Source organism: Microcaecilia unicolor, chromosome 6, assembly GCF_901765095.1.
Source record: "Microcaecilia unicolor chromosome 6, aMicUni1.1, whole genome shotgun sequence".
Taxonomy (NCBI): domain Eukaryota; kingdom Metazoa; phylum Chordata; class Amphibia; order Gymnophiona; family Siphonopidae; genus Microcaecilia; species Microcaecilia unicolor.
Window position 1 is genome coordinate 208,853,965 of NC_044036.1, and position 144,179 is coordinate 208,998,143.

Genomic DNA, 144,179 nt, shown 5'->3' on the forward strand with positions numbered 1-144,179 from the left:
TGGGAGGCGGGGATAGTGCTGGGTAGACTTATACGGTCTGTGCCCTGAAGAGCACAGGTACAAATCAAAGTAGGGTATACACAAAAAGTAGCACATATGAATTATTTTGTTGGGCAGACTGGATGGACCGTGCAGGTCTTTTTCTGCCGTCATCTACTATGTTACTATGTTATTCTGTTAGCATGGAAATTCTATTGGAGGCTGATTGAAACTGCTTTTTTTTCCCAAAACTGCTACCGAAACTGTCTAAACAGTTTTTTTTTTTTGCTACATTTGTACCCTGTGCTTTCCCACTCATGGCAGGCTCAATGCGGCTTACATGGGGCAATAGAGGGTTAAGTGACTTGCCCAGAGTCACAAGGAGCTGACTGTGGCTGAAATGGGAATTGAACTCAGTTCCTCAGGACCAGAGTGCACCACCCTAACCACTAGGCCACTCCTCCACTCACTGGATTTAGGCCAAAGCCAGAACCGAAACTGAAAACTAAAGTTTGGTTGTGTGAATGTGAACTAATGAGGCCCAATTAGGGATTGTCAGAACTTGTAGTCAGCAGCCTTCTGCTAAACCCTGTAGAAAAGAACCTGCTGGTCCTCAGCTCAGAGCCCTTTTCCTCTGTTGTCCCACTTCCTTAGGGATCTTTCCACTCAAAACCCGGCTCCCTGGGGAGACAGGCTGTTTCCAGCACCTTTCAATTTACAGCAAGGCTTTTAAACACAGTTCCACTTGCAGCAGGGCCTTTCCAAACACAGCCCTAAATGTAGCCTGGCCTTCCAAACACAGTCTCAAAAAGTAGCAAGGCTTTTAAACACAGTTCCACTTGCAGCAGGGCTTTTCCAAACACAGCCCTAAAGGTAGCCAGGCTTTTCAAATACAGTATCACAAAGTAGCAAGGCTTTTAAACACAGTTCCACTTGCAGCAGGGCCTTTCCAAACACAGCCCCAAATGTAGCCTGGCTTTTCAAACACAGTCTCAAAAAGTAGCAAGGCTTTTAAACACAGTTCCACTTGCAGCAGGGCCTTTCCAAACACAGCCCCAAATGTAGCCTGGCTTTTCAAACACAGTCTCAAAAAGTAGCAAGGCCTTTAAACACAGTTCCACTTGCAGCAGGGCTTTTCCAAACCCAGCCCTAAATGTAGCCAGGCTTTTCAAACACAGTATCACAAAGTAGCAAGGTTTTTAAACACAGTTCCACTTGCAGCAGGGCCTTTCCAAACCCAGCCCTAAATGTAGCCAGGCTTTTCAAACACAGTATCACAAAGTAGCAAGGTTTTTAAACACAGTTCCACTTGCAGCAGGGCCTTTCCAAACACAGCCCTAAATGTAGCCTGGCTTTTCAAACACCGTATCACTAAGTAGCAAGGCTTTGCGCGGGCTCAAAGCCTCCGGGTCCCACCCTCTTGGTCAGCCTTTTCTCCTGACCTCCTCCCGCATGACCCGGACAGCCCCCTATACCTCCTGCTCTGACTGAGTCAGAGCCAACAGCTCCATCGGTTCCTCAGGGACCTCCTCTGGCTCTCCTTGTTCCATTGCCTCTGGCTCCTCTCCTCCCCTCTCCTCTGGAGCCCAGTCCATTTTCTCCTCTTCCCTCCCCCCCTCCAGCTGATTCCCTTTTCCCTCATTAACCGGGTTCTGGGGTTGTTCTTTCTCCGCCCCTTTTTTCCACCACCACCTTTTCCACCAGGGTAGAGCTTCAGCTTTCTCCCTTTTTGGTTGGCCCCCTTTTGGAGCCTCTGGGAGGTGCACCCTATTTCTCCCCCTTACCAGGTGCTCTCCTGGGGCTTTCTGGGACTTGTAGTGTTCTACTCTTATGTCCCTTTTTGGCAGGATCGGAACCCCCACCGTGTCATCTTTCCCTTTTTGGTAGCTGGGGTTCCTCCCCACCCCCTTTTTTTCTCCAGACTCCTTACCATACTCCTTACAACCCACAGGAGATTAAGACCCTCAAGTCCCAGGAACTGCAAGCATAAGCTGACAACCAGAAGTCATTTTAACAAGGACTTCTGAACAAGTTTAGCACTTTTAGGTTCCCAAGTAAATGCAGACATAGCTAAATACCTTCTGAGACAGGAACCTTTTCAGAACGTATAAAAAAAAATCATGATTACTAGCTTTTTATGCTTACCCAAACCGTGCACAAGTAACAAGAGAAAGTAGCATTGAGATGTTTCCCCATTTTGAATTTAGTTATAAATCTGATTAAAGACAAGCATGATATTGTTCTTATATTACTAGTTTTTTTACCATCTCCCCAAATTAGTACTCACCAACCACCCACAATTTAGAGAGATAAAAGACTAGGAAGGCCAAGTTTTATGAGAAAAGCAATTCTTTGATTTCTTACTAAGAGAAAGTTGCAATTACAAATGCTAGTTTCTAATGTGGAGAGCAGGGGACAAAAACATGTGGTCTGCCACTGCCTCTCCAACGTAATGCTCTGATTCAATTGTTTATATACCTTTTGTGTTAAGCAAGGCTTCACATTACTTCAGCACTTATCTTCCGGAGAGATCATTCTGTTCTCTGTTCTCGCAATATATTTTTCCCTTAAGTTGCTAAATCACATTCTTCTGTCCATCCATAATTGCACCTTTCCCACACCAGCCATCTTGCCTGTAAGGGTATCATAATAGATCATAAATTCCTGAGTTTACACAGGCTCATACTTTTTAATAAATTACAGGCTTCTCAATCTCTGATAGATTCCAGAGTTGTACTGGCTTGTCAGCCTCTGCCCTTTTTGACCTGTGCTGGGGTGCTGACCTGTGCTCATGATTCTACATCTCCCCTCTTGAAGACCTTGAATAGAGCTTCACTGCTTTGAACCCTTGCTGTAATTCCATCCATTTTGGAGGGAAGCAATAGGTTCTTTTTCAAATGTATATTAGGGTTAAAGGGACCGTAGATGTGAGTCACAGTTCATGTCAACCCCTTTTTACAGGTATCGGGCTATAGGTGACAAAAGAATGTGGCTATAGTGAGATGTAAGTTACCCCTCTTTAACCTTCCCTGGGCCTTATGTTACTTACAATACCTTACCATCTAAATGATCCTAGAGAAAGATAATAATGCAAAACCAAGAGTATCACAAAGAAATTAAACATTATCTTCAACATTTTCAATTTCTACGCTAATGCGTAGTCTTTCATACAGTACATATGCATGTTTCATAGGTTCTCTTTTACTTAAAGCAGTTTCAATTAACTGTTGCACTAAGCTTCTAATTCAGAGTGTTATACAGGAGCTAAGAAGTACACATACAGCAATAATGATTATCAATGTGGTGAAACCAGATAATATGAAGGTTTTCCATAGCACGGTGAACATGGTATAAGCAATTAACATTAGCAGTGCATAAAACAACTTGTGATGTAAGGAGATAATCCTATATAATAATTCACACCTCCCACGTTCTAACTTGCCTGGGACCGTGGCTCATTCCGAGTTGGTCTGCTAGGCTTCACAGATCAGGCTGACATCACCATAGCCAGTATGATGTCAACTTCAGAACCCGGGGGGGGGGGGAACATGTCTCTCAGCTGAACCATGTCCAGAGGAGGGTCGCTGGACATGGGTGGCTGCAGGGGGGGGGGCAGGGGAGAGAGGAGGGTCACTGGACATGGGTGGCTAGAGGGGGGGCAGGGGAGAGAGGAGTTTTGTTGGACATGGGTGGCTACAGTGGGTGTAGGGGGAGAGGAGGGTCGCTGAACATGGGTGGCTGCAGGGGAGCCGAAGAAAACCTTGCTAGTGCTCATTTCATTTGTGTCAGAAACGGGCCTTTTTTACTAGTTCAGTAAGAAAAATAGAATCTTTGGAAAAGTCCATAATAGTGTGGTTTTAAAATGTAAGCAGTTAGAAATCAGGTAATTCAAAGTCACTTAAAATTTCATTGATCTGATAAGTAGACAATCTTGGCATCAGAGAAATTTATAAGTCAGTATAGGTTCTGGTATTGTGAAACAGCAGTCTGTATACTGTTGGGAGGCTCACACGGACAGGCATCATGTTGCATCCAGAAAACTTCCACTTAAAGCATCTCATGATTTCCAGCAAGTTAAATAGTCCATATAATAGTTGTCCAATTCATTAGTGACATGTCATTAACTTAAGGGTGTTCTCAGATTTCATTCTTTGCACAGTTCGAGGTATATGTAAAATATAGTTATTATGTGAACAGAAGCATTATCAAACATGAAACAATCAGTTGCTTTAGCAATATTAAAACTAATTGTGTTAACATATGAGTTTACACCTAATAAGCAGAAAGGATTTAAAGTCAGAAGAAGAGAACCAGAGAAAGAAATCATCATAACTCAAAATGTAACTTAATTAATTAAAGATTATACAAAAAAAAGTAATATTCCGTGAAGTCAAACCAGCAGTTTAAAATGCTGGAGTTTAACAATTCACCCAATAAATGGAGTAGGTTTTTAAATCACACAAATAAGTCCAACTAAAAGTCTTCTTCCAGCAATGCAGCTATAGGCAGTGGTGTGCTGGAGCCGGCTCGCACCGGCTCGCAAGAGCCGCTTGTTAAATTTTGACAGCTCTTGCGAGCCGGTTGTTGTTCGGGGCGAGCCGGCTCCATTGCACAAGGTAAGCATGGCAGGAGGGCACCATGCTTACCTCCCCTCCCACTCCCATCCATGTCTAGCGATGTCCTTTACCCCAACCCTCCCCTGCCGCTCCCATCCGTCAGTTTCAATTACCTCCCTCAAAGCGCCACCTTATTTAAAGCCCTGCTGCCCATCTCCAGCTGCCTTCCCTGCTTGCTTCTGAGGAGTTCACGCCCTTAGTCCCACCTTCTGATGTCATTCTGACGTCATTTCCTTTTTCCGCGAAGGCGGGACTAAGGGCGCGAACTCCTCAGAAGCAAGCAGGGAAGGCAGCTGGAGACGGGCAGCAGGGCCTTAAATAATGCAGCGCTTCGAGGGAGGTAATTGAAACTGACAGATGGGAGCGGGAGGGTAGGGTGGGGCGAAGGACATTGCTAGACATGGATGGGAGCGGGAGGGCAGGGGAGGGAGGAGAATTGCTGGGCATGGATGGGCAGAGGGAGGCAGGGGAGAGAATTGCTGGGCATGGATGGGCAGGGGAGAGCTGGGCATGGATGGGCAGAGTGAGGCAGGGGAGAGAATTGCTGGGCATGGATGGGCAGAGGGAGGCAGGGGAGAGAATTGCTGGGCATGGATAGGCAGAGGGAGGCAGGGGAGAGAACTGCTGGGTATGGATGGGCAGAGGGAGGCAGGGGAGAGAACTGCTGGGCATGGATGGGCAGAAGGGGGCAGGGGAGAGAACTGCTGGGTATGGATGGGCAGAGGGGGCAGGGGGGAGAGAATTGCTGGGCATGGATGGGCAGAGGGAGGCAGGGGAGAGAATTGCTGGGCATGGATGGGCAGAGGGGGGCAGGGGAGAGAATTGCTGGGCATGGATGGGTAGAGGGGGGCAGGGGAGAGAAGAGAATAGCTGAACATGGATGGGTAGAGGGGGGCAGGGGAGAGAAGAGCGTTTCAGGACATGGATGGAGGGGAGGGCAAGAGAAATTCTGGACATGGATGGAGGGAAGGGAAGGGAGAGAGAAGAAATGCTAGACATGGAGGGAAGATAGAGGAAGGAGATTAGATGAGGGAAAAGGAAGTGAGGAGAGAAACTGCACATGGATGGAGAAAATAGGCAGAAGCTGGATCCACTGTGCAGTCAAGTCGGCGGAGGACCAGAAATGAAGAAGAAAGGAGGAAAGAAAAGAAATAAATGGAAAGGAAGCCCTGGAAACGGAGTCAAGGGAACAGATAGAGAGCAGCAGAATCAGATACTGGGCCAGCATGATCAGAGAAACAAAGTCACCAGACAACAAAGGTAGAAAAAAATAATTTTATTTTCATTATAGTGTTTGGAATATGTCCACTTTGAGAATCAGGTGCTGAACGTTAAAAGTTTATATTTATTTACTTATTTATGGCATTTTATCCCATATTAAACATGAATTAGATTGGAACCTGGGATCATTTATTTTTTTTTCCTGGAGAGAGTAATGCATTGCCCCCCCCCCCCCCCGGCTATAGCCAGCTCTGCAATTTTGGGGGGGGGGGCAGAGGTGGGGGGAGGGGCGCCGAGGTGGACCAGGGAGAGAGCCTGTTGTTAAAAATTTACCAGCACACCACTGGCTGTAGGTGTCACTGTTTGGATACAAGACAGTCCCGTATAGATTGGGTCTTGCCACGTTTTATGGGTGAAATTCTTTTATACCAGCTGGACAGGCTAATATTTGTAAACAGGATGACATGATGCTTCTGAAAGGTGTCAACTTTAGAGTAAATAAGGGTGCTTTGAATGAAAACAATAAAACAATTAAACAGAGCAATGTACTTAATGTCTGTCCAGTTTCTTTCAATGCTGTTTTCAGGTTTCATGCAATTCTGGTTATAGTTAATTTAGAATAAAATCAATTTGCTGATTTTAACTAAAAGAATATATCATAATTCATATACATATCCCTGTTCAAAGACTTCCATATATATATTCACGTTTCTCATTCTTTCTAGCTAACTTGCAATATCTTTTCTATACATGCTGTTCCACTAGCCTGCACTCCCTCCATGTGACAACTCACAACATGCACCGTTAAACAGTTCACACAACTGGCCCATTTCTAGCTCACTACAAAGAGACCTTCTCATTTGTCCAAACATTTCTGCAACCCTGTACATAAAATTCTTCCAAAACTGATTGGGAAATTGCTTCCAACTTCTGCACAAGGTTTCTCCATTCAATTCAAAACATAATTTTAAATCTTTACCATTGCGGTTTTCTGGGTAATCAGGTCTGCTACAAACAAGCCTCTGCTTTAAAATCATTAGACAGGCACATGTCGTCCAGTCTGCCCAACAAGATAAACTCATTTACATGGTATGTGATACTTTATATGTATACCCAAGTTTGACTTGTCCTTGCCTTTCTCAGGGCACAGACCATAGAAGTCTGCCCAGCACTGTTCTTGTACTAAGTTCTGAAGCTAAAGTCGAAGCCCCTTAAAATTTACACTCCAGCCCATCCCTATCTATTCAGTCACGATCAGGGCATAGACCATAGAAGTCTGCCCAGCTCCCATTTAGTTTCCTAATTACCAGTATTGCCACCAAATCTCCGCTGAGATTCCGCAGAACCATTCCTTCTAAACAGGATTCCTTTGTGTTTATCCCACACATGTTTGAATTCCATTACCGTTTTCATCTCCACCACCTCCTGCAGGAGGCCATTCCACATATCCACCACCCTCTCTGTGAAAAAATACTTCCTGACATTAGTCCTTAGTCTGCCCTCCTTCAACCTCAATTCATGTCCTCTAGTTCTACCGCTTTCCCATCTCTGAAAAAGGTTAATTTGTAGATTAATACCTTTAAAATATTTGAACTTCTGTTTCATGTCAGCTCTGTTTCTCCTTTCCTCCAAGGTATACATGTTCGGGTCAGCAAGTCTCCTCATACAGTTTGCAACGCAAATCCCATGCCATTTTTGTAGCTTTTCTTTGCACCACTTCCATTCTTTTTACATCTTTAGCAAGATACGGCCTCCAAAACTGAACACAATACTCCAAATGGGGCCTCACCTCCTTTCTTCTGCTGGTTATGCCCCTCTCTATGCAGCCTAACATCCTTCTGGCCACGGCCGTCGCCTTGTCGCTTTGTTTCTTCACCTTTAGATCCTCAGATACCAACACCCCAAGGTCTCTCTCCTGAGTCAAGCTTACTAATCTCTCCCCTCCTTTTTGGTATCTCTCTTTTGGGTTTCTGCACCCCAAGTGCATCACTCTACACTTCTTGGCATTAAATTTTAACCAACTTATACCTATGACCGCGATCACCCTATCTGAAGATAAGTAGTGTGTTCCTTTGTCTCTTTATTTTTGAGATACATGCTGAATGTTGGATAAAAACACCAGTATTATTGACTTTAAATAACAGCACACAGAGAGGGAGGTTAGAGTGCCATTATGTTATATTGGGCAATCTAAAACCATCTATACTGTGAGTAAATCCTGTAGGACATGCTCTATCACTGAGCACTATTTCATATTTAAAAAGGAAAAAAAACGATACACAGCATCTTCACGTCACTTAAAGTTTGTAGGCTAACAAACAATAGTTTGTAGTTTTTATGAGTGGTAATTGATAAATACAAGCAAAACTGGATGAGAGTGAATACCCCAGAGCATTTTACTATTAAATTTTAACTGCCAGACCCTTGAACATTCTTCTAACGTTCGGAGATCCCGTCTCATCGTTTCTACTCACTCCAGGATATCCACTCTATTGGCTATTTTCATGTCATCCGCAAAAAGGCACACCTTTCCTTCCAACCCTTCAGCAATATCTCCCACAAATATATTAAACAGAATAGGCCCCAGCACCGACCCCTGAGAAACTCCACTGCTCACCTTTCTTTCCTCTGTGCGGATTCCATTTACCACCACTCTCTGCCACCTGTTGGTCAACCAGTTTCTTATCCAGTTCACCACTTTTGGTCCTAAGTTCAACCCTTTCAGTTTATTCACGAGTCTTCTGTGGGGGACCGTATCAAAGGCTTTGCTGGTCCTAGTAGATTACATCTAGCGCACGTCCTTCATCCAGTTCTTTGGTCACCCAGTCAAAGAAGTCAATAAGATTCGTTTGGCAGGATTTTCCTTTGGTAAAGCTATGTTGCATCGGGTCCTATAACCCGTCAGCTTCTAGAAAGTTAACTATCCTTTCTTTCAGTAGTGACTCCATTATTTTTCCTACCACCGACATGAGACTTACCAGCCTGTAGTTTCCCACTTCTTCTCTGTCTCCACTTTTCTGAAGAGGGGCCACATCCACTTGTCTCCAATCCCGTGGAACCTCGCCCGTCTGTAAAGATCTATTAAATAAATCTTTAAGAGGTCCCGCCAGGACCTCTCTGAGCTCTTTCAGTATCCTGGGATGTATCCCATCCAGCCCCATAGCTTTGTCCACCTTCAGATTCTCAAGCTGTTTATAAACTCTTTGTTCCGTAAATGGCGCAGTATCCACTCCATTCCCAGATGTTCCCTCGGCAGCAGACTCCAAATAAGGGATAAAAGAAATAATGAAGGCGGGAATGATAAAACAGATATGGGCACTAAACAAGTGAATAGGGTTAGGTGTTAAAAGCAGCCTCAAAAAGGTGGGCTTTTAACCTAGATTTAAAGACGTCCAGAGGTGGAGCTTGATGTACTGACTCAGAAAGTCTATTCCAGGCATATGATGCAGCAAGATAAAAGGAACGGAGTCTGGGGTTGGCAGTGGAGGAGAAGGATACAGATAAGAGAGATTTACTCAATAAATGGAGTTCCCAGTGAGGATTGTAGGGAGAGAAAAGAGTGGAGAATACTGAGGAGCAGCAGAGTGAATGCACTTGTAAGTCAACAAGAGGAGTTTGAACTGTATGCGGAAACTGATAGAGAGCCAATGAAGTGACTTGAAGAGGCTAATATGAACATAGCAACCCTGGGGGAATATAAGTCATGCAGCAGAATTTTAAACAGATTTAAGGGGAAAGAGATGGCTTAGTGAGAGACCTGTGAGAAGCAAGTTGCAGTAGTCTAAGTGAGAGGTGATAAGAGTGTGGATAAGAGTTTTAGTAGTGTGTTCAGATAGGAAGGGACACCATTGGAGACCAGGAATTGTTGGCCCTTAAATTGGCTATCCAGGAATGGCGATATCTCCTAGAGGGGGCCTTGCACCCCATCACAGTAATCATCGACCACAAGAATCTCCTATACCTTCAGGATTCTAAGAGACTAAACCCTTGACAGGCACGCTGGTCTCTTTTCTTTGCCCGTTTTAACTTCCGCCTGGTATTTCGACCTGCTGAAAAGAATATTCAGGCTGATGCACTATCCAGGGCCTTCAACCCTCCCGAAGAACCCGAGGAATCCTACCCCATGCTTAATCCTGCATGTGTTGCCTTTACGACTGTAGTTTCTTCCATCAGCACGAAGACTTCTGTTTCAACCCAGTCCAGGAAGAAGGTTCTCAAATAGGGACACTCCTCTACGTTTGCAGGTCACTCTGGATTCCGCAAGACTTTTCATTTAATCTCTCAATACTATTGGTGGCCACGCATGGCTCAGGATGTCTTACATTTTGTTTCCACCTGTCCCATCTGTGCCCGAAACAAATCCTCTCCTGGCAAGCCGTGGGGATTCTTACAGCCACTGCCAGTTCCACAGCTCCCTTGGCAGGAAGTATCCATGGACTTTGTTATTGATTTACCACTATCCCAAGGTCACACGGTCATTTGGGTAGTGGTGGTTCGATTCTCCCGTATGGCCCATTTCATTCCCATGAAATCTCTCCCCTCGGCCGCTACTCTTGCCAAGAATTTCATCCAGCATATTTTTCGTTTACATGGTCTACCTCTCCGGATCATAAATTGTAATAGTCCCTGTCATTTTAGGGTACCTGGAGGCAATTTCCAAGCTGCTGCCCTTCCGGTGATAGCCTTGGTCTCTCCGTACAGCTGTCAGCAAGCCAAAATAAACTCCTTTTAAAATTCACAGTTTTTAATCCAGAGACCTTATCAACTGGTCTCCCTGAGTTCAGAACCAAAATACACAGTTCAATTTATAATTCTTAGTCAACAAGGTTGTCAGTATTCAGTTTCAGTAATCCACAGTACATAAAGGAAAAGCAAAATGATTCACAAAATATAAAGGAAAAAAGATCACCTGCTCCTGATTCCCACTTGAATCAGAAGAATGCAGGCTCGGCAGCTCACCTCCCTCTTCACAGATACTTCACTCCTGTGTCTGCCCACACTGCCCTCTTATACTTGCAAAGTCTGGTCTTCTGGCTCCTCACAGTCCATGGGCACTCGCTCTCCCCACGCCTCCCCCTCCCCTGGGTTACCAAGCCCTTCTTCTAGGACTTCCATCCAATCAGATACCTCTCCACCATGCTCCCTTGATTCCCCACTCCTCACAGCTGGGATATCTCTATCCTCCCTCTCCCCACAGGTGGGTGGAATGCTGTTCTGATTCTGTACCCATGGAAACAAGGTTTTAACCTTGTTGCGCCCTCTACTGGCCATTCTCTGGTATTGCTTCTTCTCTCCCTGAACCCTTCCCTCCCTTATCCTAGGTGAACTCCATGTCAGGGTTTTAAGAGGACTGACCTTCCCTTTTCTCCCAGGGCCTTGTGGGTAGGGTAGTTCTATACCGTCTTGGCTGTCTGCCAGCCTAAATTGTTCCTCCTCATTATAAAGTGATCGGGGATCTCAATTCACTTCTAGGTTCTTGAGAGCACTGTGTTCTGCTTTTGGCATCACCACCCATTTTTCATCCGCATACCACCCACAGACCAATGGAATAATGGAACAGGTCAATCAAACTTTCAAGACCTTCCTGTGAATGTATACTAATAACCGACAGGATGATTGGTCCACATTACTCCCCTGGGCTGAATTCGCCTATAACAAGGGTCTCCACACTGCCTCTCGTATGTCACCATTTTTTACAGTATACGGGCGCCACCCACGACTACCACTTCCGATCCCTCAGACCCAAGCTTCGCCTCAGCTCCAACAGACCCTCACTGATATCCGGGACATTTGGAGCAGGGTCCAACATCTTCAGCGAGCTGCTGCTAGATACAAGCTTTTCGTAGATCGTAAAAGGCGGTCTGCTCCGACCTTTTAACCTGGACAAAACGTTTGGCTTACTACCAAATACTTGAGACTCCGATTACCCTCCTTCATGTTTGCTCCCCGATACATTGGACCCTTTTTAGTACGATCTCAGGTGGGAGCCATCACATCGTCTCCAGTTACCAGGTAATCTCTAGGTCCACAACGCTTTCCACATGTCCCTGCTAAAGCCATTCGTGACCTCGAAATGGCACCTAGAGCCAAAGAAGATCATCATTCCTGATTCCAAGCTGGATCCTGAATTCAAGGGGATGGCTGTTCTATTTGCTATCCTGGAAGTACTTTGGTCCCGAGGATAATTCCTGGGAGCCCACTGCCAACGTCCATGCACCTGAGTTGATCCGGGAGTTCCATACCCGCTACCCATCCAAACCCGGACCTAGGCAGTGGGGGGCCCTTAAGGAGGGGGTACTGTCACGTCCCTACCTCGATGTCCTCGAGCGACATGGGGCTCCACTACAGCGCTGTCGTAACCAGCGCGGTGTGCTTCCAGCCTCCTCGGACAGAGCTGCCCTTTGCCTGCTTGGCGTCTCTGCATCACGATGCACCACACATTTGCTTAGCTCCGCCCCTATTATCCCGCGTGGCCTTTCAGGGTGTTCCCTTTCCCTTGCTCCTTTCCTATTGGTTACTGCTTGTGCCCTGCTCCTGCTCTCTCCCTATGGCTACTCTCTCTAACCCTGCTAGGCTCCTGCTGATGTCAGACACCAGCACTTTATCTGCTGATCTATCCTTGGGCTCCATGCTTCTGCTTCTACTTTGGTAGGTGTTACTTGCTCAGTAGTGTGCTTCTCCTCTACTTTGTTCTTCGTTGCTGACTTAACCTATACCTGGATTACTCTTGAGTCTGCTGCCTGCCTCCTGACCTTGGCTGAACCTGGATTACTCTCATGTCTGCTGCCTGCCTACTGACTCTGCTTGAACCTGGATTACTCTTGTGTCTGCTGCCTGCCTCCTGACCTTGCCTGTACCTGGATTACTCTCGTGGCTGCTGCCTGCCTACTGACTTTGCCTGTACCTAGATTACTCTCTTGCCTGCTGCCTGTCTGGCCGTCACGTTCATCACCCCGCTTCCTGCTCCATCTCGTAAGCCCTGCAGGCCGCCTGCACCTAGGGGCTCAAGCTCTGGGGAATGGTGGTCAGTGCAGGTGAAACCCGGGGTTGTCTGGCTGCCAAGCAGAACCTGTTCCGAGTACTGGGCTCGACAGCGCTCAACTTGGTACAAGAACTCACAGGTCTGACAGTATGTTTGCATCCCATTCATGAGAATCATTGAGCCATGTCTCCGTGATTGCAACAATCTCTGCCTCTAACATAAGGACTTGCAGGTCATGAACTTTGTTGCTTAGACTGCGAGCATTTGTGGTCATCACTTTCCATCTACATTTCAGTGGCATTTTTATCTTCTGTTTAGTTTTTTGTTTAGTCTCACTTTCTGCTGCGTTGATAAGAAGTGATTTGCTAAGATTGTTGTTTTCATTGCTTTCTTTTCTACTGTCACATCTTGTCTTTAGCTTTAGCTGGGGGTGATCTCTTGAAGTGACCTGACTCCATATGCCATCCCCGCCATCTAGTTTAAATGCCTACAAGCATATTGTCTAAATTTCTCCCAAAGGATTTTTTCCTGCCACAGTGAGATGCAGCCTGTCATTACAATATAGTCTTTTGTTTTTCCATGTATTGCCCCATCCTCCTATGTACCTAAAACCTTCTTTGTGACACCAGGCTTTGAACTAGTTACTGAAATTTTCAGTACTTTGCAATCTGTTCTCTCCCTTTTCTAAGGTAGGTAGCACTTCAGAAAAACTATTGTTTGTACCAAAGGTTTTAACCCCTCCCCCAGCTCCTGAAAAGCTCTCTGTACTGCAAGTGGGGTATTACTGGACAAGTCATTTGTTCCCAGGTGGATAACAACATCAGTGTTTGACTCCGTAGTTTCTTCTCTGATTATAGAGATTATTTGCTTGGTACTCCTGGTAGCTGAGGAGCCTGGAAGGCATTTCACTTTGCATGGCCCCTTGAACTGTGTTTCAAAGTTAATGCCTCTGATGATGGAATCCCCTATTAGCAAAAGTCCCCTGGTTTGACTTTCAGTATTAGTGCTTTGGGGGTGACTTTTCTCTTTGGGCACCTTCATTGCTTTTTGTTCCACCTTCACCGCTTTTTGTTCTGCCTCAGTTCCATAGGTGCCCGGTATAAGAGGCTTGGGGAGGCTATGCCTCCCCAGCCACAGCAGGATGGATCAGCTGTTTCTAAATGCTAAATAGTATTAGTAGTAGTTCTCCTGCGAGTCCTGCTGCTCTGGGGGGTTTAAATAGCAGCAGCTTAAGTGAAAGCCGTCTCTAGCCTTGTGTAAAACGGGGCCAGTTGTAATTTGATTATCTTACTGCTGGGAGAGCAGAGCAGGGGGGTTGGCTGGAGGTGTCCTGGGTTGCCAGGGAGATATTTAACTAGGATCATGAATTCCTGCACATGAGCAGTTCACACCAAAGAGACTTGCACTGACCTCTGAAATTTTAAAAGTGCTAAAAATAAGTTTTAAAAGTATTTGCATTAAATCTAATTGCAGAATTTAGGTGCTAGGAAGTGGGATTGGTATGCTATGTACTCAAATTTGCTCAAGCCATATGCAAATTAGTCCATTTTTGGGAGGTTCTCATTTGCATATTTATGGGTAAAAGTTGTTGGAAATGTTTACAGCCTTAATGTTAGGGCATGGCTCTGATCAAAAATGTGAACTTTGATCCAAAAACGAAGGGTTTAGCTATTGTTTTTGACTAAAAATTCCCATTAGAGTGACTGTATGTTAATCTGCATTCAAATAGAGCTCTCTGATTGGATGAGCAGCTCCTGTTAGAAACTCTGCCCGGGAACAGAGAGGAGAGGAGAGCATCAATGGGTGGGTGTGGATGGCTGGAGGGGGGGCAGGGGAGCGAGGACAAGAAATGAAGAAGAAAGGCAGAAAGTAAAGAAATAAATGGAAAGGAAGCCCTGGAAATGGAGTTAAGAGGACAGATAGCAGCAGAATTGGATACTGGGCCAGCATGATCAGAAAAACAAAGTCACCAGACAACAAAGGTAGAAAAGATCATTTTATTTTCATTATAGTGTTTGGAATATGTCCACTTTGAGAATCAGGTGCTCAACATTAAATGTTTATATTTATTTACTTATGTATGGCATTTTATCCCACATTAAACATGAATTAGGATGTTTTGTGGCTCTACATGAGAATTGTGATATTATGATCATTGTTTCATATTGTTGACGGTCTGCATTTTCCGTATGGGTGGTATATTGGTGTATTAGGTTCTGCCCAGTGTAATATTTATGGTACAGTAAGGTTCTGAGTGTGTTTTTGCACAAAGTTGTGCATAGTGTTTTGTAGTTGAGCGATTGTGGTTAGTATATGCTTTGAGCAACTACTTTATTCTTTGACATATGATACATATCTAATATCTAAATTTAATAGAAGGTATTAATTGTGACTTTTATTTTTATTTATTTTTCTGTGTGTTATCAAACAATTATGGATTTAAGCTCCACCCCTGGCCCCACCCCCTAACCCCACCCCCTTTAGCTTACCCAAACAGTTGGGCCACCGACCGCCTATGCTCAGTTCTATTTTCAGAGACATCACAGTGCTGTAATGGAGCAAAAGAATTCTGTAGGGGCAACACTTGTGAGGGCAGATGCTTTTGTGCCACATAACGTAGTCTTCCTGAGCCTACTGTGAATCATATATTCTTAGATGGTTTTATTCTTTGAGGCAGTGGTTAGTAGTTAGTATGATTCTGTGCAGTCATAGAAGCTGCTTTAAGTGCATCCAATTCCTGCTTTAGTTTATTGAGCTCCTGTTTTAAACTAGTAAGCTGAAGACAGGTAGGACAAGCCTTAAGTCTCCAGATGGTTTGCCTTGGAACTAAAGCACCACAATTATTACAGAGAATAAAAATCATCTTGATTGGTTGAAATGGGTATGAACAGGTGTACTATGATAGGGTTAACAGTCTGCAAGATTGCCTGTGTGAGACTGAGGAGTAAAGTTCATGATTTTTGGCTTGTCTATATATGACTGGTTAAACCCTGGGGTGGATGGGACTATAAGTCCCAGTGAGTCAGAAAGGTGCTGTATCAAAAAAGGTTCTCTGGGTGTGGCCAGCAATGATACAGTCTGATAACAACAACTTCAATTTGATTCAACAATCAGATTCCACTAGAATATAATTTTCCTTTACTAAATCTAAGTATTCCCACTAATTACAGCAGTTTCATCAATGTAAAATGTAAATTTATAACCAGTTGGGAGACTAAGGCTGCTTTTTTCTTTTTTTGCCTAAGATTGACAGAACCTGTCCACAAAGTTAAAATACATTAAGCCAAGATCTCAACACGTTTTAGTAAAAGGTCCCCTGTATAGTTCATAAGATTGTCCATAACTGCAGAATACAATTATTCAAAATAAATTTAGGGCCCTGTTTATTAAGCCGCGCTACAGACGTACTAGCATTTTTAGCACACACTAATTGCTAGAAATATCCATAGGAATATATGGATGTCTCTAGCATTTGGCGCTTGCTAATTTACATGTGCACTAAAAATGCTAGCACACCTTAGCAAACAGGGCCCTTACGAGGCTTTTCATTTGTAACTTCTCTTAATTGATAATTTTCTGCAATGTGACTCTAGTCATCAGCTCTAACATAAGACTATCAGGCTCATTTTTGAAAGAGAAGGATGCCCATCTTTTGACACAAATCGGAAGATGGGCATCTTTCTCACAGGGTCGCCCAAATTGGCATAATTGAAAGCCGATTTTGGGCGTCCCCAACTGCTTTCTGTCACGGGGACGACCAAAGTTCATGGGGCATGTTGGAGGCGTAGCGAAGGCGGGACTTGGGCGTGCCTAACATGGGCGTCCTCGACCCATAATGGAAAAAAAGGGGCGTCCCTGACAAGCACTTGGACAACTTTACCTGGTCGTGTTTTTCTTACGACCAAGGCACAAAAAGGTGCCCAAACTGACCAGATGACCACCAGAGAGAATCGTGGATCACCACCCCTTACACCCATAATGGAAAAAAAAGGGCGTCCCTGACAAGCACTTGGACAACTTTACCTGGTCTTGTTTTTCTTACGACCAAGGCACAAAAAGGTGCAAAAACTGACCAGATGACCACCGGAGAGAATCGTGGATCACCACCCCTTACTCCCCCAGTGGTCACTAACCTCCCCACCCTCAAAAACCATCTTTAAAAATATTTTGTGCGAGCCTCTATGCCAGCCTCAAATGTCATACTCAGGTCCATCATAGCAGTATGCAGGTCCCTGGAGCAGTTTTAGTGGGTGCAGTGCACTTCATGCAGGCGGACCCAGACCCATCCCCCCCTACCTGTTACACTTGTGGTGGTAAATGTGAGCCCTCCAAAACCCACCAGAAATCCACTGTACCCACATCTAGGTGCCCCCTTCACCCTTAAGTGCTATGGTAGTGGTGTACAGTTGTGGGTAGTGGGTTTTGGGGGGTTTGAGGGGCTCAGTACACAAGGTAAGGGAGCTATGTACCTGGGAACAATTTCTGAAGTCAGTTGCAGTGCCCCCTAGGGTGCCCGGTTGGTGTCCTGGCATGTCAGGGGGACTAGTGCACTACAAATGCTGCCTCCTCCCATGACCAAAGGGCTTGGATTTGGTCGTTTCTGAGATGGGCGTCTTTGGTTTCCATTATCGCTGAAAATCAGAAATGACCAAGTCTAGGGACGACCATCTCTAAGGACAACCTAAATTTCAAGATTTGGGCGTCCCCAATCGTATTATCGTAACAAAAGATGGGCATCCATCTTGTTTTGATAATACTGGTTTCCCCGCCCCTCCACCAGGACGTTTTGCGAGGACATCCTCAGCAAAACTTGGGTGTCTCTTTCAATTATGCCCCTCCACGTGGCCATGTTTCAAGCTGAATTACTTATGTTAAATTATCTATTAAAAATAGGAAACCATCAGTTCAAAAATTACTTAGCCATAAAAATTAAAAAATATTAGATAGTCACAAGTAATCTACATGGTACTTAACAAAAGCTTCTTTTACAAAGCCACGCTAGTGATTCCCATGTGGCAAATGAGAGAAAGCCCATAGGAACTGAATGTGCTTCTTCTAAGTTATTGCATAAGAATTGCTAATGTGACTTTGTAAAAGAGGCCCTAAGTGAAACATTATTTATGCATATATTGGGATTTATTAACTGCCTCTATGAACAGATTCGCCCAAGGCGGTGTACAGCAGGTCCAATTTAACATAAAACTTACAATTTTGCGAGCAACAAAACAATAGTAAAATAATCAGATATAAACATAAATACAATAAATGAGGCAAACTTTGTGATGTGTCAGTACGATATAAACAATATCATATTAGCATGGAAGAATATTCAAATATGTCAGCATAGTACCAATGAAACACTTAATAATCTTCAGACTAATAATTGAATGTCAAAGCATAGAGCAAAATGGAGACCATTTTTATGTACAACAAACCTTCAGAACAAAGAGCGAATCACAAACAATTAATGAGAACAATTCTCCCAATCAAATTAATGTCACCCACTCAATGTCTTCATTTAATCCCCTCGAGTGAAGGGTTTGTAATTTATGAATCCAGTATTGCTCTCAGTAGATCGAAATCGATGCGATTACTTCAACAGAAAGCTAAAGGGACAGCATCAATCACTCGCCATCTAATATTAGTGAGTAAGCCGCCAAAATCCAGTGTGACACTAATGGTGCAGTCTCAGTATGTTCATTGAGATGAAGCCACACCATTCTCTGAGTTTTACCCACATTGACTTTACATGGGCACATAATAATATAAATTACAGATGTAGATTTTCTTAAACCAATATAAAGTCATATAAGTTTATTTGGTGTGATTTACATTTGTCAATAAACTGCAATAGAACTACAATTATTTTAATCTGTTGATAAGATCAACAGATTACTCAGTTGATGAAAGCTCCTAATTAAGGGGCCTTTTTACTAAACTGCAGTAAAAGGGGCCCTGCGCTAGCAGCGGCGGTGGCATTGCCACACATCTGAGCCCCTTTTATTGCAGCGTGTGAAAATAGCCAAAAATGAAATGGCTGCGTGGCCATTTTGGGGGGGAGCACTTATTGTCACCCATTGAGGTGGCGGTAAGAGCTTCTGTGGTAACCAGGGCCGGCCCTAGGGTTTCTAGCGCCCTCCTGCAGTCTATTAGTCGGTGCCCCTACCCATCCAGAGGCGGGATCACTATGGCTCCGCCCCCACGGTAGACAAACCCCTTTTACCAGCCATGGCATCATTGAAAATATTACACCAGTATAGAAGAAAAATAACTTAGCACACAGACCAGGAATTAGGAGAACAGTCTTGCCAACTCTGAAAAACAATGTGTTATCAAAATTTCAGAATCTAACAAACAGATCCCTATTCAGACACTTGGCCTTGCAGTCACACATGTAGAACAGAGATAGCCCCTCTTCAAATCTTCAAAAATTAACCTGAAATCCTAAGAAGTTAGACTCTGCATGCAGCACAATAGCCTTCCCATCGAGCACAGCTTAGGATCTAGCTAGGACAGACTTAATCAGCATAAACTAACATCATAGGCGGTCGGTGGCCCAACTGTTTGGGGAGGCTAAAGAGGGCGGGTTTAGGGGTGGAGCCAGGGGCGGAGCTTATAGCCACAATTAACACAGAAAAAAAAAAGTAAAAATAAAATAGTCACAATTAATACCTTTTATTAAATTTAGATATTAGATATGTATCATATGTCAAAGAATAAAGTGGTTGCTCAAAGCATATACTAACCACAATCGCTCAACTGCAAAACACTATGCACAAATTTGTGCAAAAACACACTCAGAACCTTACTGTACCATAACACTAGGCAGACCCTAATACACCAATATACCACCCATATGGAAAATGCAGACCGTCAACAATATGAAACAAGGGATCATAATATCACAATTCTCATGTAGAGCCACAAAACACCCTTTTAGGGTGGATAGTGTTCACAATGAGCTCCTTTTATTAACAACTATATGTAGATCCTTCAAGAGGTAGTGTGTCATGATTTAGGCTCTAAAACCCTTTCTGATGTTTTGGTGCCACCTCAGTAATGCCAATACACAATCTCTCCACTGCAAAACACTATACACAAACTTGTGCAAAAACACACTCATAACCTTAGCAAACCATAACAGCACTAATTCCAAGGACAGGACAAGCTACAACCTTATGCATGGAAAAGCAGCACTGTAATTACACCGGGCTCTAAAACACCAGTACACAACCTAGTGAAACAAAAAAAAACCCAAAAAGGGCTGTAATTACTAGACACTAGTAGAATACTGCACCTTGATTACACATGAAAAACACATGACACAACAGATATGAAGGCAAAACTGGAAAGTTACCTCAAGAAGTCAGACTCAGCATGCAGCAATACTAGAAAAATTGAAACTTACATGCAAAATATCACAGATGCACATTTCCAAAAGCTGACATATTCCAGTTAATAAATTCTGAATAAAATACTTTTTTCTACCTTTGTTGTCTGATCATTTAGTTTTTCTATTCGCTTTGGTCCCAGTGTATTCTTTCCATTTGATATTTTTTCTCTCAACATGTCCACCATCCTCCTGTGTCCTTATGCATCCTGTCTACCATCTGTAGCCCTGTCCCTATCCTTTCTCCAGTTTCAGCATCTGCCCTCAAAGTGTTCCAATCCAGCCCTTAAATTCAGCAATTCCCCCTCCATCCATATCCAGAATTTCTCCCCTCCCCTCCATCCATGTGCATGAACTTCCTCTGTCTTCCCTCCCCTCCATCCATGTCCAGCATTTCTCCTCTCTCCCTTCCACTCCATCCGTGTGCATCTCCTTCCTTTGTCTTTCCTTCCCTCCATCCTTGTCCAACATTTCACCTCTCTTCCCTCCCCTCCATCCATCCATGTCTTTCTGTTCTACCCTCAATAGAAAATCCACAAAGCGTGGAGAACTCAAAGAAGACCCATGGATACTTTGTAAAACAAACAAAAAAGTGGGCACAAAACCAGGAGTCCCAGAGACTGGATCACAGTAAAGCTAAAACCAAATTTTATTAATTAGTATATTTGACTCGACACAACCATTGTGTTTCGGCCAAAGGGCCTGCATCAGGAGTCTAAATACTAAGGTAGACAGCTAATGATGATCCAGAATAAGAAATACTGGCGAATAGTGTATAAATGGTCTTAAAAAAGACCTTTGTATTGAATTGTGGAACGGATCACTTGCGTGAAGAGTTCAGCAGTGTCATCCCTCTTTCTCTCTCCATCCTTCTACCCATTACCCTCTCCCAATCCTTCCGTCTATTGTCTCCCTCTCCTTCCATCCATTGTCTCCCTCTATCTCCCCTTCCTTCTAAACAGTTCTCTCTCTCGACCCTTTTCCATTCAGCATGTCCTCTCTATCCCCAGCCTTCCAGTGTCTTTCTTCTTTCCTTCCCTACCCTTACGTCCAGTGTCTTCCCTCTTTCTGCCCCATCCTTCCAGCATTTTTCCTCTTTCTCCCTCCTTTCATTCAGCATTTCTCCGTCTGACAGCTAGGGTCTCCCCCAGTTTCTCCCCAGCAGCTTCTCTCTCTCTCTCTCTCCTGCCCATGTCCCCTCTTTCTCTCCCCATCTTTTCACTAATCTCTCTCTCTCTCTCCTCTTCCATCCAGCATCTTCTCTCTGGCTCTCCCATGCTCTCTTCCATGTCCCCTCTTTCGCTCCCCATCTTTCTCTAGCTGTCCCCTGCTCTCTTCCATGTCCCCTCTTTCTCTCCCCATCTCTCTCTGGCTCTCTCCTGCTCTCTTCCATGTCCCCTCTTTCTCTCCCCATCTCTCTCTGACTCTCCCCTGCTCTTTTGCATGTCCCTGGCTCTCCCCTGCACTTTTCCACTTTCTCTCTCTCTCCTCCAGCGTCCTCATGCATCTCTCCTCTCCCTCATGCATCCCACCTTTCTCTTCCCTCCCCTTCTTGCTTCCATCACTCTCACTCCTTTCACTACCTCCCTTTTTCCCATTCCCTGCCATTGCTTTCCTTCCTCCCTCTTCCCCTTAGATGTGGCACCCCACATCCTCCTCTCTCCACCCCCCTTCCCTTTGGTCTGGCAGCTGGCTGGCATGATGCATCGCTCCCCCCCTCGCTCCCCCCCCCCCGGACTAGTTCAGTATCGCTCTCCCCCTCCGCTCCTGTCATGTCTTTGAACTTCGAGGCTTCCTTCCGGTAGCAGCAGCAGGATCGGCAATGATGTAAGCGCTGCTTTCAGCCTGCCCCGGAAACACTCTCTGTACAGTTTCCCGCATAGGAGGGATGCTGTCCAAAGAAGGCTTTCAGAGCAGGCTGAATGCAGCGCTTACATCATTGCTGATGCTGCTGCTGCTACCGGAAGGAATCTTCGAAGTTCAAAGATGACGTGACAGGAGCGGAGGGGGAGAGCGATACCGCAGTAGTCGGGGGGGGGGGGGGGGTAAAGATCACACAGTCCACGCACCAGTCGGGGGGGGGGGAGGGAGGGAGATGTTCAAGGCAGCGGGAGCTGCACCCGGGGCAGTCCGCCCCACCCCGCCCTTGCTGCACTTCTGGCTGGGGAGGCTTAGCCTCCCCAAGCCTCTTATACCGGGCGCCTATGACTAACATATTCTACAATCTGAGTTGGACAGACTAACAGGAGTTACTGAAGTGGGAATGAGAGATAGATGATGGTTAGGAATTGAAAGCAGGCATCTAGCCCTCCTGTCCTGTGAGTTGCTGTGTTGGGGGTGGGGGTGGAAAAGGGTGGGTCAGGTGCAGCACTAAACAGCAGTCTCTGACAAAACAAGGGTCCAGGCTCTGCTGTGCTGTCTCTGTCTGAGCCCTCTCTGGGCAGAGGACAGAGGTTAGCTGAGCTCCCGCAAGTTATTTCAGAGCCAGATTCAGTTGGAGCAGTGATGTCCTCTGACAAACACAAGGAGGATATTTCTCTGCTTGGGAGGGGGAGGGGACGGGACAGAGAGCTGACAGCTTTGGAGCCAGACTGAGATGAGCAGCATAGATTAGATACTCAGCAGAGCTTGATTGCTTGCAAAGTGACGCCCTTGAAGGCATGCGCCCCCTGCAGTGCTTACCCTGCTTACCAGGTTTGACTGGCCCTGGTGGTAACCTGGCGGTAACTGGGCAGTGCACAGTGCTGCCTGATTACCACTGGCTGAACACCTGTGGAAATATATTTTCAATAGTTCTACTAGCACCGGAAATGGCATGCTGGGGCAGAACTACCGCCAGTACCTGCGTTGGGCTGGCGGTAGTTCTGTGTTGCTGCGCGACAACCCTTTAGTAAAAGGGCCCCTGAATTTTAGTGAAAAAATTTCCCTCCTACCTCTTAATTGGGTAACAGCATATAAAAGAAATAATTTGCCAAGGGTGGTTGGGAATCATGTACAAACAGGACTTTAAACTGAGCTTCCCTTTCTACTTCTATTCAAAGACTTTTAAACTAACCTGCTTTCTATTTTTTAACAAAATAAGACATCTGAAAGATTTTTTTTTTACCAAAGGGCCTCTTTTTCATCTCTCTTTATTTACTTTCCTAACAAAAAGGTTTATTGTCTTTACAACATCTCCTTTCAGCTTTTATTTACTGCTCTTCTAGTTCACCTAGATTTGCCATTTCAGCAAATGATTCCTTGGAGTATCCCCCCCATCTTAATAAAGTTAGTTTTCCTGATATCTATTTCATATTTCACACTTATTTAATATACCGTGAATAAAAACATCTAGACAGTTTACAGAAAAATAATAATTAAAATAGAAAGAGGGAGAGGAAAGAAACAGGAGGAAGCCTAGGTTATAATAGCAATTCAAATAGGGACAAATATAATCTAAGCTGACGGAGCTAAATACATAGGTATACAATATACTCTAAGGTAAGAAAGGAAGGCAGGTAGTGAAAAGAAGCAGACACAGACTAGAGTGAAACTCTGCTGTCAAGGAACACAGAAGCAGAAGAATCGTTGTGCATCATCAGACTACAGGAGGAAATGCCTTAGAAAAAATATGCCTTAAGAATTGCCTTGTACTTTACTACTACTACTTAACATTTCTAGAGCGCTACTAGGATTACGCAGCACTGTACAAATTAACAAAGAAGTATGGTCCCTGCTCAAAGGAGCTTACAATCTAAAGGACGAAATGTCAAGTTGGTGCAGTCTAGATTTCTTGAGTAGAGGTGTGGTGGTTAGGTGCCGAAGGCGACATTGAAGAGGTGGGCTTTGAGCAATGATTTGAAGATGGGCAGGGAGGGGACTGGCGTATGGGCTCAGGGAGTTTGTTCCACGCATGGGGTGAGGCGAGGCAGAATGGGCGGAGCCTGGAGTTGGTGGTGGTGGAGAAGGGTACTGAAAGGAGGGATTTGTCTTGAGAGCGGAGGTTACGGGTAGGAATGTAAGGGAAGATGAGGGTAGAGAGGTAAGGAGGGGCTGCAGATCGAGTGCATTTGTAGGTTAGTAGGAGAAGCTTGAACTGTATGCGGTACCTGATCGGAAGTCAGTGAAGTGACTTGAGGAGAGGGGTGATATGAGTATATCGGTCCAGGTGGAAGATAAGACGTGCAGCAGAGTTCTGAATGGACTGAAGGGGGGATAGATGGCTAAGTGGGAGGCCAGTGAGGAGTAGGTTGCAGTAGTCAAGGCGAGAGGTAATGAGAGAGTGGATGAGAGTTCGGGTGGTGTGCTCAGAGAGGAAAGGGCAAATTTTGCTAATGTTATAGAGGAAGAAGCAACAGGTCTTGGCTATCTGCTGGATATGCGCAGAGAAGGAGAGGGAGGAATCGAAGATGACACCGAGGTTGCGGGCAGATGAGATGGGGACGATGAGGGTGTTATCAACTGAGATAGAGAGTGGAGGGAGAGGAGAAGTGGGTTTGGGTGGGAAGACAATAAGTTCGGTCTTGGCCATGTTCAGTTTCAGGTGGCGGTTGGACATCCAGGCAGCAATGTCGGCTAAGCAGGCCGATACTTTGGTCTGGGTTTCCGCAGTGATGTCTGGTGTGGAGAGATAAAGCTGGGTGTTGTCAGCATAAAGATGATAGTGGAAGCCATGAGATGAGATCAGGGAGCCCAGGGAAGAGGTGTAGATTGAAAAAAGAAGGGGTCCAAGGACAGATCCCTGAGGGACTCCAACAGAGAGCAGGATAGGGGTGGAGGACGAACCATGAGAGTGTACTCTGAAGGTACAATGGGAGAGATAAGAGGAGAACCAGGAAAGGACAATCCAAAAGAGGACAGTGTGTCAAGAAGTAAGTTATGATTGACAGTGTCAAAAGCGGCGGATAGGTCGAGGAGGATGAGGATGGAGTAGTGACCTTTGGATTTGGCGAGGAACAGGTCATTGCAGACTTTAGAAATGATTATCAATTACTACTCAATGAATCCTGATTATGTCCTTAAGTGGGACCTGCATACCATTAATTGTAAGAGAGACAGATAGATCAGAGGAACCCATTAAAGAGAAAATGGGTTCAGTTTCAATCTGTTCAATGCAATCCAGTCAGCTACTTGAACAAGCTTATGTGAGATTTTATCAATTACATGTGAGGTGTGGGCTTTGAGAGAGAATAATAACTGGATATCTTTTGCATAAATGAGAAATGTAATCCTGAGAGTTTGTAGCAAAAATCAAGTGGTGATAGGAAGATGTTAAAATGAACAAGTCTAGAATGAAATCTTGAGGCATGTAGGTTCATAAATGTCAGAAAAATAGTTAGACTAGAAGACTTGGTACAACTTCCCAAGTAATATCATGTTCCCTACCTCAACGCAAGTGGCGTCCTCGGGCTGCACAGGGTTCCGTCGACACGCACACTTGGCTGGCACAGCACTGAGCCATGTGTGTTTAGTTCTTCTCTGGCTGCAGGCTCCTTGATTGCTTTGCTTCCATGCACCTGGCTCTGTTCTCTCTCTGCCTGGCTTCCAGGCTCCTTGATTGCTTTGCTTCCACCCACCTGAGTCTGCTCTTCGTCTGCCTGGCTTCTCTTGCTTCTCTCCTATTGGTCTTCCGGTTCCTCCTTCCCCTGTTCTTGTCCTATGGCTGTGCCCCTTCTCCCTGCTGATGTCAGACGCCAGCACTTTATCAGCTGAGTTCTCCCTAGACTCCTTGCTTCGGCTTCTACTTTGGTAGGTGTTACTTGCTCAGTAGTGTGTTTCTCCTCTACTTTGTTCTTCGTTGCTGACTTAGCCTGTACCTGGATTACTCTCGTGTCTGCTGCCTACCTACTGACTCTGCCTGTACCTGGATTACTCTCTTGACCTGCTGCCTGTGTACTGACTCTGCCTGTACCTGGATCACTCTCTTGCCTACTGCCTGTCTGGCTGTCATGTTCATCACACCGCTTCCTGCTCCATCTCGTAAGCCCTGCATGCCACCCACACCTAGGGGCTCAACCTCTGGGGAATGGCGGTCAGCGCAGGTTGTCTGGCTGCCAAGCAGAACCTGGTCCGAGTACTGGGCTCGACAGCGTTCAACTTGGTACAAGAACTCACAGGTCTGACAGTATGTTTGCATCCCATTCATGAGAATCATTGAGCCATGTCTCCGTGATTGCAACAATCTCTGCCTCTAACATAAGGGCTTGCAGGTCATGAACTTTGTTGCTTAGACTGCGAGCATTTGTGGTCATCACTTTCCATCTACATTTCAGTGGCATTTTTATCTTCTGTTTAGTTTTTTGTTTAGTCTCACTTTCTGCTGCGTTGATAAGAAGTGATTTGCTAAGATTGTTGTTTTCATTGCTTTCTTTTCTACTGTCACATCTTGTCTTTAGCTTTAGCTGGGGGTGATCTCTTGAAGTGACCTGACTCCATATGCCACCCCCGCCATCTAGTTTAAATGCCTACAAGCATATTGTCTAAATTTCTCCTAAAGGATTTTTTTCCTGCCACAGTGAGATGCAGCCCGTCATTACAATATAGTCTTTTGTTTTTCCATGTATTGCCCCATCCTCCTATGTATCTAAAACCTTCTTTGTGACACCAGGCTGTGAACCAGTTATTGAAATTTTCAGTACTTTGCAATCTGTTCTCTCCCTTTTCTAAGGTAGGTAGCACTTGCGGAGCTTCTGTTAGTGATATGCAATTTATCCTTAAAATCGGACATGGTACCGGAAGATTGGAGGGTGGCCAATGTAACGCTGATTTTTAAAAAAAGGTTCCAGGGGAGATCGGGGAAATTATAGACCGGTGAGTCTGACGTCGGTGCCGGGGAAAATGGTAGAGGCTATTATTAAAAACAAAATTACAGAGCACATCCAGGGACATGGATTACTGAGACCAAGTCAGCACAGCTTTAGTGTGGGGAAATCTTGCCCAACCAATTTACTTCATTTCTTTGAAGGAGTAAACAAACATGTGGACAAAGGGGAGCCGGTTGATATTGTGTATCTGGATTTTCAAAAGGCGTTTGATAAGGTACCTCAGTAAAGGCTATAGATGAAATTGGAGGGTCATGGGATAGGAGGAAATGTCCTATTGTGGATTAAAAACTGGTTGAAGGATAGGACACAGAAAGTGGGGTTAAATGGGCAGTATTCACAATGGAGAAGGGTAGTTAGTGGGGTTCCTCAGGGGTCTGTGCTAGGACCGCTGCTTTTTAATATATTTATAAATGATTTAGAGATGGGAGTAACTAGCGAGGTAATTAAATTTGCTGATGACACAACTTTATTCAAAGTCGTTAACTCACGACAGGATTGTGAAAAATTACAGAAGGACCTTACGAGATTGGGAGACTGGGCGGCTAAATGGTAGATGACGTTTAAAGTGAACAAGTGCAAGGTGATGCATGTGGGAAAAAAGAACCCGAATTATAGCTACGTCATGCAAGGTTCCATGTTAGGAGTTACGGACCAAGAAAGGGATCTGGGTGTCATCGTTGATAATACACTGAAACCTTCTGCTCAGTGTGCTGCTGTGGCTAGGAAAGCGAATAGAATGCTGGGTATTATTAGGAAAGGTATGGAGAACAGATGTGAGGATGTTATAACACCGTTGTATCGCTCCATGGTGCGACCGCACCTTGAGTATTGTGTTCAATTCTGGTCGCCGCATCTCAAGAAAGATATAGTAGAACTGGAAAAGGTGCAGCAAAGGGCGACAAAAATGATAGCGGGGATGGGATGACTTCCCTATGAAGAAAGACTAAGGAGGCTAGGGCTTTTCAGCTTGGAGAAGAGACGGCTGAGGGGAGACATGATAGAGATATATAAAATAATGAGTGGAGTGGAACATGTGGATGTGAAGCGTCTGTTCACACTTTCCAAAAATACTAGGACTAGGGGGCATGCGATGAAACTACAGTGTAGTAAATTTAAAACAAATAGGAGAAAAAGTTTCTTCACCCAACGCGTAATTAAACTCTGGAATTCGTTGCCAGAGAACATAGTGAAGGTGGTTAGCTTGGCAGTGTTTAAAAAAGGGGTTGGACGGTTTCCTAAAGAACAAGTCCATAGACCGCTACTAAATGGACTTGGGAAAAATCCACAATTTTGGGAATAACGTATAAAATGTTTGTACGTTTGGGTAGCTTGCTAGGTGCCCTTGACCTGGATTAGCTGCTGTCAGGGACTGGATGCTGGGCTCGATGGACCTTTGGTCCTTTCCCAGTATGGCATTACTTATGGACTTATGTACTTATGTAAGAGGCGGTTTGCTCCGACCTTTCAACCTGAACAAAAAGTTTGGCTTAGTACCAAATACTTGAGACTCCGATTACCCTCCTTCAAGTTTGCTCCCCGATACATTGGACCCTTTTCGGTACGATCTCGGGTGGGAGCCGTCACTTATCGTCTCCAGTTGCCAGGTAATCTCAAGGTCCACAACGCTTTCCATGTGTCCCTGCTAAAGCCATTCTTGACCTCGAAATGGCACCCAGAGCCAAAGAAGATCATCGTTCCTGATTCCGAGCCAGATCCTGAATTCGAGGTAGATGAGGTTATGGACTCCAAACCTCAAAGGGTACAGCTGTTCTATTTGCTATCCTGGAAACACTTTGGTCCCGAGGATAATTCCTGGGAGCCCGCTGCCAACGTCCATGCACCTGAGTTGATCCGGGAGTTCCATACCCGCTACCCATCCAAACCCGGACCTAGGCAGAGGGGGATCCTTAAGGAGGGGGTACTGTTATGTCCCCTACCTCAACTCAAGCGGCGTCCTTGGGCTGAGCAGGGTCCTGTTGACACGCACACTTGACTTGCACAGCACTGAGCCATGTGTGTGTAGTTCTTCTCTGGCTGCAGGCTCCTAGATTGCTTTGCTTCCATGCACCTGGCTCTGCTCTCTCTCTCTCTGCCTGGCTTCAAGGCTCCTTGATTGCTTTGCTTCCACCCACCTGGGTCTGCTCTTCCTCTGCCTGGCTTCTCTTGCTTCTCTCCTATTGGTCTTCCGGTTCCTCCTTCCCCTGCTCTTGTCCTATGGCTGTGCCCCTTCTCCCTGCTGATGTCAGACGCCAGCACTTTATCAGCTGAGTTCTCCCTAGACTCCTTGCTTCGGCTTCTACTTTGGTGTTACTTGCTCAGTCGTGTGCTTCTCCTCTACTTTGTTCTTCGTTGCTGACTAAGCCTGTACCTGGATTACTCTCGTGTCTGCTGCCTGCCTACTGACTCTGCTTGTACCTGGATTACTCTCGTGTCTGCTGCCTGCCTACTGACTCTGCCTGTACCTGGATTACTCTCGTGTCTGCTGCCTGCCTACTGACTCTGCCTGTACCTGGATTACTCTTGTGTCTGCTGCCTGCCTCCTGACCTTGCCTGTACCTGGATTACTCTTGTGTCTGTTGCCTGCCTCCTGACCTTGCGTGTACCTGGATTACTCTTGTGTCTGCTGCCTGCCTCCTGACCTTGCCTGTACCTGGATTACTCATGTGTCTGCTGCCTGCCTACTGACTCTGCCTGTACCTGGATTACTCTCTTGCCTGCTGCCTGTCTGGCCGTCACGTTCATCACCCCTGCTTCCTGCTCCATCTCGTAAGCCCTGCAGACCGCCCACACCTAGGGGCTCAACCTCTGGGAAACGGCGGTCAGCGCAGGTGAAACCCGGGGTTGTCCATCCGCCAAGCAGAACCTGGTCTGAGTACCGGGCTTGACAACGCTCTACTTGGTAGAAGAACTCACAGGTCTGACAAGTAGGAATGAAATTATGTTAGTAGTGTGCTATTTACACCAAGTTTCTCTAGACAATTAAGAAGGATATCACGATTAACAAGGTCAAAAGCTGTGCCTGTGTTAAGAGAGAGAAAGAGAACCTCTCTATCTAGTGTTTAATGAACATAATCAGAATGGACCAATAAGGTATATTCAGTGGAGGAATGCTGCCATAACCCTGTTTGACAAGGATGTAAGGCATTTGTTTTCTCTAGGAAGTAACTGAGATGCTGAACCACAATTTTGTTCGTAAGTTTAGACACAAAGGAGAGTTGAGAAATAGGATGATAATTTAACAGATCAGAAGAATTAGCTTGAGGGTTACCTAATGGCTATTACAGTGCAGTGGCCTGAGAACCTGGGGAACTGGGTTTGATTCTCACTGGAGCTCTTTGTGACTCTGGACAAGTCACTTAACCCTCTATTGCCCCAGGTGCAAAATAAGGACATAAAAATAGGCATACTGGGTCAGACCATTGGTCCATCTAGCCCAGTATCCTGTTTCCAAAGTGGCTAATCCAGGTCACAAGTACCTGGCATAAACCCAAATAGTAGCAACATTCTACACTATTAATCCCAGGGAAAACAGTGGCTTCCCCATATTTGTCCCAATAACAGACTATGGACTTTTCCTCCAGGAACTTGTCCCAACCTTTTTTAAACCCAGATACGCTAACTGCTGTTACTACATTCTCCAGCAAAGAGTTCCAGTGCTTAACTATACTTTGAGAGAAAAGATAGTTCTTCCTATTTGTTACAAAAGTGCCCCCTAATCTTTGTACTTTTTGAAAGAGTAAAATATCAATTCACTTCTACTTGTTCTGCACCACTCAGGATTTTGTAGACCTCAATCATACCTGCCCACAACCGTCTCTTTTCCAAGCTGAAGAACCCTAACCTCTTCAGCCTTTCCTCATACGAGAGGAGTTCCATCCCCTTTATCATTTTAGTCCCTGTTCTTTAAACCTTTTTCCTAATTGTGCTATATCTTTTTTGAGATACAATGACCAGAACTGAATGCAATACTTAAGGTGAGATAGCCACAGAAAGGCAGTATATCAAATCTCAGCACCGTTTCACCTTTTCCTTTCAAGTGTGGGTAGATGGTGGCAAGTTTCCACTTAGGGGAAAAGGAACCAGTGCAAAGACTGGTAGTGATCATAGCATGAAGGTAGGAAATGTATGACTCTCAGATCTTTTTCAAAAAGTAATTAGGGATGGGGTCAGTAGGGGCAGATGAGGAGTTCAAAGAGGAAACTAATTTAGAAACTTCAGTCTATTATGGTAATTGAAAAAGAGAGAAGGAACTGCAGGGAATTATATCTTCCTTAGGTTATAAAAGTATAAGTGAAGTAGAAGAGGGAAGGGTAATAGAAGACTTAATGTCAGAAATTTTCTTGTAGAAAGCAAGTGCAAGATCATTTGCAGTTAATGTTGGGAAAAGGGACTGAAAAATTTGTGACATGTTGGAGAATCTTAAAGAGATGAGAGGAATTTGGTTCTCTGTAAAAGAGAGATGAAAACTAGTCTCCTTTGGCAGAAATTATTGATTGCCGGTAGTGGAAAGCAGAATCTTTGAACACTAAACATAGTAACATAGTAACATAGTAGGTGACGGCAGAAAAAGACCTGTACGGTCCATCCAGTCTGCCCAACAAGATAAACTCATATGCGCTACTTTATATGTATACCTGACCTTGATTTATAGCTACCATTTTCATGGCACAGACCGTAGAAGTCTGCCCAGTATTAGTCCCGCCTCCCAACCACCGGTGCTGCCACCCAATCTCCACTAAGCTTCTGAGGATCCATTCCTTCTGAACAGGATTCCTTTATGTTTATCCCACAGATTTTTGAATTCTGTTACCATCTCCACCACCTCCCACTGGAGGGCATTCCAAGTATCCACCACTCTCTCCGTGAAAAAATACTTTCTGATATTTTTCTTGAGTCTGCTCCCCTTAACCTCATTTCATGTCCTCTAGTTCTACTGCCTTCCCGTCTCCGGAACAGGTTCGTTTGTGGATTAATACCTTTCAAATATTTGAACGTCTGTATCATATCACCCCTGTTTCTCCTTTCCTCCAGGGTATACATATTCAGGTCAGCAAGTCTCTCCTCATACGTTTTGTAACACAAATCCCATATCATTTTTGAAGCTTTTCTTTGCACCGCTTCAATTTTTTTTACATCCTTAGCAAGATACGGCTTCCAAAACTGAACACAATACTCCAGGTGGGGCTTCACCAACAACCTGTACAGGGGCATCAACACCTCCTTTCTTCTGCTGGTCACACCTCTGTCTGTATAGCCTAGCAACCACTAAGTGTAAAGGGAGTTGAGATTTACGCCAATGGTATTCAAGATTATGTTGACATTTTAAAAGTCTAAGACCTTGATGATACCATGGGTGAGATTGACGGTGATGCTCCAGACATGTCTAAAATCAGCTCTGGCAGATGTTCATTCCAAATACTGACATATTCTAATCAATAAATAGAAAATATAATTCCTTTTTTCTTTCCTTTGCAGACTAGTCATTTTAATTTTCTAATCATGTTGGTTCCAGTCTCTGGTTTCTGCTTTCCTCTGTCTTCTCTTAATAGTCTTGCCAGGGTCTCTTTGTCCATTTGGTATTTATTCTCTCTCCATGTCCAACATTCATGTTCTCCCTGCTTCCTTATCTGCTCTGTACAGCATCTCCCCTCTGTGTCCTAGCCCCTATTCTCCTGCCATGTTGATCATCTATCTCTAGTTCATTTATAAATATGTTAGAAAGCAGTGGTCCCAGAACAGACTCCTGAGGAACCCCACTATCTACTCTTCATTGAGAATACTGACCATTTAATCCTACTCTCTGTTTTCTATCCTTTAACCAGTTTTTAATCTACAATAGGACACTACCTCCTATCCCATGATTCTCCAATTTCTTCTGAAGTCTTTCATGAGGTACTTTGTCAAACGCCTTTTGAAAATCCAGATACACAATATTAACCAGCTTGCCTTTATCCAAATGTTTGTTCACCCCTTCAGAGAAATGTAATAGATCGGTGAGGCAAGATTTCCCTTCACTAAATTCATGTTGGCTTTGTCTCATTAATCCATGCTTTTGAATATGCTCTGTAATTTTGTTCTTTATAATAGTCTCTACCATTTTGCCAGGCACCAACGTCAGGCTCACCGGTCTATAATTTCCCAGATCCCCTCTGGAACCTTTTTTAAATATCGGCTGTTAGTCTGGTTGTGAGCCCTTGTATAGGTGTTAGGCCAAGGTTGTGAGCCGAGGCCTAGTATAGATGTTAGGCCAAGGCTGAAGGTGGGCTGAGCAGACACTACACACTACCTCAGATACCAAGCCCTGTACACACAAGCAGCAACCAACTTGCACCTCCAGAAAAAGGAAGATAGGGCAATCAGGCCGGCCTCATGGCCTATTGGGAACCCATTTACTCAGAATTCAAGCATGCGGGCCTTACGGCCAAACCGGAACCAACTCATATGTAGGAAGGAGAGAAAGAGACTAAACGAGGGGTTCCCCACTGGAACCGGAGCACCAGCAACACCCTCGGTGCTGGCAATCAAGGTGAAAGGGAAGCATGCACAGTAATTCTCTCAGTACTCTGGGATGAATACCATTTGGTCTAGGCGATTTGCTACTCTTCATTTTGTCAAATTGCACTATTATATCCGCCAGGTTTATAGAGATTTCATTCAATTTCTCTAACTTGTCAGCTTTGAATACCATTTCTGGCACCGGTATTTCTCCCAAATCTTCTTCAGTGAAGTCCGAAACAAATAATTCATTTAATCTCTCCTCTATAGCTTCCCTGATCGCCCCTTTTACTCCTCTGTCATCTAGCGGTCCAACCGATTCTTTTGCCGGCTTCCTGCTTTTAATATACCTAAAAAAATTTTTACTATGTGTTTTTGTCTCCAGCGCAATCTTTTTTTCAAAGTCCCTCTTTGCCTTCCTTATCAGCGCTTTGCATTTGGCTTGCCATTCCTTATGCTGTTTCTAATTATTTTCAGTTGGTTACTTCTTTCATTTTCTGAAGGATTTTCTTTTAGCTCTAATAGCTTCCTTCACCTCACTTTGTAACTGTGCTGGCTGTCGTTTGGTCTTCCTCCCTCCTTTTTTAATACACGGAATATATTTGGCCTGGGCTTCCAGGATAGTATTTTTGAACAGCATCCATGCTTGATGCAAATTTTTGACTCTCGTAGCCGCTCCTCTAAGTTTGTTTTTCAAAGTTCTTCTCATTTTGTCATAGTGTCCTTTTTGAAAGTTAAACGCTAACGTATTGGATTTCTGTTTATATTTACTCCACAGCTAATATCAAATCTGATCATATTATGATCATTGTCATCAAGCAGCCCCATCACCATTACATCCCGTACCAGATCATACGCTCCACTAAGGACTAGGTCTAGACGTTTTCCTTCTCTTGTCGACTCCTGTACCAGCTGCTCCATAAAACAATCCTTGATTTTGTCAAGGAATTTTACCTCTCTAGCATGCCCTGATGTTACATTTACCAAGTCAATATTGGGGTAATTGAAATCACCCATTATTATCGTGTTGCCCAGTTTGTTAGCCTCCATAAATTCCGATAACATTTCTACATCCATCTGTTCATCCTGGCCAGGCAGACGGTAGTACACTCCTATCAATATCTTTTCCCCCTTTACACATGGAGTTTTAATCCACAGGGATTCCAAGATGTGTTTTGTTTCCTGCAGAATTTTCAATCTATTTGATTCAAGGCCCTCCTTAACATATAATGCTACCCCTCCACCAATTTGATCCACTCTGTCATTACGATTTAATTTATACCCTAGTATGACAGTGTCCCACTGGTTATCCTCCTTCCACCAGGTCTCAGTGACACCTATTGTATCTAATGTTTTGTTTAGTACAATATATTCTAACTCTCCCATCTTATTTCTTAGGCTTCTGGCATTCACATATAGACATTTCAAACTATGTTTGTTGTGCATATTTACATCATGCTCAGTACTTGACAGTATTAATTTGCAATCTTTTGTCTGATTTTTATTTAAGGACACCTGATCTACTACTGTCTCTTTTACAATCTCTGAAACCACTCAAAATCTCCAAAATCACAAAATCCTTGGAATAATCAAACACGCAAATCACAAAACCAAAGATAAGGCCTGAGTGTATGCAAACAAATCACAAGCCAACTATTTGGTTAAAGTTGTAATAGGGAGCCCTCGGAAAATACTACTTTACGGCTATTTCATATTATTTGCCTAGTAGCATAGTCTCTCTTCATCGGGTCATCCCTTAATAAACTATTAATGAAGGCTGTGATATTTGCAAACACTACCAACAGTGCTCAAAAAATGTATATGTGCTCAAAATACAAAAAATGAAAAAACTATAACTTAACTTGCATGCCACTGCATGTCTCACGTTGTTGGAGTCCACTTAGGCTTCCCCTAAATTGCGCCCGACACCGCGGGTTTCAATATTTTCATCAGGGACTCGGGTTAACATAGTCCGCCTTAGATCCACAACAAGCTGTGCACGCAGATTCTCACAGTGCACTGAATTGTCCTTCAACGGCGCTATTTGATGACTGTAAACTGCCGACGCGATGCGTCGACGTCACTAAGGGAACAAAAATCTAACGTTAAAAAATGTCCCCTAAAGTATGTTACAAAGATACTAAATCAATGTCTGTATGTATACACATCTATCCATATGCATAATTACAAGCATATATTTATAATAATGATTGAAACATTGAGTTGATCCATCCACAAAAGAATATATATATATATATGTGTAAACATAAATACATGCAACCCCATCTCTCTCTCTTAAAATTTTTTTTTTTATATATATATATATATATATATATAAGAGTCATTGATGAATAGTACTTAACATTAAATCATTGAATTCCATTCCACAGTTTCGTTCAGCCCATAAGGACTGACTGTGTGTAACCTGTGTATCCACCATTGTTCCCTCCTTGTTAATGCTGTAATCCGATCTCGACCTCCGCTTGACTCAGGAACTTGTTCTATAATGAACCATCTAAGGTCCGTGAAAGAATGATGGTATTGTATGCAATGGGGTACAAGAGGAGCCGATACTGTTTTAGTTTTCAACTTACTCTTGTGTTCTATGAGTCTTACTCGCATGGATCTTATAGTGCGCCCCACATACTGTAAAGAACACGGACAATATATTATATATACCACAAAAGATGAAAGACAAGTGGTTTGTTGTTCCATATTATATGTGTGTTGGGTATTAACATGTGTCCACTGAGTCATCTTACTAGTTTGGGCACAAAATTGACACTGGCCGCATGGTTGGTGACATCCTGTAGTTAATGTTGGAAGCTCCGAAGAAAATTGTGTGTGAACCAATTGATCTTTAATGTTTCTACCCCTTGTATAGGCTATGCAAGGGTATTCTTTAAACACTGGATGAAATGTAAGTACTTGCCAATGCTTAAAGATCAAATGAGCGACCGTAGGGGCCAAAGTGGAAAAACCCAATACACACACTGTTTTCTCTATTTGTTCTTTTTCTTTGTCCAATAATAATAATGAACGTTGAGCATACCAAGCTCAACGGTTCCATCGTTATCCAAAATAAGCAATCGTATGTTCAAGAAGCAAGTCGTCAATTACAAGATCCAGAGGTTTATCAAATACTAACAAAGGACCCTAAAGAGTCCTTACAAATTGCCATTTCTGAATTAGTAGAAAAAGCAGTTCAACAGGCCATGTTAACTAAGGCAGAATCGAGATTTTTACAACCACCTGACCCACGGACTCCAGTGTTCTACACGGTACCTAAAGTGCACAAAAGTTTGACTCAACCTCCGGGACGTCCGATAGTGTCCCTTACGGGCACTATCTTAGAACCATTATCAAAGATGTTGGACTATTTTCTTCAACCTTATGTCAAACTAGCAAAATCGTATATTCAAGACACGGCCCATTTTTTGAGGCAAGTGGACACTATAGAACAGGTATCTTCAGCAGTTCTTTTGGTGACACTGGACATTGAGGCGTTATATTCAAACATCCCTCAGGAGGCTGCTTTGGGAATAGTGCGCAAGACCTTTAATAACCGTGGGACAGATGAACGAATTTCTACTGATTTATTAATGTCTTTTGCTGCATTGGTACTCAAGAACAACTATTTTGAATTTGACCATACATTTTATTTGCAAAAGAAGGGAGTAGCAATGGGTACTGCAGCTGCTCCCAGTGTTGCCAACTTGTACGTCAGCCAATTTGAGGAAGACAACGTGTACCAGTCATCATGGTACAAGGAAAATATTACCAATTGGCTCCGTTTCATCGATGATATATTTTTCTTGTGGACTGGGACTCAAGATAGACTAGAGCAATTTTTACAATGGCTTAACAATTTAGATATCAATCTAAAATTCACGCTTAACAGTAGTACCACAAAAATTTCATTCTTGGATTCATGCATTTATAAGATGTCGGGTAAATTACATACTACTGTGTACCACAAACCCACCGATCGTAATACTCTCCTGTCATGGCAGAGCCACCATCCACAAAAATTGAAGTGGTCCCTTCCGATAGGTCAGTTTTTACGCCTCCGCAGAATTTGTTCTACGGATGAGGCATTTAAGGACCAAGCTCGTATGCTTACATTAAAACTTCAAGCAAGAGGGTATACACAGAAGTGCATACAACAAGCATACAAGAGAGCTTGGTATGCTCAACGTTCATTATTATTATTGGACAAAGAAAAAGAACAAATAGAGAAAACAGTGTGTGTATTGGGTTTTTCCACTTTGGCCCCTACGGTCGCTCATTTGATCTTTAAGCATTGGCAAGTACTTACATTTCATCCAGTGTTTAAAGAATACCCTTGCATAGCCTATACAAGGGGTAGAAACATTAAAGATCAATTGGTTCACACACAATTTTCTTCGGAGCTTCCAACATTAACTACAGGATGTCACCAACCATGCGGCCAGTGTCAATTTTGTGCCCAAACTAGTAAGATGACTCAGTGGACACATGTTAATACCCAACACACATATAATATGGAACAACAAACCACTTGTCTTTCATCTTTTGTGGTATATATAATATATTGTCCGTGTTCTTTACAGTATGTGGGGCGCACTATAAGATCCATGCGAGTAAGACTCATAGAACACAAGAGTAAGTTGAAAACTAAAACAGTATCGGCTCCTCTTGTACCCCATTGCATACAATACCATCATTCTTTCACGGACCTTAGATGGTTCATTATAGAACAAGTTCCTGAGTCAAGCGGAGGTCGAGATCGGATTACAGCATTAACAAGGAGGGAACAATGGTGGATACACAGGTTACACACAGTCAGTCCTTATGGGCTGAACGAAACTGTGGAATGGAATTCAATGATTTAATGTTAAGTACTATTCATCAATGACTCTTATATATATATATATATAAAAAAAAAAAATAAAAAAAAAATTTTTTTAAGAGAGAGAGATGGGGTTGCATGTATTTATGTTTACACATATATATATATATATTCTTTTGTGGATGGATCAACTCAATGTTTCAATCATTATTATAAATATATGCTTGTAATTATGCATATGGATAGATGTGTATACATACAGACATTGATTTAGTATCTTTGTAACATACTTTAGGGGACATTTTTAACGTTAGATTTTTGTTCCCTTAGTGACGTCGACGCATCGCGTCGGCAGTTTACAGTCATCAAATAGCGCCGTTGAAGGACAATTCAGTGCACTGTGAGAATCTGCGTGCACAGCTTGTTGTGGATCTAAGGCGGACTATGTTAACCCGAGTCCCTGATGAAAATATTGAAACCCGCGGTGTCGGGCGCAATTTAGGGGAAGCCTAAGTGGACTCCAACAACGTGAGACATGCAGTGGCATGCAAGTTAAGTTATAGTTTTTTCATTTTTTGTATTTTGAGCACATATACATTTTTTGAGCACTGTTGGTAGTGTTTGCAAATATCACAGCCTTCATTAATAGTTTATTAAGGGATGACCCGATGAAGAGAGACTATGCTACTAGGCAAATAATATGAAATAGCCGTAAAGTAGTATTTTCCGAGGGCTCCCTATTACAACTTTAACCAAATAGTTGGCTTGTGATTTGTTTGCATACACTCAGGCCTTATCTTTGGTTTTGTGATTTGCGTCTTTTACAATCTCAACATTTGGGCCGGTCTTAGAGATGCCCGACATTGGTTTTCGCCAATAATGGAAACTAATGGGGGACATCTCAAAACCGGCCAAATCCAAGCCATTTGGTTGTGGGAAGAGCCAGCATTTGTAGTGCACTGGTCCCCCTGACATGCCAGGACACCAACCGGGCACCCTAGGGGGCACTGCAGAGGACTTCACAAATTGCTCCCAGGTGCATAGCTCCCTTACCTTGTGTGCTTAGCCACCCAAACCCTCTTCAAACCCACTCCCCACAACTGTACACCACTACCATAGCCCTTAAAGGGTTATGGGGGCACCTACATGTGGGTGCAGTGGGTTTTGGGTGGGTTTTGGAGGGCTCCCATTTACCACCATAAGTGTAACAGGTAGGGGAGATGGGCCTGGGTCCACCTGCCTGAATTGCACTGCAGTACCCACTAAAAACTGCTCCAGGGACCTGCATAGTGCAATGATGGAGCTGGGTATGACATTTGAGACTGGCATAGAGGCTGGCAAAAAAATGTTTTTTAATTTTTTTGGGGGGTGGGAGGGAATTGGTGACCACTGGGGGAGTAAGGGGAGGTGATCCCCGATTCCCTCCGGTGGCCATCTGGTCAGTTCAGGCACCTTTTCAAGGCTTTGTCGTGAACAAAAAGGGACCAAGTAAAGTAGACCAAATGCTCGTCAGGGTCGGGCTTCTTTTTTCCATTATCGGCTGAGGATGGCCATCTGTTAACCACGCCCACATCCCGCCTTCGGTACACTGCCGACATGCCCCCTTGAACTTTGGCCGTCCCTGCTACGGAAAGCAGTTGAAGCCAGCCAAAATCGGCTTTCAATTATACCGATTTGGCTGGCCTTATGAGAAGGCCGGCCATCTCCCGATTTGTGTCGGAAGATAGCTGCCCCTCTCCTTCGAAAATAAGCAGGATAGAGGGGCATAATCAAACTGGGGTGCCCATCTATAAGGGCGTCCATCTCTAATGATGGCCTCGTAAAGCGGCGTACCCGACCGTATTATCGAAACAAGATGGGCGGCCATCTTTCGTTTCGATAATACGGTCGGGGCCGGCCCTGGCACGTGGGGAAAACAGTGCCTGCTGCTACTGCAGGGCCCTTTTCACGTAGCTTAGTGAAAGGATCCCTTTGTATTTTTTACTGCCAGGGGTGAGTTTGGGGGCGGTGAGCAAGTGTGCCCAGTGCTAAGTGGTTAGTGCAGCTACATTGCTGCATGCCAACCGATTAATGCATGGTTAGCATGTGAGCCCTTTTCACCTACTAAATAGGAGTTGGTAAGGGCCCACGTGCTAATGGCCATGTACTAGTTTGAAAATTAGTGACTGGCAATTCATAGAAAAAATGGAAATGTGGCCATTTTACAGCTGGCTAAAAGTGGCCTCAGTGTGTAGGGAAACCCCACATGCTAATCATAGTGCATGGCCTCTTTTACTAATCATTTCTATAGTGTTTCTAGGCATACACAGTGTTGTACACATATATGTAGGTGCTTTCTCTGTCCTTAGAGGGCTCACAGTCTATGGCTTTTTACTTGGGGCAATGGAGAATTAGGTGACTTGCCCAAGGTCACAAGGAGCTGCAGTGGGAATTGAACCCAGGTCACCAGGATCAAAGGCCCCTTAGTTACACACCCTTGGAAATCCTGCTGTACCTGAATGTAGCTTGCTGTGAGCTATTGCTAAAAAGGTGTGTGCAACATCAAAAATAGAAGAAACTTACAGAGGTACATTCTGCCTTTTATTCCATTATTTACCTTTTCTGACATTTGCATTGTTGTACAAGCAATGGTATTGCCAGGTATGGATACTGTAGTTTCCTTTATGTGGACCTGTTGGATGTGCCTTAAAAAAGTGCAATTAGCACAGAATGTTGCTGCCCATAAAACTGGTGGTGTAAGGAAATTTGAACCTATCACTCCTTGTCTTATAAATCTCTACTGATTGCCTGCTATTTATCGTATACAGGTTAAGCTTATGCTCACTGAGGTAAATTTTCAGTGGGATGTTGAGGAAATAGTTCATCTAATAGATGTTTCAAATTATTCATATATTCAGCAGTGCTATACATTTAGAATGTGCCACTGAATATGTCAGTTATATGAATAATGTATTCATATAAGCAGCGATATTCAGTCATTACATGTATAGGTTATAAGGATAATTTTATAACAGGGCACCTAGGTTAATATGATAGGAAGATGCCTATTTTAATAAAGACATACAGGTGCCCATATTTAGTCATAAAATACTAGTAATAATCCTGCAGAAATAGGATCTAGATTGTGGGCACTGACATTTGTGCCTGCTTGGGAGCAGACATTAAAAACAAATTATTAAGGGGTTGATATTCAGGCGACGGCACTCAGCTTTTTGCTGTTTACCAGCGGCATTATATCTGAAAATTCAATTCTGGGCCATGTTGAGCTTTGGCATTGAATTTCTAGGTTTGTGGAACTGGCTAAAGAAAAACTGGTTAAGTGCGATATTCAGAACTTAACCAGCTATGGGGCACTGCATAAAAGTAAGACTGACTTTTATGCGGTCACCCTGGACAGTTAAAGGGAAAGGGGATAGAATTTGATATACTGCCTTTATGTTGTTACAGTCAAAGAGGTTTATATGTTATACACAGGTACATGGTTAAGTGACTTGCCCACTTATCCTTATTCTTAGTCTGCTGCAATATCCATTGCTACACCTCCACTTGTGCCAAACATTGACACTTAACTGGCCAAGTGCTGAGTCAACCCACAGAACACACCCAAAATATAAATCTATTCATGTAATGGTCTTTGTTTACAGATCAGCTCAGTGTTGGAATTCACTGCCTATGGAGTTGCGACTATCATCTGATTATCTGAAATTTTTAAAAAATGTTAAAAACTCATCTATTTTTTTAAATATTTGGGATAGATTTGAATTATTAGTTAGATATATGTGATTCTGTTGATTGGGTGTTGTAATTTCCTAGTGTTGGCCTAGCTCTTTGATACATTATAATCCGCATTGATCCAGTAATGGTTTGTAGCAGAATATACATTTTATTGTAATTGTAATTGCAATTGGTTTTGAGTTCGGCACTAACTGGACATTTCAGCAGCACTTAACCAGTTAGTACTGCTGAAAATGATCTGTTAGACCCAAAAAATCACTTTGAATATTGTTTCTGGCTGATTAAATTGCTTTGAATTTCGACCCATAAACATTTGATATGCTGTCTAACCTGGCAAGCAGGTCAAGGCAATGTGCATTATAATACAAAATAAAAAAACAAACAAGAAAACAGGACAAGTAAACAAGCATATCAGGTAAGCCAAAACTATGATCTGCATCTTCGTCACCCAGTCAAAATCAGTCTGGCGTCTGAACACCAAAGGCTCATGTTAAAAAAAAAAGGCTTTAAGTAAAACTTTACATTTTTTAAATGATTGCTCAGTACGAATAAAAGGTAGTAAATCATTCCAAAGCCTGGGAGCTAAAAAATAGAAAGCTGAATGTCTAGTAGATTCATATTGAGCCAATTTGGGACCTGGAAGACCAAGCAATGGGAATCCAGCAACCTCAGATACTATATGGGCATGTTAGGAATTGTTAAAATAGCCAAAAACCAAAGTAAGCCCAAGTAATAGGCCCTATGGATCAAACACAATATCTTAAATATAACCTGAAAAAGCACAGGAGGCCAGCGTAATTGAAGAAAAAGAGAAGCGAGCTGATCATATCTCCTTGCCTGACAAAGGAGTCTTGCTGCAGTGTTGTGTAGTGCTTGGAGACATTTAAGTTTGTCCAGCAATACCCACATAAATTGCATTACAATAGTCCAGTTGAGAGACTAGAATGCTGTGGATAAGTGTTTGAAACATGAAAAATTCTAAAAAAAAACCCACATAAGGGACACATAGTAGATGACGGCAGAAAAAGACCTGCACGGTCCATCCAGTCTGCCCAGGTGCAAACAAGCAGTTCCTGACCAAAATTGTGTGTGAAAACTCCTTGCTTGCAGATGTTATGGCATTAAAACCATTTGACAGCTAAAAAATAACTGTCGAAAGATACTAAGCCTTCACTACATCTGGCGGTCCCAACTGACAACTGCTACCTCGGCCATCCATGTGATAGTATCCTTAAAGAATTGTCTTGCAGATCACCTGGACTGTTATTTTACAGATAAAGAGACACACTTGGCAGCAATGTTGCTGGATCCAAGGCTGAAGGGTCATTTAGATCTGATGACCAAAGGTGGAATAGTGCCATAAACTGACTCTGAACACTAACAGCAGTAACTCCTCTTAGTGGAATCTTTCCTGGAAGCAAGCAAGATGCGGGAGACACCCTCTGACAGACCCAAAGAGGCAAAGTCTACGCTCTCAACATCCAGGCCGTGAGAGCCAGAGACTGGAGGTTGGGATGCAGAAGCGCCCCTTCGTTCTGTGTGATGAGGGTCGGAAAACACTCCAATCTCCACGGTTCTTCTGAGGACAACTCCAGAAGAAGAGGGAACCAGATCTGACGTGGCCAAAAGGGAGCAATCAGAATCATGGCGCCTCGGTCTTGCTTGAGTTTCAACAAAGTCTTCCCCACCAGAGGTATGGGAGGATAAGCATACAGCAGACCTTCCCCCCAGTCCAGGAGGAAGGCATCCGATGCCAGTCTGCCGGGGGCCTGAAGTCTGAAACAGAACTGAGGGACCTTGTGGTTGACTCAAGATGCAAAGAGATCTACCAAGGGGGTGCCCCACACCTGGAAGATCTGGCGCACTACTCGGGAGTTGAGCGACCACTCGTGAGGTTGCATAATCCTGCTCAGTCTGTCGGCCAGGCTGTTGTTTATGCCTGCCAGATATGTGGCTTGGAGCACCATGCCGTGACGGCGAGCCCAGAGCCACATGCTGACGGCTTCCTGACACAGGGGGCGAGATCCGGTGCCCCCCTACTTGTTGATGTAATACATGGCAACCTGGTTGTCCATCTGAATTTGGATAATTTGGTGGGACAGCCGATCTCTGAAAGCCTTCAGAGCGTTCCAGACCGCTCGTAACTCCAGGAGATTGATCTGCAGATCGCGTTCCTGGAGGGACCAGCTTCCCTGGGTGTGAAGCCCATCGACATGAGCCCCCCACCCCAGGAGAGACGCATCTGTAGTCAGCACTTTTTGTGGCTGAGGAATCTGGAAAGGGCATCCCAGAGTCAAATTGGACCAAATCGTCCACCAATACAGGGATTTGAGAAAACTCGTGGACAGGTGGATCACGTCCTCTAGATCCCCAGCAGCCTGAAACCACTGGGAAGCTAGGGTCCATTGAGCAGATCGCATGTGAAGGCGGGCCATGGGAGTCACATGAACTGTGGAGGCCATGTGGCCCAACAATCTCAACATCTGTCGAGCTGTGATCTGCTGGGACGCTCGCACCCGCGAGACGAGGGACAACAAGTTGTTGGCTCTCGTCTCTGGGAGATAGGCACGAGCCGTCCGAGAATCCAGCAGAGCTCCTATGAATTCGAGTCTCTGTACTGGGAGAAGATGGGACTTTGGATAATTTATCACAAACCCCAGTAGCTCCAGGAGGCGAATAGTCATCTGCATGGACTGTAGAGCTCCTGCCCCGGATGTGTTCTTCATCAGCCAATCGTCGAGATAGGGGAACACGTGCACTCCCAGCCTGCGAAGCGCCGCTGCTACTACAGCCAAGCACTTCGTAAACACTCTGGGCGCAGAGGCGAGCCCAAAGGGTAGCACACAGTATTGGAAGTGACGTGTGCCCAGCTGAAATCGCAGATACTGTCTGTGAGCTGGCAGTATCGGGATGTGCGTGTAGGCGTCCTTCAAGTCCAGAGAGCATAGCCAGTCATTTTCCTGAATCATGGGAAGAAGGGTGCCCAGGGAAAGCATCCTGAACTTTTCCTTGACCAGATATTTGTTCAGGGCCCTTAGGTCTAGGATGGGACGCATCCCCCCTGTTTTCTTTTCCACAAGGAAGTACCTGGAATAGAATCCCAGCCCTTCTTGCCCGGATGGCACGGGCTCGACCGCATTGGCGCTGAGAAGGGCGGAGAGTTCCTCTGCAAATACCTGCTTGTGCTGGAAGCTGTAGGATTGAGCTCCCGGTGGGCAATTTGGAGGTTTGGAGGTCAAATTGAGCGTGTATCCTTGCCGGACTATTTGAAGAACCCAACGGTCGGAGGTTATGAGAGGCCACCTTTGGTGAAAAACTTTCAACCTCCCCCCGACCGGCAGATCGCCCGGCACTGACACGTTGATGTCGGCTATGCTCTGCTGGAGCCAGTCAAAAGCTCGCCCCTTGCTTTTGCTGGGGAGCCGAGGGGCCTTGCTGAGGCGCACGCTGCTGACGAGAGCGAGCACGCTGGGGCTTAGCCTGGGCCGCAGGCTGTCGAGAAGGAGGATTGTACCTACGCTTACCAGAAGAGTAGGGAACAGTCTTCCTTCCCCCATAAAAACGTCTACCTGAGGAGGTAGATGCTGAAGGCTGCCGGGGTAGAACTTGTCGAAAGCGGTATCCCGCTAGTGGAGCTGCTCTACCACCTGTTCGACTTTTTCTCCAAAAATATTGTCCGCTCGGCAAGGGGAGTCCGCAATCCGCTGCTGGATCCTATTCTCCAGGTCGGAGGCACGCAGCCATGAGAGTCTACGCATCACCACACCTTGAGCAGTGGCCCTGGATGCGACATCAAAGGTATCATATACCCCTCTGGCCAGGAATTTTCTGCAAGCCTTCAGCTGCCTGACCACCTCCTGAAATGGCTTGGCTTGCTCAGGAGGGAGCTTGTCCCCCAAGCCCGCCAACTGCCGCACATTGTTCCGCATATGTATGCTCGTGTAGAGCTGGTAAGACTGGATTTTGGCCACGAGCATAGAAGAATGGTAGGCCTTCCTCCCAAAGGAGTCTAAGGTTCTAGAGTCCTTGCCCGGGGGCGCCGAAGCATGCTCCCTAGAACTCTTAGTCTTCTTTAGGGCCAGATCCACCACACCAGAGTTGTGAGGCAACTGAGTGCGCATCAGCTCTGGGTCCCCATGGATCCAGTACTGGGACTCGATCTTCTTGGGAATGTGGGGATTACTTAGAGGCTTGGTCCAGTTCGCCAGCAATGTCTTTTTTAGGACATGATGCATGGGTACTGTGGACGCTTCCTTAGGTGGAGAAGGATAGTCCAGGAGCTCAAACATTTCAGCCCTGAGCTCGTCCTCCACAACCACCGGGAAGGGGATGGCCATAGACATCTCCCGGACAAAGGCCGCAAAAGACAGACTCTCGGGAGGAGAAAGCTGCCTTTCAGGGGAGGGAGTGGGATCGGAAGGAAGGCCATCAGACTCCTCGTCAGAGAAATATCTGATGTCCTCCTCCTCCTCCCACAAGGCCTCACCATCGATATCAGACACAAGTTCATGAACCTGTGTCTGAAGCCGTGCCCAACTCGACTCCGTGGAAACACGGTCACGGTGGGAGCGTCGAGAGGTAGACTCCCTCGCCCGCACCGGCGAAGCTCCCTCCGCCGACGTTGTCGGGGAGCCTTCCTGGGAGGCGACCACAGTCGGTACCGCAAGCGGCACCGATGTCAGAGACCTCACCCCGGGCAAGGGGGCTAGCCGGCGCCTCACTCGACGGTACCGGTGGCGCAAGCACCCCCGGTACCAGAGGGGAAGGGCGCAACAGCTTTCCCAGGATCTCTGGGAGAACGGCCCGGAGACTCTCGTGCAGAGCGGCTGTGGAGAAAGACATGGAAGCCGATGCAGGCGTCCAAGTCAGAGTCTGTTCCAGGCGTGGAGGCTGTTCCGGGCTGTCCAAGGTGAAGCGCATCGACACCTCCTGAACAGAGGGTGAGCGGTCCTCTCGGTGCCGATGCCTACTGGGTGCCGACTCCCTCGGCGACCCAGAGCTCTCGGTACCGATGCGGGAAGGAGACCGGTGTCGATGCTTCTTTGACTTTTTCAAATGAAGCATGTCACCGGAACTTCCCGGTACCGACGAGGAGGACGTAGAATCCAGCCGTCGCTTCCTTGGGGCCGAGGCCGAAGAAGGTCGGTCTTGGGGGGGCTGTACCCCTGGAGCCCTCAGGGTAGGAGGAGACCCATCCGAAGGCTCACCGCCACCAGCAGGGGAATGGACAGCCCTCACCTGCACTCCAGTCGAAGCACCACCGTCCGACGACATCAGCACTAGTGGAGGTCCCTGTACCACTGACGCCGACGCAGCCTTTCGATGTCTCGGTACCGACGATGCAGGGGGTCGATGCCTCGATGCAGTCGATGTAGTCGATGCCGAGGTCGAAGGTCTTGAAGCTGTCGACGTCGATGCACTCGATGCCCCCGGTGCTGTTGCCGACAAAGAGCCCGAGAACAACACGTTCCACTGGGCCAATCTCGCTACCTGAGTCCTTTTCTGTAAAAGGGCGCAAAGACTACAGGCCTGCGGGCAGTGCCCAGCCCCCAGACACTGAAGACACGACGCGTGCCTATCAGTGAGCGAGATTACCCGGGCGCACTGGGTACACTTCTTGAAGCCGCTGGAAGACTTCGATGACATGGGCGGAAAAATCACGCCGGCGAAATCAAAACTCGTAATGGCGGTAAAGGCACCAAAAATAGGGAGAGAAAAAACCCGAACCGAGGCCTCAAAAAGGCCTACCCCGAAAACGAAAGGAAACTTAGCAGGGCAAAAACTGGAAACACGGGAAAAGGGGACTTGAAGACGCGCGAGGGTCAACTTGAGGGGCGCAAAATGGCGCAAACACGACCTTCCCGAGCGCGGACAAAAGAAGACTGATGAACACGAGCCGGTTTGGGCGGGAAGACGGCGCGCATACGCGGTGCGCATCGGCGCGCGAGGACTAGCAAAGGCCTTTGCTAGTAAAGTTTTCCGATTGGAGGGGCTGCCGTGGACTTCACCCATCAGTGAGAACAAGCAGCCTGCTTGTCCTCGGAGAATGAGCCTTACAGTTTAAATGTTTTTCTTCATTCTTTGGGACTGAGCTTTCAAATCAGGGTTTTGTCAATTTCTATTTATTTATTTGTGACATTTAGATCCCACATTATCTCAAATTAGTTTGAGTTCAATGTGGCTACATAACAATATGACATCACCGCTTTGATTTCATTTATTCATTGTTAACGCAAATAACATCCAAAGTCCATAAGTATTTGGAGCTAATAAGCATTTATGTGGAAACAAACTAAAACTGAATGCCAAGAAAACTAAAGTTTTGTTACTGGATTATAGTCCTGGTCCTTCAGTAGATCATATTTTAGTAGCTCAAACAGAATATCTGCTATTGCCTGTCATGAAATATTAGGAGTTTATGTTGACCAGTCTTTGGATGCTTATATTAATGCACTGATTAAGAGTTCTTTTTTTCTTGCTGAGCAATCTTAGAAGAATCAGAAAATTTCTTTGAAACTGATCAATTCAGACTTTTGGTGCAACACTACTCTTATCCAAATTAGATTATAGTAATCTTCTAAACAAACCTTTCGAAAACTGCCGTCTGTGCAGAGTAGTGCAGTAAAGTTAATTTTCTCTTTACATAAATTCAATTGAATTTTAAAATATTATGAAGAGCTTCACTAGTTGCCCATTGAGGACAGGGTGTTGTTTAAATTTTCCTGTGTACTATATAAGATTTTGAAAAATGCCCGGGATATCTCTTGGCCAATTTGGCTTTTACTATTCCTGGTAGACATAGAAGGTTTTTTTAAAAAATGTATTTATGATATACAAAGCCAAAAAATAAGCTTTGAAAGAAATTGCAGAAACATCAAATATGCTTACATTAGGCAAATAGTAAGTAAATAAAATATAATATAATATACAGTCCACATTATTGGGAAAGCAAAGATGAAAAAAAGCTACAAGAAAAACAAAACTAACACAAGAAACTGGTAGACGGTTATATAAATATAAACCATTTTCGTTACCATCCCCTAAGAGAGTGAAAAAGGTTCACTCTCTTTGAAAGTTTGTTGGGTTTCCAAGCTCTTAACGTTTGGAAAACTGTAGGTAGGTAGGTAGATTCATTTATTCTTGTATCCCACTGTTATCCAAAAGCAAGCTTCGGTTCAAAGTGGCTTACAATTTGCAATTGATTATAATTATAATGATGGGTGTGTTTACAATTTATAATTAGACGATGTTACATTGGTGCAGTATAATTTCAAAGTGGTGTACAGCATCGGTATCGTGTGTAGTTAACCATAAAAATATTTTTTGAAAAGGTGAGTCTTTAGTTCTTTCCTGAACTGAAAATAGTTTGTAATGCTTCTTGTGATCTTGGGTATTAGTTCCACCATTTAGAACCCAGGTAGCTGAAACCGGCCATGTAGATGGATTTGTATATTATGTTTCTGCAGTTTGGTAGGTAAAGTAGTAAACAGCTTCTGGTTCATGGGTTTGTGTTTCTTGGGGATAGTTCAATCAGGTCTAGCATGTAATCCGGTGACATACCAAACATTATTTTGAATATAAGAGTGCTGGTTTTGAAAAATAGTCTTGCCTTTATTGGAAGCCAGTGTAGCTTTTTGAGTAGTGGTGTTGCTCTTTCGTATTTTGATTTTTTGTATAATTTATGTAAAATAAGAAAACTAGACTTTATCGCTTGCTTTTGAAATGATAGATTTGAGTCAATAAAGATTCCTAAATAATGAAAAGAAGCCACAGCAGGAATAGAGGTATCAACCTAAAATGGGATCACATTAGGTGGTAGTAAAGACCCTGTAATCCAGCAAGTAATGGTTTTTTTTTAATGTTCATCAAGCCAAGTGGTTAGTGCAGCTAAACATGTCAGAAGTGGACCAAAGTCAATGATAATTAGTGAAGTAAGAAAAATAGGTAAAATACCACCAGTATAAAAATAGAAACTAATATTAAATGATTGGAGCAGAGCAGCTAGGGAACTTAAGAAAATATTAAAGAGCAGTGAAAATACAAAAGATCCCTGGGAAATCCCAGATGAGAGGAATTAAGAAGAAGATGAAGCCAAAGAAAACAGACAGAATATGAGTGACCTTGCAAAAACAAAGAAAACCAATCATGTACTGACTCTGCCAATCCCATATCTGCTAAGCATTCAAGCAAATGTGAATGATCAATTAGATCAAAGACCACAGAAAGGTGAAGAGAAACAACTAAAGCAATATTATACTGGTCAAGTGTAGAATGAAATTCACTAAGGAGGGAAGTAACCACAGTTTCTGTGCTGTGATATTGTGGGAATCCTGCTTGATATGGATGCAGATCCAAGTGAGTGTTCAACATGGGAAAGAAGTTGTTGGACGACTGATTTTTTGGTGAGTTTAGCAAGGAAGCAAAAGGTTAGAAAGTGGCCGATAATTATAGGGAAGGACAGAATCAAGGGAGGACTTTTTCAAGACTTGAAGTAAGTATAAACAGGAAATCCAATACATTAGCGTTTAACTTTCAAAAAGGAGACTATAATAAAATGAGACGAATGGTGAAAAAAAGAGGAGCAGCTGCGAGGGTCAAAAATTTACATCAGGCGTGGATGCTGTTAAAAAAAACCATCCTGGAAGCACAGGCCAACTATATTTCATGTATTAAAAAAGGAGGGAGGAAGACCAAACGACAGACGGCATGATTAAAAATTGAGGTGAAGGAAGCTATTAGAGCTAAAAAAAAAATCCTTCAGAAAGTGGAAGAAGGAACCGACTGAAAATAATAAAAAACAGCATAAAGAATGTCAAGTCAAATGCAAAGCACTGATAAGGAAGGCAAAGAAAAACTTTGAAAAAAAGATTGCGTTGGTGGCAAAAATACAGAGTAAAGTTTTTTTAGGTATATTAAAAGCAAGAAGCTGGCAAAAGAATCTGTTGGACCGCTAGATGACAGAAGGGTAAAAGGGTCAATCAGGGAAGACAAGCTGTAGCAGAGAGATTAAATGAATTCTTTGCTTTGGTCTTCACAGAGGAAGATTTGGGAGAGATGCCGGTGCCAGAAATGGTATTCAAAGTCGATGAGTCAGAGAAACTGAATGAAATCTCTATAAACCTGGAGGATGTAATGGGGCAATTTGACAAACTGAAGACTAACAAATCTCCTGGACCGGATGGTATTCATCTCAGAGTACTAATAGAATTGAAAAAAGAACTGGCGGAACTATTGTTAGTAATATGTCATTTATCTTTAAAATCGAGAGTGGTACCAGAAGATTGGAGGGAAGCCCATGTAACGCCGATATTTAAAAAAGGTTTCAGAGGGGATCTGGGAAATTGTAGACCGGTGAGCATGACGTTGATGCCGGGCAAAATGGTAGAGGCTATTTTAAAGAAAAAAATTACTGAGCATATTCAGAAGCATGGATTAATGAGACAAAGCCAACATGGATTTAGTGAAGGGAAATCTTGCCTCACCAATGTATTACATTTCTTTGAAGGGATGAACAATCATTTGGCTAAAAACGAGCCGGTTGATATTGTATATCTGAATTTTCAAAAGTACCTCATGAAAGACTTCAGAAGAAATTGGAGAGTTATGGGATAGGAGGTAGTGTCCGATTGAGGGGCATAATCGAACGGTGCTGGCCATCTATATGGGCGGCCATCTATATGGCTGGCACCGCAAAGAGCATTCCTGAACCGTATTATCGAAAAAGATGGCCGGCCATCTTTTGTTTTGATAATATGGTTGGGGCCGGCTAAATGTCAGAGATGGCTGGGTTTTAGAAGGCCGGCATTGTTTTTCGCCGATAATGGAAACTAATGCCAGCGATCTCAAACCCGTCCAAATCCAAGGCATTTGCTCATGGGAGAGCCAGCATTTGTAGTGCACTGGTCCCCCTGACATGCCAGGACACCAACCGGGCACCCTAGGGGGCACTGCAGTGGACTTCAAAAATAGCTCCCAGGTGCAAAGCTCCCTTACCTTGGGTGCTGAGCCCCCCAAAGCCCCCCCAAAACCCATTCCCCATAACTGTACACTACTACCATAGCCCTTAGGGATGAAGGGGGGCACCTACATGTGGGTACAGTGGGTTTTGGGGGGTTTTGGAGGGCTTAACATTTACCACCACAAGTGTAACAGGTAGGGGGGATGGGCCTGGGTCCACCTGCCTGAAGTACACTGCACCCACTAAATACTGCTCCAGGGACCTGCATACTGCTGTCAGGGAGCTGGGTATGACATTTGAGGCTGGCATAGAGGCTGGCAAAAAAATATATATTTTTTTTGGGTGGGAGGGGGTTGGTGACCACTGGGGAGTAAGGGGAGGTCATTCCCGATTCCCTCTGGTGGTCATTTGGTCAGTTGGGGCACCTTTTTGAAGCTTGGTCCTGAAAAAAAAGGGACCAAGTGAAGCCGGCAAAATGCTCGTCAGGGCTGGCTTTCTTTTTTCCATTATCGGGTGAAGCCGGCCATCTCGTGACCATGCCTCCGTCCCGCCTTTGCTACCCTACCAACACACCCCCTGGAAGTTTGACCGGCTCCACGATGGAAAGCAGTTGGCGCCGGCCAAAATCGGCTTTCAATTATACCGATTTGGCCAGGTTCAGGAGATCTCCCGATTTGTGTTGGAAGGTGGCCGGCAATCTCCTTCAAAAATAAGCAGGATTGAGGATTAAAAACTGGTTAAAGGATAGAAAACAGAGAGTAGGGTTAAATGGCCAGTATTCTCAATGGAGAAGGGTAGATAGTGGGGTTCCTCAGGGGTCTGTGCTGGGATCGCTGTTTTTTAACATATTGATGAATGATCTAGAGATGGGAGTAACTAGTGAGGTAATTAAATTTGCTGACGACACAAACTGGCTTATTTTCGAAAGAGAAGGGCGCCAATCTTTCAACACAAATCGGGAGATGGGCGTCCTTCTCTCAGGGTCGCCCAAATCGGCATAATCGAAAGCCGATTTTGGGTGTCCCCAACTGCTTCCCGTCGTGGGGATGACCAAAGTTCCCAGGGACGTGTCGGAGGCGTAGCGAAGGCGGGACTGGGGCGTGCCTAACAGATGCATGTCCTTGAGCAATAATGGAAAAAAGAAGGGCAATCCTGACGAGTACTTGGGCAACTTTACTTGGTCCATTTTTTCTTATGACCAAGCCTCAAAAGGGTGCCCGAACTGACCAGATGACCACCGGAGGGAATCAGGGATGACCTCCCCTTACTCTCCCAGTGGTCAATAACCACCTCCCACCCCGAATAAAACAACTTTAAGAACTTTTTTTGCCAGCCTGAAGTGTCATACTCAGGTTCATCGCAGCAATATGCAGGTCCCTGGGGGGGGGGGGGGGGGGGGGGAGAGGTATGTGTGTGTCAGCGGAGGCATAACGAAGGCGTGGACGTCCTTCTTTCAAACATTTTGGTCGTCATGAGCTGCCCCCGCCCACAGGGACAGCCAAATTTCAAGGGAGTGGAGTGGAGGAGTGGCCTAGTGGTTAGAGCACTGGTCTTGTAATCCAGAGGGGGCCATTTGAATCCCACTGCTGCTAATTGTGATCCAAAATCCAAATAAATAAAGGGGGTGTCAAAGGCATGGATGTCCTTCTCACAGAAACATCCTGGCATGGACATCCTTCTCACAGAAACACCCACATTTTGGATGGCATAGCAAAGGACGTCCTTCACCCATACTCTAAAAAAACAACAACCTGGATTTGCATTTTTCTAAGGTTATAGAAAAGGTTGTATTTTTCAAAGGTTGTAGACGGCTATTATATACGCAGCTTGTCTGCATGTATGAAGCCATCTTTGCCATGCGCAGAGCAGCCACGCATAATGCTTGGCTGCTCTGCACTGGCTTCCCCTCCTTAGGAAAGAAATCATGTGCAAATGAGCTAACAGTGAGCAGCTCATTTGCATTCGATTTCCTTTATGCATGCCCGTTCCTTTCCGAATCACTAAGGGATCGGTAAGGGAAGGGCCTTGTACATTCAGTTAGTGCATCAGTTAGTCCACTGCAGTGCCCCCTAGGGTGCCCAGTTGGTGTCCTGGCATGTCAGGGGGACCAGTGCACTACGAATGATGGCTCCTCCCACGACCAAATGAATTGGATTTGGGTGTCCCCGGCTGTATTATCGAAACGAAAGATGGCCGCCCATCTTGTTTCGATAATACGGGTTTCCCTGCCCCTTCACGGGGACGTCCTGCGAGGACGCCATCAGGAAAGCTTGGACACCCCGTTCAATTATGCCCCTCCACGTTATTCAAAGTTGTTAAATCATGAGAGGATTGTGAAAAATTACAAGAGGACCTTTTGAGACTGGGAGACTGGGCATTTAATTGGCAGTTGACGTTTAATGTGAGCAAGTGCAAAGCGATGCATGTGGGAAAGAGGAACCCAAACTATAGCAACATAATGCAAGGTTCCACATTAGGAGTCACCGACCAAGAAAGGGATCTCAGCGTTGTTGTTGATGATATATTGAAACCCTCTGCTCAGTATGCTGCAGTGGCTAAGAAAGCAAATAGAATGTTAGGTATTATTAGAAAAGCAATGGCAATCAAAAATGAGGATGTTATAATGCCTTTGTATCGGTCCATGGTGCGACCGCACCTTGAATATTGTGTTCAATTCTGGTCACCGCATCTCAAAAAAGATATAGTGGAATTAGAAAAGGTACTGAGAAGGGCAACGAAAATGATAAAGAGGATGGGATGACTTCCCTATGAGGAAAGGCTGAAGCATCTACAGCTTGGAGAAAAGACAGCTGGGGGGGAGATATGATAGAGGTCTATAAAATGATGAGTGGAGTGGCACGGGTAGATGTGAATTGTTTGTTTACTTTTTCCAAAAATACTAGGACTAGGGGGCAAGTGATGAAGCTACAAAGTAGTAAATGTAATACGAATTGGAGAAAAGTTTTCTTCACTCAACATGTAATTAAACTATGGAATGTTTTGCCTGAGAATCTGGTAAAGGCGATTAGCTTAAGGGGTTTAAAAGGGGTTTGGACGGCTTCCTAAAGGAAAAGTCCATAGACCATTATTAAATTGACTTGGGGAAATTCCACTTCTATTTCTGGAATAAGCAGCATAAAATGTATTGAACTTTTTGGGGATCTTGCCAGGTATTTGTGACCCAGATTGGCCACTGTTGGAAACAGGATGATGGGCTTGATGGACCTTTGGTCTGTCCCAGTGTGGCAATACTTATGTACTTATGTTAAAGGTCATCAATTAGATATATTAGCAACAAAATTTACAGACCCAACTACTTTTTTCATCTCAGATTTTCACTGGACCCCAATACCTTGGTCAGATCACAGTAGCCTCTTTTTTAAATTGCACTAGAAGGAAATTAATTGTCATTCCAAATCCCAAAATTTGTTACATTCCTTTAAAACTAGAGGTAAAACTGACTTTTTAAAATTCTGGTCCAATGAATCATTCAGTGCATTGCTTACCTCAAACCCTTCCCTTAATTTCATTCAGCAATGGAATGATAATTGTAAAGCCGTCCTTGATGTTATTGCACCTGTGACTGTCAAATCTCGTCTGAAAAGATTATCTCCTTGGTTCAATGATGATCTTTTACAAATGAAACGTAAATGCAGGAGACAGGAGAGAATTTGGGCTAAGGACAAATCCACTGAACAATGGATCGCTTGGAAAAAAACCTTTGAAAATCTACAAGGATATGATCTCCAAAACGAAAACTTCCTACTATTCCAAGTTCATTGGTGATACAGTAGTCAACCAGAGGAAACTTTATTCATAGTTAATAGTTTATTGGACACTCAACTAATAACCAATTCAACTGATCTCATACCTACTGCTGACCACTTGGCTACTTATTTTAAACAGAAAAAAGCTAAAATCAGACTACAACTTAATACCCCTTCATCTATAGACTATTTCCTCTATTTACATGATTCTTTACTGTCTCATTCTCAAGCAGATAGAATCTGGTCTGTTTTTCATCCAATCACTACTGATCAGTTCAATCATGCGTTACACAAATACATAAATTCACATTGTCTGCATGATTAGTGCCCTACGTATCTCCTCAAGTCAGCTCCTAATTTATTCTTAAATTATTTACACTCGAATCTTACTTTGATGTTGTCTTAAGGTTTCTTTCCCTCTGACAATGACAATATTATTTTGACTCCTATACCTAAAAATATTCAAACTAGCCAAAGTTTAGCTTTCAACTATAGACCAGTAACCTCAATTCCTCTTCTTGTTAAAGTAATGGAAGAACTTTCCATACACCATCTAATGGATTATCTCCAGCTTCATGCTATTCTGCATAGTTCACAATCTGGTTTTAGGCCCTCTTACAGTATAGAAACTGTGCTTACCACCCTTTTAGCTAACTTGAGGAGAGAATTAAGTTTTGGCAACAAAATATTGATACTTTAATTTGATCTGTCCAGTGCCTTTGATACTGTTGATCATAATATGCTTTTAAATATTCTTGACTATTAAGGAATCTATGGAATTGTCCTGAAATGTTTTTCTGTCTTCTTAAGATCTAGGTCATATCAAGTCAAATAATCAGGTGTAATTTCTTCCACTTGGAGGGGCATAATCAAACGGTGCCGGCGAAATCAATCAGCTTAGCGCACTGTGATTGGCTGAGAGAGACCTGAAGGGGTATAATCAAAAGGGAGGGACAGCCAAGTAAATGGAGCTGTGGCCAAGTGGTTACATCATGGCTCTTGTAATACAGAGGTGGCTGGTTCAAATCCCACTGTTACTACTAAAAAAAACTGTGAGCAAAAACTGTTTTGATTTCCCTGTTTGGGGAGAAAGCCGGCCATTAAGAGAAGTGCACTTTCGGAGAGAAAGACGGCTATTAAGGGAAGTGCACGTCAGGGACGGCCATCAAGGGAAAATGAACGGCAGGGACTTGTTTCATTTGTATGAAGTCTTTCTTGAACATTTCTCAAAACAGTATCACAAAATACAGCACTCCAGAACAAGTAAGTCATAACATAACTCATCAGCAAGATTCTTTTTTTTTTTTTACGAGCTGGCCGACTGGCTTCCCCTTCTAGGAAGGAAATATTTTAAAGTTTTTTTTTTGGGTGGGAGTGGGTTGGTGACCACTGGAGGAGTATGGGGAGGTCATCCCCGATTCCTTCCGGTGGTCATCTGGTCAGTTTGGGCATCTTTTTGAGACTTGGTCGTGAAAATAAATAGACCAAGTAAAACCGGCCAAATGCTCGTCATCGCCGGTTTTCTTTTTTCCATTATCAGCTGAAGCCGGCCATCTCGTAAGCACGCCCACATCCCGCCTTCACTACCCTGCCGTCACGCCCCCTTGAAGTTTAGCCGCCTCCGCGATGGAATGCCGGCGAGTGTGTCCAAAAATCGGCTTTCGATTATACCGATTTGGCCGGTTTTAGGAGATGGCCGGCCATCTCCCGATTTGTGTCGGAAGATGGCCGGCTATCACTTTCGAAAATAAGCTGGTTGGTCTCCAGACTGTGGGGTCCCTCAAGTTTAAACAAGATGGGGGAAAGAGGGAAAGTTAAACAACTTTATAATGATTCCTTTTGATCATCTTTTAGAAAAACATGGTCTTACGACATTCATATATGCTGATGATGTCACCATTTATATCCCATTCTCTAAGGAATTATTGGACATAACTCTCATGATTAGTCTAGTGATAAAACTCAAACTAAAACTTCATGGATAAAACTAAGTTCCTAATAATAACTAACTCTCACCATCCTATGAATCTTAGTAACTTTACTATTAAGAACAAAGCCTATTCCCTTGAGTCATCAATGAAAATCTTGGAAGTCACAATAGATCGTTTCCTCACCCTTGAAAACCAAGTCTCTAAGTTGACCTCGAGTGTCTTTCACTCACTTTCAGGGGCATTTTCAAAAGAAAAGGGCGCCCAAAAAGTGACACAAGAGGCACATGGACGTACCCGTGAAAGAAAGTCGCCCAAATCCAATAATCAAAACCGGGCCGTAAGGGTGTCCTCCGCACGAGGACGCCCATCTATGGTCGTCCCCACAGGGGGAATGTTATGGGCGGCATTACGTGATGGGTGCCCCCAGCGTATAACGGCTTGCAAAATGGTTTCGCATGGGTCGGATCATGGGCATCCTTAGTTAGATCTGAAATAAAAGCGACCAGAGTAAGGGGGAAGTCGTCTTTAGACCCATTAGCGATTTTGTGCAATTGGAGAGTGGTGAGAGCGTTGTTGGGAGAGAACGTTGAGAGTTTGTTCAGTACCTGTTACCTTTGTGTGTGTGCCGTAGTCGGAACGTTTTCCCTCTCACCTGCCTCATTTGTGTTTTAACTTTTCAGCTTTCCCTTCTAGCCTCCAAACCCAGACACCACTACTCCTTCCTCTATCTCCCCCATCCCCTCTCCCTATCCCTCTCCATTCACTGTCCCCAAGTTCATAATTCTTTCCCTTGCCTGTTTGTAGTGTCTGTTTGTCTTTGTCCTGTGTACTGCAGCAGCGAGTTTGTGAAGACTGTCGTTTGCTGCTTGGAAAGTGAGTGGCTAGAGGGTGTGGCAGTAGAGTTTGTAGTGGGTGTTTGTCGGTGGTGGGAGAGTGAGTGTCAGCTTCTGTTTGTTGCTGCTGTGTCTCACCAAGTTGGTAGGGAGAGGTGAGCACTGGTGGCACTGCATTGCACCTGTAGTGTGGAGAAATGGAGGCACTAAATGCACCGCGCACCTGTCGGCTCCGAATCCGCTCATTCCCTGCTGCTCCCTCTGCCCGGAACAGGAAGTAACCTGTTCCGCGCAGAGGGAGCAGCAGGGAGGGAACGAGCGGACTCGGCCAACAGGCGTGCGGCACTCCCCCAGCGGTGTGCACCCGGGGTGGACCGCCCCCCTTTTGGTACGCCACTGCCTAGACCTGACTGACCTGCAGTGTCTCACTAGGTACCACTTCGATAGGGCTACTATTCAGCACCTTTGTGACCAGCTCAAACCCCTCCTGCAGCCCAGGACCCGTAGGTACAACCCCATCCCTGTGCACCTAAAGATCACTGCTTCTCTATCTTTTCTGGCCACTGGGAGTTTCCAGTCTGTCCTAGCTGTGAACATGGGTCTCACCCAGGCTTCCATTTCTAACTGCCTCACTCAGTTCCTTGATGCCTTTCTTACCCACACCTCTGAGTACATCACCTTCCCCACCATCCCCCAGGCCCTGCAGAACAACATGGCTGACTTCTATGCCGTAGCTCGCTTCCCCTCGGTCATAGGTGCCATTGACTGCACACATGTCGCACTCAGACCCCTCCGGGCACGAGAGGCCACTTATAGGAACAGGAAAGCATTCCACTCCATGAATATGCAAGTTGTGTGTAACACCCAGGGGGAGATTCTAGATGTGTGTGCCCGATACCCAGGTTCCACCCCTGAGGAATCTTCCGCAGGTTTGAGCGAGGGGAGATCACTGACGGATGGCTCCTAGGTAAGTGCAGCATGGATCTGTCCAAACTATACCTACTCCAACAGGTAGCCCTCAGCACTCTCTCCCTCCAGCTCACTCCACAACCCACTATTCCCCCCCCACCTCCACAAGGTACCCACTCCAAACAATATACACTCATCTTTCCCATCCTGCTTCTCCCCAAAGGTGACAGAGGCTACCCACAGCGGAGTTGGCTCATGACCTCCATAGTGCACCCACAAACAGGCCCTCCCAGAAGAGCCACAGCCACCATAGCAGCAGGCCCCAGATGAACAGGATGAGGAGCTCCCTCCACCTCCCACCCACAGAGCAGAGCAAAGTAAAGCAGAGTGCACACCAGCTGGGGGTCAGAGCCAGGCAAAGACTGATAGAGACAAGTTTTGTGTGAGAGTAAGTTGACATTTATTTATATCACACACAGTATTTACACACCAACACCACCACCCCTCCCACCACCATCACCCGCTCTGTGCATATTCCCCTCCCTCCAATCCTCACCCCCTAGCATGACCCATCACTTTCCTCGCCCCCTCCCCTGGCCCTGGCCCCGTCCCCTCCTACCCCTCCCACCATGTTCCTTTGCAGCTGGTGCTGCAGGGAAACTCTGTTGAGAGTCCTCTGATGAGCTCCCACTCTCCTCCTCTGTGTCCACAAGGCAGCCTGCTGCCTCGGCTGCCCTGTGGAAGTCCGGCCACCTTGCGCTCTGTGGCTTGCCCTGCAACCTGGGCACAGAACCCAGAAGGGGAGCTGGTGTGGTGGCTGCTGGACCAGTGGCTGGGGAGGCTGAGGATCTCAAGCTCCACTTCTTAACAGGTGATGGAAGTCGATGTCAGTTGTTGCTGCATCAGGGCTGTATTAGGTGCTCTCAAGTGACGGCATAGGCCCTCGATACTGTGCTCCAGCCGTTGGAGCTGCTGTATCACATCACGTTGCTGCTCTGTGCTGGGGCTGGTGGCCACTAGGGCCAGCTTCTTCCTTCGACTGTCATCACCTGCATAGCAAAAGGGGAGGAAGTGTGTTGGTCAAAATAACCCACTTTTGTTTTTCAGCATTCATATACATAGCCCCACAGGCAAAGACCCAGCAAAAAGATGGTGAGGAATGGGATTGGCAGGCAAGCCACAGATGTCATTGTACATGGTACAGAGCTGGAGACAAGGAGCACAGTGTACTATAGAGACTGATGTGTAAGAGAGCCACACAGGCAGGTGGGTAGATATAGAAATGTGGAAGGAGTGCAGAGGACACAGTGGCTACAGCACAGAGGTCTGGGAAGGAGATATGCAGAGTTTGGTGATGAGGAAGGCCCCTAAAGCTGTGAAACAGTGCTAACCTACACACACATTTTATTTATATTTTATATTTTAAATATATTATTTACATATATTATATACATTGCTGGAAACCCTCCCCCCTCCACTCTCCCCCCTGCTACTCCCTGTGTCATGGTCTGTAATGAATAGTGATTTGCATTGCATGTGGTGTTCTCCCCCCTTTTCCTACTGAGGACCACCACACTGTCCTCCACTTGTGTAAAACAGAGTGTAGTACAGCACAACAGATACCCCAGCTTCCTAATGGTCAACCTACCTGAGCCCTCAGGCTGTGCTGAGGTGTCAAGGGACCCAATTCCATGGATCCCCTCCTGGGGCAAGAGGCCATGAATGATGTGCTCGATGGGGGTCAGTGGTGTCATCTGCTTGGGGGTTGGCACCAGCCTTCCTCCTCATATCACGCCTCAGCTGGCGCCACTTTTGTTTGCAGTCTTCCACATCCCTGCCACAGTGGAAGACCACGCTGAGCCGGACCCTTACTGCCTACCATTCTCGTTGCTTCATTGTAGCAGCTAGCCTCTGGCCCTTGGGAGCAAACAGATGCATGTGCCTCTGCATTTCTTGAACCAGCAGTTCAACTTCTGTGTCGGTGAAATTACCCTTGCGGGCGGGTGGTTGCTTTGGTGCCATTGTGCCAATGCGATGCAAAGAATCAAAAATACAGAGAAGGGCGCTTATCTATGCTCTCAGGGACGCCCATGTGAGAATGAGATGGGCGTCCTAATTTTGATTATCGACAAAATCCCTAAAGGTCCCCAGCTGCTTCAGTGATTTGGGCATCCTAATTTCGATTATAGGTAGGGAACTATGGGCGTCCCCAGTTGCTCTGTGTTTTGGGTATCCTCTTTTCGATTAAGGGGGATAATGATAAATGTCCGCAGCTGCTCTTCCCATTTGGAAGTTTGCATTCCCTTTATTGGCGCCTCTTTAAAATGGCTTTCTCTGTGCTTGCACTTTAGAGTTTTTTTTTTTAATGGGGTAGTATTTCCAAGTGTGTTAGCTTCAGTTATAGCCTAAGGAGAATCCACGTGCGTGGAGAACTCAGTAGATCCCACGAAACAGAAAACAATAACAAAAAGTGGAAATGTAAATCAGGCTTAACCAAAGAAGTGCTGCTCGTTAGCCTGCCGCATCGCTGACATCTCCTGCAGCAACTGGTTTTGGCTATTCACCAGTTGCTGCAGGAGACGCAGTGATGGGGCTGGGGATGGGGTGGAGAGGGCGGGCGGTGTTGGGCCCTAACCCCCCTCAAGGGGAGGCATGTCATGCCATGGATCTGCCTCCTCCTCCTCCACCACTGGTGGTGCCTCAGCTTCCTCCTCCTGCTGCTGCTGCTGGCGCCCTGTGTATGTAAAAGGATTGTCCTTGAGATCAGCACATTCAACATGGCTTGCATAGTGCAGGAGCTGGCTGGCTGGCATAAGACAGGAATGGGGAAAGGTGGGGTCAGTGGTGAGCCCTGGGCTATACACATGGGGTGTGAGATGCATGAGACGACATGACAGGGAACCCAGGAAGCTGGTCTGAAAAGGAGTACACTCTAAGATGTGTTGGCAGGGAACACATTTTTACATTACTTTCAAATCATGCTATGACATCCACTAAGAGCAGGTCATCAGGCAAGAATACCATGAACACCCCAGAAAGGGGGATACAGAAGTGAGGCATGTCATCTCATTCATCTCAGAGGAGGTTAGTTGGAAGTTGCAGCCACACTCATGGGAGGATAGCTGCAACCTCAGGCCTTGATCTGGGACAGAGGTGTTATGACTTACTAGTTGCCTATTAGCCACATGGAAACTGATATTGTACAGGACATTAGCATTATTAAATAAATACATTTATAAATGAGTACAGGTGCCCTGTTTATAATACCTTCGTCGAGCCCTGAGGCGCCGCTGCACACTCCTAATAAAATTGGGGCTTTCCCGCCGCATGCGCCTGAACCTTCTCCTCAGGGACTCGAGGTCCCAATGTATGCCAAAACATCTGTAAGATACAAGTTTGTACACCAGGAGTCAGGGGATGGCCCTTCTTGCCTTCTCAACATAAAATAATTTGGCAGCCACATTGTAGAGACACACAACACTGATGATGGGGGGAGGGGGGGAGAACATCATATTGGTACAGGTGATGTCACTGAGGTGGACATGAGGACAGAGAGTACCATTTGTGTGCAGTATTGTAAGGATGTGGGAATGTTTTTCCTTTCTTGTACCTTTCTAGATTCTATTAATGAATGTGCATGTGCACATATCACTGATTACCCTTGAATGCAGACTACAGTTAGTGCTTACATTGCTGAGGGAGCTCTTAAATGTGGTGCTACAGGAGGGGGACCTGATAGCCCAGGACCAGTGGGGGTGGGGGGGGGGTGTGTGTGTGAAAAAAAGCACTTACCTTTGCGACCTCTGTCTTATATGTGTCCATGCTCGAATAGACGCAGTCCTGGGGGGCAGGTGGTGATGGTGCATCAACAGCCTGCGCCGGTGCCTCAGGCACAGCTGCACCAGGAGCAGATTCTCTGCGATGGAGAAGTTAGGCTCTCTTCTCCGAGACATGTTTCTCAGTGAATAACCATTGGAAAACGTGCATCGCCTTATATGGATGCCCATGCGTGATGGACGTCCTTACACGCACAGTTCCATATATGGATGACCATCCCATATGTGGACAGGTCAGTACGTGGATGTCCTGGCATATATAATGGCTCCACACATGGACGACCATCACGTATGGACGTCCAAGGACTGTTGTCACGCATGTGGGGCCTTATCTGGATGAGTACGTATTGACACGTGCGGAGCCTTCCTTATATGGATCATTATCAAGTGTGCGAACTTCATATATACACAATAAAATATGTATGTTCCTTATATTTCCCATAGCTGCATGTTCCGGAAGTACAGTGCATGTAGTTGCGGACATCCAGGTACGGGAAAATATAAGGAACATTGAGAAGTACAGTAACAAGGACGTGTTTCTCTCAGAACTGCCGAAGGACGTCCCTGTTACAGGCCTGCTGTCCTTTGGTAGGCCTAGTAAGATGGACGTCCTTTGGCAGTTCAGTGTATACTACTACTACAAATCATTTCTATAGCGCTATGCCCTTTTTCTTGAGAAGGGCCTGGTGGGACAAGGCCAAGGGTTGAAACCTGCAACAGGTTAGATAACCTTGAGCCTTGAGTATAGATTTTTACATGTGAGGCCAATACACCACTTGCAAGGCTTTGTAAGTAACTCGATCTCCATGATGCCCAGCACAGGGCTCATCATGCACGTGTTTCAATTTAAGCCCTCGATAAGATTGAGGTACCACCCATTGGTGGTCTCCTCCTTGGCTTGTACACACCAGTAGTCCTTTGTTCATTTGAAACATCCCTCCTGAGGCATATAATATCTTCTGCTCCTCATAGTTCTCAGTTTCTGTTTAGGTGATAGGATTTTTCTCAAGGTCAGAGATGTATATATTTATATATATATTTTTTTGTTACATTTGTACCCCACACTTTCCCACTCATGGCAGGCTCAATGCGGCTTACATATACAGGTACTTTTTTTGTGCCTGGGGCAATGGAGGGTTAATGACTTGCCCAGAGTCACAAGGAGCTGCCTGTGCCTGAAGTGGGAATCAAACTCAGTTCCTCAGGACCAGAGTCTACCACCCTAACCAGTAGGCCACTCCTGGGAGGTATATATATATATATATATATATATATATATATATATATATATATATATATATACCTCCCAATGGCTGGGTCCTTCTTTTGTGTGGTAATTAGATCAAATGAGGGTTCATCAGAGAACCACTGCAATACAGGGTTGTCTGAAAGAAATTTAGCTTGCTGTCTAGTAACGAACGCAATGTGGGTAGAACCAGCTGTTCACATGTCCATGGATTACCTGAGACAGCACCTTCGTTGGCCAGCTGGTGAGCCAGATTGTTTCCTACTCTGTCTGGGTGGTATAATTTGGCATGCCCATTTACTTTTTTCCAATAGACCATCATGCCATTATCCCAGACCAATCAGTCCACGACCAATGTGAAATCCCCATTTACAACGGGTTTCCCTTTTCAATTGAGCATGCCATTAGTTTTCCAAGTTGGCAGATGGGTCACAAACGCTTGTCGGACATAATCAGCGTCAGTGCAGATGATGATTGTTTTGCCACCTTTCTTAATAGCAGACTGCACTGCCACAACTGCAGAAGCAATTTCTGCATACTGATTGGTTTTATGTTCCAGTTGGAATTTCAGGTATTCTTGTGGGTTGGCAGAATCCCACACCATACCAATCCGGACAACAATTTCCTTATTGCTATCTCTCTGAAAGGCACACCCATTTACACACACTTGAGGGGCTTGTCCGCTGTGCTTCTCATCATAAAGGAAATGATAAGATTCCTCCAATGCTACACAGGGGGAGGCAGTAGCGGCAGCATCTTCTAAGCCATGCTCTTCTATTGTGCAGTCATGTAGTTCAGCTAAGTCCTGTGCCTTTGAGCATACCTGGTCCTCAGGGGCCATCTCTGTAGTGCTAAAGTCCAGGATATCATTTGACTGTTGGTAACCCGGCCAGTCTTGAGGCATTCACTTCCCAGAAAATTAAAGACTTGGTGGTTGGACTCCACAAGCAGTTCTTTCCCTTGTATATTACTACAAAAGTGTTGTAGGGCCCATAAAGCTGTCAACAGTGCTTTTTCACAGTCGTTATATTTATTTTCAACTTCAGACAGGGCTTTGCTGGCATAAGCCACCACATGACAATCGGTGTCATATTTTTGATATAACACTGCACTCATGAAGTCCTGAGTGAACCCAATTTCTAGGTTGAACTCCTTGCCTCTGTGAGGATAGACCAGGCATGGGGCAATACTCAAGGTGTCTTTCAGGACTTGGACAACAGAATTCTGTTCTGGTCCTCATTCCCAGGTGTGACGAAACAGTGGGTTTCGAAGCCTGAAACCTGTATTTATTATTTCGTGAAGTGTATTTCTCCTAATTGGCCAGCAGATGGTGCTTGTATTAAATTTTAAAGCTGTTGCAGAAAATGACTTTCTGTCTTCTATTTTCAGCTTATGAAAAGGCAATGTGCAGTACCATTGGGTAGCTAGTTTCAAAATTGATGCCCCGGGATCTGATTGGCCCTTGCTTTCAAATCTAGCCTGAAGGTACTGAATTTTTTCCAGTCTCAGCCAAGAAGCAGAGAGAGAAAGATCTCTTTACTGAAACCCTGTGAGCAGTTATATTATATAACCTGTGAGCAGTTATATTTCCTGACCTCCCCAGGTACTACCCAGGTAGTAAAGAAATGTTTAGATAGTTTTATAATTGATCCATATTCAGTTACCTGTTATTGCTTGCTGAGCTCACCTTTTACTGTTCACTGTTTAAGTTGTGTGACAATAAACCTTACTTAGTTTATTGATTCTGCTGTCCTGGACTGACAAAGAATCCTGGTTCATGTTTTGGGGTCTGTGGGTGCTCTCTGGGAACTGTGGGACCCCTGGAATATGGCCCCAGTATCCTAAAACTCACCGGGGAATAACCTGAGGGAAGCAGGACTCAGTCGGTGGGTGGAGGGTGTTAGTATAGAGCACGAGCCTAAGTGCAGGTGAGGCTAGGCAGTGCTTGGCAGACCCTTTAGGTGGCCACAGTGTAACCCCAGGCAGATGCTAGGTGTTTCATGACATAACTGTGAGATTGAAAATTCTGCAGGACACAAAACATATCTTGGAATCCCTATGGATTGAAATTCCATGTGTAAAGGGGAAAAGAATAGTGATAGGAGTGTACTACCATCTACCTGACAAAGATGAACAGATGGATGTAGAAATATTATTGGAAATTAGGGAGGCTAACAAACTGGGCAACATGATAATAATGGGTGATTTCAATTACCCCGATATTGACTGGGTAAATGTAACATCAGGTCATTCTATGGAAGTAAAATTCCTTGACGAAATCAAGGACTGCATTATGGAGAAGCTGGTACAGAAGCTGACAAGAGAAGGAAAAATTCTAGACCTAGTCCTTAGTGGAGCACATGATCTGGTGTGGGATGTAATGGTGATGGGGCTCCTTGATAACAGCGATCATAATATGATCAGATTTGATATTAGCTTTGGAGTAAGTATAAACAGGAAATCCAATACGTTAGCTTTTCTTTCAAAAAGGAGACTATGACAAAATGAGAAGAACGGTGAAAAAAAAAACAGAGGAGCGGTTGCAAGGGTCAAAAATGTACATCAGGCATGGATGCTGCTTAAAAATACCATCCTGGAAGTCTAGGCCAAATATATTCCGTGTATTAAAAAAGGAGGGAGGAAGACTAAACGACAGACGGCATGGTTAAAAAGTGAGATGAAGGAAGCTATTAGAGCTAAAAGAAAATCCTTCAGAAAATGGAAGAAGGAACTGACTGAAAATAATAAGAAGCAGCATAAGGAATGTCAAGTCAAATGCAAAGCGCTGATAAAGAAGGCAAAGAGGGACTTTGGAAAAAAGATTGCGTTGGAGGCAAAAACATATAGTAAAATTTTTTAAAAGTATATTAAAAGCAAGAAGCTGGCAAAAGAATTGGTTGGACCGCTAGATGACCGAGGGGTAAAAGGAGCAATCACGTAAGACAAAGCCATAGCAGAGAGATTAAATGAATTCTTTGTTTTGCTCTTCACCGAGGAAGATTTGGGAGAGATAGCGGTGCCAGAAATGGTATTCAAAACTGACGAGTCTGAGAAACTGAATGAAATCTCAATAAACCTAGAGGATGTAATGGGGCAATTTGAAAGATTGAAGAGTAGCAAATCTTCTGGACCGGATGGTATTCATTCCAGAGTACTGATAGAATTGAAAAATGAACTGGCAGAACTATTCTTAGTAATATGTAATTTATCTTTAAAATCGAGCGTGCTACAGGAAGATTGGAGGGTAGCCCATGTAATGCCAATATTTTAAAAAGGTTCCAGAGGGGATCCGGGAAATTATAGACTGGTGAGTCTGACATCGGTGCCGGGCAAAATGGTAGAGACTATTATAAAAACAAAATTACAGAACGTATAGTCAAAGCCAACATGGTTTTAGTGAAGGGAAATTGCCTCACTGATCTATTACATTTCTTTGAAGGGGTGAACAAACATGTGGATAAAGGAGAGCCAGTTGATATTGTGTATCTGGATTTTCAAAAGGCGTTTGACATCTATGTCTGTCTTTGTACCCAATTTGTTATCTCTCCCCACAAACACAGTCTTTGGAAGTTACTTGGCTTCACCGGCTCAATGCCATCTTGCGTTGGATAGCTCTCCTTTCTCTGAATTTGGCGTCTGTCGTCCTTCATCCATGGATGCGTTGTTCCTCTCCCACTGCACCTTCTCCCTAACTTAATCAACTCAAAGAAGGAAGATGTGGAGGAGCATTTTTGAAAGGGACGTCCAAGTTGCAATTTGGACATCCTTGCAAAACGGCAAACTCCAGGGGCAGGGAAACCCGTATTTTCAAAAAAAGATGGACGTTCATCTTTTGTTTTGAAAATACCGTCAGAGACGTCCAAATCCTTAAATTTGGACGTCCCTAGATTTGGTCATCCCTAGACATGGACATTTCTGACTTTCAGCGATTTTTGGAACCAAAGACATTCATGTCAAAAACGGCGAAATGCAAGCCATTTGGTCGTGGGAAGAGCCAGCATTTGTAGTGCACTGCTTCCCCTGACATGCCAGGACACCAACCGGGCACCCTAGGGGGCACTGCAGTGGACTTCATAAATTGCTCCCAGGAACATAGCTCCCTTACTTTGTTTGCTGAGGCCCCCAAACCCACTACCCACAACTGTACACTACTACCATAGCCTTTACAGGTGAAGGGGGCACCTATATATGGGTACAGTAGGTTTGTGGTGGGTTTTGGAGAGCTCGTTGTTCCCTCCACAAATGTAACAGGTAGGTGGGGTATGGGCCTGGGTCCGCCTGTCTGAAGTGCACTGCAGTACCCACTAAAACTGCTCCAGGTACCTGCATGCACTGTCATGGACCTGAGTATGACATCTGAGGCTGGCACGACATATTTTGAAAGATGTTTTTTGAGGGGGGGGTTTAGTGACCACCGGAGGAGTAACGGGAGGTCATCCCTGATTCTCTCCGGTGGTCATCTGGTTATTCCGGGCACCTTTTTGTGCCTTAGTCGTAAGAAAAACAGGTCCGAGTGAAAACATCCAAGTGTTCGTCAGGTACGTCCTTCCTTTTTTGATTATGGGTCAAAGACATCCAAGTTTTAGGCATGCCTAAGTCCCGCCTTCGCCACGCCTCCAACATGCCCCCTTGAACTTTGGCCGTCCTTGCAACGAAGTGCAGTTGGAGACGCCCTAAATCGGGTTTTGATTAGACTGATTTGGATGTCCCTGGGAGAAGGACATCCATCTTCCGATTTATGTCTAAAGATGGACGTCCTTCTCTTTCGAAAATGAGCCCAATAGTCTAACTATTCCTATGTCTGATAGCCATAGCTTTGTTTTAATCTCGGCTTTGGTTGTTATGTCAAATCTCTCTTCCCTGCTCTATAAAGTCCCTGTCTAGCTTAAGAAAAAGAAACAATAATTGGGCTCCCTAATTAACCCTCCCAATTCAGTCTCATTTGGTCATTCATTTACACTTTCAAATCCACAGACTGGCTATTCCCCTTACACCAGTTTCATCAATTAATAGTTTACTGAAACCTGTCAGGGCTTTGTTCTCTCACACACAACCACTTGAGAGCCCACTAAACTACTGCGGGGCTCTGCACAGTCTCACATTGCTCTGGGTATTCTTCTCATGCACTTACCATGCTAAACTAAATTTCACTCACGCTCACACCTTCTACCAACCTCTGATATAACTACAATCATATTTAAAGTTATTTTTATGCTTGACAGGAGACCTCAAGGTGTACACATCCAGTCAGTTAGTTACTGCCATTACAACTGTGCAGAAACAGCTACATTAGAATGTTTACCTTGGATTACCAGGGAAACGCAGGGAGACTCAGCAAGCACATGAATTCCTTCAATGACATCCACAACATTCCGCAGTCTCTGTACTACATTTACTTTCATATATTAGCAAAAACTAGCTTCCATGCTGAGCCTCCAATTACTTCTTTAAAAAAAACAAATTATTTTCAACACCCTTTTACATATTTTTGAAGGGTTTTTGTGTGAGGGGTGGTGTTGGGAAGTTTATAATGAGTTTTTTTTAATCAATTTTGGAGTGCAGGCTAGGGGTCTGCAATGCCAGAAGGAAAAGCGGTATATAAATATAAATGAACCATAGAGCATTAATTAAAGGTAGGGAACACAAGGCTGCAGGTTTGCCTAGGTTGGCCTTGCAACAGCTCTGCATGGGGGCTGGAAGAGAAGCAATCATATGTGAAGTACCAGGTTGGAGCCCAAAATGGAGGTGCACAGGGACTAGGAGATGGAAGGCGAGATGAAGGACTCTTCCAGGGCAAGTTCTGGATAGACCTCATCCTCAAAGCCAGCCACACCATAGAGGGCTATCATCCAGTAACCACTGTATTTAAGTGGACTAATACATAAGATGCAAAACCTTTGGAAAAATAAATCTTTAGAAGCAGCCCAATATAGTTGGGTGCTCATTTTCAAAAGAGAAAAATGTCTCAAAAATGGCAGAAAGCAACAAATGTATGTTTTTCTTGCAAAAACATCTAAGTCACGAGTTTTGAAACTCAGAATTGGGACGTTTTACTCCATAGTTTGTTTAAATCACAAGGGGGTATGTTGGAGGTGTGTTTTGGGCGGGACTTGGGCAGGCTTAAAATCTGGATATTTTTCAGTGATAATGGAACCGAAAAAAAGGTCCAGGACAAAAAAGAAGAACGTTGTTTATCTAGACCTGTTTCAGTCACAACTAAAAAATATATAACAGAGGACAGAAGATACTACTACTGCAATTTCATGAAGCCTCTCCTTAATTGCCAACAAAATTCAAATCATATTCTTATTAGGTATAGACAGATGTAATACCACAGAGTATGATCATTATGGGGGGAAAAAGCCTTAGAACCCCACTCTCACTTTTAGTTTATAGAGAGACTTCAAAGATAGTTACATCACTGGCAGAAAAAACCTCCCCACTGGAATCGTTAAAACCAGTGGCGTTCCTAGGGGGGGCGGTGGGTGCGGTCCGCCCCGGGTGCACGCCGCCGGGAGGGTGCCGCGCATGCCTGTCCTCCGTTGTTCCATGCTTCTTCTCTGCCCCGGAACAGGTTACTTCCTGTTCCGGGGCAGAGAAGAAGCATCAAACAACAGAGGACAGGCACGCGCGGCACCCCCCCGGTGGCGTGCACCCGGCGGGGGGGGGGGTTCCTTCGCGGCGGTGTCCTTTTGCCGGGGGGGTCCGCGCTGCACCGGGGGGGCAGGGCGCATCGGCAATCCGCCCCGGGTGCCAGCCCCCCCTAGGAACGCCACTGGTTAAAACTCTATGCTGTGCTAGTTTACTGGTCAACCCACATTGTAATGGAAGTGAATTTTAAAGATTGTTTTTCAACTCTGCCTTGACCGACATTGCGCTTGGGATCTGTATTTTTGAATTCTGTTTGTGTGAAAGATAAGACATAGCTCTAATTAATTTGGTATGTGAAGGGAGAGGTGGAGCCTGTTTTGAGTTCAGACTGGCCACCTGGACTGAGAAACATGTGACCACATTCTCACAGTATGGCTTGTTTACCAAAACAGAGAAATTCTCAAGCATTCTGTAATTTTCCTTAGCTCTGAACATGAGTTCTAAGCCTAATAAAAAAGGGGGGGGGGGGGGGGGCTCTTACAGTGAAACCAGAAGCTCAGCTATGGATGGACACATTGCATAGAACCAGACTCCTAGTCATGAGACTATGGCTTTGCTGAAAAAAGGGGCTTCTCTCAGCTGATGTAAAAAGTCTGGATGATGCAAGGACCAGTGATGTATGTATAGGTATTGTTTGTATTATAGTGTATTATTGCTTCTCTTCCTGGTCTAGAAACTCCTAGCATTGCCTGGATGCAGGGACCAGTGATGTAATGATTGTTTCTTTTTAACTATAGATAGGTATTGTTTCTTTTCAGTTATATGGCTTAATCATTGTGAATATATATATATATAGCTTAATCATTGTGTATATGTGTATATGTGTATAGCTTAATCATTGTGTATATCTCATTTACCTAATACGAATCCAAAAGAATCCACAGTAATTGTTGAATAGTCTGTTAGTGCTGTGTCAGTGAGGCAGGCTGTAAAACCAGGTCAGAACACACGTTCACTGTGACTCTTAAATAAATCAAAAACTTAACTTTCCAAAAAGAAGTGCTCAGAATATCTTGCTGTAGACTCCACTGACGCTGAAAAGACAAAAGTGTGAGACAGCTGTGTGGATCCGAGACGCCTTGAAACAGCCATAGGTGAAACCTACTGTGGTCAAAGTTGTGACAATGACAGGAGGTACCAGTTTGTTTGACAGCTCCATCAAACAAGTGGATGGAATAGCCTAGTGGTCAGTGCAAAATACAGTGAACAATGTGACTCAGGTTCAATTCCCACTTTAAGTCTTTAATTTCAGTACAAATGTCAGCCCTCCTGGAACACAGGAATACCTCCTGTACTTAAATACATAAGTGACCCGCAGCCTGAGGGCTATTGTAGTGGTGGACCTTTAGGTACAGTAGGTTTTCTCTGTTCCTGGAGGGCTCACCATACAATATGAAGGGGTTTAGGTGGGATTTGAAACTGGAACCCTTTATGTCAAGCCCACTGCATTGATCACTAAGCTGCCCCTCTGCACTGCTGGGATGGATGTCTGTATGGCTAGTTTTCTAGGAATGCTGCCAGACAGATGTCCATATGGCTTGTTTTTCTATGTTTTCCCTGGGATGTTTTTTCTTTCTGAATATGGTACTTACAGATGGAAGTGTTAAGCATGAAAACGTCTAGCTTAAAGCCATAATCAAACTAGAAATTTTGACTTTTTTCTGGTTTGATTACAGCTGTGAGCTGGATGTTTTTGGCAAAATTTTTCAATTCAGACATAGACGTCATATTGAAAATGCTCCTCTAGATTTCCTGTAAATCCCATTTCCTCATGCCGGAGATTTCCTGGCATAAGACATAGATGATCAAATGCTCATTAGATTATAAATACTGTAGCAGGCTAAGGCACCTTAGGAAGAAGTTATCAATATAGCTACTGTTGAGTTATTTTACCACAACTTGTGCTATTTTAGCACAGGTCCCAGTTTATGCATTAGGACCTAGTTACTAATAACTGAGTTTAACTGTAAAATAACAAAACAGTGACCCATGTTGATAACTTCCTCTCATAGCTGGGTTTGATGTGAGCTGCCAGATTTGTACATTCTTTAGATCTAAATTTATTCATTCCCTTCTCTTTTCCCTTCTCTTTTAGGACAACAGACTTTGAAGTCCAAAATCATTAAAAGCAATTCCTTTCTTTTCCTCTTCAGTATGTGTGTGAAACAATCTTTGTAGCTCCAAGCCATCAGATGCTATCGATCTGTATGTGGAAATTGGTATTGACTGCTGCTGATGCTGCGTTTCTGCTCTTCCCCCCTAGCTGTTAAAGAAACAGTGCCCAGGTCAGATAGAAAACCCTGCTAAAAACTGTCATAGCAGGACTCAGTCTTTCTACAAAGTCCCTCCTGTTTCCTGGTACATACAGGTATAGTATAGCCAAGTACTGTAAAAATTAGTCAAATGATTTTTACCTAAGTATTTTTCAATGTTTCAGTTCATCACACAAGTTCATATGTGATTATGGCTGAGAATTATTTTCTATGTGGAGTTGAGCTCTGTGTTGCAGAATGCTCAATATTAACAAAGATTCTCCACTAGAACCAGGACAACTGCTACCTAGACAAATAGCTAATAATTTCAAACTTTCCAAACATATATATTAAAATGTTTTTTTGAATTATTTTTTGAAAGAGTACCCTCAGAATTTCCCACTAACTTCAGCAATCAGTTTAACTATTGCCCGGTGGTATAGCACTTCATTCATCAGGCTTCTCTTCTTTTTAACACCGTGTACGTGCTATTAGTGTCTTTTAGTGATACATTTGATACACCTGCACCAACTATGGTAATACACCAGTACTTTAAAATGGCATACAGGGGCATAATCGAACGGGGCCGGCCATCTATATGGGTGGCCATCTCCAAGGCCGGCCCCGGAAAGCGGCATACCTGACCATATTATCGAAACAAGATGGCCGGCCATCTTTCGTTTCGATAATACGGTCGTGGCCGGCCAAATCTCAACATTTGGGCTGGCATTAGAGATGGCCGGCGTAAGAGATCGCTGCCATTGGTTTCCTGCCGATAATGGAAACAAATGGCGGCCATCTCAAACCCGGCCAAATCCAAAGCATTTGGTCGTGGGAGGAGCCCGCATTTATAGTACAGTGGTCCCCCTCACATGCCAGGACACCAACCGGGCACCCTAGGGGGCACTGCAGTGGACTTCATAAATTGCTCCCAGATCCATACCTGCCTTACCTTGTGTGCTGAGCCCCCCCAAACCCACTACCCACAACTGTACAACACTATCATAGTCCTTATGGGTGAAGGGGGGCACCTATATGTGGGTACAGTGGGTTTCGGGTGGGTTTTGGAGGGCTCACATTGGGCTTGGGTCCACCTGCCTGAAGTCCATTGCAGCACCCACTAAACCTGCTCCAGGGACCTGCATACTGCTGTCATGGAGCTGGGTATGACATTTGAGGCTGGCATATAAGCTGGCACAAAAATGTTAAAAACATTTTTTGGGGGTGGGAGGGGGTTAGTGACCATTGGAGGAGTAAGGGGAGGTGATCCCCGATTCCCTCCGGTGGTCATCTGGTCAGTTGGGGCACTTTTTTGAAGCTTGGTCCTAAAAATAAATGGACCAAGTGAAGCCGGCCTGTTCATCAGAGCCGGCCTTCTTTTTTCCATTATCGGCCGAAGCCGGCCATCTCGTAACCATGCCCCCGTTCCGCCTTCCGTACCCTGCCAAAACGTCCCCTTTAACTTTGGCTGGCCCTGTGACGGAAAGCAGTTGAAGCCGGCCAAAATTGGCTTTCGATTATACTGATTTGGCCAGGTTTAGGAGATGGCCGGCCATCTCCCGATTTGTGTCGGAAGATGGCCGGCCTTCTCGTTTGAAAATAAGCAGGATATTCATTCATAGAAACTGAACTTATCTCTATGTCAGCGTACTCACTGACTCCATGCTCCGATGAGTCAAAGAGCAGAAATGAATATGAATATCCGACCGCCTTCCTCTGGAAGCGCCCGACACCGCAGGTTTCAAACTTCTTTCCTCGGGGACTCGGGTTAAAGCTGTCATCTACGCTATCATCTCTTGTTGAACAAGCTGCTAAAATGCTCCTAATGTTCACTGAAGTAGCTTATATAGGCACCCATCTTGAAGCAGAAACCGGAAATCACTCTATTGACATCACTACAAAATGAAAAGTTTTTTGTGTATACAAAACTTTATATACAAACACAGACGCTACTTCACAACACACTTGATGAATATATCTTTCTATTACTGACATTCCTGGGGAAATTACAATCTCAAATGATGGTGTTCCACTCTATATTCTCATTCAAGCCTTTAGGGCTGATGGTCTGTAATTTATAAATCCACCACTGTTCCCGACGGGTTAAAACCGAAACCCGATCACCACCGGTGGAGAATTCAGAAACTTGATCTATAATGAACCACTGTAGGCCAGTAAACTTATGATGGAATTGTAAACAATGAGCTACAAGTGGAGCAGACACATTTCTTGTTGCAAGACGACTCTTATGCTCTGTCAGTTGAATTTTTATCCTCCTGATAGTACATACTACGTAATATAAGTGACAAGGACATTTAATTACATACACCACAAACGAAGATTAACATGTAGTGGTATGACTCAGTTTATATGTTTGCTGTGTTACAGAATAAGTCCATTCTTGCATGACTGTGGTTTGAGGACAAAACTGACACTCCCTGCAGGGTTGGTGTAAACCTTCTTTGGTAGACTGATTGTCATGAACAAGAGTAGTATGTACGAGATTATCTTTTAAATTGCATCCCCACGTATATGCTACACAGGGGCGCGGTGACAAAATAGAATAAAATGTAAGAACTTGCCAGTGATTATGCAAGAGTTGGGCTACTTGAGGAGCCAAAGTGGAAAATCCCAACACACAAACTAATTCATCCATCTGTTCTTTTGGTTTGTCTGTCTGTCTGCTTATATAACTGCAAGTGTATCACAATAACAATTTGGTTTACATTTTTGGTTCAGAATATTTTATATGTGTTAATGCTCACAAAATACACACATAGAGGCATATTTTCAAAGCACTTTGGGAGGCTAAGTGCTTTGAAAATATGCCTAATAACATCTTAGAATTAGTGCACATAAAGCTAATTTCTGCATATTAAAATATTTATGCAATTGAATTAAGTTTGCATGCTTTAGTATCTGAAGCAAAGTGTGATAATAAAAACAGATCTGAAAATCATTTTCCTATGCACACCCCTAGTACAAATCCACTTAACAGTAAAGTTGCTAAAACAATGCATACTTGCACAAAGTGAGTGCTGTTGATGATAATTTTACAACACATCATCTATACAATTATTTCCAAAAACATGTTCATCGTTAGGGGTAATTGTATAAAAGAGTGCCTATTAGGTATGTTTATTTGTTTGAAACAATATGGAAAATGTCAATGACAAGTAAACTCAATTTTCTTTTTTTTTTCCTTATGTCAGGAAGAGGGCACAGTTTTCACAGTATTGCTCCCAAAACAAAACAAAAAAAATCCCATGAGCAGCATGGAAAACTATTCAAATATTTACTGCCTTCATTTAAATAAAGCAAAAGAGTTACTAGACAAAATACTATAACAAAATTTTATGCTTAACTACAGCCATAGCTGATGTCAATCTTTAGTCATAAGTTTCATTTATGAACACAGTTTAGGGACCCTTTTACTAAGGGTGCGCTAATGTGCACCTGATGCAGCTTGAAATGACATACCATGGGATGTACTTGGGAGTCCTGCAGTAACTGCCAAATTAGCATGTGCTAACTACGCAGTAAAAATATTTTAAATTTTTGTTTTGAGGAGGTGTGTCAGGAGGCAGAGACTGAGCATTCCTGCACTAATCATATAGCACAGCTACGTTGTTGCTACATCCACTACCCCCCCCCCCCCCCCCCCCAATCCCTTGCCCTGTGCTGATCCTCAGGGCTCGTTTTTTTTCTCCATTTCTTTTAACTTATTTATAAGCCCTCTAGTCACAATTATTCAGTCAACAGGGATTTTATTTCATTTCTACGCAGATGATATCCTACTACAAACCCTTTCAATCCATCCATTGCTCCCCTTCAAGGCTGTTTGGAGTTAATCTCAAAGTGGCTCTCTGAGCACAAATTAGTTCTGAAACAAAAAAAAAAAACAGTGGCCTGTTGGTTTACTGGAGGTCTTCCTATTCCAACTATTACTTTAAGGGCTCTGTTTACTAAGCCGCACAAACTTTTTAGTATACACTAAAAATTAGCACGCGCTAATGCTAGAGACACCCAGAGGAATGTAATGGGTGTCTCTATCATTAGCGCATGCTAATTATTAGAGTGCGCTAAAACATTAGCGCGCCTACAGTGCAGCTTAGTAAACAGGGCCCTCATTTTTTTGGGACTCCTATCTTACCCGTACATTCTTTTTGTTATTTAGGACTTATTCCTGACTCTCAGCTCACTTTCTCTCCTCAGATATCTAACATATGCAAGACTGGTTTCTTCGTTCTTCAGCAATTGCAGTTGGTTCAACACTATTTTGACCCTGACACATTCCCTTCTCTTATTCTTCCTTTATTAATCACTAGGGGGCCTTTTTAGTAAAGGGCTGCCATGTGGCAACCCGAAACTACCACTGGCACAGCGCGGGTGCCGGCGGTATGTGTGCCATTACCGGCGCTAGCATAAATATTGAAAAAATATTTCCACAGGGGTCACCCAGCAGTAATTGGGCAGTGTTGCGTGCTGCCCGGTTACCGCTGGGAGCCTTTAATGCCACCTCAATGGGTGGTGGTATGTGCTCCCCCCGAAATGACAAGTGTGACCTTACCACAAGGCCATTTCATTTATTGCTATTTTCAACTTAGTAAAAGGGTCCCTAGGTTAGATTATTGTAATATCGGTTATTTGAGTTCTTCTCGCTGTAACTTAAACTCCAATCTATACAAAATACAACCATCAGGTTACTATAATCACGCTCAGAAGTTTGACCATGTCTCTCCACTACTTCAAAAGCATCACTGGATCCCTATTGAGCAGCGTATGATGTTTAAAATATTAACTCTCATTTTTAAGGCCCATAGGGTTGGTCTTCCCGACTATCTGGCAACCTTTAATTCCATATTCTCCTCCCCATCTTGTTTGCTTTATCAATGATCATCGTCTGGTTCTTCCTAACTCCAAATCTGTTCAGCTGGAAAGGAATCTACCAGACACTATGCTTTTTTCTTTGTGGCCCCTTCTTTTGGAATTCCCTTCCCCTGAACATCCATGCAGAATTATCTTTTAAGAGTTTTAAGTCTGCCATAAAAATATGGCTTTTCCATCAAGCTTCGAACCTCACGTAAGATTTCAGAGAAACATGACAGCTGGGTCCATTGCTTTTCTTTGCCTCTCTCATTTCTCCACTGATCTTTCTGACTGTCTCATTTTCTATCCTTTTTCTTGTGGCTGAGTGTGATCATTTCTTGCATGAATGTGATTCTTTTCTATCAGTTATTGTAATGCCTATCCTCCTGTGGAAATTTGCCTTTAGATTGTAAACTGCTTAGATCTGTGAGTTACTTTAGGCAGTATAGTAAGTTACAATAAACTATAAACCATTACCCCGCACTAAAAGGTTAGTCAGGTATTCCGCACCCTTACTGGCTACAAAATGAGTAGTGGTAAGAGCTCATGAAGACAAATTTCATAGCAGCAGTGCGCTAATGGCAACATTAGTGCATAACCATTAATACAAAAAAATAGCAAAAGTCCATTTTTACGGTGGCAGAAAAAAATGGCCTTAGTGTATGGGAAAAACCCATGCAAGGGTGTACTAAGGTCACTTTTTGCCGCAGCTTAGTAAAAGGACCCCTTAGGGGGGTAAATGCTCAAATCACAATAACTAATTTTCAAAGAACAGAAACCCTGCTAACTCACACAGTTTTCAAAGGTCAGGATTTCATATAATTACACACCCCATATCATGGAAAAGAGCTTTGCATATCAAATCTCTCTCTCTCTCTCTCTCTCTCTGCTTAGAAAGTCAAAACAAGGCTGCTGAAATTCAAATATAGCTCACAAGATGCAAAAATCAAACCAGTTACCTGACAGCAATACTTAGGTACATGTGTTTTACATCTGAGTTCATAGATCTGTAAAAATAAAATAGCCTCAGTAATAACATACTTACAAAAAACACTCTTTATAAAGTAGACTATCAACCATCCCCAATAGCATGAAACATTCTCACAAGATGTCTATTATTCTGAAGGTGTTAATGTGTATATATACTCTATGCATGTACTCACATATTTCATACCTGTAAATCATATCCTGCCCCACTGACACCTACTTTCTGCCAAGGGGAAAACACATTTATGGCACACGTATAAGTAGACACCATTTTGTCAGCATATGTATTTTTTATATGTATGTATTCAACCATTTAATTTTATAAAAGCCAATTTCTGCATGAAAAATATGTTTTACACATAGAAAATTCTTTATAAAATGACTTCCCTTTATGCCAGCTTTATAATGGCAAAATATTCTCAAGTCCCAAGAGGAAATCATAGTGCATATGCAAACATTATGGGCTTCTTTTACAAAGCCGCGCTAGCAATTCCTGCGTGGCAAATGAAAGGAAGCCCATAGGAATTGAATGGGCTTTCTCTCATTTGATGCACTGACAATCGGTAGTGCGGCTTTGCAAAAGAAGCCCTAAATTAAAGTTCCTCCTTTAATTAAGAGGTCCTTTTACTAAGGTGCACTATCAGATTCAGCATGCTGAATACTGTGCAGCCCTTTGTATACCTATGGGCTATATAGCACTTAACTTACACTAATTTGTTAGTGCACGCTAACTGCTGGATTCTATATAGCGCGCTTAGCATTCCATGCTGAAATCTAAAAGTATTCCATAACAATGCAAGTAAACTAATTGGCTTAACAAGCTAATCAGCATTGATAACAGTACTTAATAAGCAATAATGAGCACTAATTGGCAAAAATTTGAATTTATGTGAACATCTCGCTAAGCGTATTCTGTAATGCATAGCACCTAAATTCTAATATGTGCGGTTCAAAAAGGTGTGGCTATGTGCAGGGATATGGTCATTTCATGGGTGTTCCAACATTTATGCATGGACTGTTCCCAACACAAACACCAATCTACCCACAATACACGCACCCTACAGACAACATACGCACAACCCACCAGGAAAAAAGAACAACAATCAACTAACAGGAAAAATAAATATATATGGAAATAACCAACAGAAAGGGAAGAAAGGGCACAACAAAATTAGACACCAGGACAACAGGCAACTAATAAAGATCAAGACATCAACACCCCAAGCTGAACCCTACCACAAAATCCAAATGGGATACGTAAACGCCAGATCAGTAGTAAACAAAACAGAAACCTTAACTGACTGGATTACTGATGACAACCTTGACTTCCTATTTATTACTGAAACCTGGATCCACAACCTCCATGACCCTATAATCTTAGAACTATGCCCACCAGGATACAAAATTACACACTGGACAAGAAACGGAAAAAGAGGAGGAGGAATAGCCATAATATACAAATCTGAGTTCATCATCACAAACATAGCTGAATCCATACTGCCACAACTTGAAATTGCTTCTATAAGAATCAGTCACCCAAAATTGCAGGAATACCTTACCGCAGTTATACTTTACAGACCACCAGGAAACTGGCGAGATTGCCAAACACACTTCATGGACTTTATCTCGAATACCTGTATCGCTTCCTCAAACCTCATCATAATAGGAGACATTAACCTACACCTGGAAGATCTCACCACTTCAAGCACCCAAGACTGCAAAGAGTTTCTACATTTATGGGATCTACAGGGACCAAATACTCAACCAACACACAAACACGGACACACACTAGACATCATAACACACAAATTTGACCACGATGCAAACTTTATACTAATGAACAATAAATGGTCACCTACATTGTGGTCAGACCATTACAAAGCACACATCACCCTCAAATGGAGAATGAAAGACTCACCTAACAAACAAAGACGAAAAACTTACACCACAAGAGGAAAAATAGATCCGGTTGAATTCTGGCAACAGATTTACACTGACGAATGGACAATTAAAACAGACACAATCCAATTCCTTTCAAAATGGGACAATAGATGTAAATTAATACTAGATACCATTGCCCCGATCCAAACCAGAACCTCGCACAGAAAGAACTGAACACCATGGTTCAACGAAGAACTGAAAAAACTCAAAACACAAGTTAGGAAACTAGAACGTGTGTGGAACAAAAAGAAAGACGATACCACTCTCAACGCCTGGAAGCAACTCCGAAGGAAATATAAATATACCATAAAACAAACCAAAAGACAATTCTACAAAACTGAAATCGGACCAAATTACAAGGACACACACAAACTCTTCCAACTCGTGAATAAACTACTAGACACAACCCCAGTCACCAACAACAGCATAGACACACCAGGAGCCGACGACTTGGCGAAATACTTCAAGGAGAAAATCATACAACTGCGACTCAAAATACCTGTCAGTCCAACCGAATACACTACACTCCTGGAGTGCCTAGACCCGGACCCTGAAGTCTACCCAGCAGACAGGATCTGGACTGAATTCACAATACTACCGGAAGATCTTATCTCACAAACACTTAAAAGATTTGTCAAATCTCACTGCAAACTAGATATATGCCCAAACAACCTCATGAAGTCGGCCCCCAAACAATTTATAACAGACCTAACAAACCATGTGAACTTCATGCTACAAAATGGACTCTTCCCTAGGGAAAAGGGTAACATTTTACTCACCCCCATACTCAAGGATGCGAAGAAAAATGCTAATGAACTAACGAACTACAGACCAGTAGCATCCATTCCCTTGGTCACCAAAATAACAGAAGGAATGGTGTCTAAACAACTCACGGAGTATCTAAACAAATTCTCAATACTACACGATTCCCAGTCAGGATTCCGCTCTAATCACAGTACAGAAACCGTACTAGTTACGCTCATGACTAGATTCAAACAACTGATAGCAAACTGCAACAATATACTACTGCTACAATTCGACATGTCAAGCGCATTTGACATGGTTGACTATGGAATTCTACTACACACCCTCGAATACTTTGGAATCGGAGGCAACGTTCTCAACTGGTTTAGGGGGTTCCTAACTACATGCTCATATCAAGTGACATCAAATTCGACTACATCAGCTACATGGACACCTGAATGCGGAGTCCCACAGGGATCCCCCCTCTCACCGACCATATTCAACCTAATGATGACACCATTGGCCAAACTACTATCGAATCAGAATCTAAACCCTTACATATACGCTGATGATGTAACGATCTTTATCCCATTCAAACAAGACCTAAGGGAAATCTCTAATGAAATCAACCAAAGCCTACACATCATGAATTCATGGGCAGATGCATTCCAGCTGAAACTAAATACAGAAAAAACCCAATGCCTAATACTCACCTCGCAATACAATAAGAATAAATTTACCACCATCAACACACCCAAACTAAGTCTACCAGTCTCGGATACCCTAAAAATTCTTGGAGTTACCATTGACCGACACCTAATGCTTGAGAATCATGCGAACAACATAACTAAAAAGATGTTCCATTCAATGTGGAAACTAAAAAGAATTAGACCTTTTTTTCCAAGGAACATCTTCCGCAACCTGGTACAATCATTGGTACTCAGCCACTTGGACTACTGTAACTCACTCTACGCCGGCTGTAAAGAGCAAATACTCAAAAAACTCCAGACAGCTCAAAACACGGCAGCCAGACTAATATTCGGCAAATCAAAATACGAAAGTGCAAAACCCTTACGAGAAAAACTACACTGGCTCCCACTCAAAGAACGCATCACATTTAAACTCTGTACTTTAGTCCATAAAATCATCCATGGTGACGCCCCAGCCTACATGTCAGACCTAATAGAACTTCCACCCAGGAACGCAAAAAAATCTTCTCGCACCTTCCTCAACCTTCATCCACCAAATTGCAAAGGCCTGAAATACAAATTAATGCAAGCATCTACCTTCTCCTATATGAGTACGCAGCTCTGGAACGCGTTGCCACGCAACTTGAGAGCTGTCTATGAACTGACAAACTTCCGCAAACTATTGAAAACCTATCTCTTCGACAAGATATACAACAAAGAGCAACACATGTAACTGTATAACCTCTGACTTACCCAGAAATGCTTTATACTATCTTTTGCTTTATTACTATCATTTAACCAAAACTCTCTGTTAATAACAAATGTATGTTCCCCTCTATTTCCCATATCCACGATGAATTGTAAGCCACATTGAGCCCGCAAAAAAGTTGGGATAATGTGGGATACAAATGCAATAAATAAATAAATAAAATATGGCCCAGTGCGCATAAATCCACACACAGGGATTTATGCCATGTTTTTGTTTGTGTAAATGGATGTGCATAGTTTTAGGTGCTGAGATATCAACTAAGTGTATTCTATATACCGTGTCTAAATCTAGGTGCTGCTTATAGAATACGCTTAGGTGGAACTGTTTACCACCTACTGTATATAGAATCTGGCCCTAAATTTGTTAGCACAACTTAGCAAAAGGACACGAAACCTTTTTGAAAATAATTGCTTAAACAATAATATAAGCAAATGTGAATGTACACCAAAAATATATATGAATGAAACCGTAGAAAACCATCAGTAAAGTTAAGCCAGCATCCAAACTTTTTGAAACATAGCTAGCATATGCTTTTACTCCAAAGGGCTGTTAGCTCAAGTATGTAGACCCAGGTGTTTAAACAAGCCTCATAACATCATCGGTCTACCACCCATGTGGTAAAACTGTGATGAAAGTTAACATAAAGGACCAGATTCAGTAAATGGTACCCAAATTTGGGCACCAGAAAAAATTAGAGTGGAACGCTATTCTACAAAGACCGCTCTGAGATGAGTGTTCTTTATAGAATACTGCTTAGAGCCCATTCCCGTGACAAATTTGGGTGCCAGTATTTATGCAAGCAAAAGGAAATACTTTATTGCTGTAATGCAGCATGGACACACCTGTTACTTTGCAGGCTTTAATCCAGCACTAGTAAAGTTTCTTTCTCTCTCTCTCTCTCTCATAATATAGACCCTGTCAACACTGTTCATGGACAGTCAAAACAGGACGAAAAAGCTGTGGCAACTAATTTATTTATTTATTTATTGAATTTATATCCCATATTTTCCCACCTATTGGTAGGTTCAGTGTGGCTTACATAGAACAATGGGGGCAGTTACAGATATCGAGTGGGTTTAACAATTCGATAGATACAGCAAGAGTCTGTAGAGGAGAGGTCTCTAGCGGAAGTATTGGATTAGGCAGTGGCCTTAGGAGATTACAATTTGGTTTACATGATTCATTATTAGGAAATTACAAAGAGAGTCGGATAAGATCATAACAAGACGAATTTGGTTGAATAGTTGGGCAGGCCAGTTGTTCTTTGGTAGACAGTGGGTATGAGGTACATGGAGTGGATAGGGTAGTAAGATTGGAGAGTTAAGAAGTGCTTGGTCCTGGTTGGTTGCTGTGGGCTTGTGTCTTTTCCATTCCACACTTTTGACATAAAGAATTGAAAAACTTTATCTAGAATGTGCTTCAAAAGAAATATAAAACAGCAGAGTGAGGAAACAGCACAGATTAAAATAAGAGTTCCACTCGATTGAATTATTTAATCCATGTGGTTCAACTGTCTTAAGAGTAAAAATTCAAAACTGTTAATGTAAAGTGACTCTTAAGCCCCCCCCCCCCCAAGGGAAACTCAGGGATGTGTTCAATAATGAACCTTTTTTACCAGCCAAAGTGGCTCAATCAATTAACAGTTGCTATTCATCTTATTTGAGGAGGAAAAAGCCTCTGTATTCCCGTTTCAGTACATACTTGTGTCTGTTAAACCGGGATGGAATCTTCATAGGCTAAAAAAACCTCCTCCTAATTTTAATCAACAAAACACATCTATCACATCACATTAGACGAACATTTATCTTTAGTGCCGCCTGAGCAGTTGCAGTTTAGCTTCACTCTAATACGCCCGACGGGGACCCGTTTTGCGTACAGGCTTTCTCAAGGGAAACATGTCGTGCTGTGATGTGAGTCTACAAACAAAAAACATGAATTAGCCCCTGCTCTGATGCCACACTCCTACGCTTAATAACAATTTGTACTTCTTCTTCTGACCTGCTTACTCAGCTCTGCCGTGCTCGTTGTCAAAACAGCACTGCCTTTGAAATGGCGCCTTAAAGCTATTCTACTGTGATGTCACTGTTGTATGATTGGCTGACCCATTATCTCAAAAAAACTCAAAACCTAATCTTAAAGGGCCCATGTTATAAAAACGTGGCCCATTGAATCATGGTATTCAAACCATTGGGCTATCATGGTATTCAAGCCCAATGGTTTGAATACCATGATTCAATGGGCCAAGTTTTTATAACATGGGCCCTTTAAGATTAGGTTTTGAGTTTTTTTGAGATAATGGGTCAGCCAATCATACAACAGTGACATCACAGTAGAATAGCTTTAAGGCGCCATTTCAAAGGCAGTGCTGTTTTCACAACGAGCACGGCAGAGCTGAGTAAGCAGGTCAGAAGAAGAAGTACATATTGTTATTAAACGTAGGAGTGTGGCATTAGAGCAGGGGCTAATTCATGTTTTTTGTTTGTAGACTCACATCATAGCACGACATGTTTCCCTTGAGAAAGCCTGTACGGCAAAACGGGACCCCGTCGGGCGTATTAGAGTGAAGCTAAACTGCAACTGCTCAGGCGGCACTAAAGATAAGTGTTTGTCTAATGTGATATGATAGATGTGTTTTGTTGATTAAAATTAGGAGGAGGTTTTTTTTAGCCTATGAAGATTCCATCCCAGTTTAACAGACACAAGTATGTACTGAAACGGGAATACAGAGGCTTTTTCCTCCTCAAATAAGATGAATAGCAACTGTTAATTGATTGAGCCACTTTGGCTGGTAAAATTGCATTTGTTTCAAACGTAGTGGCATTATCCTATTTTTGATTTCAATAATGAACCAACAAATCTGAAAAAATAAATGATGTTCTCCAAGCTGAAAATATCTAACCTCTTTAGCCTTCCTCATAGGGGAGTTGTTCCATCCCATTTATCATTTTGGTTGTCTTTCTCTGTATTTTTTCTAATTCTGCTATATCTTTTTTTAGATGAACTGACCAGAATTGCACACAGTATTTGAGCAATACAAAGTCCTTATAATTTTTTAAAAATTGAGATTGTTTATTTATTAATTTTTATATTTATATTCTGCCTTAACCCAAAGCGGGCAACAATAAAACATATATAATCAATAAACAAAAAACAAACCTACAAACAATCTTTTTAAAAGTATGATCAAAACAAAATCTAAATGATACGAGTCTCTTCACAGACCGTGCAAAGACTCATGTCACAGTCACTTCAGTAGCCTTCATTCCTCTAGAAAGGCCTTTAAAAAACAATGAGTCTTTAAGAATTGCTTGAACAGTTGAGTATTATCATATAATCTTAGATGACCAGGAAGATTATCCCAAAGTGACGGTCCAGGAATAGAGATAGCACATGCTCTTGTTTCAGCAAAATGATATGTCAGAAGAGAAGGTAAACACAACATTACTAAAATATACAGGTACCTTCCCATATACACAACATATAATACAACATAAAATGTAAGAAATAGAAAAAGGAAATACCAGTTCTCAGGAAAACAAAATCTAAATATTAGACCACATTATGAGATCTATACTTCAGCCATATGTCCTATAACAGTGATGGCGAACCTTTCAGAGACCGAGTGCCCAAACAGCAACCCAAAATCTAATTATTTATCGCAAAGTGCCGGTACTCATTATGGGCGGGGTCACCACATATGACTCTACCCCTATGATAGCCACACCCCTTACACCAGCCATGGCGCATATAAACAGACATCATTGAAAATATTATACTAGTATAGGAGAAAAAAATAACATGATTTTCTTTCATTATAAATCATTTCTGTAAGTTGTTACAGCTCCAGTATACCCAGTGCAAAATAAGACAGCAGATGTAAATTCTCAAATTGGACATATTCCAAACACTAAAATGAAAATAAAATGATTTTTTTCTACCTTTGGTGTCTGGTGATTTTGTTTTTCTATCCATATTGGTCGTAGTCGCTGATTCTGCTGCTCTCTATCTGTTCTCTTAACTCCGTTTCCAGGGCTTCCTTTCCATTTATTTCTTTACTTTCCTCTTCATTTCTTGCCCTACATCCATGTCCAGCAACTCTCCTCTCCCCTCCAGCCACAAATGTCCAGCCACCCTCCTCTCCCCTCCAGCCACCCATGTCCAGCCACCCTCCTCTCCCCCTGCCCTCCTGCCCGCCCTCCCTCCCAGCACCAGGCATCCCTCTCTCCCACCGAGCATCAGCTCTCCCTCCCTCCCAACACCCAGCAGCACCCAGCATCAGGCCTCCCTCCCACCCAGCATGCAGCAGCACCCAGCAGCAGGCCTCCCTCTCTGCCACCCAGCACCCAGCAGCACCCAGCATCAGGCCTCCCTCCCACCCAGCATGCAGCAGCACCCAGCAGCAGGCCTCCCTCTCTGCCACCCAGCACCCAGCAGCACCCAGCATCAGGCCTCCCTCCCACCCAGCACCTAGCATCAGGCAGGCAGGCAGGCATCCCTCCCTCCCTCCCATCCAGCACCCCGCACCAAGCCTCCCTCCCACCCACCCAGCATCAGGCCTCCCTCCCTCCCAGCACCAGGCCTGCCTCCCTCCCTCTTCCTACCAACCAAACAAGCATCAGGCTGCCCGCCCGTCCTCCCTCCCTCCCAGCACAAGGGCCCCCCTCCTCCTCCTCTGAAATTTAAAAGGCGTACCTCAGGGTTAAGGTGGCGTCGGCAGCAGCAGCAGCGAAAAGCGTGTTCTTTGCTCGGCGCGCCTTCAGCCTTCCCTTCTGTCTCTCAAGCTCTGGTCCCGTCTATGAGGGCGGGGCCAGAGCTTGAGAGACAGAAGGGAAGGATGAAGGTGCGCCGAGCAAAAAACACGCTTTTCACTGCCAACACCGCCTTAACCCCGAGGTACGCCTTTTAAATTTCGGAGAAGGGGGGCCCTGGTGCTGGGAGGGAGGGTGGGCGGATGGCCTGGTGCGTGCTTGCTTGGTTGGTTGGAAGAGGGAGAGAGGGCGGGCAGCCTGGTGCTTGGTGGGAGGTGATAAATGGGATGGAACAACTCCCCTATGAGGAAGGCTAAAGAGGTTAGATATTTTCAGCTTGGAGAACATCATTTATTTTTTCAGATTTGTTGGTTCATTATTGAAATCAAAAATAGGATAATGCCACTACGTTTGAAACAAATGCAATTTTACCAGCCAAAGTGGCTCAATCAATTAACAGTTGCTATTCATCTTATTTGAGGAGGAAAAAGCCTCTGTATTCCCGTTTCAGTACATACTTGTGTGCTTGGAGGGAGGGAGAGGGAGGGAGAGTGAGCGGACCAGTGACAGCGCACATGCCAAAGGAGAGGGCTCTGCGTGCCCTCTCTGGCACGCGTGCCATAGGTTCGCCATCACTGTCCTATAATAATATCAAAAAGGAAAAGAAAGAAAAGCCATAACAGACAGACAGCTATCAATTCCAATTCACTAAATTATTCTAATAACTTCCCAGACTAGAAAAACCTGAAAAGCATCAACCCACAATACATGGTTATCATGAAGAAAACTGTGCAAATGGGTGTGATCCAAAAACTCATACCTAGCATTACACTTACAAGGAAATCTGAAGAAAAATATTTCACCTACATTCAAAGCTTTAGGCCTCACCTGAAGGAACTCCTGGCTCATCTGAGTTTGTCAGATCATATCAGGAAACATACCAATTGCTTGACCACAAAAAGAGGCATTTTTCTTAATAAAATATAATTTCAGGATATTCTTTTCCTTTGCTTCAGTTTGGAATGCCACTAACAAAGAAGCATGTTTAGAAATAACATCCTGCAAAGATTTCAAGACTGAGATATATTCAAAATGTCTGGAGAGGATATTTTCCTCTCTAGTTACTCTAACTCCTCTAGGAACATTAAAAATATTCACTGAGGACATTGAATCAGCTTGGGAATACTGCAGTATCTCCTTCAAAGTTCTAAGGGGGTTAATTAATGAGTGACAGGAAAATTCAATACAAAGGCATTATAATATTCCCCGTTTTATTCTCTCATTTCTTTGAAGGTGTGAATAAACATGTGGATAAAGATAAGCCAGTTGATGTAGTGTATCTAGATGTTGAGAAATCTTTTGATAAAGTTCCTCATGAAAGACTCCTGAGAAAATTAAACAGTCATGGGTTAGGAGGCAAGGTTCTGGTGTGGATTAGGAATTGGTTATTAGACAGAAAATAGAGGGTAGGGTTAAATGGTTATTTCTCTCAATGGAGGAGAGTGAACAGTGGTGCTGCCGGGATCTGTACTGGGACCGGTACTATTTAACATATTTATAAATAATATGGAAATCGGAACGACGAGTGAGGTGATCAGACTTGCAGATGATACAAAAGTATTCAAGTTTGTTAAAATATGTGTGGACTGTGAAATATTGCAGGAAGACCTTAGGAAACTGGAAGACTGCGTGTCCAAATGGCAGATGAAATTTAATGTGGACAAATGCAAGGTGATGCACATTGGAAAGAATAATCTGAATCACAGTTACCTGATGCTAGGGTCCACCTTGGGGGTCAGCACTCAAGAAAAAGATCTGGGTGTCATTGTAGATAATACGCTGAAATCTTCTGCTCAGTGTGCGATGGCGGCCAAAAAAGCAAACAGGATGCTAGGAATTATTAGGAAAGGGATGGCGAATAAGACCAAAAATACTATAATGCCTTTGTATCGCTCCATGGTGCGTCCGCACCTTGAGTATTGCATTCAAGTTCTGGTCACTGTGTCTCAAAAAAGATATATCGGAATTAGAAAAGGTTCAAAGAAGAGCAACTAAAATGATAAAAGGGATGGAACTCCTCTTGTATGAGGAAAGGCTGAAGAGGTTAGGGCTCTTCAGCTTGGAAAGGATACAGATGAGGGGAAATATGATTGAGGTCTATAAAATCCTGAGTGGTGTAGAACAAGTAGAAATAAATCGATTTGTCACTCATTCCAAAAGTATAAAGACTAAGGGGACACTCGAGGAAGTTACATGGAAATACTTTTAAAACAAATAAGAGGAAATATTTCTTCACTCAATGAATAGTTAAGCTCTGGAACTCTTTGCCGGAGAAGGTGGTAATAGCGGTTAGCGTATCTGGGTTTAAAAAAGGTTTGGACAAATTCCTGGAGGAAAAGTCCGTAGTTTGCTATAGAGACAGACATGGGAGGCAGCTGCTTGCCCTGGCATTTGTAGTATGGAGTGTTGCCACGATTTGGGTTTCTGCCAGGTACTTGTGACCTGGCTTGGCTACTGTTTGGAAACAGAATACTGGGCTAATTGGACCATTGGTCTGACCCAGTATGGCTATTTTTATGTTCTTATGTCCTTTCCTAATTATTCCTAACATTCTATTTTTTTTCTTTGTTGTTGCCACACTTTGAACAGAGAATATCAACATACAGTGGTGGAAATAAGTATTTGATCCCTTGCTGATTTTGTAAGTTTGCCCACTGACAAAGACATGAGCAGCCCATAATTGAAGGGTAGGTTATTGGTAACAGTGAGAGATAGCACATCACAAATTAAATCCGGAAAATCACATTGTGGAAAGTATATGAATTTATTTGCATTCTGCAGAGGGAAATAAGTATTTGATCCCTCTGGCAAACAAGACCTAATACTTGGTGGCAAAACCCTTGTTGGCAAGCACAGCGGTCAGACGTCTTCTGTAGTTGATGATGAGGTTTGCACACATGTCAGGAGGAATTTTGGTCCACTCCTCTTTGCAGATCATCTCTAAATCATTAAGAGTTCTGGGCTGTCGCTTGGCAACTCGCAGCTTCAGCTCCCTCCATAAGTTTTCAATGGGATTAAGGTCTGGTGACTGGCTAGGCCACTCCATGACCCTAATGTGCTTCTTCCTGAGCCACTCCTTTGTTGCCTTGGCTGTATGTTTTGGGTCATTGTCGTGCTGGAAGACCCAACCACGACCCATTTTTAAGGCCCTGGCGGAGGGAAGGAGGTTGTCACTCAGAATTGTACGGTACATGGCCCCATCCATTCTCCCATTGATGCGGTGAAGTAGTCCTGTGCCCTTAGCAGAGAAACACCCCCAAAACATAACATTTCCACCTCCATGCTTGACAGTGGGGACGGTGTTCTTTGGGTCATAGGCAGCATTTCTCTTCCTCCAAACACGGCGAGTTGAGTTCATGCCAAAGAGCTCAATTTTTGTCTCATCTGACCACAGCACCTTCTCCCAATCACTCTCGGCATCATCCAGGTGTTCACTGGCAAACTTCAGACGGGCCGTCACATGTGCCTTCCGGAGCAGGGGGACCTTGCGGGCACTGCAGGATTGCAATCCGTTATGTCGTAATGTGTTACCAATGGTTTTCGTGGTGACAGTGGTCCCAGCTGCCTTGAGATCATTGACAAGTTCCCCCCTTGTAGTTGTAGGCTGATTTCTAACCTTCCTCATGATCAAGGATACCCCACGAGGTGAGATTTTGCGTGGAGCCCCAGATCTTTGTCGATTGACAGTCATTTTGTACTTCTTCCATTTTCTTACTATGGCACCAACAGTTGTCTCCTTCTCGCCCAGCGTCTTACTGATGGTTTTGTAGCCCATTCCAACCTTGTGCAGGTGTATGATCTTGTCCCTGACATCCTTAGACAGCTCCTTGCTCTTGGCCATTTTGTAGAGGTTAGAGTCTGACTGATTCACTGAGTCTGTGGACAGGTGTCTTTCATACAGGTGACCATTGCCGACAGCTGTCTGTCATGCAGGTAACGAGTTGATTTGGAGCATCTACCTGGTCTGTAGGGGCCAGATCTCTTACTGGTTGGTGGGGGATCAAATACTTATTTCCCTCTGCAGAATGCAAATAAATTCATATACTTTCCACAATGTGATTTCCGGATTTAATTTGTGATGTGCTATCTCTCACTGTTACCAATAACCTACCCTTCAATTATGGGCTGCTCATGTCTTTGTCAGTGGGCAAACTTACAAAATCAGCAAGGGATCAAATACTTATTTCCACCACTGTATCAACAGTGATGACACCTAGATCCTATTCTAAATAGAGAATTTTGTGTAAAGCACTTCTGTTTGCATTTGGAAACGGGACACAAGCCAAACAATATAAGAAAATATCATTTTGAGTTTTTGATCCTTATGACTGCTTAGTATAGGGTGTTAAATTTTAACTGCCAGACCCTCAACCATTCTTCTAACGTCTGGGGATTCCATCTTATAGCTTCTACTCCCTACAGGGTATCTACTCTATTGGCTATCTTTGTGTCATCTGCAAAAAGACAAACCTTTACTTCTAACCCTTTAGCAACGTCACACACAAATATATTAAACAGAATCGGCCCTAGCACAGACCCCTGAGGCAATCCACTACTCACCTTCCTTTCCTCTGAGCGGATTCCATTTACCACCACCTTCTGCCACCTGTCAGTAAACCAGTTTCCAATCCAGTTTACCACTTTCGGTCCTAACTTAGATTAGCAGGGTTTAAAAAAGGTTTGGATATCTTCCTAAAAGAAAAGTCCATAAGCCATTAAGATGGATTTGGGAAAATTCACTGCTTATTTCTAGGATAAGCAGCATAAAATGTATTGTACTGTTTTGGGATCTTGCCAGGTACTTGTGATCTGAATTGCCCACTATTGGAAACAGGATATTGGGCTTGATGGACCTTCGGTCTGTCTCAGTATGGTAACACGTATGTAAGTTCAGCCCTCTCAGTTTATTCATGAGTCTTCTGTGAGGGACCTTATTAAAGACTTTGCTGAAATCCAAGTAGATTAAATCTATTGCATGTCCTTCGTCCAATTCTTTGGCACCCAATTATAGTCACTACACTATAAAAACTAGTCTTCCTAGTTTTTATTTTTATTTATTTATTTGTTACATTTGTATCCCACATTTTCCCACCTATTTGCAGGCTCAATGTGGTTTACATAGTACCGGAGAGGTGTTTGCCAACTCCGGTAAGTACAAATACAAAGTGATGTTGTAGTAGGATAAGGTTCGTGTGCAACAGACACATTAGGGAATCGTAGAGTGGAAGAGTTATGTTATGTCCATTACGTGCTTTGGTTTCGTTGTGTTGCAGAGTTCAGGCATTTAAGTTGGATCGATAGGGTATGCCTTTTTGAACAGGTTAGTTTTTAGTGATTTCCGGAAGTTTATGTGATCATACGTTGTTTTCACAGCTTTTGGTAATGCGTTCCACAGTTGTGTGCTTATGTAGGAAAAACTGGATGCATAAGTTGATTTGTGAGTCCTTTGCAGCTTGGGTAGTGGAGATTTAGATATCTTCGTGTTGATCCGGATGTGTTTCTGATTGGTAGGTCTATGAGGTCTGTCATGTATCCCGGGGCTTCACCGTAGATGATTTTATGAACCAGGGTGCAGATTTTGAAAGCAATACATTCTTTGATTGGGAGCCAGTGCAGTTTTTCACAGAGGGGTTTTGCGCTTTCAAATCGCGTTTTTCCAAATATAAGCCTGGCTGCCGTATTTTGGGCGGTCTGAAGTTTCTTTATGATTTGTTCTTTGCATCCCGCATAAATTCCGTTGCAGTAGTCTACATGGCTTAGTACCATTGATTGTATCAGGTTGTGAAACGTTTCCCTCAGGAAGAATGGTTTCACGCGTTGAGTGGAACATTTTCTTTGTTGTGGATTTCACTTGGCTCTCTAGTGTAAGGTTACGGTCGAACGTAACACCGAGGATTTTCAGGCTGTCTGAGATAGGGAGGGTGTAATTTGGGGTGTTTATATTTGTGGGGTTGTCCGCATTGTATTGGGATGAGAGGATGAGACAGTGTGTTTTTTCTGTATTGAGTTTTAGTTGAAATGCATTTGCCCATGAGTCCATGATGTTCAAGCTGAGCTTGATTTCATCGGTGATTTCTGTCAGATCATGTTTGTAAGGAATGTATACTGTGACATCGTCTGCATAGATGAAAGGGTTTAGGCCTTGGTTGGATAAGGACTTGGCTAGTGGGGTCATCATTAGGTTGAAGAGGATCGGTGATATTGGTGATCCTTTGGGTACTCCGCAGTCTGCTTTCCACGGTGATGATACGTTTGAATTTGATTTCACTTGTTATGTTCTAGTGGTTAGGAAACCCTTGATCCAACTAAGTATATTTTCACCAATCCCGAAGTAATCTAGTAGTTTTAGTAGTATATTATGGTTTACCATGTCGAATGCACTAGACATGTCGAATTGGAGGAGAAGTATGCTTTTACCTGTTGCTATTTTCTGCTTGAATTTGGCTAGGAGAGTAATTAGTACTGTTTCAGTGCTATGGAGGGGGCGAAATGCTGATTGTGATTCATGTAATATTGAGAATTTGTTTATATGATTGGTAAGTTGTTTGGTTACCATTCTTTCCATCAGTTTGACTACCAGTGGGATAGATGCCACTGGGCGGTAGTTAGTGATTTCGTTTGTTTTTTTCTTGGTGTCTTTTGGTATTGGGGTGAGTAGGATGTTGCCATTTTCCTGAGGGAAGAGGTCTTGCTGAAGCATGTAGTTTAGGTGGGATGTGAGGTCTGTTATGAAGTGGTCAAGGGCGGATTTTATTAGGTAGCTGGGATAGGTATCCAGTTTACAGTGAGTGTTGGAGAACCTACTAATTGCCTGGGTAACTGTTTCGATGGTGAGGAGAGCGAAGTTTGACCAGGTTCGGTCAGTTGGGTATTGTCCAAAGGTTGGGTCCAAACCACTGATGAAGTTTTCGATGTCGGTATTGTGCTGAAGTAGCATGCTGCGTAGGTTTGCAATTTTTTCATTGAAGTATTTAGCAAGTTTGTCGGCAGATGGGATGTCTGTATTGGTTGTAGTGACCAGGGTGGTGTCTAGTAGTTTGTTCACGAGTTGGTATAGTTTCTTTGCGTCTTTGTAATCTGGCCCTATTTTAGTTTTATAGTATGACTTTTTGGTCTGTCTTATTGCGTATTTGTATTTTCTTTGTATTTGTTTCCAAACGTTGTGTGTGTGTTCATCTTTTGTTTTATTCCATGCTCGCTCGAGTTTCCTGGATTGTGTTTTTAGTTTTTTCAGTTCATCGTTCAACCATGGTATCGAGTTATGTCTATGTGAGGTTCTTGTTCATAAGGGTGCAATTTCGTCTAGTATGCTTCTGCATCTTTTATCCCATTCTATGAGGTAGTATATGGAGTCTGTTTGTGCTGTCCACTCGTTATTGTATATCTGTTGCCAGAATGTTTTCGAATCTACTTGACCTCTTGTACTGTAGGTTGTGTGTTCTTGTATGCAGTATGAACCCTTCTTCTGCCATTTTAGGGATAGGTTTAGTTTGTAGTGATCGGTCCATGGTGTTTCTGTCCATTTAATATCTGTTATTATTAGGTTCTGGTCTGATGACAGTTTGTGTGAGATGAGGTTGAGTGTCCACCTTATAATCGAAAGAGAAAAACGCCTAGATTTCGACCCAAATCGGGAGATAGACGTTTATCTCACAAAAACGAATAAATCGGTATAATCGAAAGCCGATTTTGGACGTTTTCAACTGCACTCCGTCGCGGATGCGGACAAAGTTGATGGGGGAGTGTCAGAGGTGTGGCGAAGGTGGAACTGGGGCGTGGTTATCGACCGAGGAGAGATGTACGCGTTAGGGCAATAATCGAAAAAATAAAGGCATTTGTAGCGAACATTTAGGACACTTTTGTTGGACCCTTTTTTCACACGAACAGGTCCCAAAAAAGTGCTCTAAATGACCAGATGACCATCGGAGGGAATCGGGGATGACCTCCCCTGACTCCCCCAGTGGTCACTAACCCCCTCCCACCACAAAAAACTGATGTTTCACAACTTTTTATTTTCACCATCAAATGTCATACCCACCTCCCTGGCAGCAGTATGCAGGTCCCTGGAGCAGTTGTTAGGGGGTGCAGTGGACTTCAGGCAGGTGGACCCAGGCCCATCCCCCCCTACCTGTTACAATTGTGCTGCTTAATGCTTATTAGTCGTCCAACCCCCCCAAACCGACTGTACCCACATGTAGGTGCCCCCCTTCACCCCTTAGGGCTATAATAATGGTGTAGACTTGTGGGCAGTGGGTTTTGAGGGGGATTTGGGGGGGCTCAACACACAAGGGAAGGGTGCTATGCACCTGGGAGCTCTTTTACCTTTTTTTTTGTTTTTGTAAAAGTGCCCCCTAGGATGCCCGGTTGGTGTCCTGGCATGTGAGGGGGACCAGTGCACTACGAATCCTGGCCCCTCCCACGAACAAATGCCTTGGATTTATTCGTTTTTGAGCTGGGCGCTTTCATTTTCCATTATCGCTGAAAAACAAAAACGCCCAGCTCACAAATTGTCGAATAAAACATGGACGTCTATTTTTTGCGAAAATACGGTTTGGTCCGCCCCTTCACGGACCCGTTCTCGGAGATAAACCCCCATGGAGATAGACGTTTTCATTTGATTATGCCCCTCTGTATGTCCTTTGATGTGGGTTGCTTGCATATGTGGCCATTCGAGATCCCATACGTGGAGGAATTCCTTGCATTCTCGAGTGTTGAAAGAGTTTGAGTCTTTTGGGTGAAGGTTAATGTCTCCTAATACTAGTATATTGGAATTGGTTACACAAGTGTTTGAGATGAAGTCCATGAAGATTGTCTGGCCTTCGTTCCAATTACCTGGTGGTCTATAAAACACAGTGCTTTTTTTGTGCCGGGCGAGTCCTGCACTTAGTTTTTTTTTTAAGACTCAGAACGCGCGAACGATGCAGCCGGCAGCAATTGAAAGAGGCTGTCTGGGCTGGTGTCTGCGTCGGACTCGGAGCTTCCCTCACCCTCTGCGAGTCCCGTGAAACAGGAAGTTGTAACAACGAAGGCGGGACTCGCAGAGGGTGAGGGAAGCTCCGACGCAGACGCCAGCCCAGACAGCCTCTTTCAATCGCTGCCGGCTGCATCGTTCGCACGTTCTGAGTCTTAAAAAAAAAACTAAGTGCAGGACTCGCCTGGAGCGTTGCGGGGGGGGGGGGGAGGATTGGGGAGAGAAAGAGGGAAACCAACAGAGGGAAGGATTGGGGAGAGAGAGAAAGAGGGAAACCAACAGAGGGAAGGATTGGGGAGAGAGGGAAAGAGGGAAACCAACAGAGGGAAGGATTGGGGAGAGAGAGAAAGAGGGAAACCAACAGAGGGAAGGATTGGGGAGAGAGGGAAAGAGGGAAACCAACAGAGGGAAGGATTGGGGAGAGAGGGAAAGAGGGAAACCAACAGAGGGAAGGATTGGGGAGAGAGAGAAAGAGGGAAACCAACAGAGGGAAGGATTGGGGAGAGAGGGAAATCAACAGAGGGAAGGATTGGGGAGAGAGGGAAAGAGGGAAACCAACAGAGGGAAGGATTGGGGAGAGAGAGAAAGAGGGAAACCAACAGAGGGAAGGATTGGGGAGAGAGGGAAACCAACAGAGGAAAGGATTGGGGAGAGAGGGAAAGAGGGAAATCAACAGAGGGAAGGATTGGGGAGAGAGAGGGAAACCAACAGAGGGAAGGATGGGGAGAGAGAGGGAAAAACAGATGGAAGGATTGGGGAGAGAGGGGAAAAACAGATGGAAGGATTGGGGAGAGGGGAAAAAAGATGGAAGGATGGGGAGAGAGGGGAAAAACAGATGGAAGGATGGGGAGAGAGAGGGAAAACACAGATGGAAGGATTGGGGAGAGAGGGAAAAACAGATGGAAAGATGGGGAGAGAGAGGGAAAACAGATGGAAGGATGGGGAGAGAGAGGGGGAAAAACAGATGGAAGGATGGGGAGAGAGAGAGAGGGAAAACGGAAGGATGGGGAGAGAAAGAGGGAAGACGCTGGATGGAAGAATGCAGAAAGAAATAGGGGAGACACTGGAAGGATGGGGAGAGAAAGCAGAGCTGCTGGATGGAAAAGGGGAATAGAGAAAGACTGGAGAATAAGAGGAAGGGGCATGGGGAGAACAAGGGTGAGGAAAAGATGAAAAGCCACAGGTAGATGAAGGAAATTAAAGAATGGATAGTAAGAATGAATTAAATCTGGACAGAGAGGGAGCCTGAAAAATATTGAAGAAAGCAAAGAAAAAGGAGACAAAAATGACAAATGGCACAGAAGAGTTAAGCGAAAACAAAGGAAAGCAGAATCACAGACTGGGACCAATATGGAAAGAAAAACAGTCACCAGACAACAAAGGTAGAAAAAAATCATTTTATTTTCATTTTAATGTTTGTAATATGTCCAATTTGAGAATTTACATTGGCTGTCTTATTTTGCACTGGGTATACTGGAGCTGTAAGAGCTTACAGAGATTATTTATCATGAAAAAAAATCACGTTATTTTTTTCTCCTATAGTACTATAATATTTTCAATGATGTCTGTTTATATGCGCCATGGCTGGTATAGGGGGTGTGGTTAATGTGTGTGTGGCTATCATAGGGGTGGAGCCATATGTGGTGACCCTGCCCATAATGAGTACCGGCACCTTTTTTTCTACAAAAAAAGCACTGATAAAACAAGACACAGTTCAAGTGATCACGCAGGATTTTGTTATAGATTCTGATTGAGGTAATTTCAAGTTGAGGTGTTATGGACTCGGCAGTGGTTTCTGTGGTAAAGTGGGATCGATAGATTAGTGCTATGCCTCCGCCTCTCTTTTTCTTTCTGGTCCAGTGTATGATTTTGTATCTTGGAGGGCATAGGTCTAGGATTATAGGGTCCTTTTGATCATGGATCCAGGTTTCATTGATGAAAAGTAGATCAAGGTTTTCTGACAAGATCTAGTCTGTTACTATTGTTGTTTTGTTTACTACGGATCTGGCATTGATGTATGTTTGATCTATGTTTGGTGTTGTGTGGATTTTTGTTAGTTGTCGCTTCTTTGTTAGTGTGAGTTTGTTAGGACCTTTCTTTCCCTTCTGTTGTGGTTGTCCGCTTGTTGGTGTTCTTCCTTTGTTTAGGTTGTTATCAGTTTGATGAGGTGTGGTGTATCTGATCAGTCTATGATTATTATGTAGTATGGGTATGATGTTACTTTCTGCGAGTGGGGTGGTTAGTGTTAGATGGATCAGTGATAAGGAGTAGATAGTGTAGCCCTAAATGTGTTTAATGCCTTTAATGTTATTCTCACTACTAAGGATTTTTACTGCAGCAACCACTTCCTGCAATGTTATATGAGAAAGGTATTGTGTGGAATGTAGTCTCACATGTACTGCAGCCACCCCTAAGTGTGTATAAAGTTTATTGCTAGTGATCTATTCTCCTGCAAAGGCCTCCTCCCTTTCTCAGCGGCGCTTGATTCCTTTGTTTACCTACTGTCATTTCCTGATTAGTTCAACTACCTTTGTCCTAATGGGTCAGCTAGGGTATGACCTGTCTTCTAGAAGGCTGTTCCACATGCCCACCATTTCCAAAAAGAAATATTTCCTTAGATTGCTCCTGAATCTGTCCTCTTTTATCTTCATTCTATGACCTCTCATTCTAGAGCTTCCTATAAATTGAAAGAGGTCTGTCTTTTGTGCATTTAGACCGTGGAGGTGTTTTCTTGCAATCTGATATTGTCCTAGTCTCTATCTCCACTGAGTGGCAGTTGCACTACTCCTGAGTATGCTCCCTTGCACTTTCATCCTGTCACCCTTTGTTATAGAGCCTCCTTTCCACTGAAAGGTCTAAATCCCATGTATTTATACTTTGGTGAGGGTTCTTGAAGTTCATGTGGCTGTCAGGAACTGTTGTTTTTCTTTGACTGCAGCTGCTCTGACTCCTCCCAGAAGCTGCTGCCCTTGGTGACTGAGTCCGCCTAATAGTCAAGCCAGCTGTAGCTTCACCTGAAGCAAGGGACCTAGAACTTTAAAGAAGGGCCGAATGTTTCTGCAATGTGTCATTCAAAATAACAATGTTAGTGTAGTAAGGATAAACATTTTTCCAGTATATTCGTCGAGCTGAAATGATGGCTCCTGAAATGTAACATCTATAGAAAAGCTGTAACGTGTTTAGACTGCGTTTTGTCTTACTAAAACATAGCTGCTATTATACAGCTATGACCATAGGCGGTCGGTGGCCCAACTGTTTGGGGAGGCTAAAGGGGGCGGAGTTAGGGGTGGTACCAGCAGTGGGGCTTACATCCATAATTGTCTGACAACACACCTAACTCTGCCCCCACCTAGCCCTGCCCTTGTTGACAAGATGTGTTTTAAAATTCAAGCAAAACTTGTACAGGAAAACTAATTCAAATAAGCACAATGCTATCACAGGAAACCTGTCTAGCCCATTATATCGGCTGAAGCCAGTAGGCAGAGCTTGCCACCATTTTCACTCACCCAAAACAATAGCAAATGCTATTGAAAACAATATCAAAATATTATTAGAAATGAGGAACTGCCTATGCGTGGTCCATATGTAAAAAGTCAAAAGCTGTTCCAGTTGGATAGGATGTGCCTTAAATATATATATATATATTTGTACTTATTTGAAAGTTTTTCATTTATTTGAAAACTTTCCATATATAGATATAAATGAATACCATTAAAACAGCTTTAAAAATATTGTAGCTTGTAGAGACAGCAGTTATAAACTCTCTATTTTGTGCTAATTTTTCTACACTGTTCTATACAATAGAGATGGCCAAATTCAGTGAGGATATCCTTTTTTCCTGATGGGTTCATCTTAGCAGCTGTTGTAATGTGCCTTTGGAAGCCTGGTGTTATAAAATAAGATGGACTATATTGAAATTAAATGGAAGTAAAATTAAACTCACCTTTCATTAGAGCACACGAAATCACATTTTCACAGATCTGTTCTCAATCTAAACTTCTTGGGCTCCCCCACCTCCCATGGCCACCCCTGTTTCAAAACTGCAGCCAGCCAGCCCCCACCCCCCGTTCAAAGCCATGGCTCCTTCCCCAGCGGTTCTGGCCACTGAAAAAAAAAAGAAAACTTGTATCTTCCTCTCCCCGCCGGTGCCCACCTCCCCGCTCACTTCTTTTCTTACCCGATGACCTGCCTAATTCGCTACCTCCCTAAGGCTCCTTCCCCAGCGGTTCTGAGCACTGAAAAAAAAAAGGAGCTGCTGGTATGGAGCCACATGCTGCAACACTCACTCATAGGCTCACAGCCACGCTCTGCCAGAACTGCAGCAGGAAATGTGTCAGAGGGGGAGGTTTCAAGCAGAGCTGTCTGTGAGTCTGTGAGTGAGTGTTGCAGCACGTGGCTCTATACCGGCAGCTCTTTTTTTTTCTGTGCTCAGAACTGCTGGGGAAGGAGCCTTAGGGAGGTAACGAATCGGGCAGGTGGCCAGGTAAGAAAAGAAGTGAGGGATGGAGGGAGGGAGGGAGGGGGCGCCAGCGGGGAGAGGAAGATACAATTTCTTTTTGCTCCTGCCCCGAATTCAAGGAGAGCAGGAGGTACTGACAAAGGAGGCAGGAGTAGGTCATGGTTGGGCTGGAGAAGCTTTGCCTCCCTAAGCCTCTTATATGGGGCGCCTACGGCTATGACTTTTTAAACAGGGAATTTGCAAGAAAATATCAGAGACATGTTGGGCCCAATATTCATAATCACAAAAGAGAGGGTAATACAGCATACAAGCATACAATATAAACAAGAAAAAGCAACACTGGGCCTTCAAGAAAGAGACAATGGCAATGGTCATTTGCAGGGCTCCCATTGGGCTCAGAGAGCAGCTGCAGCTCCTGACACTCGGTCTACTCCACCTCCACATATAAAGAAGTTTGCTGTTTACAGATGAGATCCAGATAAGGCTGGTGACAAGCCCCGAATGCAGGCATATGACATCAACCTGAACACGTGTGGTCCCATGGTGCTAGATGCATTGATTAAGATTAAGAATGAGATGGATGGCACACTGACCTTCCAAAGATCTTGTCGAGAAGGCAATTTACTCAGACTGCCTGAACATTCCTGCTCATATACTGTGAAGACACACTTTGATCCCTGAGGCAGGTGCTTGTGCGCCGAAACACGGCTCGTGTTGGGCCCAATATTCAGAAATACTGAGCACCTACATTTATGCTCCAAAGTTAGCCTCTTAAATTTGTGTATATAGCGTGCCTAGAGATCCGCGCTGAAAACCAGGTGTATTCTATAATAACACATGCAACTTAATTGGCTTAATAAGCTAATTAGCGTTGATAACAGCACTTAACAAGCAATAATGAGCACTAATTGGCAATAATTGTAATTTACCTGCACAACTCGCTGAGCGTATTCTGTAATGCAGTGCACTAACTTCTAACACATGCAGGCAAAAAAAGGGTATGTTTATAGGCAGGGAAATGGGTGTTTTGTGTGCATTCCAAAATTTACATGCGTAGTTATAGAATATGCATGTAAATCTACGCGCTGGGATATACAAATGTTTTCATTGCTGTAAATGGCTGCTTGTAGTTTTAGGTGTTGGGATATCGGGCAAGCATATTCTATATACCACGCTTAAATCCAGGTGCCTCATATAGAATACGTTTAGTCAGCAATGTTTTTCATGCAGATGTTTTAGGCACCATATATAGAATATCCCCCCATAGGAGCATAACATTTCAGCTAAAAATTCATTTTAATTTAGGAGCTTAAAAGATATGCTCATAAGTTTAAGCCTGCAATTCTTTTGCCTAAATTTCTGAGCCTAATTTCTGAGGGTAGTACTGAAAAATCAATGTTAAGCTCCTAACTTCTTTTCCCTCCCCTAAATCTGGCCCTGTTGGCACCCACTTTTTATACTCATAAATTTAAGAGCTTAGTGAAATTTTGAGGTCGATATTCAGTGAGATTTAACTGGCCAGAAATGGCTCCTGTTCGGGGCTAACCAGCCATTTTCTTTATATGAGAACCCCCATAACTGGTTAAGTGCTGAATATCACACTTAACCGGCTATGTATTAACTGGCCACACAAACTGGGAAATTCCATGCCAGTGCCTAAACATGGCCTGGCACTGGATTTCTAGGTTTAGTGCCGGCAGCGGTCAGCAAATCGCTGATCACCACTGGCTGAATATTGACCTCTTTGAGTTAAAATTTATGTACTCAGCTCTAGGAAATTTTCAAAGAGGCCAATTTATGAACATAACTCTCAAAGTTAGGAGCATAAAATTCTTTCATTACCAGGTCCATTGATTATGCGTGGAAAATACAAACTAATTCTGGTATTTGTTTAAACATGTTCCAGTGGGTCAACCTCATGGTGTAGTTTATATACTGGAGAAAATGATGAAAATATAGTACAGTGGATCAGAGGAAAGCTTTTAATCAAATTATTGATTGCAGTCAGATAACTCTAATATTTGTTGGTGAGACTTTGCTGCAATATCTAAGCTCAGTGACGAATGAATAAGATGCCACTACAGTGTGTGAGGTCTGTGCTGTGAAACTCTATTTGCACTCTGTATTGCCACTGATAGGAATGAATGAGACTTCACTGCAGTGTCTGATGCCAGAGATATGAGAAATGGGGGCAGCAAATGGCTACATGTCATAGAGGACAGACACCAAAGGACCTGCTACAAACATTTTAATGTATATACAAAATTACCCTTTAGTGATCTTGTCAATAGGATAAAATGCAATGCAGCATTAAAAGGGAGCATGAGACTTTTTAACAACTGCATGATTTGTATTCCGACCACCATGGTAACCATCTCAGACCATAACAAATTATTAACTTGGGGAATAGTTTCCCTACTTTTGAGACAAAATCACTGGGCTTTTGACCATCTGATTCCCCTGGACATCAGCCTTCTCCTATTCCTCTTCCCTCTACCTAAACAAAACCAGTGACAGTAGGGCCACCTAATTGCTTCCTCTCCCACCTCTGGGTACCAAATGGGTCTTGGGGAAACCCTCTCTCTCCCATTTCTATTTTGTGAAATACCTATGCATCCTTCCTGTATACCCTACAATTCTTCATTGACAGGGGGGAAGATAAATTGCTCCAACTCTGCCAGTAATCTCAATGTACTACCTATATTAGTAGCATTGAATAGACTTCCTAAGCCCCTGTTTTACTTAGGAAACTAGAATTACATAAGAAGAGCCATTCTGTGTCAGACCAATGTCCATCAAGTGCAGCATACTGTCTCTAATAGTGGCCAATCTGAGTTACAAGTTCTCAGCTGACTCCAAAAAGTAGATCTCTTTCCCATAGTTCATTTCCAGGGATGAACAATGGCTCTTCCAAGTCTACATGGCTAATAATTTATGGACTTCTTCCTCAGAAACCTATTCAATCCTCTTCTGATTCTCATCCTCTGGCAACAGATTACACAACTTAATTGTGAAATGAGTTAAAAAAAAAACCAAACAAACCCTTCCTTCTGTGACAGGAAAAAAGGATCCTTGGGGAGAAATTCAGACTGTTTCTAGGCGTTTATTCTAGAGGGCAAGGGTAACAAAAAGAAGCAAGAGAATTCAAAAAGTCACCCCCAGGAAACACATGACAGCAGTGGGAAGGTAATATTAATATAGAAACCAGCTAAACAACTCAGTTAATAATGAGCACAAATTAATGAGCACAAATGCTTGTAGTCTAAGTAAAAAAGGTTCAAGATTTGCAAGATCTGATGTTTGAGGCGAACTTGAACATTGTTGCAGCTACAGAGACATGGTTTAATGATTCCTATGAATGGGATGAGATCATAATGGGCTATAATCTTTTTAGAAAGATTAGGAAGGGACGAAGAGGTGGAGGAGTGGAGCTGTATGTGAAAAACAATCAGAGCAGCTGAAATGCAGGGAACCTGGGGAAAGGAAGAAGCAATATGGATTGTCCTGGAAAGAGAAGTTAGAACTTCTATCCACATGAGTGTTGTCTACAGAGCTTTGGCAGAATTGGAGAAGCTAGACAAGGATCTGATTGAAGATATCTATATGCTTGGAATGAAAGGGGAGATTTCAACTTGCCTGATGTGAATTGGAATGTCCCATTGGAAGAATTGGAAGGAAGCAGAGGGAAAGGGGATAGGACTTGTTATACTGCCTTTCTGTTGCTACAATCAAAGCAGTTTACATGTTATATACAAGTACTTATTTTGTACTTGGGGCAATGGAGGGTTAAGTGACTTGCCCAGAGTCAGAAGGAGCTGCAGTGGGAATTGAACCTAGTTTCCCTGATTCTCAGGCCACTGTACTAACCACTGGGCTACCCCTCCCATGGATGCCTATCAAGGTGCTTCGCTCAGACAAATGGTGATGGAACTCGAGGGAAGGGATAACTCTCAATCTAGTGCTCACAAATGGAGGAAGTGCTTCCATTGTCCGGATGGGGGCCCACCTAGGCAATAATGATCATCACATGATATGGTTTGATATAAGACCAAAAGCAGCATGCAGACACACAAAACTCAAATTCTTGGATTTCAGATATGCTGATTTTGGTAAAATGGGGGAATACCTGAAGAAGGAGCTGTTGGCATGGGCAGTGCTGGGTGCCAACAAACTTACAAAGTAGTTTAATTTTAACTCTAGTTACTTTACTAAAAAAGTAGTTTAACTACCTGTTTAACTACATTTTTCTTGTAGAAGTTTAACTACATGAGACAACTACTGCAAAAGTAGTTAACTACTTCAATGCAGGGGCGTAGCCAGATTTTGGGTGGGCCTAGGTAAGAAGTGGGTGGTCACCAAGTGTTCTCTCCCATCTCAACCACCACCAAAAAAAATACCTCAGCTGGCAGGGAAATGCTTGGCAGTCTGCAGCAGGCATGTACTGAAAACAGACCATGCGCAGGTGCCAGTATCGTGGAGAGTAGCGTTTTTGTTACCATCAGGGGAGTCTTCATCTGCCCGTGCTTGGGATTCCCACCAGCTTCCGCTAAACGTATGCTACTGTTGGGTGGGCCTGAGCCCTAAATGGGTGGGCCCCGGCCCACCCAGCCCTACCTGTGGCTACGTCACTGCTTCAATGGCATTTTAATTTGCCTTAAAATCAGTTGCACAACCATTGCACTTAGAAAGAAATGTGTTTCATATTTTAAAACAGAGTTGATAAATTCTCAGTAAATCACTAAGTGGCCCTTTTACTAAAGGGTTGGCATGCAGCAACAGGCTTGCCGCTTGCCGATCCAGAACTACCACTGTTCAACTGCAGGAGCCCGGCGGTAGTTCCCACCCGTAGCACACAGCATTTCTGGTGCTATAAAAATATTTTCTATTTTTGCAGTGCCAGTGCCTACCCGGCGTTAATTGCTGTGAGCTGCCTGGTTACTGCCCGGTTAGCATGGAAGCCCTTACTGACACCTTGATGTCATGATCTGGCCTTTCCTGCACATGTGGGCCATAGGGATAGGGGAGGGGCCTGATGGCAATCCCACAAACTCAGAATCTGCATGTAACCCTGGGAATGTATGGTGATTGCACATGGCTGATACTGGGTTCATAGTTGCACTGCACGACTGTTACCTTGCACAGGTTCCCCTGAGGTTTTTAGTTATGTTTATTCTAAGATCTGATATACTGCCTTTGCTAACCAAAGGTCAAAGTAGTTTACAATAAAACTTCTGGATAAAATGGAAAGGAATGCCAATTAAATTAGGAAAGAGCACATACATACATTTTATATAAACATAAATATGTCAAAATAGATACCGAGAGCTGCATCATTTCAAAAGTACTGTTAGAACAGCCCCTGCTCCTCTGAGCTTAAAGTCTGATCAACACAAACCCACATGATGAATGTGTTACAGAGAAGTGGTCAAGATGTTAAAGCAACCTGAAAAAAGGTGATGTGCCTCTAGACCTGCATGGCTAAATCATGAGGTAGTAGCCTTCTGTGGTGCCTAAAGAACTGCTTCCTGTGTATGAGGCAGAGCACTTCTAGGAGATTGCTCTCCTCCTCACTGAAGTTTGGTTCCCTCATAATAGACATTCTTTGCTCTGTAGAGGATGCTGTTCCATTCACACAGCAACTGGACATCCCGCCTTGTCACGGCCCACTCAGGCCATCCAGCAGATGTTCACCTCTGCACTTGGCAGTCCTTACAATGTATGTATTGGGAACATCCATATATTGTTCCTCTCTGCGACGATTTTGGAACACATGAAAATGTTCTGTGGTCTATTTCTGTTATCGGGCAAATTTTTGAGACGTCTACCACTGGGCTTTCATTTTCTGACTTGGATATCCTTTTGAAAATGCCCTTCAATGTGTTCAAAATGAGACACTCCCAGCAAATTGTCTGGTACATTATGAACTTTATACAATGTGTGCAAAGACACTTTAGGTAGCCCCAAACACAAAGCATTGCAGTAGTCCAGTTTATTTATTTATTTATTATTTATTTATTTATTTAGATTTTGCTCACACCTTTTTCAGTAGTAGCTCAAGGTGAGTTACATTCAGGTACTCTGGATATTTCTCTGTCCCAGGAGGGCTCACAATCTAAGTTTGTACCTGAGGCAATGGAGGGTTAAGTGACTTGCCCAAGATCACAAGGAGCAGCAGCGGGATTTGAACCAGTTTGATAGCCAATGCTTATTAAACAGATCTAAATTATCTATAGATGACACATTTTGAAGCCTATTTTAACCACTAAACTTAGCCAGTTTGGTACTGAATATCTGTGCCTGATTGGCTATGTCTCACAGTGTTTCCCAAACTGTGTGCTGCGGCACCCTGGTGTGCCACAGCGAACTCTCTGGGGTGCCACAGCAAATTCCGACCTCCCTCCCACCCAACCGCTACTGCAGACAGTAATGGCAGAAAAACAACAACAAAAAAGCAAGCGCAGGGCTGCGGCAGTCTTCAAAGCATGTGCTGTCAGTTCTGCTGGTCCTCTGCCTCCAGAACTGGAAGTTGACATCAGCGGGGGCAGAAGACCAGCAGAGCCGAAAGCCCACGCCTAAAGGCTGCTGTGGCCACACACTTGCTTTTTTATTTTTTGTTGTTGCAGCCACTGCGGAAACAGAGCAGATGGCCTTCGGGACTCGCAGAGGTGACTGCCAAGGAGGTTGGATGAAAACAGGAGACGGGATGAAGTCAAAAAGTTGAAACCAATAGGTCAGTCTCTATTTTCCTTCCCATTCAAAACAAAGCAAGCAAACCTATGAGCTGCTGAATCCAAGTTGTCATTCTTTATTGTTGGTAGCATTTTTTATTTAATCTCACTTATATTTTTAAACATGCTGGCTTGTGCAGCATACAGATGTACAAAGAGGAAGTATAATAACGGAATAACGTTTCATAGGTATAGTAATTTGTTATAAATCGTAATTGTATATTTATGCAGAGAAAAAGATGAAGACCAGTATGGCCAGAGGGGGGGGGGGGGGGGGGGTGGCAAGAAACCTGTGTGACCATGGGGGGAGGGGGGGAAGATCAATGTGGCTGGAGGGAGGGGCGCCACAAAAAAATTGCTTGGACACAAAAGGGTGCCGTGAATTCAAAAAGTTTGGGCACTATTGATATAGCCGGTTAGTGGCTAGCTGCTAACTGGGATATTCAGAGGGAGATAATTGGTTACCTCCTGATGAATATTGCCAGTTAGGCACTAAAACACTATTTAACCGGTCAGCAGCTGATCCTGACCAGTTAAATAGTGCTGAATATTGGGGGAAAGTTTCTATATTATAACTACATCTAAAACCAAATTAGTAAGGATCCAGCATATCATTTTCTTCTGTAAATTCTGATAGTTGTTACAGCCCCAGAACATTAAAAGTATGTATTAGATATTTTCAAATTCTTTTTGCATCAGTTTAGCCTTTTCCACCCACTCTCCCCAGGTACATCTCTTAATTTATAGTCAATTATCCCAATTAAGAGGAGAGGAGGGAAATTTGTCACCACAGGATTTTTTCATCAGCAAGTGATTCACTATAAACAAATTTTCAGTTCAGTGAGAAGCAAACAGAATAAAAGCATAAAATACATAAAATGATCTTTAGGCATTTCCCCCCGGATTCTATATAGTGTGCATAGAGATCCGTGCTGAAATCCAAGCATATTCTATAACAATACACACAAGCTAATCAGCACTGATAACAGCTTTTGATAAGCAATAATGAGCACTAATTGGCAATAATTAGAATTTACACACACAGTTCACTAAATGCATTCTGTAATGCAGTTCGCCTAACTTCTAATGTGCTTAGGCAGAAAGGGGCATGGTTATGGGCGGGAAAATAGGCATTTTGTGAGCTTTCTGAACTTTATGCGTTTAGTTATAGAATATGGCCCAGTGCGCCTAAATCTAAGCGCTGGGATTTATGCTACATTTTCATTGGTATAAATGGAGGTGCGTAGTTTTAGGTTTTGAGAAATCAACCAAGCATATTCTATATACCACACCTAAATCTAAGTGCCACTTATGGAATACGCTTATTCAGCACTGATTTCGGCGCCAGATTTTTAGGCACCATATATATAGAATTTCCCCTTTAGGTTAGTTTAATTTCAGTTGACTTACTCCTTTGATGATTACAGATTCTGTGTTATGCTATAGCCCATACATTCTTGAAGAGGAGGTAACCTAGATCAGGTGCTGCTAAGGTCAGAACAAAGACTCATTTTTCAATTTAATACAGTACATCCTTATGATTTAAATTAAGAACTTGATGCTTTGTGTTTTTATAATTGTTTTTTTTTATGTTCAGATACATTTAAGGTCATATATTTTAAGTTCAGTAAGTCCTCATATTTTTACTGTTTCAATTAATGCAATCAACATTACTGTACTCAAATGTACCCATCATCTACTGTATGTATATTTCCTATCTTACTGTTATTGAATATTGTGTTTCTATATTATTTATATATTAATTGATTTATGGTAAAGTTCTAGCTATTATTTATTTATTTATTCATTCATTCATCTTGTGTTTTATATCTATTTATTTTTTAGTCAAATATATAGCAAAACACAGGGACACCATATTGCAATTAGCATTTTATCAAAACAATTGCTTAATATGTTTTTCAGCCTCTCATACCCATTTTATGAAGCCCTACAACTTCTGGAGCTATCACAGTGCTCAGAATGGCATAAACATATCATGCGCATCATCACAATGTGATGATATCACTGGAATGCACTGTGTTTTTTGCCATTTTTAAGCATTTGGTAACATATAAAATTATGAAATTGATGTAGTCTTGCTCCACTCACTGTCCCCTATTGATTGATGTGACTTTATATAGTTTCATTGTTAACCCCCTTTTTCAGCATTTTACATAGCCCACTGCAAGAAAACAATACTAGAGCTTCATTTTTATAGTTTTCTAAGTTTTTGAACAGCTTTGTGTGTATATTTAATTTTTTTTTAATAAGTTTTCTTTTAATATATTTATTTTTAAGTAAAAAACAGTACTGGCAGGAAGTCACGTGACACAGTTTGTGCTTATAATCACGGCAGCACATTGAGCTAGATTATATATATGGCACCTGAAAATTCCGCATGAAAAAAATATGCCTAGGAATATTCTGTAAAGTATGCCTAAATTTTATAGAATACGCCTAAAGTTCTGCACAGTTTATAGAATATACCCAGTGTCCATCCGCATGCCTAAATTTAGTCAAGGCCAGTTATGCCAAGTAAAACTTGGTGTAAATGCAGATGCCTACATTTTGCGTGGATCAAGCGTATTCTATAACAATGCACATAGGGGTCTTTTTACTAAGGTGCACTGAAGAATGGCTTGCAGTAGTGTAGGCACAGGTTTTGGGCACGCACCAATCCATTTTTCATAGCGCCTGTAAAAAAAAGCCTTTTAACATTTTTTACAAAAAATGCACCTGCGACAAAATCAAAATTGCTGCGCGTCCATTTTGGTCTGCAACCTTACCACCAGCCATTGACCTAGAGGTAAAGTCTCATGCAGTAACCGGGCAGTAATGACCTATGCGCACCAAATGACACTTGGCGCATGTCCGATACATGCGGCCAAAAATAAAAATTATTTTTCAGCCGTACGTATCAGACACATGCCAAAAATGAAATTACTGCAAAAGCCATGTGGTAGCCATGTGGTAACTCCATTTTGGTGCACATTGGGTGCGCGCAGATGCTTACGTGGCTTAGTAAAAGGGTCCCATAGATTTTAGAAATGCCCATGACATGCCCATGGCTATGTCCCCTTTTCAACTATGTAACTTACAATTTATACACAGCACATTATAGAATACACTTAGATAGTTGTGTGTGTAAATTAAATTCTAATTGATGCCAATTAGTGTCAATAATTGCTTATTAAGTGGTAATTATCAGTGCTGATTAGCTTGTTAACTAATTAATTTGCATGCACAAATCCAGAATATGACCAGATTTAAGTCACATTATACAGAATCCAGGGGATTTGCCTCATTTCAATTTCAGCAGAACCTACATCTGTAAGGGACAGGGACAGTAAGCACTCTTTTGCTGCCACTTTTATAAGAATGCTTTTAAGAAAATTGGCTGAGACTTTTTGGCTATAATTTGGCTTCTTTGTGTTTGTTTTTAGTGCTTTTATCCAGCCTGGTGTTTGCAATTAACCCACACCAGTTTTGGGTATGCAAGTTTTCTTTCTGGTGCTTCTGTATTTTCAATGTATGGTTTTAATATGTGTATGCTTTTCGTATTTAATAGTTGATTTGAGTTATGCTTTTATCTGTAGTAGATGCAGTTTAACTATATAGGTGCTTCTTGTTGTGGTTTTTATCTGGAATGCCCTTACATATTTAATGAAAGCTCTTTTTACTTTTGGAGTACACATATAGTTTTATGCATTGTGTACTGTTAGAGCTGTGGTTTATATGTTATACGCCTACATACATATTTATTTAATTTAAAAAAATTGATTCTATAATTTATATATAATTGGTTTTATACACTGTGTATTTTTAGGAGAGTTGGGCCCTGTTTACTAAGGCGCATTAGTGTTTTTAGCTCGCCTACAATTAGCGAGCATGCTAACCATATAGGCGCCTATAGGGATATTGTAGGTGTGTACACTGTTAACACGTGTGCATGGTTAACACAGGTTAAAAACGCTAATGTGCCTATAACGTGGCTTAGTAAACAGAGCCCTTTAATTTGTTAATTTAATTTAACTGTATTTCCAGCCCCTGAGGTAGCCCAATACAGGGTGGAACTTGGCTGAGTTGAGCGTATGTTTACCCCTCCAGTTCTGTTGCTTGTTCAAGTAAATTCTGCTTTGGATCAATTTGATCTACATTCTTGTTTGTTCACCTGGTTGCTGAAGTGATCATGTAGCCAGGAATTCCACTCCAAGAGATACAATATACTCTCACACTGAGGAAGTCTCTTCTGGGGCTTCTGCACAGAAGGTAAGGGTTAGGACCCTTTTAGTTGGAGATTTGATAATTAGGCATGTACATAGCTGGGTGGCTGATGGGCATGAGAATCACCAAAGGGGTCTTTTACTAAGGCGTGCTAGTGTTTTTTTTTTTAGCATAGTCTAATATTTAGAGCATGCTAAATGTTAACAATATCCATATATTCCTATGGACATTGCTAACATTTAGCGCAGCCTAAATACTACTACTACTACTACTACTACTACTTCTAGAGCGCTACTAGGGTTATGCAGCGCTGTACAGTTTAACAATGAAGGACAGTCCCTGCTCAAAGGAGCTTACAATCTAAAGAATGAAATGTCAAGTTGGGGCAGTCTAGATTTCCTGAATAGAGGTATGGTGGTTAGGTGCTGAAGGCGACATTGAAGAGATGGGCTTTGAGTAAGGATTGGAAGATGGGAAGGGAGGGGGCCTGGCGAAATATTAGCATGTGCTAAATTGCTAGAGCATCTTAGTAAAAGAAGCCCCTAGTCACTTGCCTGCCAGGTGCAAAAGTGACAAACCTCATGTATCATATTCATAAGATTTTAGACAGTGCTTGGGAGGAGCCTGCTGTGTTGGCACATCTGGGTACCAATGTTATAGGTAAGTGTGGGAGGGAGGTTCTGGGAGACAAATTTAGCCCCTTAGATAGAAAGCTGAAAAGCAGAACCTTTAGGGTGGCATTCTAAAAAATGTTCCCTGTTCCATGCACAGGATCTAAGAGGTAGGCAGAGTTCGAGTTTCAATGCATGGATGAGATGATAGAGCAGGGAAGAAAAATTTAAATTTGTTAGGAATTGGGCAATATTCTGCGGAAGCGATAGCTTATTTTGCAAATATGGGATTCACCTTAAATGGGATGGAATCAAGCTGCTGGTGCTCACATTTTAAAATGAGATAAAGTAGCTTTTAAACTAGAACCTGGTGGAAAAAGGACTGCATGATTCAGAGTGAGGTATCTTTGATACTTTCACAAGAGGGAAGCTACAGCATCCTGACAGAGAAGTTGTAGTACAGGAAAAAGTAACCAGGCACTTTTAAAGTAAGATTAGGGATTGCAAATTATTTCTGTCATCTATTAAGAAGGTTTTATTACAAACACTCTTAGAAATGTTTGTATACAAATGCTAGAAGATATAGCAGAATAAGAAAAGTTTTAAAGAAGGGTGACCAAAATGATTAAGGGGCTTGGAACTCCTTTCATATGAGGAACGGCTTAAGAGGTTAGAACTCTTCGGCTTGGAAAAGAGACAGCCGAGGGGGGATATGATAAAGGTCTACAAAATACTTAGTGGTGTAGAACAGGTAAACATAAATCAATTTTTAACTCTTTCAAAAAGTACAGCGATTAGGGGACACTCAAGGAAGTTACATGATACTGGTTTTAAAATGAAGAGGAGGAAATATTTTTTTACTCAACGAATAGTTAAGCTCTGGATATGATATTAGGGGTTAGTATATCTGGGTTTTAAAAAGATCTGGACAAGTTTTGTAGAGGGGCATTTTCGATATGACATCTAAGTCCGACTTTGGACGTTTTGCAAAAAACGTCCAAAATCTGAATAGGAAAGAAGGTCATGTTCCAAAAAGAAAAATGTCTATCTTCCCCCCCCCCCCCCCCCCCCCCCGGAAAATACTGTTTTGAATAAGGTTTTCTGATTTGGATGTTTTTGTTTTTTGGTCCATTTTTGAAAAAAAAATGTTCAGGTCCAAAATGCACAAAATCAAGTCATTGGGATGTAGGAGGAGCCAGCATTTTTTGTAGACTGGTCCCCTAGATGTCCCAGGAAAGCAATAGGGCACCCTAAGGGACACTTCAGTGGACGTCATAAAATGCTCCCAGGTACACATCTCACCATTGCTCCCTTATCTTGTTTGCTGAGCCCCCCCAAAACCAACCCAAAACCCACTACCCCCAACTGTATATCACTACCATAGCCCTTATGGATGAAGGGGCACCTATACGTTGGTGCAATGGGTTTCCAGTGAGTTTTTTTTTTTGGGGGGGGGGGTTACGGTTTCCTCCACAAGTGTAACAGGTAGGAGGTATGGGCCTGGGTCCACCTGTCTGCAGTGCACTGCACCCACCACTAGACTACTCCAGGGACCTGCATGCTGTTCTAATAGACCTAAGTATAACATCCAAGCCTGGCAAGTATGTTTTAAATCACATTTTTGGGGAGTGGGAGAGGGTTAGTGACCACTGGAGGGGTCATCTGATTCCCTCCAGTGGTCATCTGGTCATTTAGGGCACCTTTTTTTCCTTATTCGTTATAAAAACAGATCTAGCTCAAAACATCTTAATTTTAGTCCTGGATGGTTTTGTTTTGTTCCATTATGACTGAAAAACATTCAAGTGATAGGAATGCCAAGATCCCACCCTTAACACACCCCTGACACACACCTTTGTGATTTGAATGCACTTCTGATGAACTTCGTAGAAAACATCTACAAAAATGTTTTTGAAAATACCAATTTGGACATTTTTGTGAGAAAAACATCCAAATGCAGATTTATGACACTTTTTGGACATTTTTCTCTTTTGAAAATGAGCTCCATAGTCTGCTAATGAGATAGACATGGGGGAAGCAGCTGTTTGTCCCTGAGATCAGTAGCGTGAATCTTGCTACTATTTGGGATTCTGTCAGGTACTTGTGACCTGAATTGGCCACTGCTGGAAGCAGGATACTGGGCTAGATTGGTCAGACCCAGTATGGCTATTCTTATGTTCTTATGTGTATGTGTGGTAATTGCCTCCAGCCCCCTAGAGCAATCCAGTCTTGGGCCCTGAGCTGAAATTTTGTTGTGTACTGTGACTCCGAACTTGGCTAGGCAGCCACCGATGAAGACTGTACATACCATTAAGACACCTGACTTACATTCTCTTGCCTTTCTCTGGATTTCTTCTCAGGATTTACCTCTACAGTTAGGGTTTCCTCCCTTACCTTTTCCCTGGCTTTCTTCTCAAGGTTTAATTCTATTTCTTAGGGATTATGCTATGGTTAAGGCTTCTTCTGTTAATTTTCCCTCACTTTCCTCTGAGGCCATAGTGACAGACTACATCTTCCTTCTCACATGAGGGTCAACAAAGTAGAGCTTCTTCCCCTACACATAGTCTAGATTCAACAGGGGTTTCCAGAAGAATAGAGCCTGCCCCACTTCCCCAAAAAACACACCAATATATTTCTGTGGAGGAATTAGTTCCACTAGCTGCAGCATAGACATTGACTCACTATAACAGAGAAGTTAGATGATTGTACCTTTCAATTGCCCTTTCTCTATCTCTCTCTCACACACATACACAAACTCAGAAACACAAAAGAAATTCACAAATGCAAAACAGATATACTGTATTTTCATGCATATATCCCACACCCAAGTATAACATTCACCCATGTATAGCCTACATTAAATTGTCCTGTTTGTATATAAGTTTGTTTTCGAAAGAGAAAGACGTCCAGATTTCGACCCAAATCGGAAGATGGGCGTCTTTCTCCTGTGGGCGTCCAAATCGGTATAATCGAAAGCCGATTTTGGGCGTCTTCAACTGCAATCTGTTGCGGAAACGGCCAAAGTTGACGGGGGCGTGTCGGAGGCGTGGTGAAGGCAGGACTGGGGTGTGTCTATCGGCCGGGGAGAGATGAGCGTCCTCTGCCAATAATCGAAAAAAGATTTAGCGCGAATTTGGGTCACTTTTTTGGACCCTTTTTTCCACGAACAAGTTCCAAAAAAGTGCCCTAAATGACCAGATGACCACCGGAAGGAATCGGGGATGACCACCCCTGACTCCCCCAGTGATCACTAACCCCCTCCCACCCAAAAAAAACAACTTTAAAACCTTTTTTTTTCCAGCCTGTATGCCAGCCTCAAATGTCATACCCAGCTCCATCACAGCAGTATGCAGGTCCCTGGAGCAGTTGTTAGTGGGTACAGTGGACTTCAGGCAGGTGGACCCAGGCCCGTCCCCCCTACCTGTTACACTTGTGGTGGTAAATGGGAGCGCTCCAGACCACCCCCAAAACCCACTGTACCCACATCTAGGTGCCCCCCTTCAGCCATAAGTGCTATGGTAGTGGTGTAGACTTGTGGGGAGTGGGATTTGGGGGGATTTGGGGGGGCTCAGCACCCAAGGGAAGGGAGCTATGGACTTCAGAGGTAGTTTGCTTTGTTTTTTTAATTGTTACAAGTGCCCCCTAGGGTGCCTGGTTGGTGTCCTGGCGTGTCAGGGGGACCAGTGCACTACGAATCCTGGCCCCTCCCACAACCCAATGCCTTGGATTTGGTTGTTTTTGAGCTGGGCGCCTTTGGTTTCCATTATTGCTGAAAAACAAAACTGCCCAGCTCAAATCCGCACAAATCCGATGCATTTGGCTGGCACAAACCGTATTATCGGAAAAAAGATGGATGCTCATTTTTTTCGAAAATATGGTCTGTCCCGCCCCTTCACGAACCCGTTCTTGGAGATAGACGCCCAGGAGATGGGCGTTCGCATTCGATTATGCCCCTCCCTGCATCCTTATATTGCCCGTGGGTTAAATAAACAGAATATAGGTATGCACACCTAGTATAAAGCAAGGCTGTGCAATATCAGTCGATGCGGGATTTGATTTATTAGGCAAAAATTCAATTCAACATAAGGCCTAACTTAACTATGCTGAAAAGGAACATATAAGTCCAATTTTAAGTTACTGGTGATAGAGAATGCAAAATAACATGGAAGCAGAGAAGCTGGACGTGTGGATGAGAAGTCTGTCTGCAAATGGAACCGCCATGAAAAAACCTTGAATAAATTCAACCCAAGGAAGCATGCTCATCGTGGTAGGTCTGCCAAGTGGTCTCAACTTGAGGCAAATTTGAAACAATAGATACTATCACAAAGAGAAAGTTGCAGGGTGATTTCAACTATCAGCATCAAACAAAAGGCCAAAGCGCTTGCCATCGAGATGAAAATACCAGATTTTACTGAAAGGGTTAATTGGACTCACAAATTTATGCATAGAAATGATTTGTCAGTTACGGCCAGAACCACGGTTGATCAGATGCTACCGTAAGATTGGGAAGAGAAAATGGTTAGCTTCTGTGATTTTGTATGAGGCGAGAGGCTTAAAAGTAATCTTTTACCAGGAAGCATTCTTAATGTGGAAGAAGTCCCTATGGCATTTGACATACCAGCAACCAGAAAACTGGCTAAGCGTGATGGTCAACAAAAAAGGCTGGATGAAGTCATTATGAAAGAGTGGGTTGACAAGTGCTTCTGTGCTCGATCTGGTGGATTTTTTGCTCAGAAGTCTTTATTTATATTCGACTCAAGGGCAGCCCACAAACTTGAATCTTGTTTATTTATTTGTCCTATCTAACCCAGAGGTGCTCCACACACTCCCAAAGTTAGGGAGAAACAAAATGGACGTCACAAGATATGAGAAAATATTGACATTTTTAATCACTTACCAAGATAGAAAAACAGACAGTCAGTGGCGTTCCTAGAGGGGCTGACACCCGGGGCAGATCGCCGATGTGCCCCACCCCCCCGGTGCAGCGTGACCCCCCCTGGCGAAAGGACCCCCCCACCCCAGCGAAAGAACCCCCCCGGGTGCACGCCGCTGGGGGGGGGGGGTGCTGTGCGCCGGTCAGTGTTTTTCGTTTCCATGCTCCTTCTGCCCCGGAACAAGTTACTTCCTGTTCTGGGGCAGAGGGAGCATGGAAACGAACGATGCTGACCGGCGCGCGGCACCCCCCCCAGCGGCGTGCACCCGGGGCGGACCGCCCCCACCGCCCCCCCCCTTGGTATGCCACTGCAGACAGTCAATAAGTCTACAATGCTTTTCTCATGGGAGTGTGCCCAAGATGCAAAGTGCAGTCTCTAAGTACATCTCCACAGAAGCAGGAATTACAGTCACTTATATATGAAAAACTTAACATTGAGTCTATGGGAGACACGTTACTAGTCCTGCCTTTTTTTATGTTCCCCTTTTCTACAAAAGCTAATCAAGATTGTTTAGGGTGGTCCACAGAAACATAAGACTGATAAGTTTGTTTATTAGATTGCTTCACGGTCCATTTCACCAGCAACCTGCTATCTCGTGTTTCCATCACCTGCATATCCAGATAATTTGCAAAGAGCTCCTACACACATTCTGTCCAATGTCCCTAGCTGGAACATTTTAGCCTTTGGTTCCTCTTTCTGCAAGCTGCAAAAGCCAGCTTGTCATGAAGGCTTATTTCTGGGTCAGACAGAGGACAGGATTTTAAGAACAGGCAAACAGCTTTAGGCCTCAGAAACTTTGGTTCAGTGTAGGCCCAGACAGGTTCATTATTATCAATCTGTTAAGAAGATGTTAAACAATGTTGGTGCTCATATTGCTGTCATCCCCAGCAAACTTACTTGGCAACTACAACTATTGGACATCGCCATCAATCACGCATTTAAAACGCTGTTAAGAAAAGAGTGGGATAAGTGGATGTGAGAAGGGACTCATGCATTCACTCCTTCCAGTAGACAACAGCATATAATATATGTGGAAGTTTGTGTAGAGGGTGCTTGGAATGCTGTGAAACCAAATTAATTTGACCTTTAATGTAAAAATATTTTTGTCATTTATGGTACAGTCCACTGGTCATTAATATTTCAGTTTTGAGCTATTATCATTTCATTTTTTTAGATTTGAATTTTTAGCTCTTAAGCTTTTACTGTTTGTTGTACCCATTGCATGTTATATTCATTTTGTCTTATTTGCATATCTAGTTTTTTGTAGAACATAATTGTATATGTTTTTTATATTAGAGTTTGACTGTGACCCCTGAGGCAGGCGGCTTATACCACCGAAACACAGCCAGTGTTGGGCCCTTTTATTGGTACTTTGAATAAAAATGTGCTTAAGCAACTCCTCCTGTGGTGGTTCATCTTTTGGCCAGCTGCATACATGTACTCAGTTCATGTGCTGATGTAAATGTATTCAGCTGAAGTATGTTTGTAGTTGTTTATTTTAAAAACTATGAACATACTTCATGACTCTGCACATGCTTCATCTAAAGAATGTCCTGACCACACCTGCACACAAGTTGTATGAAAGTATGCATCTTCTTGTCACTACGTGTACTTTTACACATGGAAACAAGAATAAGTGAGGTGATTAAATTTGCAGATAACACATAACTGTTGTTAAATAGCATGTAGACTGTGAAAAATTGCAGGAGAACCTTGTGAGACTGGAAGACTGGACATTCAAATTGCAGATGAAGTTTAATATGAACAAGTGCAAAATGATGCACATAACCCAAATTATAGATACATGATAGTAAGTTCCACATTAGAAGTTATGACACAAGAAAAAGATCTAGGTGTCATAATGGACAATATGTTGAAATCTTCTGCTCAGTGTGCAGTAGTGGCCAAAGAAGGAAATAGAGGGTTAGGAGCCTACAGTACTACATAATTGAAAACTCTCATCTTACTGTGACATAAGCAGCACCAAAATTGGATTCAGTAGTGGTGTTTACACCATGACGGCATGCACTGAAGGAGCACACATAAGGAACAGGTTGTGCTTTTTGGGTGAGCTCTTTGGGGCAAACTCCACAGGCATAGAATTTGGTACTCTATTGTCTTGGCTGCTGGCTGAAGTTGTTTGTTTTGATGACAATTTTCTGTTAACTTTTTTGTTTTTCTACCCTTGTTTTGTACTGTTTTCAGTATTCCATGTTGTTTGTATACCTTTATCAATCCATTCTTTCCAGAAAAAAGGTGTTTTATTGATTTTAATCAAAGGATTATACCAAAGAGAGAGACTTACAGTTGTATGTATTGGATGTTGCAGAGTACAGTCAAATTCTTTCAAACAATGAATTGTACATTTAAGTAGGGGTTTCAAATATTTATCAGGTATAGCAGTGACAGATATAAGGGATTGTAATGGTAGCGGTGAAACCAAAGATTCCTCAATAGCCAACCACAATGGTTTATAGCCAGCAGTAGTATGGAACCAATTACATGCCTGCTGAAAGACAAAAGCTTTATGGTAACTAATACAATCTGGGAAAAACACTCCACCACACATTTTGATATTTTTTAGTTTTTTGAGTGCTATTCTAGGTTGTTTATGTTTCCATAGAAAATTAGATAACAGGTTATCTAAATTTAAATAAAAAGAGGTCGGAAACAATACTGGAATAATACTTAATATAAAATTGATCTTGGGAGAAATCATCATCTTAATCGTTTCCAATCTTCCCCACCAGGAGAGATAAAGAGGATGCCAGGAATGAAGTAACTCCTTCAAAAAATTGAAGTATCATGTCACTATTATTTATAATAGTATCAGACAATAAAGTATATAGATTAATACCCAAATATCTAATTTTCGTATTGGTCCACTTTAAATTAAAAGATTTCGCCAATTCTGAATTTTCAAAATGATTTAGGGGCAACGTTGGCAACCGCACTCCAGACTTGTCCTGGTGTTCCTGCTGCCAAGCCTCACCTGTGACCTCATCTGTAATTGCCTTTATTAAGCACCTGGGAACTTTCAGGCTTGCCTTTGCAACAGAGATCTTCCGAGGAGCTTTCATCTCTGTGTGTTTGTTGCAGTTCCAGCCCTGCTAGTTCTTGTCGTGCAAGCCTTCTGCTTCAGTTCTGTCCTGCTTGTGTCTGCCCTGTTTCTCTTCAGCTTCAGTTCCTCCACTGTTTGTTCCAACCCAGCCAAGCCAAGTCCGATCCAACATCCAGTTCCAGCCAAGCCAAGTCTGTTCCAGCATTCGGTTCCAGCCAAGCCAAGTCCGTTCCAGCCTCCGGTTCCAGCCAAGTCCGTTCCAGCATCTGGTTCCAGCCAAGTCTGTTCCAGTATCCGGTTCCAGCCAAGCCAACTCCGTTCCAGCATCTGGTTCCAGCCAAGCCTGTTTGAGAGTCCTGAATCTTGTACTAGCCTGTCTGTGTTCATTCTCGCTTCCTGTTTGGGTGGTTCACCTGCTGCTGCTGGTCCCCGGCAGTGGCCCAAGGGCTCACTACTCCGGATCATTCCTCACAGGCGTGACAGGAATTTGTTGTTGGTGATATGGTGTCATTTTTGTTTTTCTAATTTTGTACTGTGTTGAGCCACTATTATATAGTTTTTGTTCCAATTATTGAGCTAACCCACATACATACATACACACATACATACACATACACACACATGTGCCAAGCTCTTGCCATACTCAATTTCACTAAACCCGAGGATGAGCACCAGGGCAGGAAAGAAGGGCAGGCAGCATGGTGCTGAGTATCACCACAGGAAGGCTTCTGCTGACAGGGCATGGGGACCCCCGCCAGCCCAAGGTATGTAGGTTTGTGGCGGAGGCAGAGAGCGGTGGGGCAAAATGCCCCCCCCCCCACTTTGGGCTCAGGCTCCCTCCCAAAATCAAGGTCTGGCTATGCCTCTGGTGAGAACAGGTGGGTATGGTTAGATTCCAGTGGGGATGGGCTGGAATGGGTGAAATTTCTGTCCCCTTGCAATTCTCCAGTGGCAACCCCTCTCTCTCTCCGACCCAACCACTGTGCCCTGATAGTTTTCTGCAATGGTCCCTGGTAGTCCAGTGGTCTCCCTACTCCTAAAATTAAAAAAACAATTCCTTGATAGTTTAGTTACTCCCTCCCACTCCAACCTCCCAATAAACAACCCTGGTGTTTACTGGAACCTCCCCCAACCTCAACATGACTGATCCCTGAAAAAACATTCCTAGTATCTAGTGGCACCCCTTCCTCCTATCCCCTAACCTGACTTTATTTTCCTTTGATTGGGGGGGGGGGGAGTGCTTGGGTGAGGGGTTGGGGTCCCATTAGACACCAAGGAAGATTTTTTAGTCAAGTTGGGTCAGGGGGTGGGGGTGGGGTGCTTCTAGACTCCAGTAATAATTTTCAGGGTGGATTGGGACAGGAGGGGCTGTTGGGTCGGGGGTGGTTTGTTGGATATTTATTTGGGGAGGGGCAATGCAAAATGCTGATGGCATGCATTTTTTGTCAGCAGCTTGTGTTTTCTTCTTTCTTTCTTCTTTTTTTAATGTCATCTGTCAGTGCCTGAACCAATCATCGTTCAGGCACTGACGGGAAGGATGACATTTAGGAATGAACTATGGAATACCGCCACAAGTGGCAGCAATTTGCATGTTCATTACTTACATCATGCTGCGGTATTTTTGGATGACTTTCACGGTAGAACCACGCACTGAGATGCTGTACTGCAAGGCTTTTTTTCACCCTCTCTGTAAGGAGCTCTCACTGACGTAAGGTCCTGATCGAAAGACACAGTGATTTCTAGCAATATGTCTCTCTATCCAGACCATTCTCTTTCTTTCAGCCACTATCCTAATCAAGCAGGAGGAAAAAGGCTTTCTTTTGCTGCTGTAGCAGAGAGTAGGGCAGTAAATTTAAGCTGACTGTCCTTATCTGAACATAATCAGAGGATGGATCCTGTTACTTACTGATAGGAAGGCCTTTGGGTATCCAGTATAGAAATGAAATCTAGCCAGTGAATAGCTTCCTATTGTTCCTTATTTATGGTCTGTTATATTTTCTACCCCTAGCTGAAAAGCCTGCCAAGAGTTCAAGCCAACCCCCACCCTAATGCAAATTGGGCGTTTGATTTCTTATTTTTATTTACTTAAAGAATATTTCTATAATTGCTCTTTCATGTTGAAAGTGTAGAGTATGTTGCTGTTTGAATGCATTTTGAATTGTAGTTTTTAGACAGCATAACATAACAAAATGTACAAGGGTACAAATACTCTTAAAAGCACTATATCCCCAATGCAGATGTAATGCACAGCGTACGTCTAGTAGCACTGTAGAAATAAATAGTAGCAGTAGTAGTAGTAATGCTGAAAGATATCTATGCTGGGTAATTTTTAAGTATTATTGGCATTTATAAATGCACACTTTTTTCAAAAATTTTCTGTGTATGGTTTCTAACTCTGGGAGTCTTTTACTAAGGCTTAGCTCGAGATATCTGCAGCAGGGCACATGTTATTCCTATGGGTCTGCTGTAAACTTGAGCTAAGCTTTAGTAAAAGGCTCTCTCTATTTGAGAATGAATTTCTTTTTGTAATAGGCTGGCACCTGTATGTCTGATACAGTATTTGATTTTAACTTGAGTACTTGTCCAGTCCCCCCCCCCCCCCCCCCCCTCCAATAGAGTATTTTCATCATTATTTTCAACACTATTGAAGCTAATATTCAAAATATTTATTTATTCATGACATTTGTATCCCACATTATCCCAAACAAGCTCAGGTTCAATGTGGCTTACATTCAAGAAAAACATCAAAAATATGATAATTAATAACATTTTAATATATTAAGAACAATTGTGTAGTCAGCACTAGGTGCTGACCACAGAAGTGGCGTTTTAAAAAACATTTCTTTTTGGAAGTGTTTATTGAAAGCCAAACACATAGAAGTATTTTTTTTCTATAAATTTAGTGCATGAAATGAGTAAATATTTGAAAGTCAAGTCAATGTCCCACACTCTGGAATGCATTGCCTGAAAGGCTCCGCTTAACACAAGACGACCTCTACTTCAGGAAGCAGGTGAAAGCTTGGCTCTTCAACCAAACCTTTAATGGAAGAAGTAACTAACTTGTTAGTCTCACTCACACACACACACACACACAAGGATTGACTTGGGCTGCACATACTGCAGCAAGACATGTTTATCCACTCCTACCCTAGCTGAGATAATATTTAACCATCTCTCTGACCTCACGTGCAACTTTCTTCAAATCAATCACCTTACTTTCTAATTCTTCCTACTTTCTTACTCATCTATAGGTTACAACTTTGCCTTACCCTTCACTACCAATTATAATGTTCTAGTACATATTATGTTGTCATTGCAAGTAGTATACCATGAAAGCACAAAGGCAGACAGTCTGCAAGCTCCAAGATGGAAAATGTACAAAGCAGATCGTAAAGAACGTAATTTATTAATACAACTCAAAAAAAACATAAAAACATATATAAAAATACAAAATGAGCCCGACACAGGCCGTGTTTCGCCCAGCAGGGGCTGCTTCAGGGGCTACAAGAAATCATAACATAAATACAATTATTATACAGTTGCTTTTCTAACATCATAATAAATTAACATGTATACATAGTTAAAAAGAGACTTACTAACCACACATAAAGTGAAATGCATGCAAAGGTTTGCGAGAAATTATATATATATACACATTTATATATATATATAACACCAAAATCCCACAAAGAAAAAGACATGTAAATACATATATATATATACAATCAGAGGGGTATAATAAAATAAATTTCGGAATAACATGTATGTATTAAAATAAAAATAAAAATACATATAAATATATGTGTGTATAATATCAGATGGATGTAGATTTAGAGTTACATATATATATTTTTTGTTACATATATATATTTTTAACAATTCATAAATGTCATATTTAAAATGTATATATATATATATATATTTCTTAAAAAAACACATATATCACTCCATAAAAATAAAATCAGTAATAAAAAGAACAATAAAATAGTAGCACAGATATCCACAGATACACAAAAGAAACTCTTGCAAAACACCCACCTACATAAAAATCCTCTATAGTTCAAAATGGAAAAATTATATTTGATAATTCCAAAAATATACTGTAGGAACAAGAAGAAAAGACAACATGAGAAACAACAAGAGATGAATCAGAAAACAAAAAAACAAAATAAAAAAAAAATAATAATAAAAAGAACATCCTGAACAGGGACTCACATATGCAAGCGATCTCAGTTTGAAAAAAACAGCTCTCCAAGAAGGGCCAAAATGACATAACCTAAAAATAGTTGTATAAATATATAAATAGTTATAATTGCTCCTACCAACGATGGACATACGTATATAATAAATTATATCTGCATAACGTCTAATATCTTCTTGTGGCCATAATATATACAATATGAAGCTGTAATATTATCAACAGCTATTATAAAAGAGGCTGAAGCACAATTTCAAAAGGTGCTCGCTACCACTCCATTAGAAATACGTATCTGGTCTTAAAAAAAGGAAATTAATCATTAGTCAGTACTAAACACACCCGGGTATTCAAAGCAATGTAATGTAAAATTAGTTTTACTGCCAATAGTATCGCTAACCTACTGCCGTCGATAAAAACACAACTGATAAGCCACTACTCTGGAGAAGCTGAAAAACGCGCGAAAGTAAGTGCAGAAAGTCCGGGTTAAAATTCAAAATGTGATTACCTAAATTTCTTCTTGTATTATATAAATGGGGATATAGCGAATAGGGGGAGAAGGTGGTGCTGAATATAAAATCCATAAAGCGAAACTACTATGTAAATGAGTGACGTCACCACAAAGCCGAGCACACCCAAAGAGAACAGAGTGTGAACAGCGATACTCAGTCTCAATTAAAATCGATATAACGTCTAATATCTTCTATATGAAGCTGTAATAATATCAACATCTATTACAAAAGAGACTCAAGTGATTAGTGTCTTATTAGTTGTATTTTTATCTACGGTAGTAGGTTAGCGATATTTTTGGCAGTAAAACTTATTTTATATTACATTGCCTTGAAAACCCGGGTCTGTTTAGCACTGACTAATGATTAATTCACTTTCTTTAAGACCAGATACGTATTTCAAAACGAGTGATAGCAGGCATCTTTTGAAATCACTTGAGTCTCTTTTGTAATAAATGTTGATATTATTACAGCTTCATATAGAAGATATTAGACGTTATGCAGATATTATATATGTATGTCTATCGTTGGCAGGAGCAACTATAACTATTTATATCGATTTTAATTGAGACTGAGTATCGCTGTTCACACTCTGTTCTCTTTGGGTGTGCTCGGCTTTGTGGTGACGTCACTCATTTACATAGTAGTTTCGCTTTATGGATTTTATATTCAGCACCACCTTCTCCCCCTATTCGCTATATCCCCATTTATATAATACAAGAAGAAATTTAGGTAATCACATTTTGAATTTTAACCCGGACTTTCTGCACTTACTTTCGCGCGTTTTTCAGCTTCTCCAGAGTAGTGGCTTATCTATCAGTTGTGTTTTTATCGACGGCAGTAGGTTAGCGATACTATTGGCAGTAAAACTAATTTTACATTACATTGCTTTGAATACCCGGGTGTGTTTAGTACTGACTAATGATTAATTTCCTTTTTTTAAGACCAGATACGTATTTCTAATGGAGTGGTAGCGAGCACCTTTTGAAATTGTGCTTCAGCCTCTTTTATAATAGCTGTTGATAATATTACAGCTTCATATTGTATATATTATGGCCACAAGAAGATATTAGACGTTATGCAGATATAATTTATTATATACGTATGTCCATCGTTGGTAGGAGCAATTATAACTATTTATATATTTATACAACTATTTTTAGGTTATGTCGTTTTGGCCCCTCTTGGAGAGCTGTTTTTTCAAACTGAGATCGCTTGCATATGTGAGTCCCTGTTCAGGATGTTCTTTTTATTATTATTATTTTTTTTTATTTTGTTTTTTTGTTTTCTGATTCATCGCTTGTTGTTTCTCATGTTGTCTTTTCTTCTTGTTCCTACAGTATATTTTTGGAATTATCAAATATAATTTTTCCATTTTGAACTATAGAGGATTTTTATGTAGGTGGGTGTTTTGCAAGAGTTTCTTTTGTGTATCTGTTGATATCTGTGCTACTATTTTATTGTTCTTTTTATTACTGATTTTATTTTTATGGAGTGATATATGTGTTTTTTTAAGAAATATATATATATATATACATTTTAAATATGACATTTATGAATTGTTAAAAATATATATATGTAACAAAAAATATATATATGTAACTCTAAATCTACATCCGTCTGATATTATACACACATATATTTATATTTATATTTATTTTTATTTTTATTTTAATACATACATGTTATTCCGAAATTTATTTTATTATACCCCTCTGATTGTATATATATATATGTATTTACATGTCTTTTTCTTTGTGGGGTTTTGGTGTTATATATATACAGTGGGGGAAATAAGTATTTGATCCCTTGCTGATTTTGTAAGTTTGCCCACTGACAAAGACATGAGCAGCCCATAATTGAAGGGTAGGTTATTGGTAACAGTGAGAGATAGCACATCACAAATTAAATCCGGAAAATCACATTGTGGAAAGTATATGAATTTATTTGCATTCTGCAGAGGGAAATAAGTATTTAATCCCTCTGGCAAACAAGACCTAATACTTGGTGGCAAAACCCTTGTTGGCAAGCACAGCGGTCAGACGTCTTCTGTAGTTGATGATGAGGTTTGCACACATGTCAGGAGGAATTTTGGTCCACTCCTCTTTGCAGATCATCTCTAAATCATTAAGAGTTCTGGGCTGTCGCTTGGCAACTCGCATCTTCAGCTCCCTCCATAAGTTTTCAATGGGATTAAGGTCTGGTGACTGGCTAGGCCACTCCATGACCCTAATGTGCTTCTTCCTGAGCCACTCCTTTGTTGCCTTGGCTGTATGTTTTGGGTCATTGTCGTGCTGGAAGACCCAGCCACGACCCATTTTTAAGGCCCTGGCGGAGGGAAGGAGGTTGTCACTCAGAATTGTACGGTACATGGCCCCATCCATTCTCCCATTGATGCGGTGAAGTAGTCCTGTGCCCTTAGCAGAGAAACACCCCCAAAACATAACATTTCCACCTCCATGCTTGACAGTGGGGACGGTGTTCTTTGGGTCATAGGCAGCATTTCTCTTCCTCCAAACACGGCGAGTTGAGTTCATGCCAAAGAGCTCAATTTTTGTCTCATCTGACCACAGCACCTTCTCCCAATCACTCTCGGCATCATCCAGGTGTTCACTGGCAAACTTCAGACGGGCCGTCACATGTGCCTTCCGGAGCAGGGGGACCTTGCGGGCACTGCAGGATTGCAATCCGTTATGTCGTAATGTGTTACCAATGGTTTTCGTGGTGACAGTGGTCCCAGCTGCCTTGAGATCATTGACAAGTTCCCCCCTTGTAGTTGTAGGCTGATTTCTAACCTTCCTCATGATCAAGGATACCCCACGAGGTGAGATTTTGCGTGGAGCCCCAGATCTTTGTCGATTGACAGTCATTTTGTACTTCTTCCATTTTCTTACTATGGCACCAACAGTTGTCTCCTTCTCGCCCAGCGTCTTACTGATGGTTTTGTAGCCCATTCCAGCCTTGTGCAGGTGTATGATCTTGTCCCTGACATCCTTAGACAGCTCCTTGCTCTTGGCCATTTTGTAGAGGTTAGAGTCTGACTGATTCACTGAGTCTGTGGACAGGTGTCTTTCATACAGGTGACCATTGCCGACAGCTGTCTGTCATGCAGGTAACGAGTTGATTTGGAGCATCTACCTGGTCTGTAGGGGCCAGATCTCTTACTGGTTGGTGGGGGATCAAATACTTATTTCCCTCTGCAGAATGCAAATAAATTCATATACTTTCCACAATGTGATTTTCCGGATTTAATTTGTGATGTGCTATCTCTCACTGTTACCAATAACCTACCCTTCAATTATGGGCTGCTCATGTCTTTGTCAGTGGGCAAACTTACAAAATCAGCAAGGGATCAAATACTTATTTCCCCCACTGTATATAAATGTGTATATATATATAATTTCTCGCAAACCTTTGCATGCATTTCACTTTATGTGTGGTTAGTAAGTCTCTTTTTAACTATGTATACATGTTAATTTATTATGATGTTAGAAAAGCAACTGTATAATAATTGTATTTATGTTATGATTTCTTGTAGCCCCTGAAGCAGCCCCTGCTGGGCGAAACACGGCCTGTGTCGGGCTAATTTTGTATTTTTATATATGTTTTTATGTTTTTTTTGAGTTGTATTAATAAGTAGTATACCATGCCATACTTTGTATTGTTGTTCGAATATTTTTACTGCCCTAATTGCCTATTGCTCATGTTTGATCTATTCTTACTGTACACCGCCTTGAGTGAATTCCTTCAAAAAGGCGGTAAATAAATCCTAATAAATAAATAAATGTCCATCCAAACCAGGGGTCATCAACCCAGTCCTTGAGACATACCTTGCCAGTTTGGTTTTCAGGAAACCCATAATGTATATATATGAGATAGATTTGCATACCCTACCTCCGTGGTATACAAATTTATCTCATGTATATTCATTCTGAGTATCATGAAAACCTGACTGACTAGATGTGTCTCAAGGACTGGGTTGAGAACCCCTGATCTAAACTATATCTGTTTAGTGACAGGAGAGACTGGGGTGTTTCAAAGTGGGGTCTAAATTTATTTGTATGGTGGAAATAATCAGTTGCTATCCAAATAAATGAATCCATTTGGAAGGACTCCACAAATAACTTACCCATTTAAAGTTGGTACTGCTATCAGTTTAGGACTGCATATTCAGTGGTCTTGTCTAAACAGATAGATATCCTGAATTTCAGGCTTAAAGATACAGAGGGTAGAGCATCTTCTTATCTTTATGTGGTGGCTGACCTTTTGAATATTGCCCCATTATTTTTAGCCCCCATGGATTGATATTTCTTTTGTATCTTCTCTACAGTTGACCACGATTGCAATAATTGTCTTCTCTTCCCAGACTCAAGCATATCATATCATGGCACAGGGAGATCAGTTGCTAATCAAACAGCTGACAAAAACAAATCTGAGCATAGAATCTGACATTCATCCTTCTGTTATATGTGTATTCTAGGAGATGTCAAGCCTCAGATTGCATCTGAAACACCTGATGGAAAGATAGTGCCTGATTAGGTTTTGTGTGATCAGAAATCATATTGAATATCGTTCTAAAGAACTGTATAGATGTGAGTCGCCCTCTAAGTATGGGGTGCAAAATGGCAGCAGGAAGTTCAGAAGGAGCAGAATGTGGAAGGTTTGACCATGCGTGGATGCTGAAGCAGAGCCAGCCCAAAGATATTTGACATCCTAAATGAACCTTCAAATGTGCTGCCCTCCATCATGGGATATATCAAGACTCTCCTCCCCTCCTCCCCCCATTTCCAGCATCTTCTCTTCCCTTCTCTATTATTACAACGTCCATATCCCACCCCCAAAGGTGTACAGGATTTCTCTACTTCTTTTCCTTTTACCCTTCCCCCCACCCATGGTGTCCACATTTCTCTTCTTCTCTCCATCCCATGGTCTCCAGAATCTCTCTCCCTAATTCCTCTCACTTGCTTTCCAGTATCTTTCTGCTCCTCCCATGCTCTCTAGCATCTCTCTTCTTCCCTCCCTCTCTCCCCCTATTCCCTCACAAGATGTTCAGCAGCTTGCCACCCTTTCTCCAGGGTGGCAGTGTGGCAATCAGCATCTATAGAAATTCATTGCAGCTGGTGCAGGGCTTTGAGCATCCATATCTCCTACTGCTCCCTCTGGACTTTCTGTTTCAGGTGGGACCTGGAGATGCTCAAGGCCCCATGGTGGCCACAATGATCTTCTATAGATGCTAACTGTTGTCTTTGTGTTGGCGCTGAGCCCTAAAATATCCTCTACAACTGCTACACTACCCTGCTAACCCCTTGTACCCCATAACTATTCCCCTACAGCTGCCACTGCCCAAAAACTACCGACCCACAACTGCAAACCGACCTACACCAGCCTGCAAACTGTCCCCACAGCCCAAAATCTACTCCCGCAATGGCCCTCTAGGGTGGTATTCAGCCTAGGGAAATAGTTTATACCTCACCTGTATCAGGTTCTGTCTATTGGCTGGAAATAAAGGCTGAACAAAATTATTCTGAAAATATATACCCCCTCTGTTTACTAAGCCGCACTAGTGGCTGCCGTGCAGCAATGCTGACACAGCCCATTCAGAGTAAATGGGCTGTGTCGGCATTAGCACATGGCAGCCACTAGTATGGCTTAGTAAACAGGGGGATACTGATTTATTTGAGAGTGATAAGTGTGGAAAACAAAGGCATATCTGATAATGTTTCTCTTAGCTGCAGATTTGCTTCAAAATGTAACTCATAGCACCTAATAAATCTTTCCTACTATAAATAAATTTCCATAATGAAAATAGCCAAAGTACAAATTTGGTCTGATGTCCATTTCTAGAATTTAAGAAACCTTATCTATCTAACCCCTAATCTCTAGAAGATTAGACAGCAGACCTGGCTCATGGGACAACTGCAATTTGGTATCACTCCCTCCCCTTCCTCTCTGCCTGTGATCCAGTGTTTCCCTCTCTCTCTATATGAAGTACCCTCCTTTCCTGCTGAAACAGGTGAGGCACTGGCTCAGGGTACTAGTGAAGAAGGGAGCCAAAATCACAGTCTGGTATCTATCCCTTTGGAGTTTTAAGGTAGACTGTACTGGGATATCCGAACCTTTTTTCACTGACAACCTGAGCCAATGCCTCACCGGTCCATAGGTGAGCCAGTCCTGATAGACAGGTATATAAACGTCTTGTGGCAGACAAGGTAGACTCCAGATCCAGGCAGTTTTCTGTTCCATGATGGGATGGGATGCTTTCTCATTGCACAGACTCTAACTGATCTTCCGCAGTCAGCAAGCCATGAGTCAGCGGCGGAAGCTACAGAGGTGAACAAGAGTTCATATGAGAGCATCCCAAAGTCCAATAAAGTCTATCTGGGTGTTGCCTTGGAGTAGAGAACAGTGCCAATATGCCCTTAGGATCTTGGACACCTATGGAAGCAAAGTTGTAATAAGCTCAGTCCTTTTTCTCAGCTTACAATTTTTAATTTCCCTGAGCACTGGAAACAGCCTTTCTTATTGGAGGAGTCAAAGCTTACTGACATTGGCAGAGCCAATCAGATACTTGTTATCACATGACAATTAGATGATTCATGTCTTCACTGATGAAGGATGGAAGGTAGCTGAGGAATGCAATGGTATCAGGGTTGGCTAAAGACGATGGCAACATTGTTGCATCTCAAGGTCTTCAAAGCTAAATCTGATGATGAGAAGGTCCCTGGTACCATATTATATTTTATTGTTTATTTGGAACTTGCTATACTGCATTCTTCTAACAAGTAAATTGAAATGGTACACAGAGCAGTAAAAGTAAATTGAAAGTGAAAGTGAAAAGGAACTCCATTATGTATAGAAAAGTAGTCCAGTCATTCAGAAAATACATTATACTTCATAAGAACCAGGAGCTACACCATGGTCATATGAGCTTTGAACAACATTCTCCAAATCCTTGCTGAAATAAGTTGGTTTTCAGAGAAGCTCTGAAAAGTAATAAGCCAATTTATTCTATAATGAATTCTGCAAGGCAGGTGCTTGGCAAAACAATGCCAAGTGCCTGGTTGATTCCAAATGCGCCTTAGATGGGTACATAGAAACTTGTTGGAAAAGACAGGTAGGGTGGACAACCATAGTGAAAAGCTCTAATGGTGAGAATATTCTTTGCACATCCACATTAGTGATCAAAGAACAATCTCTGTATTCATTCTTCACACTCTGGCAGCATGGTTTTGACTACAGTCACAAATCCAGAGTGCCTTGCAACAGAATCCATGATAATGTGGTTCAGGCCTCATATGCACACAAAAAGATTGAATAGGCTGTGACCCTACAGCTCCACCATCCTGCATATTGCCCCCACATGCAAAAAGTGCCCCTCACAACTACCACTCCACTTCAAAAACTGCCCTGCCCAAACAACTAAATCTTGCAACTATTCCTTGCAATTACCATATCACCATGCAAAATGCCCTACTTTAAAAGACTTCTCCCGACTGCCCTATCACCCTTTAAAATGTCCCACCCCAAACCTACCCCCACAACTATCCTACTACCTGGCAAACTGCTCTATTACCAAAAACCACCTCCACATCTGCCCCACCATTCCACAAACTGCCTTATACCTAAAACTACCTCCCCCCACATCTGACACTCCACCCTACATACTGACCCATCCCCAAAAGATACCCTCTTGAAACTGCCCTACCCCTAAACTATCCTCTCACACCCATAAACCTATCTACCTGCAACTGCCCTACCATTCTACATACTGCTCCCACACCCCAAAATATTCTTCTGCAACTGTTACATCACAAACTGCTCTATTCTCAAAATCTATACTCATAACTACCACTGCACCCCCAAAATTGCCCCAGACCCAGAAATTAGCCCCTTGCAACTGCCACACCATTTCTTGTACTGGCCCAAGTCTGAAAGATATCCTGTGTAACTGCTACATCCCCTAAAACTACCCCCTGCAAACTGCCACATTCCAAAAAACTACCCCAAACTGCCCCATCATTCTGTGAAGATTTACTTTTGTTGGCATATTTCTTGAAATATCTCCCACATTGTGGAGGAGTTGTCCAGCAACACCCAAGGTCAGGACAACAGTAAATTATTGCCTTCAGCAGACCTTGAGATATTTTTTTTCCAGCACAGATTCAGGATCTTCATCAGTTGTTTCCACTTTCTTTAAGGGGTGAATTTTTGATATTGACTATACAGCATTTTGCACAGGAGAAGGGGAGGAAAAGAAGAGGGGAAAGAGAAGGTAACATAGAAAGAGAAGAAAGAAAGGTCATAAAGAGAGGGCACAAGGGAGAAGGAAATGGAAGGTTGGGAGGCTTTAAAACAGAGAGAAACAGAGAAACATGACAGCAGATAAGGGCCAAATGGCCCATCTAGTCTACCCTTCTTCAGTAACCATTAACATCTCATTTTCATAAGAGATCCCATGTGCCTGTCCCATGCTTTCTTAAATTCTGACACAGTATTTGTCTCCACGACCTCCACCTTGAGGCCATTCCACGCATCCACCAACCTTTCCGTGAAAGAGACTTTTCTTAGATTCCTCCTAAACATATTTACTCTTATCTTCATCCCATGCACCCTCATTCCAGAGTTTTCCTTCGTTTGAAAAAGGCTCACCTCCTGTACATTAAGGTCACTGAGGTATTTAAACATCTCTATCATATCCTCTCTCTCCCGCCTCTCTTTCATTGTATACAGATTGAGCTTCATAAGCCTGTCTCTATATGTTTTATGACAGAGACCACTTATAATTTAGTATCTACCCTCTGGACCAACTCCATCCTGTTTATATCTTTCTATGGGTGTGGTCTCCAGATTTGCATACAGTATTCTAAATGGGGCTTCAGCAGAGACTTATACAAGGCAACTATCACCTCTTTTTTCCTACTGGTCATTCCTCTCCTTATGCACCCAAGCATCCTTCTGGCTTTAACCATCACCTTTTCTACCTGTTTGGCCACCTTAAGGTTATCAGACACAATCACCCCAAATTCCAGCTCTTCTTTTATACACAGAAGCACTTCACCTCCTATATTGTACCGTGCCCTTGGATTCTTGAAACGCAAGTCATGACCCTGCATTTCTTAGCATTAAAAGAATGAACCTGGGTCTCTTGGATTTCAGGCCACTGCAATAACCATTAGACCATTAGACCTCAGCTCTAAAAGACAGGAGAAGACAGCCAGTTTATGGAAGTGAGGACTAGGAGAAAGGAAAAATGGCCGGGTGGGAGCAAGACTTGAGAAGAGTGGCTGGGATACAAGAATAAAGCAGGAGATAGATGGGAGATAGGTAAAAATGTATGAGAAATGTGAAAGAATGATGGATGGAAGAAATGAAGAGACATGATGCTTGGAGAAACAACACTAAGGGGAAACAGTGCAGTTGGAGAAAGGAGAAGAGTCCGAGAAGGGAAAAATGAAATGGAAATAAAAACAAAAAAAAAGAGTCAGGAGTCAGAAAATATGGAGAGAAAACAGTATGATGTGGTGAAAAAGGTACACAAATATTTCCTTTTGTTTTCTGTCACGAAACACCTAGCCACCCACCTGGGGTTACTCCACGGCCACTTAGAGGGTCTATCCACAGCACAGCTCAGGTCCACCTGCACCTGCTGCTTGTGCTCTACACTAGCACCTTCCTCCCGCCAACTAAGTCACAACTCCCCTGGGCGAGTCTCCCGCTCTCAAATTATCCATAGCAATTTCTAGGTTACTGGGGCCACACTTCCAGTGGTCCCACAGTTCCCAGAAAGTACTCATAGACCCAACACACAAACCACCAGGATTCTTTATCAGTCCAGACAGGCAGAGGCAATAAACAATTGTTTATTGTCTTAAAAATATATTGACTGACAAAAAAAACTCTCCCAATCTGATACAAAGGAAATGTCCAAATTTATTCAATACCATCCAAAAATAAAAATGCAGGCAAAAAATGCAGTAGTATTTATTTATTGTGACATTTATATCCCACATTATCCCAAACAAGCTTGAGTTCAATGTGGCTTACAATAAACAGTATAGGATATATAACAAAGAATAATGCATAAGAAAGTAATTTGTTGTAGGAATCCAATATTACAATACAGTATCATAAACATACTGGTATAGCTGTGGATGTTTAACATTTAAAAAAATCTATTATGAATGAGAAATTGTACATGAAGCAAAGAGAAAGTTAATGGTAAATAGAGTCATAACCAATTCAGGTAATAAGTAATTGAGATATGGTTGTTCTTTGTGAGGGTTTTGTTTGAATAAGAACGATTTGAGGACCAATGGGACCCATTTCACTGGGAAATATATGGCTTCATCAGGGTCTTGAATTATATAGGCAACCAATTTTGTAGTTGCTCTGTATGTGATGTAGATAACTATTACTACTACTACTACTTAGCATTTCTATAGCGCTGCCAGGGTTACGCAGCGCTGTACAAGTTTAAACATGGGGAGGGACAGTTCCTGCTCAAGAGAGCTTACAATCTAAAGGTAAATATCTAGGCCACGGGTCCTGTTGGTGTTTTGCACAGCAGATGTTTTCTGTTGGTGGCGATAATTTTATTATATACAGGTGCTTTAAAAACCGATGCTGGAGTGAATATGAAAGAAATATGGTTTACTACTTCATTTTTTGGATGAGTATTGAATAAATTTGGACACTTTCTTTGTATCAGACTAGATTTTTTTGTCGGTCAGGATTTGTTGTGGTCTCCTAGTTTTTCTGCATTTGTTGTTAAAAATATATTGAACAATGAACAAAAAATGTGCAATCAGCAAACAATAACAGGTAACTGAAATGTGGATCAATTATAACACTAACTAAATAATTGTTTACGTTCTAAAAACTACCTGGGGAGATCAGGACATATAGCTGCTCACCAGTTATCAAACATAACTGTTTTTTTTTTTTTTGCAGGGCTTTAGCAAGGAGCTCTCTCTCTCTCTCTCTCTTTTCCAGTGCTGAAATGGGGTGAAAAAATGAGCTCCTGGGCCAATCAGAGCCCAGAACAGTCAAGTTTCAAAAAATAAAAAAAATAAAAACTGGTTGCATCACTACAGGCATTTCCTTTATCTATGTTAACTAAAGAAGGGAAAGGTTAGTTCTTTATAACAGCTTAAAACATAATATGCACCACCTGCTGGCCAAACTAGTGAAATGCACTTCAAGATTTAATGAAGGCAGTTTTTACAGGCTTGTCACATTTCCAGTTTAAATATCTGATTATGTGACTTAGAAAAAACTTTAATTAAAAATTTACTTAAGTAAGCTCATATTTACCAGTGCAAAACTGTGGTCTGATTGCAGTATCCACCCTTGAGTGGGTAAAAATATATGCACATATATAACTGGGAGAGGGCGGGATTCTGTATGGTCACCCAAAGTTAAAAGTAATTGTCTACATTTGTGATAACAAACAATAATTGGTGTTAACAGTCATTAGGAATTATGTGCAGCTCTGCCCTGTGCTCTGTTCTATAACATGCACACCTAAATTTCATAGCGTACAACTCCAAAGGTGTCACATTTTCCAAAAACGCAGGAATTAGGATTGTGAGCCCTTGGACCACTGCCGAGGAGCAGCAGTGGCAGGCAAAACCACCCCACACAGGGATAAGGCAGGACTCTGACAGGGCCAACTAGACTTCACCTGCACTTGACCACCGTTCCTCAGGAGTTGAGCCCCTGGGTGCAGATGGCCGGCAGGACTTGCCGGACAGGGCCGGAACTGGATACCAGCAGGATACACTCAGGGACTAGAACACACAGGGAGGTTAGGCAGAATACTAGACTAGGCCTTTCAGACAGACAAGGGACAGAACTGAAAGCTGCAAGCAGCCACTGAAACAGGGAACAAACACTGGTAGAGAAGAGACAGAACTGAAAGCTGCCAGGCAGCCACTGAACAAGAAACACAGATAACCTAGAACTATACAAAGACATACAAACAAGAAACAAGACTGGGAACATAGGCGGTCGGTGGCCCAACTGTTTGGGGAGGCTAAAGGGGGCGGGGTTATGGATGGGACCAGGGGCGGGGCTTACATTCATAATTGTCTGACAACACAGAAAAAAAAAGTAAAAATAAGTCACAATTAATACCTTTTATTAAATTTAGATAATAAATATGTATCATATGTCAAAGAATAAAGTGGTTGCTCAAAATATGTACTAACCACAATTGCTCAACTGCAAAACACTATGCACAAATTTGTGCAAAAACACACTCATAAACCTTACTGTACCATAACACTGGACAGACCCTAGTAAACCAATATACCACCTATACAGAAAATGCAGACCGTCAACAATATGAAACAAGGGATCATAATATCACAATTCTCATGTAGAGCCACAAAACACCCTTTTAGGGTGGAAAGTGTTCACAATGAGCTCCTTTTATGAACAACTATATGTAGATCCTTCAAGAGGTAGTGTGTCATGATTTAGGCTCTAAAACCCTTTCTGATGATTTGGTGCCCCTCAGTAAGGCCAATACACAATCTCTGCACTGCAAAACACTATACACAAACTTGTGCAAAAACACACTCATAACCTTACCAAACCATAACAGTACTAATTCCAAGGACAGGACGAGCTACAACCTTATGCGTGGAAAGGCAGCACTGTAATTACACCAGGCTCTAAAATACCAGTGCACAACCTAGTGAAACAAAAAAAAAAAACCCAAATGGCTGAAAATACTACACGCTAGCAGAATACTGCACCTTGATCACACATGAAAAACACATGACACAACAGATATGAAGGCAAAATACTGAACTGGAAAGTTACCTCAAGAAGTCAGCAATACTAGAAAAATTGAAACTTACATGCAAAACATCACAGATGCACATTTCCAAAAGCTGACATATTCCAGTTAATAAATTCTGAATAAAATACTTTTTCTACCTTTGTTGTCTGATCATTTAGTTTTTCTATTCGCTTTGGTCCCAGTGTCTTCTGTTTTATGCAGTGTCTTCTTTCCATTTGATATTTTTTCTCTCACCATGTCCAACATCCTCCTGTGTCCTTATGCGTCCTGTCTACCATCTGTAGCCCTGTCCCTATCTTTCAGTATCCCGATCCAGCTCTTAAACAACAGTTTACCCTCCATCCATATCCAGCATTTCTCCTCACTCCCCTCCATCCATGTCCAGCACCTTCCCTCTTTCTCTCCTACTCTTCCATCCAGTGTCATCCCTCTTTCTCTCTCTATCCTTTCACCCATTACCCTCTCCCAATCCTTCTGTCCATCTCCCCTTCCTTCTAGACAGTTCTCTCTCTTGACCCTTTTCCATTCAGCATGTCCTCTGTCACCCCATCCTTCCAGTGTCTTTCCTCTTTCCCTCCCTACCAGCATCTTCCCTCATTCTGCCCCCTCCTTCCAGCATTTTTCCTCTTTCTCCCTCCTTTCATCCAGCCAGCATTTCTCAGTCTGACAGCTAGGGTCTCCCCCAGTTTCTTCCCAGCAGCTTATCTCTCTCTCCTGCCCATGTCCCCTCTTTCTCTCCCCATCTCTCTCTGGCTCTCCCCTGCTTTTTTCCATGTCCCTGGCTCTCCCCTGCTCTTTTCCATGTCCCCTCTTTCTCTCCCTATTGCTCTCTGGCTCTCCACTGCTCTTGTCCATGTCCCCTGGCTCTCCCCTGCTCTCCCTCTCTTGCCTCCTACCGTTTCCAGCCAGTGGCCACGTTCTCTTCTCTCCCTCCGGCCCGGGCCTCTTTACAGCAGCGCTGACAGAAGAAGAAAAAGAAGCGCGGGGCCACAGCAGCCTTCAGACATGCGCTGTCGGCTCTGCCGGTCCTCTGCCCTCGGAACGGGAAATTGACGTCACGGGGCAGAGACTGGCAGAGCCGACAGCGCATGTCTGAAGGCTGCTGCGGCCCCACACTTCTTTTTCTTCTTATGTTATGTTGGCTGTGGAGAGAAGCGGCGGCAGCAGATCAGCGTAGGTCTCGTTCCTGGCTGCCGCTGTGTTGCTCAACAGAAGCGGTGGCAGCAAAAGATTTTGTTGGGAGTCTCGTCTCAGGCTACATTTGGAGAAGGAGGCAGGCGGGGCCACGGGGAAGGTCACAGCTGGGCTGGGGAGGCTTAGCCTCCCCAAGCCTCTTATACGGGCGCCTATGACTGGGAAACAAGCAATACAGTACAAGAAGCTACACAAAGACTAAACTAGAATCAGGCAAGAATACAGACTGTAAACTGGACTAGGCAGAAGTGCAGCAAGCACCAGCAAACCAGGGCCTTAGGCGATGCAAAGGCAAAGCAGAGAGTTTCCAAATGGCTAATAAGCCCAGCAGCAGCTGAGATTCAGATGCAGCAATCACCAGGCAGCTAAGGGTGCTGTGCAGGCTCAATCAAGACAAGCAAGTCTGGCAGGCCGGAAGATCCGGACTGGACTGGGCTGAAAGTCTGGAACGGGCAACAGCACACAGACAATCAGAAACTAGGCCAAGAATACAAACCAGGACACAGGCAGAAGCATACTGAAACACAGAGAGGCTTAACACACCCAGGTGCAGTATAGTAGAGTAATCAGAGCCAAGCTGGAAGCAGCCAGCACACAGAGACAGAGACAGAACTAACTCAGGAAGGACAGACAGAAGCCAGCTTAGAGGCTGACTGCCAGAAATAAGGTAAGTGAGGGGGGTCACGACCACAGATGTGACAAAAGGGCACATCAGGGGCATTCCCAGAATTTAGGTGCAGTGTTATAGACTATCTGTATTTACTACTACTACTTAACATTTCTATAGTATTACTCGATGTACGTAGCACTGTACATGAAGAGACAGTTCCTGCTCGAAAGAACTTACAATCTAATCAGGACATACAAACAGGACAAATAAGGGATAAAGGAATTACTAAGGATGGGAATGATAAAACAGAAAGGGGTACTGAACAAATAAATAGGAGTTAGGAGTTAAAAGCAGCCTCAAAAAGGTGGACTTTTAGCATAGATTTGATGATGGCCAGAGATGGAGCTTGATGTACTGACTCAGGATGTCTATTCCAGGTTTATGGTGCAGTAAGATAAAAGGAGTTGGCAGTGAAGGAGAGGGGTACAGATACTGTAAAAGACATTTTCCCGATGAACGGAATTCCCGGGGAAGAGTGTAGGGAGAGATAAGAGTGGAGAGGTGCTGAGGAGCTGCAGAGTGAATGCACTTGTAAGTCAATAAGAGGATTTTGAATTGTATGCGGAAACGGATAGGGAGCCAGTGAAGTAACTTGAGGAGAGGGCTAATATGAGCATAGCGACACTGGCAGAATAATAAGTTGTGCAGCAGAATTTTGAACTGATTGAAGGGGAGAGCTGTGAGAAGCAAGTTGCAGTAGTCTAAGCAAGAGGTGCTAAGAGTGTGGATAAGGTTTTTGTTAGTATGCTCAGAAAAGAAGGGATGAATTTGGTAATATTATAGAGAAAGAAATGACAGGTTTTATTAGTCTGTTGAATATGTGCAGAGAAAGAGAGAGGGGAGTCAAAGATGACCCCGAGTTTACAAGCTGATGAGACATAGAGGATGAGAGTGTTAGCCCCAGAGATAGCTAACATAACTTTTGGGTACCAACCTAAAGATAGGAGCTGTTGTCTCCTCCCCCCCACACCTGTCACAAGAGCAGAGTCCCCCCCCCCCCCCCCACATGCTACAACCCACCTCTGGTCTCCCTCACACCAAGTCATCCCCCTCCCGAACCACCCACTGAAAAATACGCCTCTAGAACCTTCCCCAAGAGAAGATTAGCACTAGAGGTCACAGTGGCCATTTTTGCATCTGGAGTCGCATAGCACAGGAGCGAGTAGACTCACTCTTGCCCAGACAACTCCCTAGCCCACCAGGGTTGGTCAGGTAGTCCTGAGGGGCTGCTGAGACATGGAAAGAAGCCTTCATTTTGGGGTGCCTGGAGAAGGTCTTTTCAAGAGGGGGAAGGAGGGGTTTGCATCATGTTAGGGGGTTCAGACACTTTTGGGGGTCAGGAGAGGGATTGGACCTTGTTGATTTGAATTGGGGAAGGGGGAGAATGATCCACTCAGACTACCAAATAAGGGAAAAATTCCCTTTTGAGATAGAGCAACAGAGGGCTACAGCAAGGAAGGAGAAAACAACTCCACAACACACAGAGCAAAAGCTCAAACAGCCCAAGGTGAGGCTTTAGCAAAAAAAAAAAAAAAAAAAAAGAGGGCAATGCCAAAGCAAGGGCTGTAGGGAAGGGTAAGCTTAAGTAGATCAGACTGACGTCAGCTCAGCCCAAATGGGCCAATCAGGAACAGTTCCAGGCATTCCCCTGTCTGACTAGCAGAGAATCATAACACTGACCCTACTTGGATCATTGCAGTATCAGGCACTATTATTTTTTTGTGATAGAGGCACAGAGGTAGGAGCAAGTAGGCATCCCTCCTGCTCAAAACTCTGACATGGTACAAAACAGCACCGGAAAATACCACTGTCACAGCACTAAAAAATCTTTCCAATGCTCAGTGCTAATGGTATGCTAATTTTATGTGTACTGTTAGTGCTAAGCATTGGGAAGTTGGGGGGGGGGGGGGGGGGGGGCATGTGACCAGCACATGCACACCAGGCCACAAAGAAAATCTACAGAAGAAAGGAAGGATTGTGGTGCCTGGTGGAGATGTTTGCGCTGGAATACATCCACGATCCGGAGGAATTTTACAGCCCGTGTCCCACAAAGGGAGGAAGAAGTCAGTTCACACTGATGCTGAAATCCTCATCTGCTGTGGCCAGCATAGGCAGGACACGCAGCTGCAAGAAGTTTTTCTCTTGGATCTTTGATTGCAAGGAGCTGGCCTTTCTGCTTGGTAGGTGTTTTGTGTGTCCGACACAAATTTGCAGATGCTAGGAAATGATTTCTGTGCCAGAACTTAAATGACCTGTTTCCACCCCGTGGCCTGGAAGACAGCTAAACAAAATAACCAATATGAGATTAGGTAGGGCAGAGCATTGGGACATGGAGCCTTCTCTTGCCTCTTCAGCATCCTTACACCAGCTCAGCTACAAGCTAGCACAGGGTTTGCAGCGGTACAGGCACCCTTGTGGAGTGCGCTGTTGTAAGAGCATCAGAGGGAATAGCAAATGATCCCTTTTTGCATGCTTTTCACTACATTAGCATGCTGCTTGCACTGATGGAGGGTGCACTCGTTGTTTCCCGTGGTAGGGGTCTTTCAGCATTGTGCACTATTAAATGCGGGCACTAGTCCGCTCTGCTTTGGCGATTTTTATGACTCTTCACGGTGTTATAACCTCTGAAGTCTTAGCCTATTATTTGTTGTTATCATCATTGGCTGAGAGAGTATTTGATTGACTCCTGAGGCAGGTGCGACAGGCACCGAAACGCAGAACTGCGCCGTCTGTTTTATATTTTTATAAATCCGCTGTTTGGATATACATTTGGTCTGCTCCCTACTTTTTCTTTTGTCTTTAACATGTGGTAGCCATTAGTGCAGGTCCATACTAACACATATTGCACAGTAAAACCTGCAGTAGCTGCTGAACCCAGCTTACTATAAGAGCCCCTTAATGCAGTAAAACTGAAGCCCATCATGCTATATTTTCTTCCTTAAATGAATTAGAAACAATTTCACTTCACCATGAAATTTTGGAAAACAACTAATAACAAACTAAAAAAGTACATGGTCTAAGGCAGGGGAGGCACACAAACATTTTTGCTGAGGACTACATTGTAGGGGTCAGGTGGAAGTTCCAGGACCCCTGGCAGAGATCTGAGGAGTAGGGAGATGGGAAAAGGAAATCCAAATATCGAGAAGTGAGCCTGCAAATTATAACCTGTGATCTCACTCTCTCACAACTTCCACCCTGTCCCTATTAGTTTCTCTTTTCCTTTTTCTCAAACTCCTCTACCAGCCTTTTACATCTCTTTTTCCACTGATAGCAAATACAGCCCTACATTTGTTCCATTTTACATTGACAGTAGTTCTGCACAGATGAAGATGCTGATGCCAGGTGCTGCATCTTCTTTGATACCATGACTGCTGACACAGATCCCTCCTCCTCCTCTTTAGTCATCTACAGGGCTGGCATGGGGGGGGGGGGGGGGGTAGCACAGTGTCTATCTAATGGGCGTAGTTTGACTGTTTCATTTGGGGGGCAAAGGGTGTGGCTTGGCACATTAGCATTTTCATTTGCATACATACATCTCATAAATATTCATTATGGTTATTTAAAAATCAACAACAC